Source organism: Mercenaria mercenaria, chromosome 3 (genome assembly GCF_021730395.1).
Source record: "Mercenaria mercenaria strain notata chromosome 3, MADL_Memer_1, whole genome shotgun sequence".
NCBI classification, from domain to species: domain Eukaryota; kingdom Metazoa; phylum Mollusca; class Bivalvia; order Venerida; family Veneridae; genus Mercenaria; species Mercenaria mercenaria.
In genome coordinates this window covers 52,295,366-52,439,544 of record NC_069363.1, presented here as the reverse complement: position 1 = coordinate 52,439,544, position 144,179 = coordinate 52,295,366, and the positions used below count along the sequence as shown (strand labels likewise).

The 144,179-nt window shown below is 34.7% G+C and overlaps 3 protein-coding genes and 1 non-coding gene across 7 annotated transcripts in view; 2 read left to right on the top strand and 2 right to left on the bottom strand.

The window, feature by feature from the left end:
* The window catches only part of LOC123524764 (putative amine oxidase [copper-containing]), a 7,771-nt gene extending 5,848 nt beyond the window's left edge, over positions 1–1,923 (top strand). The window contains exons 3-4 of the mRNA XM_045303224.2: positions 201–380; positions 821–1,923. Of these exons, the coding sequence (XP_045159159.2) occupies positions 201–380; positions 821–1,138 (498 nt within the window). The 3' untranslated portion in view covers positions 1,139–1,923. The remainder of the gene's footprint in view (positions 1–200; positions 381–820) is intronic.
* Positions 1,924–7,031: 5,108 nt separating this feature from the next.
* On the bottom strand, positions 7,032–18,494 carry LOC123523487 (uncharacterized). 2 transcript variants are annotated; one of them, XR_008370222.1, is made up of 8 exons: positions 18,404–18,494; positions 16,521–16,651; positions 15,915–16,022; positions 15,253–15,337; positions 14,638–14,797; positions 14,247–14,326; positions 12,492–12,671; positions 9,743–9,863 (listed from the first exon to the last, which is right to left on the bottom strand). XR_008370222.1 is itself a non-coding variant. In XM_053538495.1 (7 exons), exons 2-7 carry the CDS (start codon positions 16,628–16,630, stop codon positions 9,747–9,749), a joined length of 660 nt encoding a protein of 219 aa, XP_053394470.1. In that variant the 5' UTR covers positions 16,631–16,651; positions 18,404–18,493; the 3' UTR covers positions 7,032–9,746. The 2 variants fall into 2 exon arrangements, 1 of the variants encoding a protein (XP_053394470.1); XM_053538495.1 differs by lacking the exon at positions 12,492–12,671 and having other exon boundaries at positions 7,032–9,863; positions 18,404–18,493.
* Positions 18,495–26,692: 8,198 nt separating this feature from the next.
* On the top strand, positions 26,693–135,512 carry LOC123524766 (uncharacterized). 3 transcript variants are annotated; one of them, XR_008370221.1, is made up of 20 exons: positions 26,693–26,842; positions 47,576–47,725; positions 49,099–49,235; positions 52,360–52,519; positions 54,361–54,481; positions 71,210–71,391; positions 74,505–74,662; positions 89,452–89,611; positions 95,472–95,560; positions 96,666–96,969; positions 98,708–98,874; positions 100,931–101,102; positions 102,230–102,382; positions 104,039–104,203; positions 106,876–106,975; positions 112,243–112,294; positions 116,001–116,069; positions 119,349–119,433; positions 123,573–134,889; positions 135,038–135,512. XR_008370221.1 is itself a non-coding variant. In XM_053538493.1 (19 exons), the coding sequence occupies exons 2-19, from the start codon at positions 47,626–47,628 to the stop codon at positions 124,769–124,771; spliced, it is 3,573 nt and encodes a 1,190-aa protein (XP_053394468.1). In that variant the 5' UTR covers positions 26,693–26,842; positions 47,576–47,625; the 3' UTR covers positions 124,772–135,512. The 3 variants fall into 3 exon arrangements, 2 of the variants coding, with proteins under 2 accessions (XP_053394468.1, XP_053394469.1); XM_053538493.1 differs by having other exon boundaries at positions 123,573–135,512; XM_053538494.1 differs by lacking the exon at positions 26,693–26,842 and adding an exon at positions 47,011–47,322 and having other exon boundaries at positions 123,573–135,512.
* A 1,768-nt stretch (positions 135,513–137,280) lies between these two features.
* On the bottom strand, positions 137,281–137,352 carry Trnaa-ugc (transfer RNA alanine (anticodon UGC)). Its single transcript has one exon. It is a non-coding gene; the product is annotated as a tRNA-Ala (tRNA).
* Positions 137,353–144,179: the final 6,827 nt, after the last annotated feature.

The following is a 144,179-nucleotide window of genomic DNA, read 5'->3' as shown; positions in this document are numbered from 1 at the left end:
TTCAGATGTTTTTTTACTACATGTTTATACCAGCCTGTTTATAAAATTCAGAAGCCATGTTTGTTTCTCGTTTCCTTTTCTTAAGAAAAGCTAGTGTCTGATTCTTTAAAGTAAGACAACGTCGTGATTCTCAGTTGGGGTTTAAAAATTTTCCACCACACACTTGGTCCGCTTAACATTTTTTCTTGTTTATTCAACAGCTATTTGAAAAGGGTTCTGGACAGGAACCCTCAGTGGCATGGGCGCGTAACCAAGTAGCTGTGACCAAGTACAAAGAGGGGGAGAGAAGGAGCAGCTCCATGTATGCCATCTGGGATGCTGAGGATCCAGTTGTCAATTTCCAGAAATTCATTGACGACGATGAATCAATTAAGGACGAGGTAAGCTATTTGATCAGTTTAAACCGCGTGTCGGCCGTCATCTGGCTAAATCTTGATTCGCACCAATTCCTAAAGCATAATTATCCCACTGCCATCCTACAAGAGAGTGATCATTCAAATAATTGAAATAACACATAGCTTTGTGCCTAATATTTCTCTTAGCTATGAAGGGATTAAGTGTACTGTGATGTTAAGGTAGTGCTGGTATGTGCACGTATGTTCAAAAGAATTCCAACAATTTAACTTTACGTATGGGGTTATACGTGATATTTACACACAGTTAAAAAGTGGCGTAGTATCAGCATGTTATTGATAATGATTTTTTTTTCTTGTTCTATGAAACGTAAAATGCATATGCTAATGTAGTAAACACTAATTTGGTAGCCACTATTCCAGTTAAGCTGGTCTTAAACCTTTCTAACGGCATATGTGTCTTTCAGGACCAAGTTACCTGGGTAACAATGGGCATTCATCATATCCCTCACATGGAGGATTTCCCCGTGACCCCTACAATCGGTCTTGACCTCTCATTCCTACTCATACCTAACAATTACTTTGATGAAGATCCGGCCATGGGCTCTGGAGACGCTATTAGAATTCAACCCAACGACCAACAAGATATCGACAAGGGAATAAAAGTGGAAACATACGGAAAGTCTGAGCCGCAGTGTAAACCCAGGCAGTCGTCTTTTGTAAGTGAAGTCAAGAAGAACCCAGGGAGCATTTTTGACCAACCAACTGGCGAAGTTGTAATTTAACATGTAATTCTTAAAATCTGTGTTGGAGATAGAAGGAATTACGCATAAATATGATAGTTCTGTTTAAAGTCAGAAAAAGGTCCTTATTCGGGTGAAACACTTTGCTTGGGACGAGAGAGTATTTTGCACTATTTTGTTGTAAATGTGAACTTCTATCAGGGGAAGTAACTAATTGATGTGCGCTAAACCCATTACTAAATTGCTTAAAACTTTGAAAGGCGCGCAAGTTACATACTGGGTGTCCACGAGATGTCATGTTTTCGGATAATATAACACCTTCTTGTTTAAGTTGAAGGATTTCTGCAGTATTTCTGACCATTTAGCCACCGAGAGTATAATAATATAATTAGTCTCATCGGAGCGGTCTCCGTATTTTGCGGAACATGATCGTTTCAAGATGAAATAGTTCATTAAAAAACATTCATTTTGTATAGCTAGTGTATTCGATGCAGGACACTCTTAGTGAGGAGACATTAGGATTGTCAGGTCAAGTTTACCAACTTGCTCTTTTCTCCTATTATTTTTTTTTTCTCAGTGATTTTTAATTGTTTCATCTTTGAGAAAATATGCTAAAGAAAATTTTAAATAGTGATACCTATCGATTGGGTACTCAAGTATAAAAGATAGTGTGTACATATTAGTAAGATGTCTTGGAGTAGGGTCGGAAGAGAGAGCTAATGTTAAAGCTTGCATTGCACCCCAATCCATTTGCACTCTCAATTAACATTAATTTTGTATGATTTTGTATGTAATATACTTATACGAGTAAATGCATTAATATTGTATCTTATAGTTCAACCATCGTTTTTATCCAATGACAAGCGAGGGATTTTCAAAAAAGTAACCAACTTATTTTCATATTGTTTCATAACTGAAGAATCTGATCCACTTAATCATGAAGTAGTTCAAAATTAATGAGTATTCATTGTTCCGCCTATTATGGATTTCCCACATTCTAGGAGGCGGAGCAATTACCAAAGCAGGGACTGCATACAGGCAATGTGTCTATGTAGATCTAATAAACGGACAAAGTAGATAAATGAGCTGTGTCATGTGAAAACCAACATAGTGGGTTTGCGACCAGCATGGATCCAGACCAGCCTGCGCATCCGCACAGTGTGGTCAGGATCCATGCTGTTCGCTTATTAACAGTTTCTCTAATTACAATAGGCTTTGAAAGCGAACAGCATAGATCCTGACCAGACGTCTGGCGCGGCTCAAATATTTTAATGCAAGCTGTACTTTCATAGATCAAGTTTGACCTTTCTGTATCTTTCACTACCTCTACTGGTCTAAAAATAAACCAGGGTGCACTAAAATTCTACTTTGTCTTGTTTTATTTATACATGTAGTTGCTTGACTTGTATTGTTACATCATTACGAGTTAAACCTGCATATTATATTTCCATTGAATAAGAATATAAGATCGTGTTCCACAAAGTACTCGATAAGACTGATGTATTTATGATATAAACTAAATTAAAATCAGCACTGGATCAACCGCTGTTTTGCTAAAGGTTGGCACTAAAATGACCTTGTATAAAGTTGTAGTAAACATGTACTTCTCCACCATGAGTGAAGATAAGACTAACCAATGAATTAACAGAAGGCGTGGTTAGTTTACTTCAGAGAGAGCTTTTTGCAGTTTTGACCTAAATTGGGGCGTTAAACTATAAGCCGGTTATGGATCACTTATTGAACTTCTAAATGCATTAAGTTTTGCCTTCACTACACTACGCTCCGTTTCGGCAAACTTAATTGCATTAGAAGTTCAATAAATGATCTATAACCTATACAAATTAAACTATATGGTAACCATAGTAGCGCTCTTCATGCGTTAAATACTGGTTTGGTCATAATGAATATCTAAATTTGCAACATCGGTGCATCACTATCTGAGCCGTGTCATGAGAAAACCAACATTGTGGCTTTGCGATCAGCATGGACCCAGACCGCGCAGTCTGGTCAGGATCCATGCTGTTCGCTTTCAAAGCATATTACAATTAGAGAGACCGTTAGTGAACAGCATGGATCCTGACCAGACTGCGCGGATGCGCAGGCTGGTCTGGATCCATGCTGGTCACAAAGCCACTATGTTGGTTTTCTCGTGGCACGGCTCATCTAAATATAGCAATGCTTGTAGAAAACGGAGCATCACAATTCATATGTATACACAGGCCTCCATTTGTATAATCATAAACTTATTTTACATATTTTGCACCTAATTCAAATTCATTTTTGTATTGCATGACTATCCCAATATAAAGCTTTTTTTTTACATATTGTACATAATAATTATTGTACATGTGTATATAAATAAATTTTTCGTAAACCCCAAAATTTGATTTTTCCTTATTTTAGTTCTAACAAATAAAAGTAAATGTTGCAGGGGCGGAAACAGGATTTGGTTCAGGGTGGGGCTAAAACATTCTCGAGTGATCTGGGAAAATTCCACTTATCTCGCAGATGTTGGCAAATGTACATGAGTTATTGAAATGACGCAATCTAATTATTTTTAACATATTCCGATGTCAACTGACAAAATGACTGCTTTTTTGGTTTGTCATCCGGTCCTTCTATTTCAGCAATCCAGGAGAATACTACTGACAATGTTTATCGAGCGTAGCGAGCCATATATTTCATCTTAACCTTTATCATGCTGGACACGATTGATTCTGCCTTTCCGGCCACTGTAGATCATGATCAGCCTGCACATCCATGCAGTCTGATCATGATCTGCACTGTTCGCCATTTAGTCAGTATCTTTTTGTTAAGTACCCCTTTTGATGGACAAGTTCATTATAGAAATTCAGCAGGGTAAGGGTGAAGATGTATACTCACAGTAGTTACGAGGAGCTCTCATATCTACCCAAAATACAAAAACATACACGATTGCTATGCGAGTTACGATGAAACTTGAAGACATACAATTGAAGAGATGGATCCATGCCAGCCTGCGCATCCGCGCAGTCTAGTCAGGATCCATGCTGTTCACTAACCGTTTTTCTAATTGTAATAGGCTTTGAAAACGAACAGCATGGATCCTGACCAGACTGCGTGGATGCGCAGGCTGGTCTGGATCCATGCTGGTCGCAAAGCAACTATGCTGGTTTTTCCATAGCACGGCTCATATATTCAATGTTTATACCCTTGTGTATTAGTAAAATAACTATAGCTCAAAGTAAAAATACGACCTCTCAGTTAATACTAATTGAGATAGTAAAAAAACAAAACAAAGTACGATGTGAAATCAAGGTTGAAATCGCTGTAGAGTTTATTCTTTTGATCACTCACAAATCCAGGACAACAAAAATTGCTTTAAAATCTTTACATCACTGAGTTAGAAGAAAGCTAATGTCTGACTTGTAACGTCTTTTCTAAAATCGCTGAAAAGGAGAAATATCAAATTCCACTTTAATGGTGTGACATTGAGCACCTTAAAGGGAAACATGAAAAAAGAAATTAATCAAGTCAAGAAATTTGACCTGCTTATCTGGTATCCAAAGTTTTTTTTATCAGTAAGAGGTCAGGGTTATCGAAGTATCTATTTTGTAAAGGTTTAAGTTTGTACATAATGGTGGATATTTCTTTTGAACGTATTAAAATTTGACATGCCATAATATCCTGATCACAGTTGTTTTACTAAATATACAGTTATCATATGTAAATAGATTTGATAAAACAACAAATAGTGCCTAACACCCGTGGTTCACTCCTTTTCATGCAGTGGTACATGTCTATTTGTCTGGACCAGATCCCATAATAAACGTTTACAAAATTATCCGGACAAGCCCTTCGTTCCTTTCATGTAATCATGTAGCTTGTTGCGGAAGTTCAAACACGTCATGTTACTTGTATGTCAACAAATGCTATTGCTAGTTCACTGGTTTTGTCGGAACCAGATCCCTTGAAAATTGAAGAAGTCAACCGGACAAACCTTCCATTTCTGTGATGCGGTATACGATATATTTTGTACAACTGCAATTATGCTCGATCTTTTCCAAAAACAGTAATAGAAATGCTTGACCTGACAATGTTCCAGTTTATCTCGTAGTTGCAAAAGTTGTGGCCCTTTAAAACTTGACGAGATGTTATCTGGAAAAGATGTAAGGACGGATAAGGCGGTACCTCCTCGCTCGATACCAAACCTTTCGGGAAGAATACTAAATAATGTTTCCCTACGTTTTATAACTGATTTATCAGGATACACATTTATTTCCTAACACAAACCGCCAACATTCTAAAACGGTGGCAGTGGTAAATGTTACAAGAGTGTAACAGAAACACCGGTAGAATTTACGAAATATGCCATGCTTTGCCTATATAGCTGTTTAAAACACCCACAATCGAATCTCAAACTAACTTCTAGTCATTTTGCATTTCACCTGTCAATAACAATGAAGCAAGCCATCATCTTAATGTCGAAATACCTATCTACGTGCGTTTCCGTTAAGACATTATGTGTGTGTTTATTAGTAATGGAATTCTGGCAATGTCAAGCATATTCACATATATCTTAATACAGCTGGTTTTATCCAGGTTTCATAGAGCTAGAAATGATTTTTTCTTACGATACTCCTCGCAAGAGTTCTTTCAGCAAATCCTTATAACATCCGATCTCGGATATAAAACATGATGTACATGTATGACGGACTCGGATAAAAGAGACTAATAAAACAGGTAAATTGGACAAGAGCTGTCACTGGAGACAACGTGCTCGACTATTTCGATGCTTGATGTGAAATAGGGTACATCTGAGGAAGCTGGAGCTAATGATCACTTGAGTGTTTAATGACTTCAATGTGTTGGTGATTTTTGACAATTACATAAGTTTATGTATGAGTCAGATGTATTTATAAATAACAGAAAATTGACGGAAAGTGTAACAAAACATTAACTAAGTATAAAAGAGACATAATTCATTGCACATCTATGCAAGATTAATGCACCACTGGTAAAATCTTGTGGCTGAAAATGCTGAATAACTACTTTATTATATAATAAGTCTTATTCAAATCATTTAGTAATAAGTGAGATAGAGCAACCGTGCATCACAACTTTAAACTGTCATATGATCATGATGAGGGTGATAATGCGGAACAACCATTTTAAGTTCGAATAAATTCCATTTAATGAAAACAGAGATATGGTAAAAAGGCTTAAAATTACACATATGTTTTAAGCAAAAAAAAGGAACATAACTAATGAAATATTTGGACCAAGATTGCAGACATTGTGTCATGTTATGAGGACGATGATTTGGAAGAACTAGTTCAAGTCCAAATCAAATCCATTAAGTAATAACAAAAATATACTGAAAAACGCATCAAAATTAATCTGAAATTCTCAGTAAAAGGGGGTGCATAATTCATAAAATATTGGTGAAAGAGTTATGGCCCTTGTATTATTTGATGAAGATGATGATGTGGCATAACCAATTTAAATCTAAACCAAATCCCTTCTGCACTAACAGTAATGCAGTTAAATGCATCAAAACTTTAACCTGGAATTTTATGTATAAAGGGGCATAATTTATGAAAAACTAGTGCCAGAAATATGGACCTTGTGATGTGGGCGTAATGCAGAACAAACGTTTTAAGTCTGTGTTCCAACTTTTACCTGAAATTCTAAGTTAAAAGTGAGGATAATTCAGGAAATATTGGTGTAAGAGTCATGGCCTTTGTGTCATATGTTGTGACTGATGATGAGAAATAACTACATTAATTAAGAGTGAAGCAAATCCATCAAGTGAATCAGAGATACAGTGAAAGTGTATCAAAACTTTAACCAAGATACGGACATGGACGCAGACGACGACGCCGGGGCGAGTAGAAAAGCTCTACATATACTTCGTATAGTCAAGCTAAAATAATGGAAAATGACAAAACTTACAAGTATAAAATAATTTCATTTATTCAAAATTACAAAAAATAACATTTCCTTTCAAAACAGAGGAAAGAAATGTAGTTTGAAATAAACAGTAAATATCTATATTGCACTGCAAAAACAATTATTTTGAATTAATAAATTCAGTTGTTTTTTTTTTTGTTTTTTCAAACAGAAAAAAATTACGTTATTGTCATGACTTGCTTGTGTAAGGCAGGGTTTTCCCAAACCAGACAGACAACTCAGAATAAATAACCGACTGTTAGCAGTTTTTATTCACTGTCAGACATGTAAGACCACTTTTCTTATCAATCACGTTCAAAGTAGATCGCTGTGACAAAAAGATTTGCGTATGTCATTGCATTATGTTTATAGACTATGATGCAATAGTAGTGCTACTGGTCTCTAGTAATATCTGACGTCGGAATATCTATCCATGGCACATAATCGGACAAGTGTCTATTGTCCGAGCTAGGTAGGCAATAATGTCTACACTTGAAACGACGTCAACCTCAGAATGTTATTTCAACATAGCTCATTTTTTGTCAGTTAAACAAAGAAGGAAGCCAAGCTCTGTATATTTAAGAAATAATTTATTGCAAACCCGTGTTTTAACACTATTTATACACGATGAACGGTTATGTCAAGCGTAATAATTTCACGACGGCATAACCCGAGTGAATTATTTCGTACAACGTTTAACCGTCCTAGTGTAAAAATAGTGTTCAAACACGGTTTTGTTATAAATTCTTTCGATTCTAATATATCTTTAACTGTAAAATTTAGATAAAATATGATAGAAATATTCATTGGGGCATGTATGGCGCTAAATAGTACCTTTGTTTATACACGCCAGGATTGGAAATGGTAATACGTCTTGCGGACTAGTTCCATTAAGGCGTAAATGATGGTGAATTATTCTACACAGCTAATAACCAACTCCGTGTGTGTGTAAATTAATCAAACCAGTTATGCTATGTGACATTTCGTTTTAAACATGTTTTTCATTAAGTAATATATCTGATCAAATTTGAAAGGCGTACATGGCCGACGTGACGTCAACATGATATCGTTGTGATGATTATTTAGCATTGTTAGTCATACAAGTATTAGAATCTGCCATGAACAACGGTTGACGTGTGGACCAGTGATTGTTTTATGACGTAAATTTGAAGCATAATGAAGTTCAGCATAATTTTACCACCATGTTAGAATGATTAGAATCAATGCCTTCTTGCGGTTTTGCTACGGTTCATCTTTCAGATGGTTGGATAACAAACCCAATTTGTGCACTTCTGAAATGTAATGTAAACCGTGGTGAATCTGACGATAAACAACGCAAATGCATTGATTATTTATATAATAATTACACTAGTGCAGAATGGCTTTATTTCACTCCCACGACGTCAAACGTGACCAAACCTCTTAAGCTGAAACATTATTTCAGATAGATTTCAGAGGTTTACATACAAAAAGAAATGAACAATAAAAGTACGTTAAAATGACTGACCTCCAATTCGTACGACAACAAAGAAAAAAAGAGAATTTTAAGATATCAGCGGAACAGTACTATGTTTCTTAAGAAGGTCTTGGAACTTACAGTTGGTGACAGATTATATGTACTGGAAACGCATAATACTTAGTAATTAGTTGTATTTACTAACTTTTTCCATTCAGAATTGAAAAGCGTTTGTCATGGGGTACCGAAGGTAAACTGCCTTAATTTATAAAGCTTTATACAAATGGTTAAGTATGAAATACTCCGTGTACTGGACCAGATTGTAGGAAAGGTTTTATTGCCGAGGCAACCAATGTTCGATTCCCGAGTCAGGTATGCATTTTTTTTATATTTATTTAGCATTTTTTGAAAATAGTTAAGAAACAAAAACTCATGTTCTAATCTGCATTAAAGGAACATCATTTTAACAAGAATCTGGAGTCCAGTCACTGAGGAAGAAAAAGTAAATTAATAGAAGCGTACCCTGTCATTTATCACAGATATGTACTTTTAAATTAACATAAAACATGAATGTCTGTAATATTAGAAAGATGCCTTAAAAATCTCATACCACAAATGTGTCTTCCTGACTTGGTATTTAAAGGGAAGTGAGACGTTCCCGGTACGTTTTAAACTTTATAACACTTAATTTGTGGTAACACAATTTTATGTATTTGATCTTTCTTCTGTTTTATAATATACAGTTTCCCCGAAGGTAGCTTGGACATTTCTCCGAGTGGCTACGTTTTGTTGGACACAGATTCCAGTATCTCTCCGAAAACAACTTTTGAAAGCGTGCAAGTTTAACATATGCTTTAAAAATGTCACATACATAGAAGTAAAATGGCATATCATAATACATGCTATTGTTAATTAAAACAACACAGCGAACACAACACAACCTAGCTTTTAAAATAAATCTAAACACTTGAATTTATATAGAAAAAGTCCTATATAACTAAGTAAAGTGCTATATATGAATAAAAAAATAAGTGGTGTGTACAAAATGTGCATAACGAGTAATAAATTGTTCATATATTTTAACCTTTAGCCTGTTATTGGCTAGTGATTCTGCCTTTGCGACCAGTGCAGACCAAGATTTGCCTGTACGTCCGTGTATGCTGATCATGGTCTTCAGTCAGGCAATGGAAACACTGCATGACAACAGCTTAACTTGAAAATTGTTCGCATACGATGACATTGTATAAAATTACATATCAAAATCTATTCTTCTAGCCTCCGAATTTCTGCCTCTATATTTTCTCGTGCCTGCTTCTCAAATTTATTCCGAAATATTTCCGTGGCATATATATTCGGAACTTTCAAAAACGAACGCAGCACCTGTAAAAGAAAAAAATTGAACTATCGGAAGACATGATACAGGATAGGACTTATACACCGGATGATAACGTCCTGTCTGTCCTATAACATAATACCATACTAAACGTCGCATTAAAGTTTATTGGAGACATAGCCGATATCTGGAACGACTGATACGTATTAGACCTTCCTGCCGAAATACAAAATCGTACCTTGTTTAAAAAGAAACATTACACTAATTCTACCATTCCACTACCACAGGCATCCCGAGCATTTTTGGTCAATACTGATGCTATATATACGATAAAAAACCATCCCTCGACACTTCAGAACAAAAATAAATCCAGCATCCATACACTTATTACATTATACTCCTTAAAAATGCGTTTTAATCAGCAGTCTTGGACTTCATGACTGACCTACACTTCTTGCTCTGTCATGTTTCAGTCCAAATCGGATAGGCCCAATGCTAACAACCTCTAACAGCTCCTCTTCTATAGTTTCCTCCATGTCTAAAACACTATCAGAAATCATAACAAGCACTAGGTGCTTCTCAGTTTTACAATACAATGTTCAAAGCCTACTGAACAAGTTTGATGTTCTAGAAGCTGAGTTTGATATGTTTGATGTTCTTGCCTTCACAGAAACATGGTTAAATCAAAATATCTCTGATAATGATATTGTACTTCAAAACTTTCACACTCCAGAGAGGAAAGATAGAACTGAAAATGGCTACGGTGGTGTAATTGTTTACTTGAAGGAAACATTGCACTACAAAAGGAGGCTAGATCTCGAACCCAGGGGCTTGGAGTGTATCTGGATCGAACTGATTCCTTCTCATTCTAAACATATCTTGTTCGCTGTATTTTATCGTCCTCCAAACGCAGACATATATCATACAAATCTAATCGAAGACTCGCTCGGGTTGGCAATAGATACAGGCATATCCGACATCATTGTCACTGGCGACTTTAACTTTAATGAATCAAATCCACACATGACTCGAAAACTCCATTCTATTTGTCAGCAGTATAACCTTGAGCAACTCATTGTCGAACCAACTCATTTTACTGAGTCCTCTTCTTCTATACTGGATCTCTTTTTTGTTTCATGTAGCCACAAAGTTATTACCTCTGGTGTTGGAGAACCAGTTCTAGATCAAAACCAACGGTTCCATTGTCCTGTTTATTCACTATTTAACTTCTCTAAACCTCATGTCAAGTCCTTTAAACGGTTTGTTTGGCTATACGACCGGGGAGACTACACCTCACTAGACGTAAAATCAGCGACATAAACTGGGACCAACTAAAGAATGATGATATTGACACTTATACTTCACCTGTTACAAACAAAATACTTGAACTTTCAAAGGAGTGTATACCATCAAGAATTATAAATGTTAAACCTAATGATAAACCATGGATCACAACACAAATAAAAAAGCAAATTCTGAAACGTAAGAAGTACTACCACAGAGCTAAGCATTCTCAGAACCCTGTTCATTGGAATAAATTCAGAACAATACGTAATGAAATAGTATCACTTATCCGCACTGCTAAACAAAATCACTTCCTAAAAATGGCTGATTCGCTTAAATCTGATTCTACTACTGCCAAAGATTAGTGGAAACTTATTAAATACTTCATTTCTCCATCTGACATACAAACTGTTCCTCCACTTATAAACCCAGCCACTCAAGAACTAGTCTTTGACTCTAAGTCTAAAACTGATCTATTGAATGACTTCTTCTGTAACCAGGCTTCGATTGACGATTCCAATAAGGACCTTCCTAACTTTTACTATCCAGAACCAAGAAACAAACTTGACTCTATTATTATTACCCCTCAAGACGTTGAAGACGCCCTGAAGTCCCTTAATATCAACAAGGCTGCCGGACCCGATGGAATTAGCAACAGTATATTGCGCGAAACTGCTTCTGTGCTTAAATTTCCTCTTTGCTCCCTGTTTAATTCTTCACTACAATGCAGCAAGGTACCTCAAACTTGGAAAGACGTTAACGCCTGTGCTATATTCAAAAAAAGGCGACCCGTCTTTACCCAACAACTATCGACCGATATCGTTGCTTTGTTGCATAGAAAAGGAATTTGAACGCATTATATTTAAGTATCTTTTCAATTTTCTACGTGATAATAACTTTCTTTCGTCTTTACAATCTGGGTTCACACCAGGAGATTCAACAGTGAATCAGCTCACATACTTGTACAATACCTTCTGTAAAGCTCTCGATGATGGACTAGAAGTACGAACTGTATTTCTTTATATAAGCAAAGCCTTTGACAAAGTATGGCACAAAGGTCTACTCTTCAAGTTAAAAAATGCTGGATTGGATGGACGTCTACTGAACTGGTTTTCTGATTATCTCTTCAACAGACGCCAGTCTGTTGTCTTACCTGGTACCCAGTCAAACTGGTCTACTGTGAACGCAGGAGTTCCCCAAGGGTCTATTCTTGGCCCCCTTTTATTTTTAGTGTTTATCAATGATATCGTTGACGACTTGGGTTCAAATGTTCATCTTTTTGCTGACGATACGAGCTTGCATATAACTGTTGATCACCCTGTCTCGGCTGCAGAAATACTCCAATCCGACATTGATAGGATATCAAATTGGGCCGATACATGGTTAGTTACCTTTAATCCTTCCAAATCGGAAACTATGACCATCTCACGTAAGTTATCCAAACCCTTACATCCACCACTTGTTATGCATAATCAGTCTATTTCTTCAGTAACTGTACACAAACATCTTGGAGTCTATCTTTCTGACGACTGTTCCTGGCATTCTCATATAAACTCTATTAAAGAGCGAGCCTGGAAAAGAATACATATCATGCGTAAACTAAAGTTTCAGCTTGACAGAAGATCATTAGAAGTGATATACTTATCTTTTATTAGACCTCTTATTGAATATGCCGATGTGGTTTATATCAACTGTACGCAGTATGAGAAAATCGAACTTGACAAAATTCAGCATGAAGCTGCCCGCATCGTTTCTGGGACAACTAAACTTGTGTCTCTCAATGAACTCAACAGAGAAGTTCCTTGGGACTCCCTGGAGCGCCGAAGACAAAACCATAAACTAACTCTACTATACAAAATGAAAAACGGCCTAACTCCTGATTACCTCTCATCCTTAGTCCCACCGTCTGTTGGAGAAACTTCTCGGTATAACCTACGCAATGCCGACGACATCCAGTCATTCCACACAATGACATCCCTTTACTATAATGCTTTTCTGCCATCGGCTCTGAGAGATTGGAATGAACTTCCGAGAGAGCTACAAAATTCACCGTCCCTGGCCTCCTTCAAGACGCAGCTTAAACTGAACGAATCGAAATGTCCCAAATACTTCTACGTAGGCGACAGGAAATGGCAATTCTATCATGCTCGTCTTCGTACTGAATGCAGCTCCTTAAACCAGCATTTGTTTAGAAAAAACATTCATCCATCACCTCTTTGTCAATGTGGCACTACGGAGAGTAACCATCATTTCTTCTTTGAATGTCACCGTTATAGTGACATCAGAGTCCGTCTTCTTGAGACTGCTTCCATCTTTTGTACTGTAACACTTCACACCTTACTGAATGGAGACAGGAATCTCAGCGATGATATTAACTTCCAGATATTTCAAGCAGTTCAAAACTACATCATGGAAAGTAGAAGATTTTCATGAGCACTTGATTATGTTATATAATTGGCTGCCACCATTTTAAAATCCGAATGAATCTTTATACTTTAATGCATTCTCTTTCTTTCTCTGCTTATCTCACTTTAAACTTATACACTCATTAGCCATGGGTGCTTGTTTCACTTTGTACCCTTTTATTGATATTGTTCTTATATATAGTTCTTTGATTAAGCGCTAAGATTTATTATATTGCTTAAAGATAATATTTCAGACAAGATCATAAACACTGCCGTACTGTACCTACAACAATATGTTTCTGTAGGAGAAGACCTCTATAAGCTGTTGCTTTCGGCTCTGATCCTTTTTCAGGCATTATCTTATGTACCATGTATCATGAATTGTAAATATTGCAATTTTGTTTGAAATAAAATATGTTTAAACTAACTAAATCGGATACGCCAAAAATTCACATACCAACAAGGCGCATTAGATATAATTTTCAATTTTTGGTGACAATGTTCATTTCTGAGAATAACTTTTTAAACATTGAAAAAAAAAATCGTGTCACGGAAAAGATCGTGACTACGTGAATGTTGCGAGCAAAACAGCCATTCAGATAAAGCTTGATCAAACATAATGCGTAGAAAGCCTGTGTCCACTACTTTGGGTATATGTTGCCATTTAATTTAGATACTGATAAAAACAGCAAGATTCGAGACTGATCTGTTTCATGTTTCAAAACATGCGTTGATACTCACCTTTGCTCTGCCTTGTTTAAACAACTGGTCTGGAATGTGTATGTACTCCTGTCTTATTTCATCTGCATACTTCTTATAATCTGCAATAACAGAAATACAATGTATAGGTCGCAGATATGACGTCTAGAAGAACTTTGGTATCAATACATTTTGATTCAAAATTATGTGCGATTGTTTCTAATAATCTAACTGTTACAGTCTTGTGGTCTTCCTGTCTGAAATATCCAGCTTAAAACTACAAAAACATGCAACGCCATGTTTCAAGTATACATAAGTGCAAATATGTCGGCAAAAATCTTACACTTGTTTCATAAATGCCATGTATTTCAAAAATATATGCATCCAACATCAGGGGGAAAAGAAATTTAATGAAATAAAAGTTCATAATCACCTGAATCGGAGACTCCTAAAATTGCCATGTCCATATCTAAGAAAAAATGCAAATCATCCCGACCAAATATTTCCGGCGTTCTGTGAACTTCCGTTTCGTGTTTCTTCGTTTCAATTATCCAATCAAATACAAGAGCACTATCTTTCTGAGGTTCAGCATCCTTTAAGCAAAACAGACATGCACATTGTGAAGTTATCTACATGTAGTTTATTGTCGACAACGAAGTACTAAGATCTGGCACTGTTTTATTTTAAAATATATGATCTCGGATTTACTGTAACACACTGCATATCGCAGCAATTTTTTGAAAAGCAGGCAGGTGTTCTGGTAAAATATTAATCAAATACAAAAATAAACAAGGCCTTGATTACGGCGAGTATGCATTATGCGTTTTACAAGTTCTTACATTCAGTTAATTCAGCTCCAAGACCAAATGTGTAATTCTCCCGCATAAACCATTGCTTTTTCTGTTGTTTCTTTTCATCTCTGTTGTAAAGTCTTTCCATTACAACTCTTAACATTAATTACTCTATCGCTTTTTATTCTAAGTTTATTCAGTATACATTCACTCAGTGTCTACTTACAGGAAAATAAAAAATAAAAAAATAAACATACCTGTGCTTCGAAATTTGTTGAGAATTCTTTGAACAGTACAGCACTTTTCTCTTCGTTATCTTTCTCTGTAGGTTCGTATTCTATGCTACAAAATGAAAGTTTTTAAAATGTACTCTACAGTTTGGTCCAGCGTCCGTTCGTCGGTCCTTCATAAATTACCTCGACTTCCGATGATTTTGTTAGCAATTTGCACCAAACACACTAGGTCAAATGTAACTGCTACAGATAATTGTTCTTTCTGCGAAAGACTTCGAGTTGTTGCGGTAATTTGGTGAGTAAGTATTTATAAACATAAACATTTACAGTAAGTATTGACTTTACAATGTTTATTTGTAAACATGCATTTAAACAAGTAGTTTTTGTTGAGTTTTGAATTTGGTGACATTTCCAGCTATTGACGACGGAGGAATACCAAAGGTGCATCTCACGCCGGGAACTGTCTAAGTTGATGGTAGGCACTTGGACGGAACCACCGACCTCTTCCTCGCATGAAGAATTCTACACCAAGTTTTCGAGCGGAAAGTGATTCGAATTCAACCACTTTAACCACTCGATAATGGATGCCCTTTAAACAAGCAGACGATCCTATTCCTTAGGCAATTTGGAAGTCAAGTCAACAGTTACATTCAACAGAAAGCATTATATAAAATGTATTAACTTACTCATGAAAGAAAATGGCCATAGCAACTAGCTCTGGTCTCGAAAGCTCGTCCTTGACATCGTCGAAAAGTGTAAACATGTGTGTTAAGTGATTTAAAGTGTGGTAATATCTGAAATATTAATATCTGACATGTGACCACATGTAATCAGTTTGACGGGAAGTAGGAATAAGCGTTCTGACTTTTGAATGGTAACAACTAAATTACCGACCGAGCAAAACAATAAACTTCCCCTTCTTTGACTGGGGCATAAGATTTAAGATTTGATGAAAAGAGACACGTTATACTTAAAAAAGTTCGATACCAACTCATTTATGCTTGTGTTTCCAGATAACAACTGGTTCAACGACGACAGACAGTACTTTAGAGCTAGTGGGTTCGATAACAATTAAATTGTTAGAGGGTCCCAATCAAAGTTTACCTTCTTTGACTGGGGCATAAGATTTAAGATTTGATGAAAAGAGACACGTTATACTTAAAAAAGTCCGATACCAACTCATTTATGCTTGTGTTTCCAGATAACAACTGGTTCAACGACGACAGACAGTACTTTAGAGCTAGTGGGTTCGATAACAGTTAAATTGTTAGAGGGTCCCAATCAAAGTTTACCTTTGTTTTTCCGTATACTTTGATTCAATCTCACTCCAGTATTTATCTATAATATCCTGCTTCACGCCGAACGCTTTACAATATTCATTCCACGTCTGTTGGAGGGTCATCTTTGCCACCAAACTGATCTACTGCAGACGATAAAATAAGTCGTTAAGGTAGTGTTAACGTAATGGCATTCGGCAATTTACGTGTCATTTTTCGTATTCTCCACTGTTATTTCGGCAATCTCCGGCCGTACATATTATTCATACAAGCAACTGTTGAAAACCGGAAATGCCGAACTCACATAAAGAACGTGTTTCTTCGTTTCAATTATCCATCGATTTCTTAATGAATAAGTAATGATTTATTATAATTTTACTTGTGATATCATTACTTTTTATCTTTAGCTGTGGGCGATTTCACGTTTCAATGCATGCCAAGCTGAACCATTTGAATAGACTTGATAGAGGAGAACGTAGAAAGATAATAATTATGTTGTGAAGGCCATTTATTTTTAAGTGTATGTGGCTAATGGACCAATACTGTACGTATCACATACCTTTAAAAATAATTACAATTATGTTTTCTCTGAGAAAAAAATGTCAAAAAGTCATTTTGAAAAATTTTGCCCCTGTGACTATTGGCCACTAGCAAGGCGAAAAACAGCATTTTGAGCTAAATGACTCAATGTCACAGGGGTAAAAAAAATCAAAAATGACATTTTCAATGTTTGGCATTTTTTTCATTCAGAAAACATTATTATTGTTCCTTCTCTTGAGAAGGAACATTTTAATTTGGTAAGTCACACTTGACTGAGCTACTGATATCGAAAGCTGTTGTCATTACAAGCTGGCCAGTCAAACTCCGTGAACTTAGAAATAACCTCTGACGTTAAAACTATTCTTTCCTAATTGAGGCGACTCTCTGACTGAACGCGTTCGTGCATTACATATTACTAAACCCGATGATGGTTGATTGATTCTTTTATTTCCTCCATTCTTGAAGAACATAACATATGTACAAACAGATGGACATGTATCAGCAAATTTACATGTAAACAACTAAATATTATCGTTACTTTCAAATGCATGGTTAATATGTGAAAACAAACCCCATTGCGACCCTCTAATTATGCGCAACAAATTCACGCATCGAATCGTAATGGATTGACCGGGTCAATGTCTTATTGCCGTATTTACTCAACTGAAAGTGGTAACAGATTTAATTTGTTGTTGGATTTAACAATTTATGTTAAATAATAACTAGCGTAAATACCTACTTGACATTTTTGGCAGTATAAAACAGACATTGCAACCAAAATTTTACAAGATGATCATTATATATTTATATAGATGTGCCTTAGAAGGAACTTTTGCTACGCTTTAACTTGTTGTAATATAGTTCAAATAATGGGACGTTTAGGGACTGTGTTATAACTTTTGTCTGTCGCTGTCCCGAGGGATGACAACTATAAAATAACAGATCATAAAATAAGTCATGCCGATTTAAATATAAATACAAGCCAAATAAGTAAGGCTAATTGCAATATATATATATATATATATATATATATATATATATATATATATATATATATATATATAAATTGTATAATGGACAAATACTCTTGAATACTTTAGATCTACTTCCAACTGTGATTTAGTGTGTATAACTGCTACGCGTACACGCCGGGAACCAGGCTATAGTAAATAGACTTTCGTTTTAGGTGTCATTTCGCAAATTACTCATGACGTGTTTCATTAGGCATTTTTGCTTCTCTAAACAAACATGTCAACTTTTCACAAAATCATGTAAAGATGACATGATGCCGTTAAATGAAATAATACATCTGAAAAGTATTTCAATAGCAGCAGTGAAATAAAAAAAAAATAACTTACTTTGTTTGTTTATATGATAAACACATGATTTATCCCAAAGTAAATACTATATTGTGATCGTATTAATCGAGTTAGCATTATTTACTCAACAGTTTCTCTTTATTCTGTATAAAATCTGAAAATAGGTCCGACCTATCTAGTAGGAAACTCTGTTAAAAGTGTAGAGGAATACAAGAGAAATTTAATAATTAGTTCATAAATTTATTTATTTATGTTATTTTATTACTAAGCAATACGTTGTCCTTCACAACATTATTATTATCTTTCAAATTAAGCATCATAGTATTTGTTTGTTTGTTTGTTTTAGGTTTAACGCCGTTTTTCAACAGTATTTCAGTCGTGTAACGGCGGGTAGTTAACCTAGCCAGTGTTCCTGGATTCAGTACCAGTACAAACCTGTTCTCCGCAAGTATCTGCCAACTTCCCCCACAAGAATCAGGGATGGAGGACGAATGATTTCAGACACAATGTCTTTTATCTAATCTTCACGAAGAACATACGTCCCGCTCGGAACATCATAGTAGGAAACTTCAAAATAATTACACGGTTTTGTGCATCATATTGAGGAAATTTATGCATTATATCTCCCTCAAGATTGGTCTTTTCCTGCTACACATCAATTTTTCTTCTGGTTCTTCCTTTTTATTCCAACTACTGGTACTGCAATATACATAACATTAAAGAAGAGGCGCGAAAACTCTAGTGCATCGTTTAATAAACGACTCTGACAAATAGAATCGCATGTCTAGGCTGTACAGTAGTAAATAAATTTGCTATTTGTTCTACATAAAACTTTTTGCACGCCGGGTCCAGGTTTAATTCTACGTTATCCGTTACTTCTTGTTGAACAAACGTGGAGTGCTACCTTTGCACCAAGTGGGACAGGTTGATCAAATTGTCCAAAAAAAAGGCGAACACATACATATTTATATATGAAAAATGAAGAATAATGATGGCAGCTGGACATGGAAACGTTTTTGCAGTAGTCCAGTGGTAATTATGTCTGACAACGAAACAATAGGTCGTGAGTTAAGAGCCCCGTTCCCCAAATTAAAAATGACGAACATTGGGATTAAAGTCCCATATAAGGGTGCTTACACCTTGCACGCTAAAAGTCCAGGGAAGCTTCTGGAATTGGAGCGTTTTCTGTATCATGCACCTTCCTCCTACTAACATCAGTAACAGTCTTCTAAAGGAGTCGTTCACATGAGTTTCCGATGGAAACTACACATCAGCTTAAAACCAGACAAACATGCACAGATGTCGACTCAGCGGTCTAACAGTAACACATTCTGACTACAAAACTTGCGGTCGTTTATTACGGCTCCGCTCGTCCAACAAAATGTTATTAACAGTGCGATAAAGTCCCATGTATCCGTTCTTTACAACTAGCACGCAAAAGATACAGAAAAGCTTTTGGAATCAGAGCGATTTCTATGCATTGCACTACCCTTCAACTAAAAGCTACTGCCAATCTTCTAGTGGAATTGCCCATACGGATTACCGATGGTGACAGTAAATAAAAAGCAAGCACAAAATTAGAAATTAAGCGCTCCACTGATGAAAATTGACAGATTTATAATAGTAATCGATTTCTCATCGAAGCTCGATCGAACCTCCGTTGTCATCACTGGTGTCGTTTGAAGGAATAATTACATGCCCGTCCGTGCTAATTTAAAAGGCCGAGGCTATATACACGGCTGTCATGCGAATAATATATTACGGACACGGCAGCCGTGTCCCTACTTCGTTATTCACATCGCAGCCGTTTCCCCTAGAAACAATTAGCACGGCAGCAATTGAAAGGGACCACTGGAGAGACTCATGGAAAGGATTTTTCTGCTGAAAGTACGGATTTCGCAATTTTGTTTCAGATATTTTTTTGGTGTATTATAAGGACCGGAATTTAGTGGAAAGTATCATATAATCCCTCCTGCACAATATAAGATTTGAAATGCATTATTTATTCATTTGTTTTATTTATTCATTTATTTATTTTTATTTATCAACATATCTATTCAACTTATTTGCACTGCAGAACTATTTTCCGGAATGTGTATAAAAGCACATATTTACGGGATACACACTTTATTCAAAGTACACGACTTTCACAAAATTAATTTACACGAACTTATTTCCGACCATCATCCGATTCACTTGAATTAACCCCAACTACCTTTTGATGGAGCGAAAGAAAAATTTATATTTAAATTAATTTAGCGGAAACAACAAGTTAAACTCTCCAACAGCCAAATGAGAATTTATCTAAAAATAGATTGCCAAATCCATATTTTCTCGCCATTCTCCGTATACAACCGATGATTCTCGAGTACGATTTACGTACGGTACAGCGATAAGAAATAACCAACTAAGATTGCCTTGTCCCTAAGAAATTATTCGCACGGCTTCCGTGTCCCTAAAAAGTTCGTCGCTTGATTTCCACAACGCCATATGTCAATTTTGGTAAATTTGGAGTGTTTTATCATTTTTTTCGTCTAGCCGAGCTCTATCATAATATCCTGATTGTTTCCTTGTGGAACGTATATAACTAGAGTAAATTGCATTTCCACAAAGCCCTAAGTCGTTGAAAACACTATAGGTAATTTCCACAATGCCACATATTGAAACGCCAATGATATTGTCATATCACATCACGTGACAACAATATGAGGAACATGGCGAATTTTCAACTAAAAAGGTACATACTTTGAAACAGATATTGCAGATTATTTATTGCAAATAGAGAATATTTACTTGCTATTTATTGCTTTTTACAATATCATAAATTAGTAGTGTATATAATTTGGGCCAAAAGAGCGCAGCCTTTGATGCAAACTCAATGTTAATGTATATTACATTTTCGGATGGTTTTTGTTTCGGATACTTGATTGTACTTTCAGTGTAAGACTAGTGTTTTACTGTTTTTATTAGTGGTATATATAGTGTATAAATAGAGAAACAATAGTGTCCAATAAACGGTCAGTTCTCACTTTTGATCAATAACTTTTATGGGGTTAATGACCAAAGAATTTCAGAATTCATACCGAACCACTATATTTACCAAAGGGAATACCTAGAATGTTTGTCAGTGGCTAAGATGTATGACATATTTTATTCAGTGCCAATAGAATGGATTGAATCTGCTGAAAATGAACGTTCCAAAACATATGAAATATAATTCAATATACCTATGAAAGACAAATGTGACATTTGTGAAGATCGATGGTTCTTGACTTTGAGCATATAGATGAAAGCATTAGACATAGATATGAACAATACTTACAGGACAAAATCGATACAAAGGGCGAGCAAGAGGCTTGTAGAAATAATACAAACAGTTTGGTTATATGTTTTTTATCTAGATAATGTCCTTTCTGTAACTAAGTGAAAATTTTAAGACTTTTTCTGCAAAAGAAAATTGAACATGTACAATCTGACAGGCTTATTTTTCTATTGATAAAACTGCATATCATGCCGACGGCTGGCCGAAGAAGCAATGAGATAGCCAGTGTTTTAGTATTAGTATTACATTTAGTTAACAGGTCCAAGAGCATTCAACCATTACGTCGAACTCACTTTGGTCCCAAAATAGGAATTACATAATTACATTTGCACTGAAAATATTCATAATTGATAACGATAATGACGAGATATTATAGAAGTTTTGTTGGCCAGGCCATTTTTTTATTAAAAAAAAATAATAATGTCCATAGTAACATTTAAAATACTTTACTGTTTCAAGAAGCATACAGTCTAGTGTTAATTTCTTATATATATATCTAAAACATTTACGACACTGGCAACAGTTGTAATCAGAATGTCCTGGAGTAGCTACAGTTGACTGTTTAAAAAAGCATTCTGTGTTTTTAGTGGACTTGCACATTTATACTGTGTTAGGCTTTACAAGTAAACAGGGTGTACTATTTTATGCTAATGCATAGTACAGTTCATACACATAAACTTGTTGATTTTATGTTGACATATTAAATAGTATCCAGTATTTGTATGAAATTTGGGTAGGTAAAGTATACCTTAACATTTCTATTAATTTAAAGTATCATACTTTGAAATTATGCAGTATTCATACTGCTGTAGCGAATTTGTGTTAAGGAGTCATTTTGAATATCTGCACTATCTATAAAGTTTAATACTATCGATGTTTTATTCTAAAATTGATCAAAAGATACATAATTATGATTTTAAAAGCTGATTCTGGTAACGGTGTAATCTATAGGCCTAAAGTCTATAGACTGGTATACTGCGTCTTTTTGGTTTTGTTACAATTTTCATTATAAAGATGCTGAGATGGAAGTTATTTCTTGAATGTTAGTTTAGCAGGTAACAGTGGTTACATTGAATATTGAAAGTCATTCAATAGTTTTGCTTCAGTATAGGTTGTTGAATTTTTGTAAGGAGATCATTTCGGAGTATTGCATTATAGAAAGTTGTTCAATAGATCTTTGTGAGAAGTAATGCATGAAAGTTACTGAATAGGGCTTTTTCAGTTTTCATGAATACTTTAATATGACTCTGTGTGAATATTCATCGTAATAATGTTTTTATCCTTTTTAGTCAGTGTTAAACATCGAAAAAGACAGTTTGCAAGGCAATTTTACCTATTTTTGAAAGTTCTTTTCATTCCACAACGGCCTAACTCGAAGTTGCATTTTGGAATTAACTTTCAATACTATAATATTCATTTTCATGATATTTTTTAAAATCATTTTTTTAATTTCCTAAAATTCTATTTTATTAATTCTTTTGAATTTTTTACATAAGTCTAAAGAATACAAACTAAACAAGTTCTGAAATTTTAATTTTTTTTGACCAAATAGTTGCAAAGTTATTGATACGTAAACTTTCGATTTGCATTTCCCAAAGTTGCAAAAATGGCACTTGGTGCATTGTGGAAATAAGGCGACGAATTATTCGCACGGCTGCCGTGTAAATAGTCACTTCGAATTTAAAAAGTTGAGTACACTATATACTGTTTCTATGTGTCAGTTTCAGAGTTTCCCATCTCAATTGTAATATGAATATCATTGATGGTAAAAAGTGCAATTCTAAAAAATAAGATTGAATGGTAATGAACTATCAACAGGGCATGGTGGCATATCTGCAAAACTTCTAAAATATTCCAAATCAGTTATAGACCCTATTGGTAAATTGGTAAACTTGACTTTCTAAACCTCAGCCTTTCCTGATTACTTGAAAGTAGTACAGGTTGCCCCAGTTCATGTCAAAACACCACACTTGATAAAGGAAACTGTAGGCCTGTCAGTATATTACCAATTGTGTCCAAAATATTTTAAATGTTAATTAATACTCAGTTAATGGAATTTGTAATAGCCATGTTAATAAATACTTATCTGTTTTTGTTGTTGTTTTTTTTTTTTTTTTTTTTTTTTTTGTTTTTTTTTCTTTTTCTTTATGCCAGGTTATGGTTGTCAAAATATGCTCCTTGAAATAACAGAGGACTGGAAAAGATCTCTTGGCAGTAACAAATATTTCGCAAACAATTTCAATGAATCTGTCAATTGTCTTTGACTGCCTCCCCATGACCGTTTACCCATGAAACTTGGTTGTTATGGTGTCCCTGATCAAGCACTAGATCTACTATTTAACTCTCTTTAATCGATCACTATAATTATTTAATAAAATTAAGTCATAGTTTTTGGAGGTAAATGTTATAAGCACTATAGTGCATGATGCATCAACCATAAGCTCTTTGTACATAAACAGGATTAGTGTGTGACCTTTTAAGGGATTGTTCGCATTCCCTTTGTGTCTGTTGGTTATCGATGTCCTAATCCTGTACATTATTATTCCTTTTGCAAACAAAATTCTCTCACAATCCTGTTGATATTGCTTTACACATCTTTAATGTCCAAGTTGTAAAAGTTGGTGAGAATGAAAGTTCTTTCTTATACTAGTCATTCTCATCCATCAGATGTTCGTCAAAATCCCGAGACGATTCATCCGGGGAACCACGGCAGACCTCTGGTATGCGAGAATGATACTAGTAAGTACACTATGTTTAATTCTAAGATGCATTTCTTAATATAACAAACAGTTCTTGTTTCTATCTATAATGGTACTAAGGGATAGTATGTAATAAATCTGACTAGCTAACTAAACATACAAAGTATTCTATAAATACCATTTCAAATGACAATTTTTTTTTGTAAATATTGAATTTTAGTTGTTATGATTTAGCAATAATTAGCCAGATTACTTTATACTTTCAGAAAAATGGTGCATATGGTTGTGATCTACTCAATGATATTTCAAATGGAGGATGACTGGACATAAATTTGAACTTGATGCAGTTAAACTTTTTCTGCATGTATAATTAATCTTAATTTGCTTCTAAGGGGAGTAACAAAGTCAGTAATGTATATAGGTTATAATGCAGTAATTCGGTCCAAAATGTGCTTCCGTGGTGTAGAAAGAAGTCCCTAATAAATAGATCCTAATTTTTCCATTTTTCGCGCATTTGCGCGTAAATCGGGGGCCAAATGTGCATTATTTCACTCGTGGAATGAATTTTACATAAAATAGGACACGTTTCATGCTAATACTCGCATGTTTTCGAGTTGTTTACTTGAAAACGAAAGTAGGGTGTTTATTCTGCGGACCGCTTTCTGAAATGCGGCAATATGAGGGTACCTGACTTCAGTTGACTTGCATTTCACTGCATACTATTCAACACCCCTTTTTCTTTTCGTTTTCTTGAAGCAAATGTATGGATATCTTGTGGAAAATAGGTCTACGGCGTAGTGAAAATCTAGAAACTGTAACAAAATTGGTCTGAAGTAGCTGAATTTTATATGAAACAAAGAACAATTTCTTTTATTGGTATATAGCCTATATACTGTTACAGAGTTACTTTCCTTGCTCTTTTAATTATGACTGTGCTTTTCCTTTACAGATGTTTTTATTTATTTTATTTTGTTATTACTGTATCATTTGTTTGTCGGAAAATAGCTTTAAGCTAATGTTAATTGTTAAATTCATATCCGACGTTAAATAAAGTTTCTTTTATCTTGTATCTTAAATCATGAAAATATGAAGTGTTTATACTGGTACACAGGTGGCAGTAACGTACCTAGGATACAGTATGGGTCCATGAGCCATATGCATTTAAATTTACTACAATTAGTATGTTTTCTTAGGAAAAAAATGACAAAAAGCCATTTTGAAAAATTTTTTGCTCCTGTGACAATGAGCCATGAGAAAGGTGATCAAGAACATGTCCGTTTCTTTGACGGAGAAGTGTATTCCCCGGAAAACCCGGAAATATTACGACTAATTTCCGGAAATCCCTCAAGAGGTCATAAAGTAATCATTTTAAAAGGGATTCATCTAATTTTGGTAAATATCATAACTAGAGCCTCTATACTCACAAATATATAAAAAATAAATAGAAATAAATAAATTTTAATAGGCTAATTTGACTGTCAAAATACTGTATTTTTCTACGTGAAATAGTAGCATTTTGGAAAGCCCGGAAATCATAAAATTGCTTAGAAATTAAATATATCTAAAGCAATTAATTTATTTTCATATGTATCTAAAGAGGACCCTATATGCTATGACATATATAAAAAGGAAAAGAAACTATTGAGATTTAATAAGGTAATCTTATCGTCAAAATACCGTATTTTTCTACGTGAAATAGTTGCATTTTGGAAAAACGGGAAATCATAAAATTGCTCAGAAATTAAATATATCTAAAGCAATTAATTTATTTTTATATGTATCTAAAGAGGACCCTATATGCTATGACATACCGGTATATAAAAAGAAATAGAAACTACTGAGATTTAATAAGGTAATCTTATCAGTTTGACATGTGCATTGCTTCCAGGTCCGTATTTTTTTTTCAAAACAATATTTCCTTATCAATGGTTGGCCGCCTTTTCGGCAAAAGATTAATCTTTCAGAAAAACCTTACTTCAAAACCCAGTTCCAAACCGTTTACGCATCACGAGCGAGCAACGGCATACGAAACGATAGTGATTTCTCCACCCGAATAAATCCCACACATTTTTCGCATCGAAGTCTCCCCCCCTCCCCCCGTTACATAACTCACATGTAGACGTATAAATTTATTTTTTATAGCTCTTTGCATAACTGAAATACTGTTGAAAAACGGCGTTAAACCCAAAACACACACACTCTTCAGCATGAATTGAACATGAACATGTTCTGTTTTCTGAACATGTTCTCCAAGTTATCCACTTCAACAAAAATAATATAATCAAACGAACCCGAAGGAAGGAGGAAAGGAAATCGGGAATTTTGCAATTTTTTTAAGTTTATAGTTCTTTTTGTCATTTTTATTGGAATAAATGGTTTATAATTATTTCTTTATTAAATTCTTTTACTGTGGATATTCCATGTCGTAGATATTGATGTCTTGGCATATTTTTGGAGGTCAGTAATTCCATTCTAAAAATTTTATGTGTTTTCGTGACCTGTGTAAGGATGTGCTTTTAAACTTTTTATTGAATTAAAAACATCATGTGAAAAGTTAGAAACGTGAAATTGAGGTACTGGTTTTCCAGTAATTTCTGGACCCAAGTACTTTTCCTAACCTTTTACATTTCGTGCTGTGTAGACTTTATGCTGCGGACAGATAATTTTAGATAGGCAGTGGCTACGATTATGGTACCATAATCCTAGCCTCCTGTTCTAGGATTACGGAAGTTCCGTATTCCCAGACAACCCTATGAGAATAGGCTAGTATTACAGAAGTATTTAAGAGGCATCCAGCGTTCGACACTAACGGTGTCCCGGGATCCCGAGGACACCAAAAATCCGCAAGGGATCCTAAAGTTCACAATTTCGGTGTTCCGTCGGGACTCTTGGTTTTCAGATAAAATATGATTCTAAAAAAATGAAATTCCCCAGTCTTGTTCGCTCAAACATCGGTCTTTTGCTAAGCCAGGGCGTTCAGTTGACCCGAGGTCCCGGGTTTTGACCCGCGAAAATCGAGAAAAACTTGTATTTTACCCGCATAAATTACGGCACGTGCGTCGGCTTGACTCGCGGAAATTTACTTAGATGCGTTCCAAGTTCGATAGTTCTGCCCCCTGTCAATCAAAATCCCAGTGAATTTCAATATTGTTCGCCGGCACAAGCGGAAATATGGCAGTAGGCGGAGCGTCGTATGTTAATTAGCTACCGACAGATGTCAGTCACGCCACGCGCCAAATGACACGTGCTTATCTCGCGGTTTGTATTTAGTACAATATGCCTTGTCATTATCAAAGGTGTTTATTGATCAATGTTTACAAGTTAATTGATAAACAATGCAGCCTTAGATTATCGTGTTTGTACCATTATTTTGTGTGCTCGATACGATTACATGAGCCGGTCGGCCGTTACGGTCTATAACAAATTTATTATCATTGCCGAGGCTTTGTTTGGGCAAAACAAATTAAATAAGCAGAAATTATACGTGGTATGATGAGAAAATAAAGTTGAAACAGTTATCTTTTCAAGAACTTTAACTGTTACTTTTGTTTTTCGTATTTGTCTCTCGTTTTCTAGACCGACATTTTCGAACATTTTTATCATTTCTTACAAGATTTTTAGTACAAACTAAAATAAAAAGCCAATAAAACGTCTGCATTTACGAAAAATATGATCGCTGTTCCCAAAGCAGCTCTTATTTAGAAGAATTTGCTGATAATAAAAGCATGCAAACACTAAACCCCACCCACTTTTAGGCATTGTGCAAAATAAAACAACTAAAATATGAAATGTTTAAGAAAATCTGTTATGACCAATGTACTAGTTTTAGATAAAGTCTGTGGGAGTTGCATTAATAAGGCCTAAAAAATCTTTGTATCTGGTAACATGCTCAAAAAATTAGGGTAGGTAGGTCGGAACATTTTTTTTTTTTTGAATTTTTTTTTTATTTAAGGGAGACTTCGGAATTTTTTTTTATGTAAAAAAAATGATTACAAATAAGGGGGAATGAACTAGGCGGCATACATTTAGACGAACTACAACAAATGGCAGAGGAGTGCGATGGTAGTGAAGATGAGGGGGAAGAGGACTTGGACAGAAATGACATTATTCTTTTACAGCAAAAGTCATACAAGCTATTGTTGTCATTGATGTAAAATGGAAATAAAGTGGAAATAAAATACATGTAGTACTGTAAACAGTTGTGTTTGTTAGATTTTAGTTTTTTCATGTTCTTACCACATTTTGTTATCAGGGACTCCTAATTTTCAGCAGGGATTCCTAAATTTCCCAGCAGGTATTCCTTTGGGATACCTGGCAAAAAAGTTAGTGTCGAACGCTGGCATCAAATTTACGTTAGGACATGCATAAATGACATTGTAAACTTAATCATTTCACTTAATTTCAGTAATATTTCGTGCTATCAATTGGCCGTTTTTGGTTAGTACTAATGGCGGGGCGCAGAAATATAGAATTATCTGTTTCGTACATACCTGCATTTTTTTTTTCATCAAGTTAACACAAATGGTCTTTAATAACATACAATATGGTTATCAACATAAAATTCAAAGTATAGAATTTTTTTTTTAATCTAATATTGACACTCGTATTTCTATATTTCCGCGCACTGCCATAAAGATTATACTAACCCAAAACGACGGATAGATAACACGAAATAATAAGGCAGGCATGAAAATTCGCTATTTTAATTAAGTGAACTAAGAAAGTTTATTTATGCATGTCCGCACATATATTTTATACCTCTTTAATTCTTCCGTAATCCTGGCCTATTCTCATAGGGTTGTCTAGGAATACGGAACTTCCGTAAGCCTAGAACTGGAGGCTAGGATTATGGTACCTATTTACGATCACTACCTATTTTTGACCGCCTATAAGACTTTGTATTATTAGCAACCCTGATAAGCCTCTGGCTTATCTGATTTTTATCTAGAAAACAGCTGATTTCTTACGGTCAATGTAGAAAAAAATCAATAAAACGTTAAATTTATTGTCCTATCTTGATAAAAAAAACTGTCTTTTAAAAGCCAATAAAATTCTCTTTAATCCCATGTAAATATTATTATTTTTGTCCTGGTATTGATTTAAGACCGTTTAGTTAAACATCAAAGCATCGGGGAATTTGTAACTATTATAAAAATCTTTACAAACCAGATTTTTTCAGTTGCGATTGTTTCATTGTTTACAGTGGAGACAAAACAAGTTAAAAACCTACTTTCACTCAGTTTTGGTACTTGGAAATTTATATAAATTCCTCTTTTGTAGCAATACCATGCTTTCAGGACGTTTTTCTTATTACCAAAAAACCTGTATGTTTCCTTGGCTACTACCTAGTCTTACTTAAACCAATGTCCATTACTGGGTATATTTATATATCTTTTGCACTAAACATGCTAAATGTATATTCTTTAACCCATGTTTCCTTCCAAAATTGTGAAGCATACTATACAAAATTGTTTTGACAATTATGCAATCTTGATGCCTGTCCTTGCAATGTTCAGCTTTCTTCATTTTCTGAGCATTTTTTAATATTCGGTGTGTCAAAAGCTTAGCAGTAAATGTAATACATTATCATCTTTGACAGCTATCAATGTAGCAGATGTGACATCCTAGGTTCTCTCGATTTATTGAGCACATGAGTCATGATAGTCTTAGAGTTCTTTAGATAATGCACTAACTTTTGTCTGCCATTTACCTTATCCTACCTCCAGTAATCTAGCTGCCAATTCGGGCAAGTGACCCTACAGTATATTGATCTGCTATGTTGGTTTATGTTCTGTTTGTTAACAGACTTGATTTGTGACTGTTCTGTTTGCCATGGTGAAATGAAACTACAGTAAAAGTTTAGTACTGTTTCTTTTTGTTGGGGTGAAAATACCAATTATACCACACATGGTCGGATTTAGGTTGTAAATTTCCAGCATGACTTCCTACTGATGAGTTTCAAAATCACAGATCATGCCAGAGATTTAGTAAGAAACTTGAAACTTAAATGGTGTGCTTTTAAAGCACTTATGATGATAGAAAGTATGCAGGGCACTCGTTTGGCCATTTTTGGCGCCGAATATGGGTACCATTCCCCTCCTAAAATAATATGTTTTTTTCCCCTTTCTCAGAAGATAATTCCCCTGATGATAAGTTGTTTGACACAAATTGATATGAACTCTTTCTTTTAATATTATTATAATGCCTCTAAGGAAGATTACTGTTGCAATATAGTCACATCAGTTAGAAATGATTGATAACAGTATTAATAAGTGTGAAAAGTAGTTACATATACATGGCTAAAACTTCCCCATTCTCGCATACCAGAGGTCTGCCGTGGTTCCCCGGATGAACCTCTGCTCATTTAGCCGATATTTATGGTTTGGTTACATTACAGGTAAAACGTTTCAGCCAATCAGCGTCGTTTCGCGGCAAATCGTAGCGAACCAGTCAAAATTGTCCGTGAAAAGCGTGACCGCTTCCTTTCCATATTATAGAGGGAATACGATGTCCATTTACGACGAATATTATTATTTCTTGATGTAAATCTCTTAACGTCAAATTACAGGAATAAATCTTTATTTATCGCAATCATGGAATACAGCCTTTATCCATCATAAGCAAGTATCTTGTTTACATATTTTTTGAAGTTTCAGTTCGCGAACAATGATTGGCTGAAACCACTCCTGATAGTAATTACGAGTGCGCATGCTCACCAAGTAAACGATGGAAATAAATCAGAGGTTCGTCTCGGGATTTTGACGAACCTATGATGGATGAGAATGAAACTTCCCCTTTTCGTCTAAATGTCGAAAAATTCCCCTTCCTGAGGGTATGGGTACCTGTCCCCAAAAGTTGTCTAGTGCCCTGGTATGAGGCAATAAACCAAAGAGTTGGACTTGCATGTGAACAAATGTAACTGTGCTGAACGGTGATAGATTGTGCATTTTGTTAAAAATGGTTAAGTTTTTTTGGTGGTACCTCTAAGTATACCCAGTACTGGAGTTGATAATAATTTCACATTTAATAAACTCCCATGTGATATTTGCTTCTTTAAAACCATCTTTTTATTTGCCTTGTCTCTTAGCATTTCGTTTGTGCAATTGGTGTAGTGTAGGGATACTATGTAATCTTAACATAATTATATCCGGATGAACTTGATGAAGGTCTTGATAAGACAGAAACCGGTAGAATCTAAGATCAAATAAAAGTTTAGTCAACCACACCGTGTTTGCCGTGTTGTTCTCCTATACTTTCTTTGTGTTAAAAATTCATAATTATATTTTGATTATTTAAACTCCTGGTATTAAATAATTTTAGTATTTATGAAGTATGCAGACTATCATGTGGTAATTTGTTTTAAGATATGTACAAATGTACAAATGAAATTATTTTACTTACAGCTCTTATATATGTTTTTTATTTGTTGCTAGTTTTCAGTAGATATGGCACAAAATGGCACCCCTGCACAAGTGAGTCCATTTGTAACCTACTGTATATACGTTTGGTTACTGGGGTTACTTTCTCTTATTACTTTTGTTACTCTTTTTAGATGTGCAGCAATACACATAAAAAATAAATAAATAAAAAATTGTAGCCAATTGATGACTATTAAGTTTTTGTTGAAAAACATGTCTCTTTGAGTGACCTTCATTTTGGCCAAATTACTCCCCCTTTTGGACTAAGAAAATCCTGGTTAAAGTTTTGCTTGCAAGTACATACAGCTATTACTAAAAGGCAGGCGTCCACAGACTTTGTCCTGAGCATATCTTCTTCATGCATGGAGGGATTTTGATTAAACTTGGCACAGTTGTTCACCATTATGAGACGGAGTGTCATGCGCAAGAACCAGGTCCCTAGGTCTAAGGTCAAGGTCACACTTAGAGGTCAAAGGTCAAATTCAAGAATGACTTTGTCCAGAGCATATCTTCTTCATGCATGGAGGGATTTTGATGAAACTTGGCACAATTGTTTACCATTATGAGACGGAGTGTCTTGCGCAAAAACCAGGTCCCTAGGTCTAAGGTCAAGGTCACACTTAGAGGTCAAAGGATACAAGAATGAAAACTTTGTCCGGAGCATTTCTTCTTCATGCATGGAGGGATTTTGATGTAACTTGGCACAGTTGTACACCATCATGAGACGAAGTGTCATGCGCAGGTCCCTGCTATAGAATTACTTCCCTTGTTACTATAAATAGCTTAGATTGTAACTTTTTCATTGCTAGTCGTAGGGAAAAATCGAGACCACTTTTCTGGAGTACAACATGCATGTTACATCCAATTTTGAGGTGTATTTTGACCAATCTCTACCTGGTAAGGCCAGAGTTTTTTTATTTTTTGTTACTCGGACTTTGAGCAGAAAAATGTTGACAGGAGGAGGGGAAAAAATAAAAATAAAACGGCAGTAAAATTTACTAAAACAACAGACTATAAGTGATCACTTCAAATGTGTTGCCTGAAAGGATTTTAACACTACTTTAATACCCATTTAACAAGTACAACAAAGAAAATTACCATTCTGTGTTTAACTTTTTTATTATTTTGAACATAAAATTGATGATTTCAAAATCTTTAACAAAATCACTCTTTGTGCATGTGTACTATTTGCCCTTGGTCATAACATCTCCGGTATTAAATTGATGATTGAATAGCAATTTTCAATGGTCTGATCGGCTGGTTTCATTTGTAGCATGTGCATACTTTTATTTTTAATTCATAAACTTTTCTGACCAAGATCTTTATTTAATACATTTTAATATTTATTTGTTGTGTTATAAGTCACACTGACACAATTTTATAGGTCATATGGTGACTTTCCAGACTTAAATGGTGCAGGAAGACCCCAGGTACTCCTCTGGGCACCATCTCAGGCAAGAATTGGCATCTGGGTAGAACGGCCTACCTTCCGTCAGCCAGCTGGATATCTTTTTCACATGATGACCTGAGTGGGGCTCGATCCCACAGTGATTCAAAGTCGGGCCACTCTTTATTTAATATTCGATGGCCAGAAAATGACTGAAAGCATAAGTAGCTACAAATGTAGATAGGTCACTGAAAAGGATTTGTATGCAATTGGAATATATAGATAAATACCTCCAATCAGGCAACTTGTAATATATATATGTCTTCATAAGCATATCACAGGGTTTTATCCCCTTCATAATAGGGTCCTTCCCTCAGAAAATATCTTTTAAATTATGCAGTTTTCCCCAAAAACTGACTTTACATCAGGTTTTTTATTCACCTTTGCCCAAACACCGAGCTGTTTTGCTCCAAATCACAGGCCTGGGCCCCTTCCCCTCATGGTAAAAAAAAACAACCCAAAATCTAAAATGGATGACTCCTTTGTTTGGCAGCACTTTGTTGCTCCTATACCTCATCCCCATGTAATATAACTGCCAAAGGCATGTCAAATTCACATTCAGTGTTGCCGTTGTTATTTACGTTGGGTAAATCTATGTTTTTCTAACATTTTGAGACACCGTTACTGACCGTAACCTTTACAGAACTTGTGTTTCGTTGCTTTATTGTCTATATACTAGATCACAAACCAAATATTTCGCTTTTCCATCGCGCATAAATCGTTCAAGGACAATCTTAAATTTCACTCAAGTTTTTGTTTACGTACGAGAGACGCTTCTATTTGAGCGGAAATTGCGCCTGTATGACACTGACGGATAATGCGCTGATGTAGTATTTAAACTGTCCATCATATCTTTCTTATATACTTCTACAGTTTCCATCTAGTTGAAATGCAATTTGGTATATTCACATCATCAAAATGAAAACTTGCACATTTTTTTCTGAACTTTTATGTCTGGTTCTGTTTTAAGCTGCTGAGATATCCTTGTGTGCATTGTCCATGGTAGTATGCCTTCTTTCATCAACACTTTGCTGTTAACATTCAAGAGTGAGTGAGTTGGGTTTTACGGGGAATCGACACAGAATGGTCATATATCACCGAGTGGTAACATTCAAGAGGTCAGAATGTTTGCTCAGTCTTTATGAAACTAGGTCAGAATGTTTTCCTAAGTAAAATCTTGGACTTGTTCAAAACTGGTCATCTTTGTCAGAATATTTAATTGTCTTCTATGAAATCAGGCCTAAAGAGTTTAGATTCAAAAATGGGTTACAAATATACCTGGGTTCAAAAACCAAGTCGCTAGGCTAAATCATAGAAAACCCTTGTTGAAGCTATAGAGGCCATATTTTGTGCTTGGCCGTTATGTCTGGTTCTCTTAGTAGCTCTCTGTTAAATATAGACCCTTGTTGAGACAAGTACACAATGCTATATGTATTTATATATATATTATGCAAAAGGCCCTATGTGAAAGCCTTTCATTTTAAGAAGAGGAGTTTGTAGTTTTCCGTATTTATCTCTATGTACAACAATGACCCTTTACCCTTAATGATGACCCCAAATTTGATGCAAGAATCCTTTTTTAAAAAGCAAGAGGGCCCTCAGAATGCCTCATTTGACTCATCTGACGTATTTATAAATTCTTCAATATAGAAGTATCCTTTACCATTCCATATAAATGAAGCAATATGGGAGACATGTGCTTTTACTTAAAAGATATCTCTAGTTTTAGTAACTTTCCTTAAAGTATAATGTGGTCTACATGTACATGTCCACAAGCTTTTGTGCTTCAATATCCGGGATTTTGTAATTTATATAGGCACTTCAAGTTGAAAGAAAGCGTACTGTGAACTTGCATGATATGTTGAAGTTAACTGTTTAGCTATATATTTAAGTATGCTATATTTTTTGTTTTTATGGCTGGCGTAAGATAAATATGCATATTTAAATATTTAATGTAAAGTTTACATGCTTCTTGATAAAATCTTTGTGATGTTTTTGTGGGTATTACACTTCAGTATGAGTGAATCAAGGATGTTTCTTGTATTTTATTATTTATCTATAAATATTATTTTCAAAATATTTCAAATTAAATTGCTTGATTTATGATAGCCATTCATTCTCATTCCCTGCATGTAAAATTTGATCCCCTTCTTGAAACTCTTCTTTTCCTTGTCATTCTGCAAAGCCAAGCTTCCATTGAATGCTTTCTGGACATCCAAGTCTCACTGGGAATGTTAACCCTTACCATGCTAACTTTCTATAATGAACTTGTCCATTTTTCAATTTGGACAGTACCATTAACTGTTAAAAGGGGTGCATATCAAAAAGATACTGACTGAATAGCGAACAGTGCAGATCATGATCAGACTGCATGGATGTGCAGGCTGATCATGATCTGCACTGATCATCCATGCAGACTGATCATGATCTGCACTGATCGCAAAGGCAGAATCAATCGTGTTCAGCATGATAAGGGTTAAGTTCTGCCGTGAAAACAATTTGGACTCGGGGTGTTTGGTGCAAATGTGAACTCTATGATGACAAGATTCCAACTTGCAGAGCGACATTTTCAGTTTTTCTTTGAAAAGATGAAATAAGTTGGATGCCATGATGTCAAGAATTTTCAAATGAAATATGTACTCATTGTACTGTGACACATAAAAATGCATAATATTGGATGTGAATGAGCTTTAGATTTGCAGGAGGGACTGTACAAAACATTCTGAAGTGTTTAAAGGCTTAAGTTTAAGTTGATGGTGTAACCAAGTGCCTATCAAGAAATGTCAGAATATTAGGCAATTTCCTGTCTAAGTGAGGGAATGTGTTGGAACCTTTTAAGAATATGTTGAATTACAAAAAGACGGATATTTGTAAATTGTTTGATTGCAAATATCACCTATACTGTAAATAAGGGAAATTAAAGAGCTGTAATTGGTCCAGTTTCGAGATTAACAAAGACATATTGATTTACATACTTAAAAAATGAACATCCGCTCAATAAGTTAAAACAATGACCTAACCACCGTAAATATCTAGAGTTTAAGTACTTCTTTAAGTATTATCTGTCCATGTATGTCAAGATGAGGAGACAAAGGTTAAAATTGTAAAGATAAGGACTATATTATGGACAAAAGCTCGCAAATAAGGCTTCATTCATTGTTTCAAAATTCATAATTATAGATCTTACTGTAAATAGAAACTGGAAAAAAATATATTAAGCGACATCATTTTAACACTGTACTTGAGTGTTTTGATGTTAACCCTTACTCTGTTAAAAATTCTTTAATAAACTATATCCATCTTTCAATTTGGACAGTACCATTAACTGTTAATAGGGGTGCATACGACTGAATGGCGAACAGTGTAGATCATGATCAGCCTGCACATCTGTGCAGTCTGATCATGATCTATACTGATCGCAAAGGCAGAATCAGGCGTGTACAGCATGATCTGAGTTAAATATATTTTATATTGATAAGTATGCAAGTATAGGTTATAGATCATTCAAACTTAGGTTTTGTGGAAATGTAGTATAGCGAAGCAAGTACATTTACATAATTTATAATACTTAATTTCCTAGATGTTCAGTGTATAGATATTAAAGACATGATTTACTGTACAACTTATTTCCTAGTAGCTCTTTGTGAATAGACATCAATATGATGCTTTAATGTGCCCATAGTGTATACACAAAGTCTCATCGTAAGCGTTGACCGGTGGCATAATTACGTGCGAGCAGGGCGCTATTTGCGGTGGTTTTCACCAGCCAAGGTAATGTTTTCCTTCGCAGTTTTTTCATTACTAAAGCTTTGTTATTGGGAATTGGCCAAGGATGACCTACAATGAACACGCACTTTCCGTCTCTACATTTGCAATGGAAATCCATGGAAAATATTCCATGGAGTATTCGGACTACCATGTTACACCATCTTTTTATGAAACAAAAATAAGAAGAAGAAAAATCCGTGGAGTTCCATGGATTTCAATGGAATGCCACAAAGTCCCATGGAAATCCACAGCTTTCCGTGGTACACCACAGATGATCGCGGAAACCAGTGAAATTCCATGGCAATCCGTGGAGTATTCAGACGGCATGCCATGGCAAATAACTACGGAAATCCACGGAAATACCATGGAAACTTGTTGGTGACAGAATTGGACTGAAATGAAAATCAGAAACCAATATGCATGTCACATCTTAATTTATAATTTCATAATAGTCTGTAGTATAACAAAACTGCTTATGAATTTTGACATTTCTTCACTAGATGATAGAAAATACGTAGTACAAACAATATGGAGCTAAAATGTCACCAGTTTCTACTCAGTTCCACTGTCATTGTAGTATATCAATGTTTTCCACTGTTTGCCATAATGTTTTTTTGTTTTTTTTTTTCAACAATTACTTCTGCAGTATAGTCAGTATAAGATATGCCATTATTTTCAAGTGAATGTAACTATTGGTTGAGAAATTTTCTGTGACAGTCACTGCTTGCCACCATCAGCGTAAAATGCCATGTAGTTTTCATTAACAGCCACAAAGCCATCATTTGCCACCAGTTGCCTCACTGCATTTACCTGTTGAAATAATAAACCAAGAGATATTAAACCATAAAAGCAGTTTTTTTCATTAGTTTTGTCCTTAGTTCATAATTTCAAAATTAAATGGTATTCAAAATAGTGCATCTTCATGATACAGGCAACACTGCAGATTTAAGCAAGTAGTAACATTACTTAGGCTCAATCAAACCGAGCCTGCAACATTTTCGTTTTTGTTGTGTTGAGCGACCTGTGGAGTTTCCAGTCTTTCTATTTATTATATTTTAAAGAAACTGTATTTTTCAATTTGATTTCAAATGTTGGTAGAATAAGGTTCCAAAAAAGGCATGCAAACAGATATTCAATGTTTTGGGGTAGTGATCAATAGGTTCAACTTATGCATTGCTATTATTGTATAAATGGTGACCTTGTTTAAAGCGGCATGCCTCCAGATTGTTCGGCAACAAAAAAATGTTTTTTAGATATCTTGAAATAAATGCTATATTTCTTAAGCATGTTAAGAAGGCTTTAAAACTTAATTACTGACAAACTTTATATGACGGAAACACGAGAATTTGCTGTTTTTACTACTTTTTACGATGAAAATCAAAAGTGTTTGTCATGCTTTTACTCCAGGTAAACTGTCTCAATTATAAATATCTATATTTTGAAGTCATTATTCACTACTTCAGCTATAGCGCTATTGGTTACGACGATGGGAAAATGTCTTTATTGCCACGGCGGTCAGGGGTTCAATTCCCGACGTGGTCATCTTATTTTCTTGATTTGGAATTTTTAAAATATTTTAGAAACAAAAATTCATATTCTAATGTTCATAATCACGGTGCCTATACCACGTGACTTTTATGGCTATGTGTGGGTATAAAAAACATAAACAGTCGTCGATTCAGGTAACATTTTTCATGATAACATTCTTAATCCTGCACCAATTTTATTCAAATAAAGACGAGGGCCCGGCCATAAGAAAGATACAATCACGGCCCATCAGTTTGAAAAGAATAAATTCGTATTTTTGTCGAAAAGTGCAACCGCGCATTTTTTTTTGTCAGATTGCCGACGTGCTATGTGTGGGTGCATTCTGTTAAAATCGTTTATAAAACTCTTAAAAATGCGTTCAGCGACAGGGCAAATGGAACCGAGAATGTAATTTTACCTTGTTTGACAGTTGCAAAATGATCGTTAAGAAATATAGCGTATTCCTCTCGTTTTTTTAAATAAATAGAAAAATGCTATGTGTGGGTGCCGCTAAATTTATGCTATGTGTGGGAGTAAACTCATAAAAATGATACCGTTGCTTGAGATACTTGCACTAAGTGAGTTTTAACTTACTCGTGTTACATTCATAGAAGAAAGGAGTATCCATCTAGCATAACTGATCTTTTTTATTTTTATTTAGAAAGTCGCTGTGTTATAGAGAATAGCGCGTCAGATTCATTGTTGTTATTGATTACGAGCGCGTGTTATCAAACATCTTTGTAGGGATAACGCATCTTTTTTCGTGTTATAACATCTGCAGAATCTCGAGGGATTGGTTGGTACCCGAGCCCGTTACGGCGAGGGTACCAACGATTTCCAAGGGATTCTAAAGATGTTATAACACGAAAAGAATATGCGCTAACGCTATTCTAGCATAAAACGCGTTAAAAACGGGAAAATGAATATATTGTTCCTCAATGTCATTGAATTTCCATGAAATGCGCGGTAAAGTCTACGTTGTTTTGTCACGTTGACGTCATTTCATTTTGAATTATCCGTTTTGGGGCTGTAATCAGGTAATGCGTTACGCTCTGCCATGGAACGTGCATATATATATAAAGGTGTTATAACAGCTCGTGAGCGCGAGAATCTCTCTGTTAACACACGTTTTCTCTCCTGTTAAAACACCCCCGAAAAGTGACAATAACAGTAGTTTTATGCTAGAATGTAGGGATAATACACGTTTTTTGTGTATTAACGTCTGCAGAAGCCCGCGTGATTGTTTGTGACCGAGACCGAAGGTTCTTGCATAAAAAATATTTCACGACGATTCATGTATTGTTTTCATATGTGATGACTTGACGATTCCGGTACATTTTCTATTTACCATTCCTGTTGTTCTTGGAAACGGTAAACATGTTTTAAATATCCGTATCCAGGGCCCGGAAATAAACAACACTATCAAAAGTACATCCTGAAGGTTTTTAAGCGATTTTTTTATCTCTCATTATTACAAACATAAAATTACCAAAAATTGTTTATATCATTTCACAATTTTTGGACTCGATCACAATTTCAAGAATAATAACTTTACATTCGAGTTATATTGAGTACGGACACGCAGTTGGAGTACGGATGAGCACGAACGTAGTGTTAAGCTTCCAAGCTGTTTATATAAATTCTTCGAGAAATTAGATAAAAACATACCGACTGATACTTACCAAAATCATAAATATGATTCCTAAAAACGAGCAATAGCACAAGTTACACGCGATACTTATTTATTCACAGTTATTTACAATAACTGAACAGACGCCTATGTAAAGGGAGTGAACTCTAAGAGAAGCTAGTGCGTACATTGATGGGGGCAGTACGTTTGGGGTTGGAAACTGATACAGCTAAACATACTATGGATTAAATTGTATCTATAATGCTACAAGAAGAGGTTGTTATGGAAGAAACAAGACGCAGATGCCAAATATCAGTGTGCGCAAAAATACATACATATGTCCCTGGCAAAGCATTTCAAAAATAAAAATCGGGTATTAACAGCACGTGAATTGCCTTGTTTGCACACGATTTTTCTCCCGTTAATACATGGGCGGATCCAGTGAAAAAAGTAGTTTTTATGCAAGAATAAACGTTAAAACTCTGATATATGTTTGAAGTAAAATTTATGAAAAAGTTATTTCCAATCTCCTTCAGTTGTGTTGAAGTGTTGTTTTTTTTTATCTTGATGCATAAACAACGTTTTTCATAAACACGCAATTGAATCAGTGTCCCTAAGGTAGTTTTAAAGGGCAGTATGTGTGACAATATAGTGTAGAGCATAGATCATAGCCTTGGAAGCTGCTCCATTGTAAATTCCACTGCTCACCTAGTTCGTGGTTATATAGTTGCAGCTAAAATGGCATTTATTGTAGCTTTGCGCTATACGTTTGAAACAACACAAATTACTACTACTTCAGGGTTGTAGTTCAAACCAATTTTCAAGCATAAAGAAAGGGCTTCAATCCCTCGAATGAAAGTAAAGTACCTGCGGTAGTGCATGTAAAAAACTGCTATTAAATTCATACCACACACATAACACATGGAGTCATTTCATCAGAGCCGCTAGCCTATTTAAGAAATAATATATCTCATCCAGTGATTTGTCGCTGAATAAATCATTGTTTGGAATTCAGATGCAAAGGAATTATATCACGAGGGCGCAGTCTTGTTGGAATGAATGTAGGCGCTTACAAAACCAATCTGTAGCGCGTCTATCGCTAAAAGTACAGCCAAATAATTTTAAAGAAACACTCAATCAATTACATTTCTTGATAATTAAAATTTCAGTTTGTGATTTTAGAAGAGTTCGTCACAGGTCTGTTGTGAGATAATATCTATCATAGCTTTTACTTTTTTCTGTTGGTTTTGTAAGCGCTTACATTCATTCTAACAAGACCATTGCAGAAAATAAAGCTCCAAAGAAATTATCAAACAAATTTAGAATAAAATTGTTTGTTATGAAGGGGGTAACCTGTCCAAGGAACTTCTCTTAAAATGATCTAACAGACATAATTTTACCAATATTTTGATTGTCTTCTACTTTGTTAGTGATAAAGGACACTCCATTATACTTATCTGCTGTGATCTGCCTCCGTGGTCGAGTGGTTAAGGTCGCTGACTTCAAACCACTGTAACCTCTCATTGATAGAGGACCGTAGGTTCGAGCGCCAGCTACCCACTATGTCTCTTTATGTGAGAAAGTATGCAGTTGCTTACGGAGGATGGGAGTCTAGTATACTGGTACTTCCCAGGAACGATGGTTAGGTGAACTGCCCGCCTCATATGTCATAATTATAATTATATTTGAGTTGTAAATAAATTATGTATATGGAATTCATTAAATTGATAGATCTAACTGATCAATTTGGGATATCAAACATAATACGGCCAGTGTTTTATGCATTTCTCTATATGATGTCATAGATTTGTTTTTTGGTATACAACTTTCTGTTTCGTAACGTTTTTATATATTTGTGAAAATTATGTTTGTCTTACTTTCCCCATATATATTGTATATCACCACTGTTCGTTTATATTATGTATATGTGTGCCACCGTGGGCTTATAGCCCAGTGGAATATATTTGAATAAACTTAATTCAAACTTCAAAAACTTCATATGACTCCGGCTGTTGAAACAGGGCGTTGAAATCAAACGAATAAACAAACAAACTTACTGCATCACAACATAGATGTCAATCCTAATATTAGTTATATTCACAGACGATATTTTGAACATTGTTTATATACAAAATATTTTCAATAGTAAAATGGGTAATCAGGCAAGTAAACTCTCCATGCAATTTGATTCACCTTGTTGTTTGGCACGGAAGAGTTCACCATATTGTCTTACCTTTTTACTGTTTCTGTATATAAACTTTTGTCAAAATATCATTTCTCTGTGTGTTTATATTTTCGTGTGAACAGTTAAGACGCAATACTGACGTACAGTGATCTAAGTATGAATAACGACTCATGATGAAATGACTCCATGCGTTATGTGTGTGGTATGAATTTAATAGCAGTTTTTTACATGCACTATCGCATGTACTTTACTTTCGTTGGAGGGATTGAAGCCCTTTCTTTATGCTTGAAAAGTGGTTTGAACTACAACCCTGTAATAGTAGTAATTTGTGTTGTTTCAAACGTATAGCGCAAAGCTACAATAAATACCATTTTAGCTGCAACTAACCACGAACTAGGTGAGCAGTGGACTTTACAATGGAGCAGCATCAAAGGCTACGATATGTGCTCTACACTATATTGTCACACATACCCTTTAAAACTACCTTAGGGACACTGATTCAATTGCGTGTTTACGAAAAACGTTGTTTATGCATCAAGATAAAAAAACAACACTTTAATACAACTGAAGGAGATTGGAAATAACTTTTTCATAAATTTTACTTCAAACATATTTCCGAGTTTTAACGTTTAAATAATTATGTTTAATAACACGCGCTCGTAATCCATAACAACAATGAATCTGACGCGCTATTCTCTATAACACAGACACTTTCTAAAAAAAAAATAAAAAAGATCAGTTATGCTAGATGGATACTCATTTCTATAAACGTAACACGAGTAAGTTAAAACTCACTTAGTGCAAGTATCTCAAGCAACGGTATCATTTTATGAGTTTACTCCCACACATAGCATAAATTTAGCGGCACCCACACATAGCATGTTTTTATTTATTTAAAAAACGAGAGGAATACGCTATACTTCTTAACGATCATTTTGCAACTGTCAAACAAGGTAAAATTACATTCTCGGTTCCATTTGCCCTGTCGCTGAACGCATTTTTAAGAGTTTTATAAACGATTTTAACAGAATGCACCCACACATAGCACGTCGGCAATCTGACTGAAAAATGTGTGGTTGCACTTTTCGACAAAAATACGAATTTATTCTTCTCAAACTGATTGGCCGTGATTGTACCTTTCTTATGGCCGGGCCCTCGTCTTTATTTGAATAAAATTGGTGCAGGATTAAGAAAGTTATCATGAAAAATGTTCCTTGAATCGACGGCTGTTTATGTTTTTTATACCCACACATAGCCACAAAAGTCACGTGGTATAGGCACCGTGTAATATGACCAAACCTTCAATTTGAAAGAAAGATTATTTTTTAGCCAAATCTCGAGGCATGCTGCTTTAAATTCTACCAGTTACCTGCACTAACACCTAAAGTTGTGTTGACTGCCAAGTGATTACTTAATTTGGTACTATTTAATCATTATAATATAATATTGGTCTGGACTTGATATAAGGGAGATAATTATAAAACCTGCCGTGGGTTCTGCTGGAAATTATAAGGTTGATCCATTCAGTCATGTTCGGGGAAAATTGTCAGTTGCCCACTTTCAATCAAACATAGAACGATGGTAGTGTGTACATGCATTTATAATACTATTGTAATTACTTACATGTCTTTGAACTGTTGGATGGAGTCTCCTTTGAACACAACACATTGGGTCATTAAACTGATTTATCTCCATCCATTCATCCATTCATTCATGTCTGCTGTTTATATACACCTGAAAAATAGATATAGTTTAAAACCTAGGTGTCCATAAACAATTTTGGTTTATTATTTATTAGGTATGTCAATGACCTGAAATTAAAACTATACATTATGATGAATAATGGGGCCAAAAAAATCTTATCAGCAGCTTCTTCCAGATGTGGCAAATTGAGGGTTACATTATCAGCATAAATATCTGCACATTTAACAAAATTTCTAACTTTACCATTGGATAAGATTATATGAAAATATTGTTTTTGAATTTTGGCACAAATTTAAAACTTACAAATTTTGTAATACAATTTAAGTGTATAATGTTAACTTTTTATTTAATTTCATGGAAAGTTTTGTATTACATTGACAAAAATATCTGTTTCTAAAATAATCTCACAGAACATCATAAATATGTATGTACTAGTATTCTGTAAGACTCCTCTAAAATGAACACATACATCTGTGCATTATAACCAATTTTCAATTACTTGTACATTCCAGTTTATATAGTGTTGAAAAGAGTAAATGTTAGACAAAGATTTTCATAAGTAGGCTCTCCTTAATAATTTAATGTTGGAGCCAAGGGACTAGGCATCAAGTTCACTGAAAGATTCTGTCTTTTTTTTTTTTGTAAATTTAAAAATCATATTTATATTGAAAATAACTAGCAAGTTAAATATATCAGAATTAAAAAAAAAAAAAAAAGGAATAGTATCTAAATAACAAATAGCTGCTTAATATGTTTATTATTGCTAAATTTTCGAAACAATGTTACATAAACACTTTCAGTAAAGGCATAATCATGAATTAATATATAACAAGTAAATAATATTAGTATATTTAAGTAGGATTTCAAGATTAATATATAGAGAGACTGTACTATCAGGTAGTTATTTAGTAGGATTCCAAGATTCTGTCCTTTAAATGGTCTAAAATTTTGCTTTAGGATTTAGAAATTATTTTAAGAAAAGTTACATAGATTTTCCCTATCATTTCAAATGATGTTTTGAACAAATTAAAAGCAGATAAGCACATTGCCCAGTCCATTAATTTTTTTTTTTAATAGCACGATTTTCTTATCTTGTTATACTGAGAGTATGAAGAAACTGTACATTCAAATGTGATGTTAGATAATGAAAATATGTTGTCTTTATCATTGTGAATAATAAAGTTAAACATGAAATGATTTGTGAAGATGGTTTTGGGAGTAAAATTTTTGGTACATGTATTAAATAGTGATACAATGTAATTTTACTCGTAAATATGTCATTGAGCTTTTATACAAGTTCAGTATCCGTAATAATTGATGTGTGTGCATAATGCATAAGAGGGTATACTAAACTGTAACATTAAAAGCAACTTGATGCCCAAGGTTTTTAAAAAGTTAACCTTAAAGAGGCATGTTTGGCTTCTGAGGCTTAGTGGCAAAATGAATTTATATATTAAGTAATGTTATTATATTTGATGAGGATTTTCAATATTTGAAGTAAATATCCAAATACAAAATATTTTAGTGAAATTAAGATAGCCATTGAATATCTTTAAAGGAACATGCCTGACAGAAATATTTTATGTATAAAAATATGTCAGTTAAATATTCATTTTTGTAATAATGATGTTACTTCAGAGTGCTATTGTAAGTTCAAGAGAGTACATGCATTTACTTTCAAGAAACATCATGCAGTCTGTAAACATGGTAAATTATGCACAAAATGTGATGCCTACTATACTAGTTACAGCAAAAAGTTTAATGCGTTTGTAAAATAGAATGAATATAACTTTACAGAAAAAAATACTCATGAAGTATCAAATAACACTTGATGATTTTTGATTGATTGTATCTTTAGCTCACCTGAGCCAAAGGCTCGTCAGGTGAGCTTTTTTGACCCCTCAATGTCTGTCGGCTGTTGTGCGTAGTGTGTCCGTCAACAATTTCTAAAAAAATCTTCTTCTTCAAAACCAATAGGCAGATTTACACCGAACTTCACAGGAATGATCCTAGGGTGGCTGGCCCCCTTTCAAAATTGTTCAAAGAATTGAATTCCACAGAACTCTTGTTGCCATGTTAAAAAATCTTCTTATCCAAAACGGCAAGGCATAGAGCCTCGATGTATGGCATGTGACACCATCTAATGGTCCTCTATGCAGATTATTCAAATTATGCTCTTATTACTGTATGTAATATTCCCCTTATCAAGAAAATGTGCAGAATTCAAAATTCATCCCTGCCAGCTTAAGGTCAAGGTCACAACTGGAATGTTTAATGGTTCCACCCAATACCATCAACCCTTTCACAATCCATAACTGTGGCGGGGGATATAACTGTCTTTCAGACTGCCTTGTTGGCATACTTGTCCCTTTTACATTGATTTGTACAGCCTAATTATAGTTGCCTCTGGTAACCCATATGGGCGACTCCTCCAGAAGACTTTTAGTAATGTTAGTGGGGAGATAGTGCAAGATACACAATACATTCCAATTCCAGGTGTAAAGCACCCATACACAGGACTCTCATTCATAGTTTTGTAGTCAGACAGTTTTACCATAATGGACCACTGCGTCGATCCACTCTTACTCAGGTGTTGGTTTGCATGTCCCTTCTATACCGAGGTGTACATTGGTAGGCATGCCCCTTTAATATTGACATGTACATTGGTAGGCATGCTCCTTTATTATTGACATGTACATTGGTAGGCATGCTCCTTTAATATTGACATGTACATTGGTAGGCATGCTCCTTTATTACTGACATGTACGTTGGTAGGCATGCCCCTTTAATATTGACATGTACATTGGTAGGCATGCCCCTTTAATATTGACATGTACATTGTTTGGCATGCCCCTTTAATATTGACATACACATACATTGTTTGGCATGCCCCTTTAATATTGACATGTACATTGTTTTGCATGTCCCTTTAGTATTGGCATGTACATTGTTAGGCATGTCCCTTTAATATTGACAATGCAGCAGGTTGTGCAGTTATTGTGAAATTCAGTAAGTTTTGTGTTTATGCTTTTGAAATTAATATAATAGATGAAGGCGTATCTCTGCTCTGAATCAGGAAGTTGGTGTCTACTTTTTAATCTCTGTGCTTATTTTGTTTCTTGTTAAAGTGTCACATAACAGGATTTTAGTGGACGTAATTCTTCATGCAGTCTACAGCAGAGATTATAAACATTTTTAGGGAGGACTTCATTGTTTTAAGTTTTCTTAAGGCTTCCAAGCTGACACATGCTGCAGATAGTAAACTTAATATTTTCTGACTTTACGTTCATTTCCTCGTCAACTTTAAACATGTGTAGTTATGTTTTCAAATCTGTTTTCTTGCTTATGTTTTTTTTTAGGTTTCAGTGGTATTATAAATTTGGAAACAAAATTAGAGTGGATTATTTAAATTTAGAAATATGAAGAAATTATGCATTTCTTTGTTGGTAAATTATAAGATGAAATATAAAAAAAAAAGGTTTTGTTGTACAATATATTGTTTATGTTTTAGGAGATGGGAACATAATTGTAAATAATTGATGAAGACACAAGAAAATATTAATGATGAATGGAATGGACATGTGTATAAAGACTGTGAAGACACTGTGTATAGTCCTGTTTGCACTTTGCTTGTTGGGAATTGAGGTGTCAGCCGGAAAATGTAAGTACATTAAACATAGTTCTAAGTAAATAATGTCACACATACACACACACTTCAATTTAGTCTGTGTGTTGAATATTTTTATGCCCCCGGCATCTACTGATACGGGAGGCATATAGTGATTGTCCTGTCAGTTCGTTTGTTCGTCCGTCTGTCCGTATGAGGTTAACCAAAATGCTTTTTATCGACAAGGATGCCACTGGGGGCATCAAGCGTTTATTGAATGCAGCTCCTTGTTTACCCCATTTTTCAACAGTGTTTCAGTTATTTTACAAAATTAAACCTTTCCTTTCCTACATTTCATATTTGATATTAAACTTCTTGCCCACAAATACTCTGCAAGTAACTGACGATGTCTCTAAAAGGATTCTGATAATGTGGTCTTGTGATGTCATGAAAGAGAACAAAATGTGTTTCCAGGTGAACAAGCTCATGACTTATTATTGATAGTCCGGTGCAGTCCCAGGCTCCTGAAAAGGGAGTGTGTCATGTAACCTTTAGCCTACTAAATTTCTAAAATGAACTGGTCCATCATTCAATTTTGGCAATAGATCTACCATTTATGATTCAAAGAGGTGTTCACTGAAAATTTACTGACAGCATAGCAAACAGCGCGGACCATGATCAGCCTGATCTTGGTCTGCACTGGTCGCAAAGGCAGAATCACTTGCTGCCAGCAGACTAAAGGTTAAAACAGTGATTTATTGTTGAATAAAATCTTTGTTCAGAGTTCAGATGCGAAAGAGTTATATCACAAGGAAGTAGCCCATTTGATATTCATGTAATAATGAACAATTCTTTTTCAAGAGCAATTCACTGTTTGAGATATATATTAATTTGATTATGACTTGTTATTAAGGACTATTTTCTACATCTTTAAAGATATTGATTTCACAAATATTGACTGGTTTGTTTGGTTTTCTTTTCCAGCGCGACACTTTGATGTCTGACGCAGTGACGTAATAATTTTGACATTCATATAGTGCATATGCTGCATAATAAATCACAGTTTCAGTTGTTCTTTAATAGATAAAATTTATTCCAGGACTGCTTCCATACCTGATGCTGCCATACCTGAGGTCCTTGGAACAACTGTATTTTTATAAAGCCTTAGAGTGAAAATATTAGTATATACTGGCCTTTGTTTTATACAATGCTTGAAGCTTATAAAAAATATGTAAAACTTTTGAGTTTGAGTCTACCGGGACAAGCTAGTATCAGTAAGTGTCTACAAGGAAGCTGTGGACTGACCCAAGTTGGATTTAATAAATGCACAACCATTTGCCTGAGCATCCAGTGTTTCTGGATGTCACTTATCATTTGTGATTTTTCCAAATTTATGTTTTATTATGTATGTTTCTTAATGGTTTCAGGTTTTGCAATGTCACCTAATTATGACGTGTGGCTTTTGGCTGGTAGTGATCTACAGCTCAATTGCTCCCTGAGGGTGCAGAGTAATGGTACTGACTGTGTCCAGGATTATAGTGTGAACAAAACAAGGATAAACAAGGTATCTCTCCCCCTACACACGCGCACACAAGCACACATACACACACACACACACACACACACACATCCAGCCCTGTCCGTTTGTGCAGCTTATTAACAATACTTTGTTTGGACAGCTGTGTACATTACAATTAGGGATGGCAACGAATATTTGAATATTCGTTCATGACACGAATATTCGAATACAATTTCACTATTCGAGTATTCGGAAAAATATAAGATCATAAGAAATCAATAAAAACCAAATGAAAGATCCACTATGTCCGTTTATCTAATTTACCAAACTTCGCTTTCATAGTAGATACGCGTGAAAATGGCTTCAGTCGCTGTCAGACGTGTCACTTTGTATATTCGTAAGATTGTACATCGCTATGGTGATGACAATATACCCTGTAGTAAGTACCGCTAATTGCTTACCTTTAGAAATTTTATTGGTCCCTGATTGATGTAATTCCGTTACAAATCACCTTATTGTCGGTAGGTGCGAACCGCATGTAATTAAAAATCATTAGAATGCACTTGAACTAATGACTCGGTTTTCAATCAAAGTCGATTTAAAATGTATTTGAGTAAAGAAAAGTGCCGAAATGTGTTGAAAACAAGTCAAATGTGATGAATATTATTTCAGTAAAAAAGGTTTAAGCTTTTGATTTTTTTTGTTTTGTTATTTTAATGAAAACGGATCATCCTCTTGATAATAAATGTATTTCGTATGAAAAAAAAGTAGAATCTACTCAATATTCAAACAAGGGTAAAGTTAAGCAAAATATATCGTTTATTAGACACCCCCACAGTCTTAATCTTACTCTTCGTTTAATTGAAAATATTGTTCATGCTATTATGCGAATCTACTGTCAAAAAATGCAAGCAATGCCGCCTGTCTTTTTAAAGTATTTCTCGCGATCATCCGATAGGAAGTGTTATATCTGTGGAGAGAACCTTACTTACGGGAGGGCTACATCCATGTAAAAATAGGTAAAACCTATATAAATTATATGTAAACAAAGGAAAACAACAAATATTTTATATTCAAAAAGATGAAAAAGAGACAAGAACTATTAGTCAGTCTTAACTCGTCAATGTCTGAATTACTTCCGGTGTAAACGAAAGTAGAATTAATGCAGATCGCTGCTAATTAGGGTACGATAAATTCATAAGATTTTGAGTTACTTGTTGATCATTTGACGACCGATATTCGAATATTCGTTCGGAAGGTTGACCGAATATTTGAATACCAAAATTGCTATTCGTTGCCATCCCTAATTACAGTGCATATACATACTGTAGCCAGCAGACACAGAGTCAGACTTAAATACACTCCAGCCACTCTTGTATAATATTATTACTTTAAGATCTTTAAAGAAGAGTATCTTTTTGGTAAGCACCCCTTTTAACAGTTAATGGTATTGTCCAAATTGAAAGATGGACAAGTTTATTATAGAAATTTAGCAGGGTAAGGGTTAAGTCGAAAATGAAAAGTAATGGACAGGTATGCATAAGTATAGCACAAGTATGACTGTATAGATAATGAAAGTTATTGTTCAGAGCCTGACAAATCCACTCGTCTGCTCGTATTACAAGCAGAAATCAGCTCTGGGCGAGCAGAACTTACAGAAGTACATGTCTTGTACAAGTGTGGTTTTTGGCCAAAAATATAATGCATCCAACTAAAACGGAACAGTGCAGATGCCAAAATGCTAAAAGTTCAAAGACAGAAGTTGAATTGTTGGCAAATCTAAAATCCGTCCTATTCCATTATGTATCACTGCTAAATGCTCAAATTTTCAGAATAACATTTTGGTATGTCCAGTTTTCAAAAAGTTTTTAACATAGATACTGTCTGTAAAAATAATTTTTAGCTCACCAGAGCAAAAAGTGCTCAAGGTGAGCTATTGTGATCGGTCATTGTCCAGCATCGTCCGTCTTTGCCATTTGCCTTGTTAACACTAGAGGCCACATTTGTGACCCAATATTCATGAAACTTGGTCAGACTGTTTGTCTTGATGATCTCTAGGTCAAGATCGAAACTGGGTCATGTGGGTTAAAAAGCTAGGTCAGTAGGCCAGATCAAAGGAAAATCTTGTTAACACCCTGTAGAGTCCACAGTTTAAGTTGGAAACTCATGAGAATTGTTCAGAATGTTTGTCTTGTTGACTTCAGGGTTAAGTTCGAATCTGGGTCATGTGGGGTCAAAAACTAGATCACCTGGTCAAATCAAAGGAAAAGCTTGTTAACACTCTAAGAAGTCACAGTTGTAAACCAATCTTCATGAAAATTAGAATATTTGTATAGATGATCTCTAGGTCAAGTTTGAAACTGGGTCATTGGGGTCAATAACTAGGTCAGTAGGCAAGATCAAAGGTAAATCTTGTTAACACTCTAGAGTCCATAGTTTTGAAACTGAGACATGAGAATTGGTCAGAATGTTTGTCTTGATGACCTCTAGGTCAAGTTTGAATCTAGGTCATATGGGGTCAAAAACTACTGGTAGGTCACCTGGTCAGATCAAAGGAAAAACTTGTTAACAATCTAGAGGCCACAGTTGTGACCCAATCTTTATGAAACTTGATCAGGTTTGAAACTAGGTTATGTTGGGTCAGAAACTAGGTCAGTAAGCCAGATCAAAGGAAAATCTTGTTAACACTCAAGAGTCCACGGTTTAAGTTTGAAAGTTATGAGAATTGGTCAGTATGTTTGTCTTGATTACCTCTAGGTCAAGTTTCAATCTGGGTCATGTGGGGTCAGAAACTAGGTCACCCGGTCAAATCAAAGGAAAAACTTGTTAACAATCTAGAGGCCACAGTTGTGACCCAGTCTTTATGAAACTTGGTCAGAATGTTTGTCTTTATGATCCCTAGGTCAAGTTTTAAACTTGGTAATGTGGGGTCAAAAACTAGGTAGTAGGCCAGATCAACTTTGGTGAGCGATATAGGGCCATCATGGCCCTCTTGTTCTTTAAATAAATTGCAGGACTTGTACAAATTTTAGCAGGACAAGTGTAAATTCTAGGCAGCTTATTCTGCGTTCAAAGAATTTGTTTAGCCCTGCTGTTCTGTTTTATTGGTGATTGAACTTTATTCCAAGCAGTTTTGTATTGCAGTAAGATGGGTTTGTTTTCTCTGCAGGGAAACCAGGATCTTCCAGCAGATATATTTGATTACCATGTTGAGGAGAAAACTTTGGCGATGACAATTCGGCATGTTACTGTGAATGATTCGGGGACTTATATTTGTCGCTATGGTGACACAGATTTAGTTCAAGCGTTTCGACCAGTACATATTGGAGGTGAAAAGCTCTTTTCATTTACAGTTTAAGATTTAATTTTACACAAACTGATAAGTCTGTAGGCACACTAAATTAGTATTTGGATCTCTTGTCCAGGAATACTAGTAGCACTAGAGTACAAAGTAGGGGTTATATGTTCTTTCTCTTCCATCTCCAACTGAAGCTTACTAATATCCTTACAGATATGGGAGAACTTATAACCAAGGCACTGTAGGTCTCTATTAAAAGTAAATGTATTTGCCCCTTACCTTACAACCCAACTTTTTTGCCCTGACTCAGAGTATTGACATTGGCCTTTCAGAAAAATTGAAATGTATGTAAACTGTTCTAATTATCTGCTTGTCCCCTTTATTTCTGTTTTCCATTAAGAAATTAACATTTACAATGTTTGCACAGACCTAGAAAAGCTATGTTGAATGATATTTTTTGAAAATATCACGAATTTCAAATAAAAACTGCTGATTAAGTCATGAAGAAATCAGGGAAATTCACAGAAGTAGTCATAAATTTGAAGATACCCGCTTGAAATATTTAGAAGATGATCAGTGTAATAAAGTACTAATTTAACTATTTCCTTGAAAAATGAAATTGTTGAAATGCTGAAAGTGCAGTCTTTCTTAAAAGTGTTAAGAAATCAATGTTCACTAATTTTCACAGACAATTTTCAGGGGTAATGACTTGAATGATGCTTTGTATGCACAGGTATTGTGAACAGTAGCATTAAATTTTTTTGTCTTTTTGGTTTTATATGTCTCTGGTCAGTGGTCAGCACTTAAAATTTTATGGAAAAGTGAAAGAAGTCAAAAAAAAGTAATAGAATATTTAGTCAGTTCAAGTCTGTTTGGGAACGATGTTGTAACAGTTGATAAATGGCATATAAACTTTCTTGGCTTTGTTTTAATTGATTTTTTATCGCATGTCAAGGCAGTTATAATTTTGTCCAAGCTTTCAAGCAGTGATAGTAATAACCAACAGCCGAAGGGACGTATTATGTTATGAAACCGGTGTCCGTCTGTCCATAATTTCGTGCCCGCTCTGTAACTCTTTAACTTCTTGAAGGATTTTATAGAAACTTGGCACAAATATTCAACACATCGAGACGAAGTGCAGATCACATATATTGAATGGCTCACTTCAAGGTCAAGGTCACACTTATAGGTCAAAGGTCCTACATTTTGGCTTATATTGCTCCGCATTGCGGTACACTTGTTTAAAAATTTTATCTAGTAAAGCCCTTAGAGGAGATGCGCATTTCTTGAGTGTGTGTTTTCTCAATTACTACTTGCTAGAGTTCTAAGAAACTTTCTCGGAAGATCCATTACTAATACGAGGTATGTGCCCAGTCCATGAATTCATCTTCTGTGCTTTTGAAATGCAATAATCATGCTTCCCAGGGCATCCATCGGTTTTACCAATATTTTCTTGTTACTAGATTGTTCCATTTTTGTTAGGGATCAGTAAGTCAAAGGTGAAGATTATCATGATCTCGAGACCGAAAATTGGATAGACAATCATGGGAGAGCATACATGTTTCACAAACAGCTCTTGTTTTTGTAAATTTAGGAAGAAATATTTTTAGTTGGTAACTGAGATAGAAAGTTTTAAAATGATTCTTTGCATTATAGGGATTTTTATTAGTAAATAAAAAATATAGAAAACTTCCAAAAGCCTTAGTCATGCAAGTGAAATCTGATATGAAATAGAAATAATTTAGCTGTACTTCGTGTTTTACACAGTTTATTTTCAATTTATATGACAGTCATTTTTTGTATCTTATGCAATAAATATTTTCAAATTTTGATGTTGATCTGGAGGGATGCCCCTTTAATATCTTATTTCAGAAGCACCAGGAGAGCCTAACCTGACTTGTGTTTCAAAGAATTTGAACAACTTAAGATGCTCATTTTCGTTGAGTCGGCAGCCTGTCAACATACTTATTGATTGGACAATGGAATACAGAATGTAAGTTAAAGTATAGAATATACAAAAAAAATCAAAATAGCAATGACAAGCATTTGGTAGTAATTGGCCCTCCTTTAATTAAATTAGCACTCTGGCTATGTCTTTTTGCCATTGTAGGATTAGTCATGTCAGTAACTGCCGATGACACGCCATTACCATTTTAGGTAGTGGACCTGTAATAGTAAACGGCAATTTCTATGCGATTTGGTATTTAAGCCTGTTATTCCATCATTATTCGGACATAAGTGTAGCTCATATGCGCAATGGTTTCAGCAACAGAAAGGAAATGCCAAAATTACTGTCTGAGAGAAACATAATCACGCTGAAATTACCAAATTGAATGTCATTGAGTGCATCTTAAGTATACAGAATAATTCTTGTTAATGTTTCCTTTTCAACAAGCATTTAGTTTTGATGGTATGTTTTGACATGTTTTCACTAGATCAGTAATTCATATCCCCAAGCTTTAAGAAGATTGTAGAAAGGAGAGTTACTCTGATACTTAACATGCATAAATGCAACTCAAGCAGGATAGTATGTCTAGAATAGAGGTGATCGGCCTCTGCACAATGAACATTCCTCAGATATTAAACTTAAGTATATAACTGTGATCCATTCCTTAGATAAGTTAAATAACTATATACTAGGTCATTGTCTAACAACAGAAACTGTGATGGTGCATGAAATAGACCTACTCATATACTATAATAATAACACTATTTGCTTCATTTTAAGCTCACCTAAACCGAGGGTTCAGGATGAGTTATAAGTATAGGCGGATGATCCAGCATCCATTGTCGGGCATCTTTCACTCTGTCATCCACAATTTACATACACATCCTCTGTTCTAAAACGACTGGTCAGAATTACACCAAACCTGGTTTAATGCATCCTTGGAAGGTCCTGTCGCAGATTTTTACGAATTGTGACCATCATGATTCAGTGTGTCAAACATATACTGTAAAATCATTTAATTTTGTGGGCATAAAATTTCTTGGTTTTGGTCAAAACGGCAATTTCATGGGGACATGAATTCGTGGATTTCAACTTTTGAATATAAAATGAATGGGAATTTTACTTTTTCGTTGGGACTAAATTTCGTGGATTGACTCAACCACGAAAATTAGTCCCCCCATGAATATTAATGATTTCACAGTATTCAAGATAAGACAGTTTAGGTCAGGTGAACGACAAGGGGCTGCTATGCCCTTCTTGTTCATGTTAATTTAACATTGTTGAAAGATCTGTTTTGGAGAATTTGTTATTATATACATTTCACATGTGCATGTACACTTATTCTATATGTCAGAATGTATGCAATATATCCATGGTGTTTTGAGGGAAAATTGCTTCTGTTTCTTTACACAGATTGCATTTGTCAGAATTTGTGCAGTATATGCATGGTGTTTTATTGAAAAATGGCTTCAGTTTCTTTACACAGAAGAAATTTAGAAATACCTCATCTATAGATGTTAAGAAATTGTTGCTGGAAAAAATGCAGTATGATTATGTTTATCATATATGTATATGCATGTAATAAATAAAACTATCAACTGAAGGTGGTAATTTTTCTGTGCTACTAGAAGCATCCCTTTCCCATGTGAGGATATACGTAGAGTCAATAAAAGTTAAGGATCTGTAAGTTGGCTAGGGTTTCCGATTAAAAAGGATTTAGAAAAATGGTTTAATTGATTTATACATTGCGGAGCTCTCACTTACATAAATTGATGCAAGCTTTGTCAAACATGGAGCCCCAGATTTCAGCCTGCATTCTTTACTTTTGGCAGCTTGTGTCATGCCAAAATAACTGATTTAACCCATAGCCTGCTGGCGGCAAGTGATTCTGCCTTTGCGACCAGTGCAGACCAAGATCAGCCTGCACATCCGTGCAGTCTGATCATGGTCTGCACAGTTCGCCATTCAGTCAGTATATTTTTGGAAAGCACCCCTTTTAACAGTTAATGGTACTGTCCAGATTGAAAGATGGACCAGTTCATTATAGAAATTTAGCAGGGTAAGGGTTAAGAGATGACAAATATCAGAAAAGTCAGGCAGTTTTGAGGAAAATGGCTGTTGTTGAGTTAGTATGGACTTCAGTCTGAATTTTTGTGAATTTCGTATGACATGAATCACAGAACAGAGCTCCATGTGCAGAGGTGACAACTGCAGAATCATTGAACAAGCTCCGTTTTCACAAGCAGAGATGACAACTGCAGAATGATATGACAAGCTCTGTGTGCACAGGTGACAACTGCAGAATTATGGAACAAGCCCTGTGTGCATGTGTGACAACTGCAGAATAATAGAACAAGCTTCAAGTGCACAGGTGACAACTTCAGAATAATAGAACAAGCTCTGTGTGCACAGGAGCAACTTCAGAATATAGAACAAGCTCCATGTAGCCTAGGTTACAACTGCAGAATAATAGAACAAGCTCCGTGTGCACAGGTGACAACTTAAGAATAATAGAACAAGCTTCAAGTGCACAGGTGACAACTGCAGAATAATAGAACAAACTCTGTGTGCACAGGGGCAACTGCAGAATAATAGAACAAGCTCCATGTAGCCTAGGTTACAACTGCAGAATAAAAGAACAAGCCCCGTGTGCACAAGTGACAACTGCAGAATCAAGGAATAAACTCCATGAGCTCAGGTGACCACTGCAGAAAAACGGAACAAGCTCTGAGAGCACAAGTGACAGCTGCAGATAACGGAACAAGGTCTGTGTACATACGTGAAAAATGCAGAAAAATATAACAAGCTATGTGTGCACAGGTGACAACTGCAGAATAATGGAACAAGCTCCAAGTGCACAGGTGAAGTTACTGCAGAAGTAAGCTCCGTGCACATAAGTGACAACTGCAGAATCGCAGACCAAGCTCCATTTGCACATTCAGGTTACAACTTCAGAATCACAGAACAAGCTTTGTGTGCACAAGACAACTGCAGAATTGCAGAAAAAGCTCCATGTGCACAGGTGTCAACTGCAGAATCACAGAACACCTGCTCCATGTACACAGTTTACAACTGCAGAATCATGGAACAGGCTGCATGTGCACAGGTCACAACAGAAGGTTTGTGGAGCAAACTCTACAGCTAACAAGTGCAAAATCAAGGAACAAGTTCCATATGCACATGTGACAGTAACCACACTTCATTAGTTAGCATAGTGAAACCAATGATGAGTTCGGATTTAATGGTTTATCATAAATTAACATCTAAATATGTGCATATAAACTGCATGCCATGTATGGATGAGGTGTTTCTAATTTTCTTCAATGTAAATGTACTTTCACTGATTTTCTTTGCTTTAAATTGAGGCATTGACAAGATAAAGAGTTTTTTTTTAATTCAGCAATACATTCCTCAGTTAAAATAAACTCTCAAAAGCTTTTTTAACTAATTATGATAATTTAAGAAGTGGAATCAAACTGATAGTCAGCTTCACTACTTCAGGTCCACCGGCATTCTTGATAAAAATATTATCCAATGGAGAGAAATGGTAAAGGTGAAACTTTGAGCACAGTGATTTGAATTTTTTCACTTTTACTAATGTCTTGATTTTTTGTTCTAGCATAACTTTCGTGGTTTTAGTTCCTTGCCAATGTATTCATTTTTGACTTGTTTTTTCTTTTAAGTATAAGAAGTGCTGTTGTTCTCACCCTGGCATCAGGGCTGCCATTGCTTTTATGTTGAAGTTTTATGGCAAGCCTCTTAATTTCAATATATTTTCTTAGGTACTGAACCTATTATCATTATATAGACATCAAATAGTTGTGGCCCTTGGTTGTCAAAGTTATGCATAAATGGCGTACAATTTTGTATCTCAAAAAGTATTTAACTTAGAGACATAAAGATGAGAGAATTGTTATAATATAGTATGTGAACTTGTGCACCAGATGTCTGTGTGGAATTCCACACAGCAAGACAAGAGTTATGGTCCTTGACTTATTGAAAAATGCATATTAAGTTATTAAAAGTTTGTGTTGTATATGTCATGAAACCATGTAGGAATATTATTTAGCATGTGAGTTGGTGCACCTGAGATTTCTATGCCCCCCTTCGAAGAAAGAGTAGTATGTTTTGCAGATGTCTGTCGTTCGGTCGGTATGTAGACCAATCCATTCCAGATGATAACTCAAGAACGCTTGGGCCCATTGATTTTGAGGTGAGTAGGTCAAAGGTCAATGTCACAGTGAAACGGAACAGTTAAATGGTTTCCAGATGATAACTCAAGAAAGCTTGGGCCTATGATGATGAAAGTTGATAGGGAGGATGATCATGACCAGCAGATGATCCCTATTGATTTTGAGGTCAGTAGATTAAAGGTCAAGGTCACATTGACCTGGAAAAGTTAAACCATTTCCGGACAATAACTTGAGAACGCTTGGGCCTAGGATCAGGGAACTTAATAGGGAGGTTGATCATGACCAGCATACGACCCCTGTGATTTTGAGGTCAAAAGGTCAAAGGTCAAGGTCACATTGACCCAGAGCAGTAGGACTTTTGTGTATAGTGACCTAATAATTTCTATTCCTTGTGCAATTTCTGAAATTAGAATGCATCAAGGGGGGGAGCATTTCGTGTTCTACGAGCTCTTGTTTTTAGCTCACCAGAGCACAAAGTGCTGAGGGTGAGCTATTGTGATCGTTCACCGTCCGGCGTCCGGCCATCCGTCCGTCCATCGTGCGTCGTCCGTCCGTCCACACTTTCCTTTAAACAACATCTCCTCCTAAACTAACAGGCCAATTTTGATGAAACTTCACAAGGATGTTCCTTGGATGGTCTTCTTTAAAAATTGTTCAAAGAATTGAATTCTATGCAGAACTCTGGTTGCCATGGGAACAGAAAGGAAAAACTTTAAAAATCTTCTTCTCAAAAAACAGAAGCCTAGAGCTTAGATATTTGGTGTGAAGCATTGCCTAGTGGACCTCTACTAAGTTTGTTCAAATCATGACCCCGGGGTCAAAATTGACCCCGCCCTAGGGGTCACTTGATTTTACATAGGAAAATCTTAAAAAATCTTCTTCTCAAAAACCAGAAGCCCTAGAGCTTAGATATTTGACATGTACCATTGCCTAGAGGACCTCTACTAAAGTTGTTCAAATCATGACCCCGGGGTCAAAATTGACCCCGCCCCAGGGATCACTAAATTTTACATATAGGAAAATCTTCAAAACTTTTCTAAAAATAAACAGAAGGCCTAGAGCTTAGATATTTCATGTGTAGCATTGCCTAGTGGACCTCTACAAAATTTGTTCAAATCATGAACCCCAGGGTCAAAATTGACCCCGCCCCAGAGGTCACTTGATTTTACATATAGGAAAATCTTCAAAAATTTTCTAAAAATAAACCAGAAGGCCTAGATCTTAGATATTTAACGTGTAGCATTGCCTAGTAGACTTCTACAAAATTTGTTCAAATCATGACCTCCGGGATCAAATTGACCCTGCCCAATGGGGTTACTTGATTGTACATAATGGTAGAAAAATCTTCAAATTTTTCTAAAAATAAACCAGAAGGCCTACAGTTTAGATATTTGACATGTAGCATTGCCTAATGGACCTCTACAAAATCTGTTCAAATCATGACCCCCGGGGTCAAAATTGACTCCAGCCCAGGGGTCAATTTGATTTTACATAGCAAAATCTTCAAACATTTTCTAAAAATAAACCAGAAGGCCTACAGCTTAGATATTTCACGTGTAGCATTGCCTAGTGGACCTCTACAAATCATGACCCCCGGGGTCAAAATTGACCCCGTCCCAGGGGTCACTTGATTTTACATAGGAAAATCTTCAAAAAATTTCTAAAAATAAACCAAAAGGCCTAGATCTTAGATATTTGACGTGTAGCATTGCCTAGTAGACTTCTACAAAAAAAATTCAAATCTGGACCCCCCAGGGTCAAATTTACCCAGCCCCAGGGTCACTTGATTGTATATAGGGAAATCTTCATAAATTTGCTAAAATCTGGTGAGCGATCCAGGGTCATCATGACCCTCTTGTTTTATTTCACTATGCAAGACAAAAGTTATGGCCCTTGATTTAGTCAAAATAGGGATTAAGAGCTTAAAAGTTTCTTTCCCATGTATTTAAAATTTTACATGATCTTGAGTCATTCAATATTTATTTTAGAAGATTGTGATTTAGCATGACATTGTGAAGATGTGCACCAGGTGTTCTGTTTAGGATTCACTCAGCCAGGCCATAGTTATGGTCTTTGACTTAGTGAAAAATACACTTTAAGTGCTAAAAATATGTTGCATATATCTTAAAAGATATTTTACTTTGAGTGATGATTTTTAGCTCACCTGAGCACAAAGCTCATGGTGAGGTATTGTGATCACACTGTGTCCATCGTTCGTGCGTGTGTCAAGTCGTCCGTCTTCAACAATTATGTTTAAACGAAATCTCCTCCAAAACCACTGAATGGATTTTGATGAAACTTGGCCAGGATGTTTCTTGGGTGGTCCTCTACCAAATTTGTTCAAATGGTTCCGCTTGTTTGCATATATGGGCTGCTAGAGCTAAAAATAGAAAAAACTTCAAACGACATCTCCTCCTAAACCGATGTTCCAATTTAGAAATAATTTCACACAAATAGTCCTTATGTCACCCTCTACCAAAATTGTTCAAATTATACCAATTTATCAAAAAACATGGCCGCCAGGGGGCGTGGTACCTTTTTTCTATATGTATAAAGTAGAAACTTTAAAAATCTTCTTGTGTGAAACTGCAGGCCTGATTTTAAAATAATTTTACACAAATGATCCTTGTGTGACCCTCTATCAAGATTGTTCAAATATTTTTATTCATCAAAAAACATGGCTGCCAGGGGGCGTCAAAATATTTATATTCATCCAAAAACATGGCCGCCAGGGGGCGTGGTCACTTTTCCCTATATGTATATAGTGGAAACTTTAAAAATCTTCTTGTGTGAAACTGCTAGCATGATTTTAAAATAATTTTACACAAATGGTCCTTGTGTGACCCTCTACCTAGATTGTTCAAATTATTCTGATTCGTCAAAAAACATTGCTGCCAGGGGGCGTGGTCACTTTTCTCTATATGTATATTGTAGAAACTTAGAAAATCTTCTTGTATAAAACTGTTAGCCAGATTTTAAAATAATTTCACACATTCAAATTGTCTTTGTGTGACCTTCTACAAATAGTGTTCAAATTTTTCTGATTAGTCAAAAAGCATGGCCGCCAGAGGGCATGGTTACTTTTGATCAACATATTCTTTAAACAACATCTCCTCCAAAACCACTGAATGAATTTTGATGAAACTTTACACAAATGATCTTTGGGTAGCCCTTTTCCAATGTTGTTCAAATGGTTCCGGTTCATTGAACATATGGGTCTTTTTGGTTAAAAATAGGTTTTCAGTTATCAGACTTTAAAAGTCTTTTTCTCTAGAGCTTTATATTTGGCATGTAATATAAGGGTTTGACTTTCTACCATAATTGTCCAAATTATTGCCCAAAGGTCAAAAATGGCCATGCCCCTGTGTATGACATGTACTTACTAAAGGCTTATTATATATAAGAAACATTGAAAATCTTTTCTCTGAATCTGTTTATTAAGTAGTTGTTCAAATTATTGCCCTAGGTTAAAAAAAGTGTGTGACATGTATATAATATAGAAGAAACCTAACTCTGTACTTGTACCATTACGTTATACAAACACACTTGAAGCCTTGTACACAGGTGAGCGCTTTAGGGTCAGTGACCCTCTTGTTTTTTTTGTGGGGGGGGGGGGGGGGGGGGGGGGGGGGGGGCGTTTAACGTCACACCGACACAATCATAGGTCATATGGCGACTTTCCAGCTTTGATGGTGGAGGAAGACCCCAGGTGCCCCTCTGTGCATTATTTCATCACGAGCGGGTACCTGGGTAGAACCACCGACCTTCCGTAAGCTGGATGGCTTCCTCACATGAAGAATTCAACGCCCCAAGTGAGGCTCGAACCCACATCGATGAGGGGCAAGTGATTTGAAGTCAGCGACCTTAACCACTCGGCCATGGAGGCCCCTTGAGTGATGAAACTATGTATAGTGACAAAAAGAAGGGGTACCTGGTGAGTGAAAGTCTAGTGTCGAAACCATGTATAGTGACAAAAAGAAGGGGTACCTGGTGAGTGAGAGTCTAGTGTCCTATGGACACATATCCAGTTGAATAGTTGAGCATCTTGTTCTCCCAACAGCTCTTAATTTGCTGGCTTTTAATTGTAATTTTAAAAACCATATGAAAGATGCAACACATAAATGTGTGCACATTTTTCAGAATGAGGCCAACCATTATTTCCAGATGAACGCAATATGTTTTGTGTAGCTTTTAATGAGGGGAGTTTGCAAGAGTGGCATTATATTGCTTTGGAGTTCAGCATGACCAAACCTTAGGCTCTTTTCTGAAAAAAAAAGCATTCTTGAAATAAAACCTGCTTACTTATTGAAACAGAAACAATCAAAATTGGACCACTTTCCCGGAGTCTAACTGTAACCATAGCAATTTCACATGCTGGTTGGATGATACAAGAAGTCGGCCGACACCATTAACATTCCTCCCAGCTGCCCAATATAAAATATGTGTAGTGGTTTGGACTCGACTTAGCAATGCAACTAGCTGTATTAGCATCATTAACGCATCTAACATAGGTAACATTGTGTTTGTCTTATCTGGTCTGGGGCTTTTTTGTGTAGGCTAAAAATTGGATTTAAGCAGTGTTAACAGTCCTGGGCTCATCCTGTGTTTTATCATTTAAGAAACAGAGAAAGGCTAAATCTTTTATCATTAATTTTGACCATTTTCAGTTGGCCAGATTCTTACTTATTGTTATAAGTTTGAGGCTTTAGTTAGCTGCTGAAAGACTGATGTAAATTGAGTCAGCATGAGCCCTTAGGATTCTTTGCTTCAGGTAGGCTGATCACTCTGATTGTGATGGAATTTGCTGTTATAAGACAATATTATGGTAAAAGCAACTAGACATTGGTCAGTTTTCAGTTTGTGCTTAGATTAAGCAACCAGTCTGTTTCTGAAGACTGGTCGCCAGATTATCTTGGCTATATGAGCCGTGCCATGAGAAAACCAACGTAGTGCATTAAATTTTGTGACCAGCATGGATCCAGACCAGCCTGCGCATCCGCACAGTCTGGTCAGGATCCATGCTTTACGCTTTTAAAGCCTATTGCAATTAGAGAAACTGTAAGCGAACAGCATGGATCCTGACCAGGCTGCGCAGATGCGCAGGCTGGTCTGGATCCATGCTGGTTGCAAATGCACTATGTTGGTTTTCTCATGGTTTGGCTCATATGATCTTTGACAGGCCAGTACTATCAGTGTGATCAGGTCATGCTTCAACTTGCTAGCAGCTTACACTGGTGATCTGCTTCTTTAGTTTTGTAAGTATATAGATATCTGCATGGTGTACAGTTCAGTTATTAGTCGTTTTTATTTGATTATTAGTCCCCTACTGGTTGAAAACCAGTTTCGGGGACTATAGGAATGCACTTTTCCGTCATTCCGTCCGTCCGTCCGTCCGTCTGTCCATCCGTCCGTCCGCAATTTCGTGTCCGGTCCATAACTCTGTCATCCATGAAGGGATTTTAATATTACTTGGCACAAATGTTCCCCATGATGAGACGATGTGTCATGCGCAAAACCCGGACCTTTAGCTCAAAGGTCAAGGTCACAATTGGAGGTCAAAGGTCAACAGGGCTTTTTTCCTGTCCGGTCCACAACTCTCCCATCCTTGAAGGGATTTTAGTATTACTTGGCACAAATGTTCCCCATGATGAGATGATGTGTCTTGCGCAAATCCCGGACCCCTAGCTCAAAGGTCAAGGTCACAATTGGAGGTCAAAGGTCAGCAGGGCTTTTTTCCTGTCCGGTCCATAACTTTCCCATCCATGAAGAGATTTTAATATTACTTGGCACAAATGTTCCCCATGATGAGACGACGTGTCGTGCGCAAAACCTGGACCCCTAGCTTAAAGGTCAAGGTCACAATTGGAGGTCAAAGGTCAACAAGGCTTTTTTCCTGTCCGGTCCATAACTCTCCCATCTATGAAGGGATTTTAATATTACTTGGCACAAATGTACCTCATAATAAGACGATGTGTCATGCACAACTTTCAAACCCCTAGCTCAAAGGTCAAGGTCACACTTAGCAGTCAAATGTTAACATAGCATGAACAGGGTCTGTTTCGTGTCCGGTCCATAACTCTGACATTCATTAAGGAATTTTAATATCACTTAGCACAAGTGTTCCCCATGATGAGACGACGTGTCATGCACAAATCCCAGACCCTTAGCTCAAAGGTCAAGGTCACAATTGGGGGTCAAAGGTCAACAGAGTTTTTTTCCTGTCCCATCCATAACTCTGCCATCCATGAAGGGATTTTAATATTACTTGGCACAAATGTTCCCCATGATGAGACAACATGTCATGCGCAAAGCCCAGACCCTTAGCTCAAAGGTCAAGGTCACAATTGGAGGTCAAAGGTCAATAAGGTTTTTTCCCTGTCCGATCCAGAACTCTGTCATCCATCAAGGGATTACAATATTACTTGGCATAAATGTTTCCCATGATGAGACGACGTGTCATGCGCAACACCCAGTACCCTAGCTCAAAGGTCAAGGTCACACTTTGAGATCAAAGGTCAAGAGGATTTTTTTCCTGTCCGGTCTATAACTTTGTCATGCAAAGCAGGACTTAGATATCAGTTGGCACAAATATTCCCCTGGATGAGACAACATGTCATGCACAAGAACCAGGTCCCTAGGTCTAAGGTCAAGGTCATATTTAGAGGTCAAAGGTCAAATTCAAGAATGACTTTGTACGGAACATTTCTTCTTCATGCATGGAGGGATTTTGATGTAACTTGGACCAAATGTTCACCACCATGAGGCACCCTTGTTTTTAGAATTACGTCCCTTTGTTTTACTATAAATAGATTTTATTGTAACTTTTTTATTACTGGCGGTAGAGAAAAATCGAGACCACTTTTCTGTGGTACAGCATGCATGTTACATCCAATTTTTAGGTGTATATTGACCTATCTCTACCTGGTAAAGAGTTTCTTGTGGACTTATATTATATAGATTTTTTTTTTTTTTTTTTTTTTTAAAGATTAATTTCCCTTTGTTGTTACTATAAATAACTTACATGATAACATTTTTATAATCAGCCAAAAAAATTCAATATGAAAACAACTGTAGGTTTTTATATATATAAATTTTAATCCAAGTGTTTTGTTATAACATATTGTATATATAGTACAATATTGTTTATACATCATTGACAGATATCAGTTCATTATGTTATACTGCAGTAGAGAAAATTAGGTGCCTTCCAGTAGGGGACTTTGTATTGCATGGCAATACTTCATTCACTTGTTCTTTTTTATTTAGTCAAGAATTTCATGCAAATGTCAAAGAATTACCTGGTTTTAACTGTTAATTTAAATACAGGAGGCAAACTTATTATTTATGAAACTTTGTTAAGTTTTGTTTGATCTCAATCTGCTAGATATATTCATTTTGGGCTGCAAGTCCCAATTTCATACAGTTGAAACTGTTGTGGTGAATCTGATAATATTGCATTTACACAAATTTCTTAAAACATTTTTAGCTCATCTGTCATGAAATGACAAGGTGAGCTATTGTGACCGCTTGATGTCCGTCGTGCGCCGTCCGTCATGCGTTGTGCATCGTCCATCAACAATTTCTAAAAAGAATCTTCTTCTTGAAAACCACTGGGCAGAATTACACCAAACTTCACAGGAATGATCCTTGGGTGGTCCCCTTTCAAACTTGTTCAAAGAATTGAATTCCATGGAGAACTCTGGTTGCCATGGTAACTGAAAGGAAAAACTTTAAAAATCTTCTTGTCCAAAAGCTCAAGGCCTAGGGCTTTGATATCTGGTGTGTAGCATCATCTAGTGGTCCTCTACCAAGGTTGTTCAAATTATCCCCCTAGGGTCAAATATGGCCCCGCCCCATGGGTCCCAAGTTTTTCATAGACTTATATAGGAAAAAAAGTTTTAAAAAATCTTCTTGTCTGAAATCACAACCCTTAGACCTTTGATATTTGGTTTGTAGCATTGTCTTATGGTCCTCAACCAAAATTGTTCAAATTGTACCCCTTGGGTGAAAAGAGACCCTGCCCTGGGGGTTCCAACTTTTATATAGACTTATATAGGAAAAAGCTTTAAAAATCTTCTTGTCTGAAACCATACGACCTAGGCTTTTGATATTTGGTATGTTGCATTGTCTAGTAGTCCTCTACCAAAATTGTTCAAATTATGCCCCTGGGGTTAAAAGAGGCCCCGTCCTGGGGTCACTTAGTTATTATGTGAGTTATATAGGAAAAATACTTAAAAAATCATCTGATCCTATTTCCAAGACTGTTTAATTGTAATTACCTGATGACCCCAAGTAATATGATGTCACTTGACCGTGACCTTGACCTACTGACCTACTTTCTTGTTTTTCAAGATACAGCCTTGAAATTTTGATGACCTACACAGTTTTGCACACAAATCGTAAAACTGAATTTCATTGACCATGAATGTGACCTACTGACTTTCTTAATATTTTATCATCAGTTTGACATTTGAAACATGTAGCTCATATTACTCAGGTGAGCGATCCAGGGTCATTATGACCCTCTTGTTTGAGTTTTTTCTTCAGTACCTGTATTTTTTTTATGCCCCCGGAGGGAGGCATATTAGTTTTCAACTGTCCATCCATTTGTTAGTTCGTCACAACATTTTGCATGAAGGCACTTTACTCGCAAACCACTGCACCCAGGACCTTCAAACTTCACGTGTTGATAGTACTTATTGAGTACACGACCCCTACTGACTTTGGGATCACCACGTCAAAGGTCAAGGTCACAGGGGCCAATGTTAACTTTTTGCATGAAGGCACTTTACTCAGGAATCACTGCACCCAGGACCTTCAAACTTCACGTGCTGATAGTACTTATTGAGAACACAACCCCTACTGACTTTGGGGTCACCATGTCAAAGGTCAAGGTCACCAGGTCAAAGGTCAAGGTGCTGCGGGGGCATGTGTCACCATTAGTGACAGCTCTTGTTTCTTTCTAGAAAACAAACATGTATCACTATGTATTTTGTGTCAACATGGATTCAGGCAGTTAGACCTACAGTACTTGTAATTTAACTATGATAATGTTAGATTTTTTATCAAAATTAATATAGTTACTATCTTAAGAATTTTTTGTATGATAGTTAAAGTTTCTTACAGTTATCACACATGTATAGTTACTATTTTAAAATTTTTTGCATCAATCAAGGTTTCTTACAGCTCAGTTTAGAATTTTTGCATCAATAAATTTAAAGTTACTTGAAGTTACAACTATCTTAACAATTTTTAATGAATAGATAATAATTTATTCATTGCAGTGGTACATTGCCTTTCAGACTAGTTTTTAGCTCACCAGAGCACGAAGTGCTCAAAGGTGAGCTTTTGTGATCACCCTGTGTCCGACCTCCGTGGTCGTCCATCTGTCCGTCCTTCCGAGAATGTTATAACCTAGCTCCAAAAGTGTTTGACGTAGAGTCACAAAACTTTACAGGAATGTTGGTCAGCACGTGTAGTTGTGCACCTGGGGTTTCGCGTCCGGATTCATTCAGTCCTGTAGGAGTTATGGCCCCTGACTTTGTAAAAATTGGCCATTTTAGTGTTGTGTCGCGCCTAGCTCCAAAAGTATTTGACGTAGAGTCACAAAACTTTACAGGAATGTTGGTCAGCATGTGTAGTTATGCACCTGGCGTTTCGCGTCCGGATTCATTCAGTCTTGTAGGAGTTATGGTCCCTGACTTAGTAAAAAATTGGTCATTTTAATGTTGTGTCACGCGTAGCTCCAAAAGTATTTGACGTAGAGTCACAAAACTTTACAGGAATGTTGGTCAGCATGTGTAGTTATGCACCTGGCGTTTCGCGTCCGGATTCATTCAGTCTTGTAGGAGTTATGGTCCCTGACTTAGTAAAAAATTGGTCATTTTAATGTTGTGTCACGCGTAGCTCCAAAAGTATTTGACCTAGAGTCACCAAAGTTTACAGGAATGTTGGTCAGCATGTGCAGTTGTGCACCTGGGGTTTGGCGTCTGGATTCATTCAGTATTGTAGGAGTTATGGCCCCTTACCTAGGAAAAAACTATCATTTTAATGTTTTGTCGCGCGTAGCTCCAAAAATATTTTACCTACAGTCATTATTTCACTACACAAGACCAGACTTCTTGTCCAGACTTACTAAAAAAAAAAGTTTGTGAAACATGACTTTGTATGTTAAAATGTACTTTACCTAGAATCATAAAACATTAGAGGATTGTTTTATAGCCCATGAAGTGTTCTCTTTAGGATTTTACTCAGCTGGGTCAGAGTTATAGCCAACTAAGTGAAAAATACACATAAGGTACTTAAAAGTTTGTGTTGCAAACATTTTAAAAATAGTTTAACCCGAGTCATTAAACCATGTTACAGTGGCAGGAATGGGGGCACCTGTGTCCTATGGACACACATCTAGTTATATTTTCTTTTCTTTTTGTATTTGTTTCCAAAAGTGCACAGTTAATAGAATGTGTGAGTCTTAATTTCACTTTTGTTTCTACTTTTATTTTATAGTTTATTGAGAGAAATATATCATTTTCGTAATTGCATGTATACATGAACTTACATATTTTATGACATTTAACGACCAGCATGAATTATCAGGGGCAAAACAAAGCTAAGGGAACACATTAAAGTTCCATAAGACTTTTAATCGTATATTAAAAACAGATAAAGCTGCTGTCCAGTGGGATGGTATGTATTATTACATGATAGGAGAAGCTTTCATTATTGTGCATGAAATTAGTGCCATAAAGGGAGGTAATCATAAACAATGGATTCCTTAATATTCAGACTTTTGGCAAAATACATGAGAAAACAGTTATTGAAAATAGGAGACAATTATTTTGTGTTCATTACAAAAAATGTGGCAGCAACATTATAAACAGAGGCGTTATGGGCCTTTACCAGTAATTATAATTTGAATGGACAAATATGCTTTTTTCAAGAAAAATGTCTTAATAGATATAAGAACACACATATTGACTTGACTGAGTTTGATTTATTGTTTAGTTGTTATTTACGTATGGAATTGCGTATACATGCAAATAACAATTACCGGTATATGTTTTTAGCTCGACTATTCGAAGAATAGTCTAGCTATTCTACTCACCCTGGCGTCGGCGTCGGCGTCGGCGTCGGCGTCACACCTTGGTTAAGTTTTTGCATGCAAGTACATACAGCCATCAATTAAAGGCATATAGCTTTGAAACTTATTTTTTCTTTTTCTAGGTCAATTACCAACCTCTCTGGGTCAAGTCCCGTAACTCTGACATGTATTTTGAGCAAATTATGCCCCCTTTTGGACTTAGAAAATTTTGGTTAAAGTTTTACATGCAGGTTACTATCTCCAAAACTAATGCAGATATTGATTTGAAACTTCACATGTGTCTTCGGGGTTATAAAACTAGTTGATAGCAGCAAGTCCCATAACTCTGACCTTCATTTTGGCCAAATTATGCCCCCTTTTGGACTTAGAAAATTCTGGTTAAAGTTTTGCGTGCAAGTACATACAGCATTTCTAAAAGGCATATAGATTTGAAACTTATTTTTCTTTTTCTAGATCAATTACCAACCTCACTGGGTCAAGACCCATAACTCTGACATGTATTTTGAGCAAATTATGCCCCCTTTTAGACTTAGAAAATTTTGGTTAAAGTTTTACATGCAAGTGACTATCTCCAAAACTAATGCAGATATTGATTTGAAACTTCACATGTGTCTTCGGGGTTATAAAACTAGTTGATAGCAGCAAGTCCCATAACTCTGACCTTCATTTTGGCCAAATTATGCCCCCTTTAAGACATAGAAAATTCTGGTTAAAGTTTTGCGTGCAAGTACATACAGCTATTTCTAAAAGGCATATAGATTTGAAACTTATTTTTTCTTTTTCTAGATCAATTACCAACCTCACTGGGTCAAGTCCCATAACTCTGACATGTTTTTCGAGCAAATTATGCCCCCTTTTAAACTTAGAATATTTTGGTTAAAGTTTTACATGCAAGTTATTATCTCCAAAACTAATGCAGATATTGATTTGAAACTTCACATGTGTCTTCCGGGTTATAAAACTAGTTGATAGCAGCAAGTCCCATAACTCTGACCTTCATTTTGGCCAAATTATGCCCCTTTGAACTTAGAAAATTCTGGTTAAAGTTTTGCGTGCAAGTACATACAGCTATTTCTAAAAGGCATATAGATTTGAAACTTACTTTTTCTTTTTCTAGATCAATTACTAACCTCACTGGATCAAGTCCCATAACTCTGGCATGTATTTTGGGCAAATTATGCCCCCTTTTGGACTTTGAAAATTCTGGTTAAAGTTTTACATGCAAGTTTCTATCTCCAAAACTATTGCAGATATTGAATTGAAACTTCACATGTGCCTTCGAGGTTATAAAACTAGTTAAGAGCAGCAAGTCCCATAACTGATATGCATTTTGGTCAAATTATTCCCCCTTTTGAACTTAAAACTCTTTTGATATTTAACCTTTTTGGGTAATATTTTCCTGCTTCTGGGACAATATTTCGAATAGTCGAGCTTGGCTGTCTTACGGACAGCTCTTGTTAACAAAATATTTATTTTCAGGGGTTGGGGTACCAGTGAAGTGAATTGTTTCAGTAATTCTGACTCGGTCATCATATGTGAACCTTGCCCAGAAGATATTTGGGCTTCTTACCACACATATACGATTTTTGTAGAAGGTGTAAATGAAACCTATGGTGTGCAAGTGAATAAAACCTTCACAGTTAAAACAAATGAGTCTATAGGTAAATGTTTGAAATGTTTTGGATTTTGTATACTAAACACATGTTGATGAGATTTGCATGCAAACTACTTTCAGGGAATATTTAATGTGTATACATGTTACGAAACTGCCACCAGGATCTCCATATTAGGTCATAACATTTAATCTGTAATAGATTGTCTGAATGGAATTGTCTCTGAATAGAATTTAAAATTTCTAAGTTATGTAATATGAAATTGAACTACTGTAAAATAATTTATATTCATGGTTCCTTAATTTCATGGATTTCTTGGTTGGGTCAACCCATGAAATTCCCACAAAGTAGCCGTTCAGCCCAAATCACGAAATTTCCTGCTCACAAAATTAACTGATTTCACAGTATATTCTTGTATTCAAGTAAAATGCATATTAAGAAATAACTAGAGAAATGAAGAACGGTGTTAGTAAAATATGCATGTAGAACATTGTTATGTAGCTCATATTAATTTCTGGCATCTTGGATCCTTCAGAATCTCTGATTTCGGAGATACTGCTAAACTTCAGGTATCAATACGTATTATGTCTTAACAGGCTTTGAAAGGATGGTAAAGATGTTTATTTAAATGGTAGATAAGGTTCCTCCTTCTTCCTCTGTTGGTCTGAGTCCTACCCTTCAGAATCCTACATTTGGTGTGCTGGTGATGGTCCAGAAGTATTTACTGGTTTACTCGTTTTACTGGTGTTGGTTTGTGATAAGCACTGCAACACAAATTGATTGTATATTTTGGACATTTCAGTGAGGATTTGACAAAGTTAGGAAGCAAAATATTTTTTTTAAAATGCTTGAAGTGACATTTAAAATTTGCCAAGATCACTTCTTTCCTTTTAAACATTGTCCACTAAGAGTAGGATCTATAACTTGCTGGTATCATCAAGTTGAGAAAATGTTAAGATAAAAGGCTCTGTTCCTGTTAATATGATTATATAGTTGTTGTGACATGTAGACAGATATATCTAAAAACAACATGGCGGTACGTACAATAGCGGTACAGAATGATGTGCAAGTAACGGTACCTTAGTTTGGTCTTTATTTAATAAAATATCTTTCCATTCGGTTTAGATGAAACTTTGTATAAATCGTTAAAGCATTTTCTCTTAAGTTATCTCCTGTTGTAGGAATTTATAAAACTACAACTACCCTAGAACAATTTGTACTCAACTCCACCTACAGTTCCCATCCAATTCAGATGCAACTTATTATATGTCATCAACATCAAGTGGATATATAAATGTTGTTGGGAATTTGCTGTCCAAATGTTAGCTCACTTAGAACTGAATGTTCAGGGTGAGCTTTTGATATCTATAGGTGGATGGTCTGGTTCATCATCTTTCAATTGCCATCTATTGTCCACAATTTACATATAAAATCTTCTCGAAAACTAAAGGTCAGAATTACACAAAACTTGGTTTGTAGCACCCTGGCAAGGTCTTCTCTCAAGTTTGTTCATATGCTTCCTCTTAGCGCCTTTTAGGGGCCAACAGAGCTAAAAATAGAAATATTTTTAAACTACTTAACTCTTCTCATGGACCACATGTCATTGATAGATCTTTACCTAAGTTGGTTTGTAGAATCCTTGTATGGTTTTCCAAAATTTCTTCAAATGGTTCAGGTGGGTTCTTTTAGGGACTGGCAGAGCTTGTTAATGTAGGAATACCTTTAGACAGCATCTTCTCATGAACCACTTGATATATCATCACCATACTAATGGTCCAGGGAATTAAAAATCTGCAGATGTAATGGTAGACAAGGCTTTTGAGTTTTAGGCTACTCGATGTAGAGTTTTAAGGTAGCCCGATGGGCACACTAGGAAAAAAAATTAGTAGCCCAACAGAATTTTCTCTGGGCTCCGGACATGGAATTTCTGTAACCCTGCTTGGTTTGTAGCATCCCTGTAAGGCTCTCTTAATTGTTCAGATGGTTTGCTGTGGCCTGTTTTACCAGAAAAAAGTATAAAGAAATCTATTAATTACTTCTTCTAATGAACAAGTTGATGGGTCTTTGCCAAACTTGTAGCATTTTTATATTGACCTTGTTCAAGTGGTTCAGCTTTGATTTTTATGGGCCCTCTGAGAGCTAAAAAAGAAAAACCTTAGAATTGATAAAGCACTTAATTGATCTTCACCAAACTCTTGTGAAGATCTCTATCAAGGTTATTTATAATTGGTTCAACATAGCCTGTTTTAGGGGCCTCCAGAACTAAATACATAATTTTTTAAAACATTCAGACAACTGCCGCTCCAGAATAACTTGATAGATCTTCACCACACTTGGTGTGTAGCAGCATTGTCAAGTCTAGTATTGCCTCTCTCTAAATTGATCAGATGGTTTTGCTTCCCATCATTTACTGGGCACCAGAGCTTAAAAAGGCAGTATTTTGACAACTTCTTCTTATGAACCACTTAATCTTTACTAAACTTTGTCTGAAGCTGCCTTGTAAGATCTTTGCTCAAGTTTAATCAAATGATTCAACTCTGTCACTTTTAAGGGCTGCAAAGGCTAAAATAGAAATACAGTTAAACAGCTTTACTCATAAACCACTTGATAAATCTACACCAAACTTGGTCTGTAGCATCCTTGAAAGATCCTTCTCAAGTTTGTTCAAATCTCTTTTAGGGCCCCCAGAGTCTGAAATAGAAAAATATCTAAAAGTCTCCTAATGAACCATTTGTTAAATCTTCACTCAGCTTGGCCTGTAGAATCCTTGTAAAGTCTTCTGTCACATTTATTGGAAGAGTTTCTCTTGACCCCTTTTTGAAGCCCTCAGAGCTTAAAATAAACAGCCTTGAAATAGCAGTGTCTTATGGATTGCTTGATGTTATCTTCCATAATGTAGTGGTTTTTGATATATGGTCTGTTTGGTCAAGATCAGGTGAGTGACTTTGTTTTCACCTTTTACTTTTACAATGATATATTTATATACATCTGAGCCTAGTATAAATATCCTTATTATGTGCATTTCTGATATAACATACCTTTATCCCCCTATTTATATTTCAGTATAAATATCCATGTATAAACTGTATGATACTAAGATTATTAATTTATTCATATTAATTAACAGTATTGTGAAAAATGCCACATACCTATTCTTGCAGTGAAACCCAACCCAGTGGCTAAGCTAGGATTTTACAATGAAAGCAGTAATGTTCAGTTGTATTGGGATGGTCCAAGGGGTCTTACCTACAAGTCAGAGGTGAATTTTGCTATGGACTATAAGGTTACAGTCACATCCAAGTGGGATAATAGAACTGAAGTGAGTATATTAGCAGATATTAGAAATGAATAGAGTACTTTATGGGATATGAGAACTGAATAAAGTATATTACAGGATATGAGAAATGAATAGTGTATATGGGTGGTTTTCAAAATAATGAAGCAAAAGTGTGACATAGGGGTTGAAAATTCAAACTTATTTGTTAGGGTGGTCACCTATTTTTTATGATAGCAAATACTTCAGATTTAAAGGAAATAACTCCCGGAAAGTGTTGAGAAATGCCAATAAGAAAATATTTCAGCCTTTAATTCGAAAGTTCAGTGAATTTCCCGTAAGATGGGTGATAAATGTTGCAGTGTTTTATGACAAGGAATTATGTATAACAGTAATTTTTTCAACATAAATGATAAGTAATGGGTGTATGTGTATGGTTTGAAACTTATTTACTCAAATGTTTGTGGACACTGGTTTTTAAAATCACAATTTCTGCACAAATCTGACATGAAAATAAAACTTTACCTAGAAAAATTGTTGCTAAATGCAAAATAACTAACATATAATTATTAAACCTATTTTTTTCTCTCACTTTGCATGTTTATAAACCACATGCCAAATTTCAAGAATGTCCAGTAATTCTAATTTCTAGAATTGTCAACTCAAAATTGAGTTATTGTACAGATGCACAGGGGACACATACTAAAAATCAGTGTAATATTTATCCATTATTAGTTTTCTATTCATAAAAAGACTAATGGTGATCAACTTTAGTCAAATCCTATTAAAAAATTGATTTATTCCACAAAATAACTACAAAATTGAAAATTTTCACTACAAAACATGAAAATTCAACTGAATGTAATGCTTTAAAAGAAAAAATAAGTGACTTTATACATAACTAATACACTGAAATCATTTAGTTTACATGCAATGCTTATTCATAGTAGACAAATGACGAAATGCCATGCATGATAAAATGGAATAGTAAAATTCATACATACTTTATAATGTTACTAAAAAGGGTGCACAGGGGACAAATTGTATCAAAATATTTATTCATAGAATATGTTCATGGTAAGTAAAATTCTTTTAACTACACAATATTTACTAGTGAACATTAGATATTTAGGTAAATTTAAAGAGCTTAAGAAGCAATAAAATTGATGTATCCACTTTTAAACTTGAAAATTGGCAACTTCAGAAATAAATGCAAACAATGAATTTTAAATTGTCCAGGGTTTCTTATATAATGCTAAATTATCAAGTAATGCCTAAATTTTGCTTTCACACTGTTAAGAATATAGAACTGCCACCACAAATTACAGTAATGCTATGAAAATTGATATATGTCAAAAAAGGGTGCACAGGGGACATCACTTTTGGCTCTGTGAATGTTTAACAGTCAGTAATATGTGAAGTTGAATGCTGCTTTTGTATCTGTTGTAACTCCCTTTCAAGGAAAATAAAGTAAAATCCCATTTTATTTAAAGAATATAAGAAATCTGACACTTAACAACTGAAAAGGTGCACAGGGGACATTTTTAGGTGTATAGACATCCAGCAAGTTTCTGAGAAAGTTGATTTATTAAAGAAAAAAATCATACTGTGTCTTCACAGCTGAAGGGATAAGGATCTTAGAAAAACATTAAGACTTTAGAAAAGTAATAGGGTTATGAAATTGTAGTGTTCAACATTTAAATTTAGTATTTTTTTCACTATTTTTTGTGAAGGGGGTACCATCACAAGATGTGAAATATTGGTAACAATAAGATGTAGGTAATGAAAAGAAGTATTTTATTTAAATGTGCAGAGTTTAAGTTACACGAAAAAGCCAAAGCTGTTACAATAAAGCATGGTTTTAAAAGTAAGCCACAGTTGAAAACTATACTTCATGTAAAATGTCACACTTTTTTGGGTGCACAGGGGACAAAATTAGCTATATAATTTAATATAACTTTAAAACTGTTTGATTCATTAAGCTGAAATTGCACACATTTATTGACTACATTGATTTGGATATAATTTGCCCCAAAATGCATTCTAAAGCTAAACTGAATTAAAGTAAGGTGAGAGAAAAGAAAAAGCTTCATTATTTTGAAAACCACCCATATTATGGGATATGACAAATGAATAGAGTATATTATTCTATATCTATTTTATCTATCCAATTGTGAACGTTCATTTGCCACACGTGAACGTACAATATATTACTGTATTTGGACGCACGTGCGTACAAAAAATCCTGTATTTTCTGTATTTGGACGCACGTGCATACAAGAAATCCTGTATTTTCTGTATTCGGACGGTTCAACAGTCACATGTTAAACATACGATAAAGCCCGAAATGCGTGAACAGTTTTGAAAATGTGTTGAATGTAAATCGGATAAGTAGGCGCTCTAGTAGTTTGATTATGCGTCTTGAAATCAGGATATTCCCAAATAGAAATTACATAGATCTAGATCTATACAGATATAATTGGAAGAAAATCTTATTGATTGGAAAAATCTATTATTTTGTCAAAGGTTGAGAAAATTTTGAATGGCAGGGGCTAGGGGTCTGATTAACAGACCTCTAGACAACCCTAGACAAATTTAGCCTTGTCTGCTCTCTAAATACAGGTTTTCATCCGATCTTCACCAAACTTGCTGGCAATGTTTGTGGGCATAATATCTCGGCGTATTATGTGAACACCCGTGGCAGCGGGCAGGCAGTCGGCATCCAAAGCATGCCCGCTGTCTAATTCAGTTTTCATCAGATCTTCACCAAACTTGCTGACACTGTTTGTGGGCATAATATCTCAGCCAAGTATTATAACCACCCAAATCGCCAAATGGCTGTTGTAGGGAGGTTGCACCATATAATTTATTTAATACTGATACGCAGAAATACAACATTAAATGAATTACGTATGAAGTGAAATAAATATAGAATAAAAAGGTTATTTAGGGCCTAACATTGTTCTGTATAATATATATTTGCACTCATACCAAGCTGGGAACAATATTCAGTGAAACATTTTTAATTTAAACTAAGATAAAATAGATATAGTATAAAAAGTTTATTTAGCATTGTACTGTACAATTCGAGATATATTTGGACTCATACCCAGCTGAGAAAACCATATTGGACTCGCCTAGCGGCTTGTCCAATATGATTTTCTCAGCTGGGTACTCGTCCAAATATATCTCCGTATTGTACAGAACAATGTTAAATAACATAATATTATGGGATATGAGAAATGAATAGAGTATATTACAGGATATGGAAAATGAATAAAGTATATTACAGGATATAAGAAATAGATAGAGTATATTATGGGATATGAGAAATGAATAGATATATTACAGGATATGAGAAATGAATAAAGTATATTACGGGATATGAGAAATGAATAGAGTATATTACAGGATATAAGAAATGAATAGAGTATATTATGGGATATGAGAAATGAATAGAGTATATTACAGGATATGAGAAATGAATAAAGTATATTACAGGATATGAGAAATGAATAAAGTATATTATGGGATATGAGAAATGAATAAAGCATTTTACAAGATATGAGAAATGAATAGAGTATATTACAGTATATGAGAAATGAATAAAGTATATTATGGGATATGAGAAATGAGTAAAGTATATTACGTGATATGAGAAATGAATAAAGTATATTATTGGATATGAGAAATGAATAGACTATATTACAGGATATGAGAATTGAATAAAGTATATTACAGGATATGAGAAATGAAATGAGTATATTACAGGATATGAGAAATGAAATTCAATAGAGTATATTACGGGATATGAGAAATGAATAGAGTATATTACAGGATATACCGTATTTTGGTGTGTATAGGTCGCGGTAATGTATAGTCCGCATCTAATTTTTGCTCTGGAAATGGTCGGAAAATTTAACTTCTAGCGTATTAGTCGCATTTAAATTTCGGATTTTTTCCCCAGCAATATTTAATATTTACCGGCAAAAAAGTTATGGCGGCGGCCATATTGATGCCGCGGACTGAATTATTATCAGAACCTGATTGGTGGAAATTGGACAGTGTTATTTTCATTCCCAACCGTTTCGTACCAACAGTTAAGTATCGGTAACAGACTACATCAAAGAAAAGCGGCTTTTTGACACTAATTGGCAGCAGACAGTTTGCGTTTACATTCCGTTATCATGCAAGTTTAAGTGTGAATTGTTTGCACAGCAATTATAACACCTTTCCGTGTCATGTAATTAACCGCGTTCTTTTGATTCTGAGTAAAAAGATAAACAAAATACAGTCTAACCTGTCTTTAGCAGTCAGCCAAGGGAAGCAGACAATTTGGCCGCTAAAGCCAGGTGACCGCTGATCGGAGGTGCAGCCAATATATGTATTTTCAGACTTCTGGCCAGTATAGCCTTTAGGCCCATTTTTGGGGGGTTTCCCATTATTATTTTACCAGGATACAATGACGTGCATTTGCCTTCGCAATACGAATGGTCTTCTTAGCAATCTAAAATTCCGGCGTGATTTTTTTACTACAAAAATTGTTACAGAAAATTTTCCAACTTCAAAAACAAGTTTGTTTACAATTTTCGCCATTTTGGTAAGGGAAGCTACTCTCTGCGCTTATTGTCTACGCTAAAATCTATGATTGCCGTTACGTTCGGTAAAAGATGGAGTGGTTTATATTTTTTCAAACACAATTAATTTCGTATAAATTTAATAGTATTTTGATGACAGAAGTATAAAAAATCACAAATATTATGCTACTAGTTAGTTATCGAGTATTATCTTTAACCGAGGTCAAACTGTGAACAACAAAATTGACACGAGGTGACACGCTAATTGTCGATAATTACTGGCCATTTGATCATAACAAAAAGGTTACCAGTTTTAATTGAGAAACTCATGTCATTTTGTCGTTCTTGTGGTGAAGTCAAGCGAAACTTAGCAATCACGTGCTTCTCAAAAATCGTGTATCTTCGGCGATTATTGCCTAAAAATAATTGATTTTGGAAGAAAAATGGCCGCTGAAAGGGGTCAAATACGGCGGTCGGGTGGCAGTTTCGGTGGCCGCTGGCCGCGGACGGCAGGTGACTGCTGAATAAAGTGATAAAATAGAGGAAAATCCGTCGGGGGCGTCATAAAATGGCTGCTGAACGGAGGTGACCGCTGATCGGAGGTGACCGTTAGTACAGGTTAGACTGTATCTCATTTTGGATTTTTTTCTTTTATTTAAAAATCAAAAGTTAAAAATTATCTTTAAAGTTTTTTAATACGCTAAGAATTAGTAAAAACAATGTTTGGAATGGAGGACGGATCTGTCCGGATTTTATCCAACCCGGAGTACATGTCAGTGGCGTCCAGTAAAACGAAAGTAGAAACAAACGTAATTCAGACTGCAAAAACATCTTTGAATTAAAGTCATTCGTAATTTTAATAGTCTGTATGGGTTATTTACGATATATTTTATTGAAAGTAACCACTATTGGTTGAAAAGCCGCCGATATTGATATTTTTTATCCATTTTGTTCGTTCGTAACAGATGCACGTAATTTTGCGAGAGCTACGGTCAGAAAATTGGCCCGAAAAAAAAACTGCTGGCAATGTTCTGTCGTATAGGTCGCAGGAACTTTTTCAGGCAGCAAAATGGATAGAAAAAGTGCGACCTATACGCACCAAAATACGGTAAGAAATGAATAGAGTATATTATGGGATATGAGAAATGAATAGAGTATATTACAGGATATGAGAAATGAATAAAGTATAGTACAGGATATGAGAAATGAATAAAGTATATTATGGGATATGAGAAATGAATAAAGTATATTACAAGATATGAGAAATGAATAAGAGTATATTACAGGATATGAGAAATGAATAAAATATATTGTGGGATATGAGAAATGAATAAAGTATATTACGTGATATGAGAAATGAATAAAGTATATTATGGGATATGAGAAATGAATAGAGTATATTACAGGATATGAGAAATGAATAGAGTATATTACAGGATATGAGAAATGAATAGAGTTTATTACAGGATATGAATGAATAGAGTATATAATGGGATATGAGAAATGAATAGCGTATATTACAGGATGTGAGAAATTAATAAAGTATATTATGGGATATGAGAAATGAATAAAGTATGTTACAGGATATGATAAATGAATAGAGTATATTATAAGATATGACAAATGAATAAAGTATATTATGGGATATGAGAAATGAACAATAAGATATGACAAATGAATAGAGTATATTATGGGATATGAGAAATGAATAGAGTATATTACAGGATATGAGAAATGAATAGAGTATATTACAGGATATGAGAAATGAATAAAGTATATTACAGGATATGAGAAATGAATAAAGTATATTACAGGATATAAGAAATGAATAGAGTATATTATGGGATATGAGAAATGAATAGAGTATATTACGGGATATGAGAAATGAATAGAGTATATTATGGGATATGAGAAATGAATAAAGTATATTACAGGATATGAGAAATGAATAAAGTATATTACAGGATATGAGAAATGAATAGAGTATATTATGGGATATGAGAAATGAATAAAGTATATTACAGGATATAAGAAATGAATAGAGTATATTATGGGATATGAGAAATGAATAAAGTATATTACAGGATATGAGAAATGAATAAAGTATATTAAAGGATATAAGAAATGAATAGAGTATATTATGGGATATGAGAAATGAATAAAGTATATTACGGGATATGAGAAATGAATAGAGTATATTATGGGATATGAGAAATGAATAAAGTATGTTACAGGATATGATAAATGAATAGAGTATATTATAAGATATGACAAATGAATAAAGTATATTATGGGATATGAGAAATGAACAATAAGATATGACAAATGAATAGAGTATATTATGGGATATGAGAAATGAATAAAGTATATTACAGGATATGAGAAATGAATAGAGTATATTATGGGATATGAGAAATGAATAAAGTATATTACAGGATATGAGAAATGAATAAAGTATATTACAGGATATAAGAAATGAATAGAGTATATTATGGGATATGAGAAACGAATAAAGTATATTACGGGATATGAGAAGTGAATAAAGTATATTATGGGATATGAGAAATGAATAAAGTATGTTACAGGATATGATAAATGAATAGAGTATATTATAAGATATGACAAATGAATAAAGTATATTATGGGATATGAGAAATGAACAATAAGATATGACAAATGAATAGAGTATATTATGGGATATGAGAAATGAATAAAGTATATTACAGGATATGAGAAATGAATAGAGTATATTATGGGATATGAGAAATGAATAAAGTATATTACAGGATATGAGAAATGAATAGAGTATATTACAGGATATGAGAAATGAATAAAGTATATTACGGGATATGAGAAATGAATAAAGTATATTACGGGATATAAGAAATGAATAGAGTATATTACGGGATATGAGAAATGAATAAAGTATATTACGGGATATGAGAAATGAATAGAGTATATTGTGGGATATGAGAAATGAATAAAGTATATTACAGGATATAAGAAATGAATAGAGTATATTATGGGATATGAGAAATGAATAAAGTATATTACAGGATATGAGAAATGAATAAAGTATATTACAGGATATAAGAAATGAATAGAGTATATTACAGGATATAAGAAATGAATAGAGTATATTACGGGATATGAGAAATGAATAAAGTATATTACGGGATATGAGAAATGAATAGAGTATATTATGGGATATGAGAAATGAATAAAGTATATTACAGGATATGAGAAATGAATAAAGTATATTACAGGATATGAGAAATGAATAGAGTATATTATGGGATATGAGAAATGAATAAAGTATATTACAGGATATAAGAAATGAATAGAGTATATTATGGGATATGAGAAATGAATAAAGTATATTACAGGATATGAGAAATGAATAAAGTATATTAAAGGATATAAGAAATGAATAGAGTATATTATGGGATATGAGAAATGAATAAAGTATATTACGGGATATGAGAAATGAATAGAGTATATTATGGGATATGAGAAATGAATAAAGTATGTTACAGGATATGATAAATGAATAGAGTATATTATAAGATATGACAAATGAATAAAGTATATTATGGGATATGAGAAATGAACAATAAGATATGACAAATGAATAGAGTATATTATGGGATATGAGAAATGAATAAAGTATATTACGGGATATGAGAAATGAATAGAGTATATTATGGGATATGAGAAATGAATAAAGTATATTACAGGATATGAGAAATGAATAGAGTATATTACAGGATATGAGAAATGAATAAAGTATATTACGGGATATGAGAAATGAATAAAGTATATTACGGGATATAAGAAATGAATAGAGTATATTACGGGATATGAGAAATGAATAAAGTATATTACGGGATATGAGAAATGAATAGAGTATATTGTGGGATATGAGAAATGAATAAAGTATATTACAGGATATAAGAAATGAATAGAGTATATTATGGGATATGAGAAATGAATAAAGTATATTACAGGATATGAGAAATGAATAAAGTATATTACAGGATATAAGAAATGAATAGAGTATAATTACAGGTATAAGAAATATGAATAGAGTATATTACGGGATATGAGAAATGAATAAGTATATTACGGGATATGAGAAATGAATAGAGTATATTATGGGATATGAGAAATGAATAAAGTATATTACAGGATATGAGAAATGAATAAAGTATATTACAGGATATGAGAAATGAATAGAGTATATTATGGGATATGAGAAATGAATAAAGTATATTACAGGATATAGAAATGAATAGAGTATATTATGGGATATGAGAAATGAATAAATGTATATTACATGGATTATGAGAAATGAATAAAGTATATTTAAAGGAAATAAGAAAATGAATAGAGTATATTATGGGATATGAGAAATGAATAAAGTATATTACGGATATGAGAAATGAATAGAGTATATTATGGATATGAGAAATGAATAAAGTATGTTACAGGATATGATAAATGAATAGAGTATATTATAAGATATGACAAATGAATAAAGTATATTATGGGATATGAGAAATGAACAATAAGATATGACAAATGAATAGAGTATATTATGGGATATGAGAAATGAATAAAGTATATTACAGGATATGAGAAATGAATAGAGTATATTATGGGATATGAGAAATGAATAAAGTATATTACAGGATATGAGAAATGAATAAAGTATATTACAGGATATAAGAAATGAATAGAGTATATTATGGGATATGAGAAACGAATAAAGTATATTACGGGATATGAGAAGTGAATAAAGTATATTATGGGATATGAGAAATGAATAAAGTATGTTACAGGATATGATAAATGAATAGAGTATATTATAAGATATGACAAATGAATAAAGTATATTATGGGATATGAGAAATGAACAATAAGATATGACAAATGAATAGAGTATATTATGGGATATGAGAAATGAATAAAGTATATTACAGGATATGAGAAATGAATAGAGTATATTATGGGATATGAGAAATGAATAAAGTATATTACAGGATATGAGAAATGAATAGAGTATATTACAGGATATGAGAAATGAATAAAGTATATTAGGGATATGAGAAATGAATAAAGTATATTACGGGATATAAGAAAATGAATAGAGTATATTACGGGATATGAGAAATGAATAAAGTATTTACGGGATATGAGAAATGAATAGAGTATATTGGGGGATATGAGAAATGAATAAAGTATATTACAGGATATAAGAAATGAATAGAGTATATTATGGGATATGAGAAATGAATAAAGTATATTACAGGATATGAGAAATGAATAAAGTATATTACAGGATATAAGAAATGAATAGAGTATATTACGGGATATGAGAAATGAATAAAGTATATTACAGGATATGAGAAATGAATAAAGTATATTACAGGATATAAGAAATGAATAAAGTATGTTACGGGATATGAGAAATGAATAAAGTATATTACAGGATATGAGAAATGAATAAAGTATATTATGGGATATGAGAAATGAATAAAGTATGTTACAGGATATGATAAATGAATAGAGTATATTATAAGATATGACAAATGAATAAAGTATATTATGGGATATGAGAAATGAACAATAAGATATGACAAATGAATAGAGTATATTATGGGATATGAGAAATGAATAAAGTATATTACAGGATATGAGAAATGAATAGAGTTTATTACAGGATATGGATGAATAGAGTATATAATGGGATATGAGAAATGAATAGCGTATATTACAGGATGTGAGAAATTAAGAAAGTATATTACAGGATATGAGAAATGAATAAAGTATATTACAGGATATAAGAAATGAATAGAGTATATTATGGGATATGAGAAATGAATAAAGTATATTACGGGATATGAGAAATGAATAGAGTATATTATGGGATATGAGAAATGAATAGAGTATATTACAGGATATGAGAAATGAATAAAGTATATTACGGGATATAAGAAATGAATAGAGTATATTACGGGATATGAGAAATGAATAAAGTATATTACAGGATATGAGAAATGAATAAAGTATATTATGGGATATGAGAAATGAATAGAGTATATTATGGGATATGAGAAATGAATAAAGTATATTACGGGATATAAGAAATGAATAGAGTATATTATGGGATATGAGAAATGAATAAAGTATATTACGGGATATGAGAAATGAATAAAGTATATTAAAGGATATAAGAAATGAATAGAGTATATTACGGGATATGAGAAATGAATAAAGTATATTACGGGATATGAGAAATGAATAGAGTATATTATGGGATATGAGAAATGAATAAAGTATGTTACAGGATATGATAAATGAATTAGAGTATATTATAATGATATGCAAATGAATAAAGTATATTATGGGATATGAGAATGAACAATAAGATATTACAAATGAATAGAGTATATTATGGGATATGAGAAATGAATAAAGTATATTACAGGATATGAGAAATGAATAGAGTATATTATGGGATATGAGAAATGAATAAAGTATATTACAGGATATGAGAAATGAATAAAGTATATTACAGGATATAAGAAATGAATAGAGTATATTATGGGATATGAGTAAATGAATAAGATATATTACGGATATGAGAAATGAATAAAGTTATTATGGGATATGAGAAATGAATAAAGTATGTTACAGGATATGATAAATGAATAGAGTATATTATAAGATATGACAATGAATAAAGTATATTTGGGATATGAAAATGAACAATAAGATTATGACAAATGATAGAGTATATTATGGGATATGAGAAATGAATAAAGTTATACAGGATATGAGAAATGAATAGAAGTATATTACAGGATAAATGGAAATGAATAAAGTATATTACAGGTAGTGAAAATGATAAAGTATATTACAGGATATAAGAAATGAATAGAGTATATTACGGGATTGGAAAGAATAAAGTTATTTACGGGTATGAGAAATTGAAAAGAGTATATTACGTGATATGAGAAATGAATAAAGTATATTACAGGATATGAGAAATGAATAGAGTATATTACAGGATATAAGAAATGAATAGGTATATTACGGAATATGAGAATGAATAAAGTATATTACAGGATTTGAGAAATGAATAAAGTATATTACGGGATATAAGAAATGAATAGAGTATATTAGGGATATGAGAAATGAATAAAGTATATTACGGATATGAGAATTGAATAGAGTATATTATGGGATATGAGAAATGAATAGAGTATATTACGGGATATAAGAAATGATTAGAGTATATTATGGGATATGAGAAATGAATAAAGTATATTACGGGATATGAGAATGAATAAAGTATATTGGATATAAGAAATGAATAGAGTATATTACGGGTTATGAGAAATGAATAAAGTATATTAAAGGATATGAGAAATGAATAGAGTATATTACGGGATATGAGAAATTTAATAAAGTATATTACGGGATATGAGAAATGAATAGAGTATTATTATGGGATATGAGAAATGAATAAAAGTATGTTACAGGATATGATAAATGAATAGAGTATATTATAAGATATGACAAATGAATAAGTTATTATGGGGTATGAGAAATGAACAATAAGATATGACAAATGAATAGAGTATATTATGGGATATGAGAAATGAATAAAGTATATTACATCGATATGAGAAATGAATGAGTATATTATGGGATATGAGAAATGAATAAAGTATATTACAGGATATGAGAAATGAATAAAGTATATTACAGGATATAAGAAATGAATAGAGTATATTATGGGATATGAGAAATGAATAAAGTATATTACGGGATATGAGAAATGAATAAAGTATATTATGGGATATGAGAAATGAATAAAGTATGTTACAGGATATGATAAATGAATAGAGTATATTATAAGATATGACAAATGAATAAAGTATATTATGGGATATGAGAAATGAACAATAAGATATGACAAATGAATAGAGTATATTATGGGATATGAGAAATGAATAAAGTATATTACAGGATATGAGAAATGAATAGAGTATATTACAGGATATAAGAAATGAATAGAGTATATTACGGGATATGAGAAATGAATAAAGTATATTACGGGATATGAGAAATGAATAGAGTATATTACGTGATATGAGAAATGAATAAAGTATATTACAGGATATGAGAAATGAATAGAGTATATTACAGGATATAAGAAATGAATAGAGTATATTATGGGATATGAGAAATGAATAAAGTATATTACAGGATATGAGAAATGAATAAAGTATATTACAGGATATAAGAAATGAATAGAGTATATTATGGGATATGAGAAATGAATAAAGTATATTACGGGATATGAGAAATGAATAGAGTATATTATGGGATATGAGAAATGAATAAAGTATGTTACAAGATATGACAAATGAATAAAGTATATTATGGGATATGAGAAATGAACAATAAGATATGACAAATGAATAGAGTATATTATGGGATATGAGAAATGAATAAAGTATATTACAGGATATGAGAAATGAATAGAGTTTATTACAGGATATGAATGAATAGAGTATATAATGGGATATGAGAAATGAATAGCGTATATTACAGGATGTGAGAAATTAATGAAGTATATTATGGGATATGAGAAATGAATAAAGTATGTTACAGGATATGATAAATGAATAGAGTATATTATAAGATATGACAAATGAATAAAGTATGTTACGGGATATGAGAAATGAATAAAGTATATTACGGGATATGAGAAATGAATAGAGTATATTACGGGATATGAGAAATGAATAGAGTATATTACGGGATATGAGAAATGAATAGAGTATATTACGGGATATGAGAAATGAATAAAGTATATTACAGGATATGAGAAATGAATAAAGTATATTACAGGATATAAGAAATGAATAGAGTATATTATGGGATATGAGAAATGAATAAAGTATATTACAGGATATAAGAAATGAATAGAGTATATTATGGGATATGAGAAATGAATAGAGTATATTACGGGATATGAGAAATGAATAGAGTATATTATGGGATATGAGAAATGAATAAAGTATGTTACAGGATATGATAAATGAATAGAGTATATTATAAGATATGACAAATGAATAAAGTATATTATGGGATATGAGAAATGAACAATAAGATATGACAAATGAATAGAGTATATTATGGGATATGAGAAATGAATAAAGTATATTACAGGATATGAGAAATGAATAGAGTTTATTACAGGATATGAATGAATAGAGTATATAATGGGATATGAGAAATGAATAGCGTATATTACAGGATGTGAGAAATTAATAAAGTATATTATGGGATATGAGAAATGAATAAAGTATGTTACAGGATATGATAAATGAATAGAGTATATTATAAGATATGACAAATGAATAAAGTATATTATGGGATATGAGAAATGAACAATAAGATATGACAAATGAATAGAGTATATTATGGGATATGAGAAATGAATAAAGTATATTACAGGATATGAGAAATGAATAAAGTATATTACAGGATATGAGAAATGAATAAAGTATATTACGGGATATAAGAAATGAATAGAGTATATTACGAGAAATGAATAGAGTATATTACGGGATATGAGAAATGAATAGAGTATATTACGGGATATGAGAAATGAATAGAGTATATTACGGGATATGAGAAATGAATAGAGTATATTACGGGATATGAGAAATGAATAGAGTATATTACAGGATATAAGAAATGAATAGAGTATATTACGGGATATGAGAAATGAATGAGGTATATTAGGGATATGAGAAATGAATAAAGTATATTACAGGATATAAGAAATGAATAGAGTATATTACAGGATATAAGAAATGAATAGAGTATATTACGGGATATGAGAAATGAATAGAGTATATTATGGGATATGAGAAATGAATAAAGTATATTACAGGATATAAGAAATGAATAGAGTATATTATGGGATATGAGAAATGAATAAAGTATATTACAGGATATGAGAAATGAATAGAATATATAATGGGATATTAGAAATGAATAGAGTATATAATGGGATATTAGAAATAAGTAGAATACATCATGGATTATTTATAGTAATGCTTAATACAGATGACCACTTAGGCAGGTTCATGTGTACTGACAAAAGAAGAAACTCTTAAAAATGAAATAAATCTATAGGCATGCCACTTTAACTCTAATTTCAATATATTTCAGATGATAAGAAATGCATTAGAATCACATAAAGTGTTCAATCTGACAGACTTCATACCATTTGCCAACTACTCTGTCATGGTCCAGGCAAAACCGACAGCTGCTCGTAGAGATATATACTGGAGTAGTGGAAGCACTGTAAATTTTGAAACACCAAACACAGGTATTGATTGAAGGTTCTAAAGGTATTACTCTCCTTGAGTAACAAAAAATATTAAATGGATTACGCCTTCAATGTGTAGTGATGAAGCAAGTTGTATGTACTTGGCAGACTTCGGTAAAATCTCAGTTTTTCTTGAACTGGGTCATCTAAATTATTTCAAAGCACCTGCAATTTAGTGCAGTTAAAACAAGATTTTTTAATAAAATTATAAGCCTTAAGTGCAAATTACTATGTGTTCAAGTTTTCAGTCAGTAGCTCTGCATAATTAAAAATAGAGAAGTTACAGAGGGGTTACTGTAAAACTTTTGAAACCTAATTTAACAGTATGAAACCATTTAATGTCAGAATTGATTTACCTCTATGAAACTATGTACGGTTGTTGATGCCACTTGCCTTGAAATCTATTGACTCCCTGAGAGGGAACAGTATGGAATTCAGAATGCTTGATTGGCTATGATTGATTATTTATGTCACATTCCCCTTTGAGATATATGAGCTGCACCATGGGAAAACCAACATAGTGCATCTGCGACCAGCATGGATCCAGACCAGCCTGCGCATGCGTGCAGTCTGGTCAGGATCCATGCTGTTTGCTAATGGTTTCTCTAATTGCAATAGGCTTTGAAAGTGAACAGCATGGATCCTGACCAGACTGCGCGGATGCACAGGCTGGTCTAGATCCATGCTGGTCACAAATGCACTATGTTGGTTTTCTCATGGTGTGGCTCATATGTATTTTACCAGATGATGCCCATGGAACGAGTGGGTTGTGATGCAATCCTAGAACTTCGCTGTTCCAAAAGGTGCTGATAGTTGACAATATTGCCACTTCAGAGATCTTTAATAATAAATGTATAGAGCAATTGATCAGTCTAAAACAAAATGAAAGAAAATAAAAGCAAAACTGGAAACATAAGAAGTTGCAGTTTAGTTTAATATCACTAAACCAGTTTTAATTAACTGACATGAACATTGTTCAGGGTGAGATATTAGTGTACTAGTAGATGTATGTGTGTCAACATTTTTACTAAATCATTTTTATCTCTGAAAAGACTGGTCAGAAATGCACCAAACTTGGTCTGCAGCATCCTTGCATGGACCTGTGTCAGACTTGCATGGCCAACTCAGTTTTGTTCAGGTGATCCTGATTGGCTTTATATAGGGGCTGCCAGAGGTAAGAACAGAAAAATTCTTTAAAAGACTTCTTATATCTTCAAAATAGATCTGTAGCATCCGAAGATAGACTTGTCTCAACTTTATACAAATGGGTCCACTTGTGGTGCTGTATGAACTAAACTGTTAAGTATTTTTTCCTCGTGAACCAGTTGATGGGACATTACCAATCTTGAATCTGTTGCATCCTCATGTTGATTTCTCTCATTTTGCTCAAATTGTTCCAACAATAGCACCAGTTCGGGGCTACCAAAGCTAAAAATAAAAGGAAAAAAAAACTTTTAAAGACTCCTTCTCAAGATAGGTCTTCAACAAACTCAGTCAGGAGCAGCTAGAGATCAAGAAATAAAAAGCTTTGAACAACATTGTTGTATGAACCAGAACTTTGGATGTAGCATGCTTGTATGGGCCTGTCTCAGTGTTGCTCAAATAGGTCTAGATCCATGCTGGTCACAAATGCACTATGTTGGTTTTCTCATGGTGTGGCTCATATGTATTTTACCGGATGATGCCCATGGAACGAGTGGGTTGTGATGCAATCCTAGAACTTCGCTGTTCCAAAAGGTGCTGATAGTTGACAATATTGCCACTTCAGAGATCTTTAATAATAAATGTATGGAGCAATTGATCAGTCTAAAACAAAATGAAAGAAAATAAAAGCAAAACTGGAAACATAAGAAGTTGCAGTTTAGTTTAATAAATAAATCATTTTTATCTCTGAAAAGACTGGTCAGAAATGCACCAAACTTGGTCTGCAGCATCCTTGCATGGACCTGTGTCAGACTTGCATGGCCAACTCAGTTTTGTTCAGGTGATCCTGATTGGCTTTATATAGGGGCTGCCAGAGGTAAGAACAGAAAAATTCTTTAAAAGACTTCTTATATCTTCAAAATAGATCTGTAGCATCCGAAGATAGACTTGTCTCAACTTTATACAAATGGGTCCACTTGTGGTGCTGTATGAACTAAACTGTTAAGTATTTTTTCCTCGTGAACCAGTTGATGGGACATTACCAATCTTGATCTGTTGCATCCTCATGTTGATTTCTCTCATTTTGCTCAAATTGTTCCAACAATAGCACCAGTTCGGGGCTACCAAAGCTAAAAATAAAAGGAAAAAAAAACTTTTAAAGACTCCTTCTCAAGATAGGTCTTCAACAAACTCAGTCAGGAGCAGCTAGAGATCAAGAAATAAAAAGCTTTGAACAACATTGTTGTATGAACCAGAACTTTGGATGTAGCATGCTTGTATGGGCCTGTCTCAGTGTTGCTCAAATAGTTTATATTGATCTTGGAACAGAGAAACAAAAGTTAAATGATTTCTTACTATAAACCAAATTCTGGATTGGTTTGTAGCATCCTTACATGGATTTCCCTTGTGTTTTTAGCTCACATGTCACAAAGTGACAAGGTGAGCTTTTGTGATCACGCAGCGTCCGTCCGTGCGTCCGTCCATCAGTGCGTCCGTCCGTAAACTTTTGCTTGTGACCACTCTAAAGGTCACATTTTTCATGGGACCTTTATGAAAGTTGGTCAGAATGTTCATTTTGATGATATCTAAGTCAAGTTTGAAACTGGGTCAACTGCGGTTCAAAACTAGGTCAGTAGGTCTAAAAATAGAAAAACCTTGTGACCTCTCTAGAGGCCATACTTTTGAATGGATCTTCATGAAAATTGGTCAGAATGTTCACCTTTATAATATCTAGGTCAGGTTTAAACTGGGTTACGTGCCATCAATAACTAGGTCAGTAGGTTAAATAATTGAAAAACCTTGTGACCTCTCTAGAGGCCATATTTTTGATTGGATCTGTATGAAGGTTGGTCTGATTATTCATCTTGATGATATCTAGGTCAAGTTCGAAACTGGGTCAACTGCAATCAAAAACTAGGTCAGTAGGTCTAAAAATAGAAAAACCTTGTGACCTCTCTTGAGGTCATACTTATGAATGAATCTTCTTGAAAATTGGTCAGAATGTTTATCTTGATGATATCTAGGTCAAGTTCGAAACTGGGTTACGTGCCTTTAATAACTAGGTCAGTAGTTCAAATAATTAAAAAACATTTTGACCTCTCTAGAGGCCATATTTTTCATGCGATCTGTATGAAAGTTGGTCTGAATGTTTATCTTGATGATATCCAGATCAGATTCGAAACTGGGTCAACTGCGGTCAAAAACTAGGTCAGTAGGTCTAAAAATAGAAAAACCTTGTGACCTGTCTAGAGGCCATACTTTTGAATGGATCTTCATGAAAATTGGTCAGAGTGTTCATCTTAATGATACCTAGGTCAAGTTTGAAACTGAGTCACGTGCCTTCAATAACTAGGTCATTAGGTGAAATAATAGAAAAACCTTGTGACCTGTCTAGAGGCCATATTTTTCATAGGATCTGTATGAAAGTTGGTCTGAATGTTCATCTTGATGATATCTAGGTCAAGTTTGAAACTGAGTCAAATGCGGTCAAAAACTAGGTCAGTAGTAGTAGGTCTAAAAAAAGGAAAACCTTTTGACCTCTCTAGAGGTCATATTTTTCAATTGATCTTCATGAAAATTGATCTGAATGTTCACCTTGATGATATCAAAGGGAAGTTCGAAACTGGGTCACGTGCGGTCAAAAACTAGGTCAGTAGATATAAAAATAGAAAAACCTTGTGACCTCTCTAGTGGCCATATTTTTCATGAGATCTTCATGAAAAGTTTTGAGAATGTTCACCTTGATGATATCTAGGACAGGTCAAAACTGGGTCACGTGCCTTCAAAAACTAGGTCATTAGGTCAAATAATAGAAAAATCTTGTGACCTCTCTAGAGGCCATATTTTTCAATAGATCTTCATGAAAATTGGTCAGAATTTTTATCTTGTTGATATCTAGGTCAGATTCAAAACTGGGTCACATGAGCTCAAAAACTAGGTCACTATGCCAAATAATAGAAAAAACGACGTCATACTCAGTTCAAAACTGGGTCATGTGGGGACAGGTCATGGTCCTGTTGTTTTTAATCCCCCGCCGTGGCGGAGGGATTATAGGAATGGTCTGCGTCCGTCCTTCCGTCCGTCCGTCCTTCCGTCCTTCCGTCCGTCCTTCCATCCGTAACAAAATCGTGTCCGATCCATATCTCCTAAACCCCTTGAAGGATTTTCATGAAACTTGGGTCAAATGATCACCTCATCAAGACGATGTGCAGAACCCATGAGTCAGCCTTGTCGGTTCAAGGTCAAGGTCACAACTCAAGGTCAAAGGTTTGAGCCTGCCATTTTGTGTCCGCTCTATATCTCCTAAACCCCTTGAAGGAATTTTATAAAACTTGGGTCAAATGATCACCTTATCAAGACGATGTGCAGAACCCATGAGTCAGCCATGCCGGCTCAAGGTCAAGGTCACAACTAAAGGTCAAAGGTTTGAGCCTTCCATTTTGTGTCCGCTCTGTATCTCTTAAACCCCTTGAAGGAATTTTATAAAACTTGGGTCAAATGATCACCTCATCAAGGCGATGTGCAGAACCCATGAGTCAGTCATGCCGGCTCAAGGTCAAGGTCACAACTTAGGGTCAAAGGTTTGAGCCTTCCATTTTGTGTCCGCTCTATATCTCCTAAACCCCTTGAAGGATTTTCATCAAACTTGGGTCAAATGATTACCTCATCAAGATGATGTGTAGAACTCATGAGTCAGCCATGTCGTCTCAAGGTCAAGGTCACAACTGAAGGTCAAAGGTTTGAGCCTTCCATTTCGTGTCCTCTCTATATCTCCTAAACCCCTTGAAGGAATTTTATAAAACTTGGGTCAAATGATTACCTCATCAGAACGATGTGCAGAAATTATGAGTCAACCATGCCACCTCAAGGTCAAGGTCACAACTAAGGGTCGAAGGTTTGAGCCTTCCATTTGGTGTCCACTCTGTATCTCCTTAACCCCTTGAAGGACTTTCATCAAACTTGGGTCAAATGATCACCTCATCAAGAACTCATGAGTCAGCCATGTCAACTCAAGGTCAAGGTCACAACTGAAGGTCAAAGGTTTCAGCTCTGTATCTCCTAAACCCCTTGAAGGATTTTCATGAAACTTTGGTCAAATGATCACCTCATCAAGACGTTGTGCAGAATTCATGAGTCAGCCATGTCAGTTCAAGGTCAAGGTCACAGCTAAAATCAAAGGTTTTACCCTTTCACTATCCATAGCAGTGGCGGGGGATTTAGCTGTCATTCAGACTGCCTTGTTCCAAATGGTTCTACTTTGAACATTTTTAGGAGCAACCAGAGCTAAAAAAGGCAGGGGAAAAAACTTTTCATTAACTGCTTATTGGATCTTTATCAAACTTGGTACATTGTATCATTATGAGGTTCTCTGTCAGAACTGTTAAAATGGTTCTGCTTGGCTCCTCTCTCAAGTTCCTTTGAAGTGTTTTTTTTATAGATTTTGTGATTTTGGCACCTCTTAAGTTAGAGCTTCAAAAGGAAAACCTTTAAACAACTTTTTCTCATCAATTCTCTCAAGTGTATGCACATGGTTCTGTTTGACTTACTCTTTTATTCCACAGTCCTGTCATATTTCAGGATGATTTCGTTCACTTTATATATTGCATTGAATGATACAGTGTGTCAGTGTGGCAGACATTTAAGGTCAAAGGTCAAAGTCAGGTTAGCATCTTTCATGCCATCATGGTCCTCTTATTAGTTTTTCTTGTATTTTCAGTATCAGAGCATTCAGTATCCATGGCAACTGGATCTTACTTGATGTTAGACTGTGGACAGCATGTAATGTGCCCTATAATATACTGGAAGGTAAGAATCTAAAATTTGGTAAGTACTGTAAACAGTGAAATTGTTATCATTGAAAGACTCACTGGTGCAGGATTTTGTGTTTTGAGTCAGAGTTTTTCCCAAATGTACAAATGAAGTTCCAGTCTAGTTTTAGCTTGACTATTCAAAGAACAAGGAGGGCAGTTACAACCATACTGGCTTTGCTGTCAACATCAGCATCAGACGTAAGCTTAACAGCTGCATTCATGTTGAAAGTTTTTATTGCAAGCTTCTTAGTTTCACTATAGAATATTTAACTTTAGTACTGACCCTAATGTTGGACTGATAATTAACACACATTCTTACTATAGTGATATGACATGCAATGCATAGGTCCCATAACTCTATTTTACTTTTTCTCCTAACTTGACCTGTCTCCATACACACCCATGGAGAACTTTTTATTTTACATTCCTCTTACTTACTTGCATGCAACATCCTTATAGTGTATGTCAGTATTCCTCTGTGACACTCTCCTCCTTGCCCTAACTTCATAGCCATGGCAAGCAAAAGAAAAAGAACTTCTTAACCCTTACCCTGCTAAATTTCTATAATGAACTTTTCCATCTTTCAATTCGGACAGTACCATTAACTGTTAAAAGGGGTGTTTACCAAAAATATACTGACTGAATGGCGAACAGTGCAGATCATGGTCAGACTGCACGGATGTGCAGACTGATCATGATCTACACTGGTCGCAAAGGTAGAATCAATCGTGTCCAGCATGATAAGGGTTAAATCTTGTCAAGAATCCAACTTTACGACTAAGTTTGTGTTGTGTGACTTAAAACCAAAAGAATATTAACAATATGAATGCTTAAAAGATCAGAATTAAGGTCTTTCATCTGCCACCTCTGATTCATGTTTTGAAGTTATTATTTGTTATGTTAAAGTCAGTACTGGTAAATAGTCAGGAAACACTTAACTTAGTTTAACTTACTGCCATATATTATGTGAATGAGATACTGTTAAATAATACTGTAAAACCGAACAAAAAAATCCCAACAACAATCAATAAAGAAGCCCTAGTTGCCATATTCCACAGTTTGGAAGTGGTGCGAGATTTTCCATGATAGCATTTTTTCAGAACCCAGCAAGGAAGTTTTGGAATGGACCTATCACAGGTTATAAAGTTATTGTTGAGGAGTTTGAACTCAGTGAGACTGTGGTGCTTGGACACATTAATAAAAGGCATATTGGAAACGAGCCGGCATATAGGCTGAAACGTGTAATAAAACCTTCCTCAGAGAATATAACCGGGATGTCAGTGTCTGGAGCATTGACAACCACCATGATGAGGAATGAAGATTACAGGGTTGAGATAATGTTGATCAACAGTGAGGGTGTGTCAGCCAGTAGCAGTGAATTACTGATTCCAAACTGGACCAAAGGTAGTACATTGTTGTTGTAAATCTTCCTATCAGTGCAGAAATTATTTATTTCCTTACCATGAAGTCATTAATATTCATGAGCAACAAACAACAGTTGATTTAATGGTTAAGTTGATCAGCAGTTATATCAAATTCCAATGAAACAGTTAGAAGAAATCATTCATATGTTTGAAAATAAAAAATCCATTTGATACTGTCATTTCTCCAGGAAACGGATTTTCCTCTATTTCGTCACTTTATTCGGCGGTCACCTCCCGTCCGCGGCCAGCGGCCACTGAAATTGCCTCCCGACCGCCGTATTTGACCCCTTTCAGCGGCCATGTTTCTTCCAAAACTAATTATTTTTAGGTGATAATCGCCGAAGATACCCAATTTTTGAGAAACACGTGATTGCTAAGTTTCGTTTGACTTCACCACAAGAACGACAAAATGACATGAGCTTCTCAATTAAAACTGATAACTAAAGGTGTGATCCCCTTTTAATGTTACGATCAAGTGGCCAGTAATTATCGGCAATTAGCGTGTCACCTCGTGTCAATTTTTGTTGTTCACAGTTTGATCTCGGTTAAAGATAATACTCGCTATCTAATTAGTAGCATTAAATTTGTGATTGTTTATATTTGTTTCATCAAAATACTATCAAATTTATACGAAATTTATTATGTTTGAACGAAATATAAACCACTCGATCTTTTGCGGAACATAACGGCAATCTTAGATTTTAGCGTTGACAGTAAGCGCGGAGAGTAGTTCCTTTACCAAAATGGCAAAAATTGAAAAACTTGTTTTGAAATTGGAAAATTGTCTGTAACAATTTTTGTTGCAAAAAAAAGATAACGCCGGAGTTTTAGATTGCTAAGAAGACAATTCGTATTGCGAAGCCAAATGCATGTCAACGTATCCTGGTAAAATAATACTAGAATAATACTAGAAAACCGAAAAAGAAATTGGTCTAAAGGCTAAACTGGTCAGAAGTCTGAAAAATACATATACTGGCTGCACCTCCGATCAGCGGTCACCTGGCTTAAGCGGCCAAATTGTCTGCTTCCCCTGGCTGGCTGCTTAAGACAGGTTAGACTGTATACAAATGAAAGATTTCCCAGTATGTACACCTGTAAAAGATAATCACTGTTGAAATTTGAATTCATAACTGACCTTGTTGGTTTATGGAAAAACTATTCTTAGTTTGCCTTTAAGAAGAAAAAGTAGAGCTATTGCACTCACCCCGGCATCGGCTTCGCTGTTGGTTAAAGTTTTTGATAAAGTCAAATATCTCTGTTGCTATCAAAGCTTTTGACTTGAAACTTAAAATAGTTATTGACTATCAAAGACTACACCAGGAGGAAGAATCCCCATAACTCTGATTGAATTTTGACAGAGTTATGACCTTTTTTTAACTTAGAATCTTTTGGTTAAAGTGTTATAAAGTTTTTACTGGCCAAGCTCTAGTTCAGAGTCAAGCATATGGTTATGGACTCTTAATGACACTCCACAATTTCTGTGTGATGATGTGTTCTTGTTAGGCAAGTCGACATTCGGCAGACATGAAGTAGCTGAGTAACCCCATAATTTATACGCTTAAACCGGAAAATGCCAAAATCACGTACTAGGGAGAATTGTTGATTGTCATTATGGTGCCACTATCGTCACAAAAAAGTAATAATTAAAATATATAGAGTTTAAAGGTAAAGTGTGTTATTAGAACTCGAAAATTAAAAAAGCTGACTTATTATTGCAGGTCAAATGCTTAAACCTGTGTGGATATCAGTGGAGATGGATGATTCATCAGTGTACATCTCCTGGTATATAGATCCCAAGTATTGTGCTGGAATTACTACTGTTTCATATTACTGGTGCTTATTGGATGCTGATAAACCCTTTAACAGTACTTTTGTTTCTTGCAAAGTGAGTATTTATTGTAACAATTTTTATGTGAGAAATCATCAGTTTTTTTCCTTATGTAAGTGGTACCGAATATCAGACCCATTCACAATTGCAAACGGTCTTTCACAATTTTCAGATTGGGTCGGCTAGACCCATTCACAATTGGTGTGAAAACCACTCAAAGTAGTAGAAAAAGGTATAAAAAAAACATTATTTCATGGAGGCTGCCATGTTTGCAATGCCTGCTGGTAGTAATCTTACTGTGCATTTGCATTGGGAAACACTGTTACTAAGATTAGAGTATGATGTAATGGGGTACCCAAGAGGGCGAAATTTTCCACCACTTGCGAGATATGGACGCTCGCCAAATAGGGCTAAAATCGATCCGCCTATTGCACAGTAAGAGTTGAAGAAGTTTGTTATCGACTTTTGCGAGGAAATCAAGATTTGTTAAGTTTATCACCCTATATTATCTACCCTTGAAGTTTAATTCCTAGTGCGTTTGGGTACGAAACGTTAATTCATAGTGCGTTTGGGTACGAAACGTTAATTCATAGTGCGTTTTAGGTATGAATCATTTAAATGTTGTTCTCATTTGTTTTGGAATCAATTATGAATGTAAGTTTTAGTTACCAATCTTTTTACACCCATTTATTCATATTCAATCATTAAACATTTTGATTCACAAAGTATTAAAAAAATTCACAATTAAGGGGAAATTTTTTTACAATTTTGAGAAAAACAACACTAATTTTCACAATTTTTCTGGTACCTGACCCATTCACAGATTTTTTTAAAAAATCACTGGAAATAGTGTTTGCTATTGCTCAGAATTTCTGGTTTTACATTGATGTTCTTCTGTTAAGGTTAGTGTTAATCTTTACACAGATTAGAAGGGGCAGCATGTGTTGATGTCGATCTGAATACAGCCAAGAGCTTGCTAGTCTTAGTTTAATGTCAATCTATACACAGGGAACAAGAGCTTGCTAGTCTTAGTTTAATGTCAGTCTATACACAGGGAACAAGAGCTTGCTAGTCTTAGTTTAATGTCAGTCTGTACACAGGGAACAAGAGCTTGCTAGTCTTAGTTTAATGTCAGTCTATACACAAGCAACAAAAACTAGCGTTTGGTTTCTAGTCATGCCCATCTAACACTATACAAAAGTTAATGTTGGCTTAATGGTTTTCTATAGACAGGCAACAAGAGCTATTCTTTTGTTAATGTACATCTATACACAGGCAACAGGAGCTAGTCATTGGTTAATGTTTATCTATAAATGGGCAACAAAATCTCATGTTTGGTTAATGTTTGTCAATATATAAGCAAAACAACTACTCTTGGGTGAATGTCCATGGATGTATAGACAGGCAACAAGATGGTAGTTTTTGATTAATTTCCATCTTTACTGAGGCAACTAGGTCTAATGTTGGGTTAATGTTCATCTGTTCACAGGCAACAAAAGCTAGTCTTTTGTTAATGTCAGCCTATACACAGGCAACAAAAGTTAGTGTTTTGGGTTAATGTCCATCTATACACATACATAATATGTTAATGATTGGTTAATGTTCTTCTGTACACAGGCAATAAGAACTATTGATGGATTAATGTCCATCTATTCACATGCAAGGAGAGGTAGTGTTGAATTAATGTCTGTCCTTACACAGGCAACAAAAGCTAGTGTTGAATTAATGTCTGTCCTTACACAGGCAACAAAAGCTAGTGTTATGTTGATGTCTGTTTTTACACAGGCAACAAAAGTTAGTGTTGGGTTGATGTCTGTTTTTACACAAAAAGAAAGAGCTAATGTTTAGAGTGTATGTCCATTTGTGTGCAGGAAAAAATCCTGAGTGATGTCCATATTAACACAAGCAAGCAGAGGAAAAAATTTTGGTTGTTTGTATTTACGCAAGCAAGAAGACCTAGTGTTGGACTGATGTGAAGTCTGGCTTAAACCCACTGCTTTCACTGGTGATAGGCAAGTTTTCTATTTGCTTGTGCAGCAGCAACAACAACAGAATCTGTGTATTTTTTTGGATCTAGAGGTTTTCTGTTTCTCAGAATATCTTTTTCTTACAGGAGAACTTTGACTGGTTAACGTTCAACATTACAAATGGTTGTGGAAATGAGACTGCTCACAAGATAGGGAAATCACATGACTACTCTGATGTAAAATATGCTGTTTCAGTAGAGACTGATGGAGTCAGTGGTGGACTGATGTGGGAAAAATTTCGCTTCAATAAACAAGATGGTATAGAATTATTTACCTCCACTGTTAAATGCTTTCTCTTTTTTGAGTTAATTGTTTCTTTAATTTTGCTTTAAAATGCTACAAATTTAAGTAATAATTTAAGTGGCATTATGCGCATCTTACTGCACATAGTGTGTTTTTGGTGAAGGTTTTATAAAAGCAATGCATTTAAATGTGTTAAATTAATGATAATGCCGCACAAGTATTTGAAGTCGATGCTTTAGAAATAAAGATATCGGACTATAAAATAAAAGTTCTTTTCTTCAATCTTCTATCCAGTGATCTCTCTCGCCTATAGGTAGAGATTTTTGAAGTTGAAAGGAAGCAACTTCTGCGTGCATTTTGACTTTTCTTTAAAGGACTGCCCCACTCAAAATAAGAAAAGTCATATTTGCAAAGTCATTATTTCGTACTGGTAACAGGAAGACTTTCAAAAATTGGTATATTGGGTTAAAAGCTATAATTTCCTCCACCCTTTTTACACACACATCTATTTCAGCTGGATTTTTACTTGAAAAATGCTCATAGTTTCACTTTAAAAGAATTATACAGGTTGCATTGCCTTGAACAAAATTTTAATCACTATCTCATTGATGATCTCTTATTACTGGCATTGTTCAGAAAGTTAGGAATATGTGAAGCCATTGTTGAACCAGATTTGAAAGCTATATAGATTTAATAAGGGCTTCAGAGTAGTTCTGCAATGTTCATTATTTTTTTCTACAATGTAAAATTTGATTAAACTGTTATTTTTCAGAATATATGGATATGCTAAGAAAATTCCACTAATGAAAAAAATAGGGTTGTGTGTTTTATTTTTATGTAAGACTGGTTTGAAAAATATGTACCTTAAATAAATTTTCATAATGGTAGTCTTTGCGCAAATCAGAATATTGATGAAATTTTTGTGGACATAAAATTCTACAATATAGATTTTAATGAAATTTTTAAGGTTGGAAATTGACTTATTGTCTCTCTTTTGATTGAGTAAAATGTCTTGGTCTATTTACAAATTTTTGAAATATTTGCTTATGATTATAGAGACAGGTTTTACAGATAAAAGATATTATGCGATCATTTCTGGTGTTTCAAACATGCATATAAAAAATGTTGGTATTTGAAATTAGTTCCAGAGAAGCCGCTGTACAGTGTCAACTCTGAAGGTACTAGTTTGATCATTGAGATTCTATATGCGGTGTACTACAACAGTGAAGGTGGAAGACCCGAACAGTACTCAGTTGTATACAGTGAATGTCTGCAGGGGATGGGCTGTTATTCAGGTATGAAACTATGTTATACATGCAGTAAACCATTGATCACTTGATGTTTTTATTAAGGGGATGATTGAAATGTTCAAGTTATCCAGGGTTTGTTGTGATAGAAATAAAAGTGAGGAAAATGAATGATTTGGGATCACAGGAAAAGCTTGAGCATGGGTGCTCATGTCATTTGTGCTCAAGGGTGCAGTGTTTCACTGTAAATATTTTACAAGAAATTAGAATTTACTAATGTTTATAATACTGTCAAAAGAAATTAATTTTTGCTTAATATATCCATTATATTTGTACAATATAACTTCCAAGTGCTTTAATGACTTGAGATTTCGAAATTGTACAGTTTTAAGCTTTAAGTTTTGCAATTATATTTTGAACATTTTGACTGTACAGTGCGATGATAAGATAATAGCAGTGGTCAAAATTCTGCTCCAGTCAGATGTTGGAACGTCTGGTGAGACCGGCATTATGCTGGCTAAGGTTGTTTAAATTATGATTGAATACTTTATGTAAAAGGACATTTTTGTCGAACCCGCTTGCGGATGCGAAGACATAGTTGTCCAAATTACTGTTTGGTGCATGTGTCCAAACCAGATTTGTTTGTCCAGACCATAACTTTGACATGCATGGAGCAGTCTTGTTTATATTTGGCATGAATGTTAACCTTAGTGAGACAGAGTGTCCTGCGCAAACCCCAGCCCAGGTGTCTGTCTCATAGGTCAAGGTCACAGTTGGAGGTCAAAGGTCATGTCAGATCTTGTCCAGTCCATAACTCTGACATGCATTGAGGAATCTTGTTTATATTTGGCATGAATGTTAACCTCAGTGAGACGGAGTGTCTTGCGCATACCCCAGGTTCTTATCTCAAAAGTCAAGGACACAGTTTGAGGTCAAAAGTCATGTCAGATCTTATCCGGCCCATAACTTTGACATGCATTGAGGAATCTTGTTTATATTTTGCATGAATGTTTAACACAATGAGACTGACTATCTTAAAGGTCAAGGTCACAGTTATGGGTCAAAGGGCAGGCTTGACATGTTGCCCGTGGGCATCTAGTTTCTCTGTCCCTGGTTCATGTGGGGGAAATTGTCAGTAACATAGGTAGAGGGTAATACTTGTAAGGAATCCAAGAAGATTGGTTTGCTTAAATAAGTATTTATCACATTCAGTTTGTTAATACAGTCAAACCCATATTAAGCCACCAGCCTATAGGGAGTTTCAGGGTGGCTGCTTTAGACAAGTTGAATTTGGACAGAAAGTCAAATTGAAAAGTGAGCTGACTGACTGCTTAAGGCAAGTGGCTGCTTAAAATGGGTGGCCACTAATTGAGGTTCAACTGTATATTGCCATTTCACATTTAGAAAATCGGAGATGGATTAATATAAAGTTTTTTGTGTAAAAACGTATTTTTTGTTTCATACTTCCCATGTTATATTACAGCATTTTGTATATTAGTCTTGTACTAAAATGTAAAAATAAACACTGTTGAAATTAAATGCTGTTAAACCCAACAAAAGAAAATACGGTGTTTGATAGAAGCTTGCTTCAGCTTCCAAACCATTCATGTACACATTTGTTTCACGTTAGTAACATACTAATAATTGTAGAGAATTGTTGATCAGGACTAGGGAATGTACATAACCTTTCTTATTGTTTTCCAGGTGGAGGTGTTAAAAAGAAATTTATGGCAAACTTCACAAAGCCAGTTTACACGATTAATGACTTGAAGCCTGGTTCCCAATACAGCGTTTATGTAACATCTGAGAATAGATTTGGAAAAAGCGTAGATGGTGAACTGATAATTAGAAATATATCTAAAGTTACAGGTACAAGATAATTATAGCTTTAAGGTAGTGGGGATGAAAGTTGGTGTTTTTCGTTTTATTACACTTCCTCTGTATGAGATTTCCGCATTCTTTGGCTGTTTTGGAAAAGCAATGAAGGATGCCGAAATAGCTTACAATGATTCGTAATCTCACTGAAATTACCGATTGTCATTATGGGTTTACTATGTAAAAGAAATTGCATTATGGCACATATATTAGATATGTAAACCTTTGTGTAAAAAAATGAGAGTTTGTAAAAAGTACCAAATGCCATATGAGCCGCACCATGGGAAAACCAGCATAGTGCGTTTGCGACCAGCATGGATTAAGACCAGCCTGTGCATCTGCGCAGTCTGGTCAGGATCCATGCTGTTCACTTTCAAAGCTTATTGCAATTTAGAGAAACCATAAGACCAAAAAAAAAAAAGGTCTGTTTCTGGTCTCCTTCAAAAAAAAAAAAAAAAAAGGAGGGTAGGTAGGTAGGAATTTTTTTTTTTAGTTGTTGCTGTCGTTATAGCAAAAATGTTAGGCACTGAAGTAAGATTTGACTATCTTTTATATTAGAAATAGATTAATATTGCAAACATGTATTTTAAAATACAAAAATATAAACAGAACACTAAGTCAAACTCATTATTTAGTGCATGTACTTGTATACCTGTAATATTTTGAAATAAAAGCAGAATTATATCTCTATATGATTTGAAAGAAGTTCATCTCTGTGTTGTCAGATTCTCATGTGTACAATGTATGTAGTTTTGTGATACTCTGAAATAAAAAGGCTTTAAATCTCAAAATGATTTCGCAAGAAGTGCATCTCAGTGTTGTCAAAAAATCATACATTGTATGTATGTGATGCTTAATAACATGCCCAAATTTTGTCAGGCGTAATAACTTTGCTCTATTAAACTGTATGCAATCACAAACAAATATCAGGTGCACAAATTCACACACTGAATTAATAACATTGCTGGTTTAGTTTCAAATGCATTTGGAGTTCATTTCACCCAGACACATGGAAACAATTAAGAAAATATTCATGTAGTATAGCAATAGCTACACTGCCTCTGTGGTCGAGCGGTTAAAGTCGCCAACTGTAAATCAATATTACCTCTCTGTCAAATTGAGTCATGAGTTGGAGTCCTGCTACCGACAACGTCTCTATGTGAGAGAGTTTGCAATTCTTACAGGTGATTACAATCTAGTACTGGTCCTTCCCAGGAACTTTGGTTTTAATATGTAATGTGCTCCCCCTTAGTGTAACTTAAAGGCAAAACAAGCACAAAAAAATACATTTCCACTTAACCAATTACATGTATTAGTACCAACACACATTTACATTTGTATTATAAATGATTTAATAATAATACCGGTAGATATTGCGAACATCATTAACTATTATTATATCATATTTGATACATGATGTGCACAAAACACGTCTAGTTCTATAACTTCTGTCTGACAGATACAATTTCTCAATTTGCCTTTCCAAATGGTCTCATAACAACTGGATTTTTGCCAGTACTTCTACAGTTATCACAACATGGTAAAACTGTCTTGTATTTTTTCTTTAGTTTTTGGTCAGCAATACAATCTTCTCCACTGCAGAAACAACACAAATCCTTTCTTCCCAAGTCGCTTCCACGACAGCTCAGTTGGTGTGTCACATGACAGATTATGTCTGCACATACAAGTTTTGAATAATGAAATTGATGGAGGCAGTATTGGACCACCACAGCTGTATATGTATTCGCTCAAGGCAATTGCTAAAGACACCTTTTGTCTTTCAGACAATTTGTGTTTTTTGTAGATGATTCTTGGTTTACAACATTCTGTACAGTTTATGACAGCACGTGAATTCTGAATAGTACATAAATTGGGTTCTGTCATTGGCATTTGTGTATCTTCGTCCTCAAGGTCTGGTACTTCCTTGACGACATCCAGCTTCTGTGCTGGCTTCTTCGCAGGCTTGTGTTGTTGCTTCTGTATCAAGGACGGTCTCTTGTCGACAGTCATCTCACTCCCTGTTTCAATATAAGAAAATGACAACTTTTATACAGAAGTCTGCATTTAAGACTTATTTTAAATATTAAATGCAAACATATATTAAACAAAATATTTGACCTTTTGAAACAGGCTCTGTATGTATAACTAACAGCATGGATCCTGACCAGACTGCGCAGATGCGCAGGCTGGTCTGGATCCATCCTGGTCGCAAACGCACTATGTTGGTTTTCTCATGGTGCAGCTCATATTGGATTGAAACTTTACTCAACCTTCCTAGTCATCAAACATACTGAAATAACCAAGTTAGATAACTATTGGTTAAATTTATTTCAAATTAAGGCCCATTTTACATTAAGAAAACTTGGTTAAGTTTTTCATGCAAGTAACTGTCAAACTGTTTCTCAGTAACAACTATATGTATTGGATAGAAATAAGTGTGTCTCAGTCATCAGGCCTACTGACATAACCAAGTTAGGTAACTCCTGGATGATTTTAATTCAAAATATGGCTGGTTTCAACTTAAAAATGGTAGAAGTTTGGCATTTGTTGTCATTGGCATTCTCAGTTTTAATAAAGCTCATGTTCTGTATTATCACAATGAATTAATTATCAGATTTTCCTCAACTATAGACAGAAAAGTTTACATATTTTTGTTTTGCTTTCAGGGCTTCCAAATGCTGGTGATTCCTCCAACCTTGCAGTAGTTTTGGGATCAGTTTTTGGATCACTTTTTCTGATAGTTATTGTTGGTGTGTTGATAATTCTGTAAGTATATACTGTATTACCCTAACATTAGGGGGAAATAAAATTTGTAGTACTTTGTAGATGTTATAGTTAAGAAACTATGTTCAAATTTGTGTATTTTATGTCAGTCTTTTATATCTCTTTGTTAACCCGTACCCTGCTAAATTTCTATAATGAACTTGTTCATCTTTCAATTTGGACAGTACCATTGACTGTTAAAAGGGGTGCTTATCAAAAATATACTGACTGAATGGGGAACAGTGCAGATCTTGATCAGACTGCACATCAGTGCAGGCTGATCAAGATCTACTCTGGTCACAAAGGCAGAATCAACCGTGACCAGCATGATAAGAGTTAAGTAAAGAGGTGATGTTTTTAGCCCACCATCATCAGATGGTGGGCTATTCAAATCACTCTGGGTCCGTCGTCCGTCCTTCCGTCCGTTAACAATTTCTCGTTATCGCATCTCCTCAGAAACTACCAGGGGGATTTTGACCAAACTTTGTCAGAATGATGTATTGGTACCCTAGTTGTGTCCCCCTGAAAATCAGACTGGTTCAACAATTTTTTAGTGAGTTATGGCCCTTTGTTAACCAGGTTTTCAACGAAAACCTGAGTTATTAGATTGGGGTAGATGTCGGTCGGGCGGGCGGGCGGCGGCGGTGGCGGCGGCGGCGTCAAACTGGTGTTTCCGGTCAATAACTTTTGTTTCGGTAAAGATATTTAAATAAAACTTGGTATGTATGTAGCTTATATCAAGACAAAGGCTGGGATTGATTTTGGGGTTTCTGGGGTCAAGGTCAAGGTCACTGTTACTTTAAATAGAAAAAGGGTTTCCGGTCAATAACTTTTGTTTCGGTAAAGATATTTGAATAAAACTTGGTATGTATGTAGCTTATATCAAGACAAAGGCTGGGATTGATTTTGGGGTTTCTGGGGTCAAGGTCAAGGTCACTGTTACTTAAAATAGAAAAAGGGTTTCCGGTCAATAACTTAACTTAGGAATGAGCTATCGTGATGAAACTTGGTGTATAGAAAACTTATATAAAGTTGTAGCTTGGGATTGATTTTGGGGTTTCTGAGTTCAAGGTCAAGGTCATTGTTACTAAAAATAGGGTTAGGGTTAGGGTTAGCATATCTTCTACATGCATGGAGGGATTTTGATGAAAGTTGGCACAATTGTTCACCATCATGAGACGGAGTGTCATGCGCAAGAACCAGGTCCCTAGGTCTAAGGTCAAGGTCACACTTAGAGGTCAAAGGATAGACGGAGTGTCATGCGCAAGAACCAGGTCCCTAGGTCTAAGGTCAAGGTCACACTTAGAGGTCAAAGGATACAAGAATGAAAACTTTGTCCGGAGCATATCTTCTTCATGCATAGAGGGATTTTGATGTAACTTGGCATAATTATACACCATCATGAGACGAAGTGTCTTGCGCAGTTCCCTTCTTTAGAATTACTTCCCTTTGTTGTTACTATAAATAGCTTATATTGTAACTTTTTCATTACTAGACGTAGGGAAAAATCGAGACCACTTTTCTGTAGTACAACATGCATGTTACATCCAATTTTGAGGTGTATTTTGACCAATCTCTACCTGGTAAGGATTTCTGTGTGGACTTAAAAAAAAAATTGTATTTTTTTTTTTTTTTTTTTTTTTTTTTTTTTTTTAAGATTAACTTCCCTTAGTTGTTACTATAAATAACTTATATTGTAACTTTTTTTATAATTGACTGTAGGGAAAAACCAAGACCACTTTTCTGTGGTACAACATAGTTGTTACTTTCTAATTTTAGGTGTATTTTAAGGTATCTCTACCTGGTAAGGAGTTTTTTTGTGGACTTAGAAAAACAAAAGAATTACAATGATTACTAAACAACCACAAAATTAAAATTACATCTGCAAATACAGGTGCTAGAGTAAAGAAATTTGCTGTGATGGGCGTATATTGTGACATTCTGGCACTCTTGTTTATTCTTATGAAAAGTGTTGAAAACCTGGTTTCGTGGCATTGCTGCATTTCTTGTTTATTTTTATAATTTATATAGGGGAAAACTTTGAAAATCTTTTTGTCCAAAACCACAGAGCCTAGGGCTTTGATATTTGGTATGAAGCATCATCTAGTGGTCCTCTACCAAGATGATTCAAATTATTTCCCTGGGGTCTAATATGGCCCCGCCCCGGGGGTCACATGGTTTATATAGACTTATATAGGGAAAAACTTTGAAAAACCTCTTGTTCAAAACCACAGGGCCTAGGGCTTTGATATTTTGTATGTGACATCATCTAGTGGTCTTCTACTAAGATTGTTCAAATTATCCCCCTAGGGTCAAATATGGCCCCACCCTGGGGGTCACATGGTTTACATAGACTTACATAGGGAAAAACTTTGAAAATCTTCTTGTCCAAACCACAAAGCCTAGGGCTTTGGCATTTATAATGTAGCATCATCTTGTGGTTCTCTACCAAGTTTGTTCAAATTATCCCCCTAGGGTCAAATATGGCCCTTGCCCTGGGGGTCACATGGTTCATATAGACTTATAAAGGGGAAAGCTTTTAAAGTCTTCTTGTCAATAACCTACACCATTCAAATTTGGACCACATGTATGGTTTTGAGTGGCAAGATGAACCTTGACCTTGATTTTGACCTAGTGACCTACTTTCACATTTTTGAAGGTACATACTTCAAATTTGGACCACATGCATACTTCTGTGTTCCGAAATAAAATTTGACCTTGATTTTGACCTAGTGACCTACTTTCACATTTCTCGAGCTACAGCTTTCAAATGTGGACCACTTGCATAGTTTTGTGTACCGAAATGTACTTTGACCTTAAGATTGACCTAGTGACCTACTTTCACATTTCTGTAGCTATAGGCTTCAAATTTAGACCACATGCTTAGGATTGTGTACCGAAACAAACTTTGACCTTGACATTGACCTAGTGACCTACTTTCACATTTTTGAAGGTACAGGCTTTAAATTTGGACCACATGCATAGATTTGTGTTCTGAAGTGTAATTTGACCTTGATTTTGACCTAGTGACCTACTTTCACATTTCTCAAGCTACAGCCTTCAAACTTGGACCACTTGCATAGTTTTGTGTACTGAAATAAACTTTGACCTTAAGATTGACCTAGTGACCTACTTTCAAATTTCTCAAACTACAGCCTTCAAACTTGATGCACATGCATAGTTTTGTGTACAAAGAACTTTGTCCTTGAAATTGATTTAGTGACCTACTTTCACATTTCTCAAGCTACAGCTTTCGACTTTGGACCACATGCACAGTGTTGTGTACGGAAATGAAATTTGACCTTGAGCTAGTCAATAAGTCTTGAAATTTGGAACACTGAAAAATGGCACATTGGTGGGTGCCAAGATCACTCTGTGATCTCTTGTTAGTACTTTTATCTGTAGGTTAAGTAAATTCCTGTTCATGATAACTGGCCTCTATCCAACAAAATTTAATGCTTGCATGTTGTATAAAAATATGAGAAGATAGAACTAAAATACTTTCAACTTGACAAACAGACATTCAAATTTCTGGGGTGTGATATTTCCCTCTTTTAACTTTAAAATGCCTCCAGAGATATGTCAGATTTAGAAAGTGTTATAATTACCTTGTTATCCTAAAATGGAAAGCTGTTTATAGACATAAAAACACAGTGATACAGTGAGTTATAATCTGTTTACAGACATAAAAACACTGTGGTACTGTGAACTATAAGCTGTATATAGACATAAAAACACCAGGGTTTTTTCTTTCTGTTTTGGGAACATAGCCTATACCCCCAATGTTGGGAATTTTGATGCGTAAATGTTCCAAATTGGGAAATATTTAGTCCCATAGGATATAGTAAGGATGTGTTTAAGTACTTTCTGATACACTTGTTTCACATTGTACAACCTCTTTAAGCATACTGCCATTACAAAATTGTCCATAACTTGGTCAATGTTTGTGCAAATTTGATAAAAAAAAAATTCAGAATGAAGATTGGGAATTTTTGCACTCATTTTGGGAAAAATACATATTTTTTGGCATTGGGAATATAGCCCAATAACGGCTATAAAAGCGGCCGAAAAAAAACCCTGAACACAGTGATACTGTGAGTTATAAGCTGTTTATAGACATAAAAACACAGTGATACAGTGAGTTAGAAGCTGTTTCTAGACATAAAAACACAGTGGTACTGTGAACTATATGCTGTATATAGACATAAAAATGAAGTGATACTGTGAGCTATAGACTGTATATAGACATATAAACAAAGAGATACAGGGGGTTACAGGTTGTATTTAGCTATAAAAATTAAACAGTAAGGGTAGATTTTCTAGAAGCACAGAGCACAGCAAACACAGCCAGAGGCATATATATCGCAATGTAGGCCCACCACTAGCAGAAACTATAGTGGAAAGACATTGCCAAAAAATCCAGCAACAAGTACATTTTTGTCGAGCCTGCTTGCGGTGAGCACGACTTCGTTGTCACTTTTGGCGGGTCGGTGTATGTGCATGCGTCCGTTCGTGCATGCGTCCTTCCGATTTTGTCCGGACCATAACACTGACATGCATGGACCAATCTTGTTTATATTTGGCATGCATGTTTACCTCAATGAGAAGGCATGTCATGCGCAAACCCCATATTCCTATCTCAAAGGTCAAGGTCACAGTTGGAGGTCGAAGGTCAAATTGAAGTTTGTCTGGAGCATTTCTTCTTCATGCATGGTGAGATTTTGATGTAATTTGGCATGAATGTTCGCCATTATGAGACGGAGTGTCATGCCCAAGAACCAGGTCCCTAGGTCTAAGGTCAAGGTCACAATTGACAGCTGGCGGGCTCAACATTCTGCCCGTGGGCATACTTGTAATTATATTAAAGATAGAAAAAATTGGGGTAGGGTAGAGGAAAAGGTGGGGGTGTTTGGGAAAAAAGCAAGGGTAAATATTCAACATGGAAATGTATGCTCCAAAAATGCAACCTTAGTAACCGAGACAACAAACCACAGAAACGTAAGCATGGACATGCACAAAACCAACCAACACACACACACTTACACACTTGTGCATGTATAGACAAAGCAGACAAGTAGGACTAAACAAACAAACAAACAAATAAAGGAACACTGTCTTCCTCTCTGTAAAATATATCAAACATTTATCTATTGAATAAGGCAAAACAGTAAAAGAATGTTTTAAGAAAGAAGAAAATCAGCAGGTTTTTATCCTAATGAAATTTCAAGTTAGTATTGAATGCTTTGACTTTGTTCTGATTTAATTTTAAGGTGCAGAAAAAAACACAATCAGTGGACTGCCGGTGCCAAAATAGAAATACCAGTAAGTTTTTAGCTATACTTTAATTTTATTTTTTGAGTTTGATATTTTGTTGGTAGTGATCTGTCTATTAATCATATATAAGTTTGATGTCTTCTTGGAAGTGATTTAAAAGTAAATCATACTTGGTTTATACAGATCTAATTTTGAGGTTGCTGACTCACTGGTTCCTTATACCTATGAGTGTAAGTTCCTAGAAGGGATGTAGAATTCTGATTAAGCCGTGCAGGTCAGTGATTCTACACTGGTGCCTGAAATAATGCCCGCAAGGACAGTTGGAGTCTTTAGCTTGAATGCTTTTGTAAGAGGTTTGACTTTAATATTGGATCAAACAATTATATGTTACATTTAATTGGTTTATGCAGATGTGTGTATCAATCATTGAACATTGATTTTGTATGGTAAGTAACATTTGGTGTATACAGATCTATGATGTGTCATATTTGGTTTAAACAGATCTATGTGTCAGATTTGGTGTATACAGACCTCTGTGTCATATTTGGTTTAAACAGATCTATGTGTCAGATTTGGTGTATACAGACCTCTGTGTCATATTTGGTTTAAACAGATCTATGTGTCAAATTTGGTGTATACAAATCTATGTGTCATATTTGGTATAAACAGATCTATGTGTCAAATTTGGTGTATACAAATCTATGTGTCATATTTGGTATAAACAGATCTGTATGTCAAATTTGGTGTATACAGATCTATGTGTCATATTTGGTTTAAACAGATCTGTTTGTCATATTTGGTTTAAACAGATCTGTGTGTCATATTTGGTGTATACAGATCTTTGTGTCATATTTTGTTTAAACAGATCTATGTGTCAGTTTGGTGTATACAGATGTGTGTGTCATATTTTGTTTAAACAGATATATGTGTCAGATTTGGTGTATACAGATCTGTGTGTCATATTTGGTTTAAACAGATCTGTGTGTCATATTTGGTGTATACAGATCTGTGTGTCATATTTTGTTTAAACAGATCTATGTGTCAAATTTGGTGTATACAGATCTGTGTGTCATATTTAGTTTAAACAGGTCTGTGTGTCATATTTGGTGTATACAGATCTGTGCATCATATTTGGTTTAAACAGATGTGTGTGTCACATTTGGTTTAAACAGATGTGTGTCATATTTGGTTTAAACAGACCTGTGTGTCATATTTGCTGTATACAGATCTGTGTGTCTTATTTGGTTTAAACAGATCTATGTGTTATATTTGATTTAAACAGATCTGTGTGTCATATTTGGTGTATACAGATCTGTGTGTCTTATTTGGTTTAAACAGATCTATGTGTCAGATTTGGTGTATACAGATCTATGTGTCATATTTGGTTTAAACAGATCTGTGTGTCATATTTGGTTTAAACACACCTGTGTGTCATATTTGGTGTATACAGATCTGTGTGTCATATTTGGTTTAAACTGATCTGTGTGTCAAGTTTGGTGTATACAGATCTATGTGCCATATTTGGTTTAAACAGATCTGTGTGTCATATTTGGTTTAAACTGATCTGTGTGTCATATTTGGTGTATACATATCTGTGTGTCATATTTGGTTTAAACAGATCTATGTGTCAAATTTGATGTATACAGATCTGTGTCATATTTGGTTTAAACAGATCTATGTGTCAAATTTGGTGTATACAAATCTATGTGTCATATTTGGTATAAACAGATCTGTATGTCAAATTTGGTGTATACAGATCTATGTGTCATATTTGGTTTAAACAGATCTGTTTGTCATATTTGGTTTAAACAGATCTGTGTGTCATATTTGGTGTATACAGATCTGTGTGTCATATTTTGTTTAAACAGATCTATGTGTCAGTTTGGTGTATACAGATGTGTGTGTCATATTTTGTTTAAACAAATATATGTGCCAGATTTGGTGTATACAGATCTATGTGTCATATTTGGTTTAAACAGATCTGTGTGTCATATTTGGTGCATACAGATCTGTGTGTCATATTTGGTTTAAACAGATCTATGTGTCAGTTTGGTGTATACAGATGTGTGTGTCATATTTTGTTTAAACAGATCTATGTGTCAGATTTGGTGTATACAGATCTGTGTGTCATATTTGGTTTAAACAGATCTGTGTGTCATATTTTGTTTAAACAGATCTATGTGTCAAATTTGGTATATACAGATCTATGTGTCATATTTGGTATAAACAGATCTGTATGTCAAATTTGGTGTATACAGATCTATGTGTTATATTTGGTTTAAACAGATCTGTTTGTCATATTTGGTTTAAACAGATCTGTGTGTCATATTTGGTGTATACAGATCTGTGTGTCATATTTTGTTTAAACAGATCTATGTGTCAGTTTGGTCTATACAGATGTGTGTGTCATATTTTGTTGAAACAGATCTATGTGTCAAATTTGGTGTATACAGATCTGTGTGTCATATTTAGTTTAAACAGATCTGTGTGTCATATTTGGTGTATACAGATCTGTGCATCAAATTTGGTTTAAACAGATGTGTTTGTCATATTTGGTTTAAACAGATGTGTGTGTCATATTTGGTTTAAACAGACCTGTTTGTCATATTTGGTGTATACAGATCTGTGTGTCTTATTTGGTTTAAACAGATCTATGTGTTATATTTGGTTTAAACAGATCTGTGTGTCATATTTGGTGTATACAGATCTGTGTGTCTTATTTGGTTTAAACAGATCTATGTGTCAGATTTGGTGTATACAGATCTGTGTGTCATATTTGGTTTAAACAGATCTGTGTGTCATATTTGGTTTAAACAGACCTGTGTGTCATATTTGGTGTATACAGATCTGTTTGTCATATTTGGTTTAAACAGATCTGTGTGTCAAGTTTGGTGTATACAGATCTATGTGCCATATTTGGTTTAAACAGATCTGTGTGTCATATTTGGTTTAAACTGATCTGTGTGTCATATTTGGTGTATACATATCTATGTGTCATATTTGGTTTAAACAGATCTATGTGTCATACTTGGTTTAAACAGATCTGTGTGTCATATTTGGTGAATACAGATCTGTGTGTCATTCTTGATTTATACCAGTCTGTAAGTAAATCATATTTGGTTTACCTGCATAAATATAGGTATCAAAATTACAATTAGTAAATCTTGCTTGGTGTATGCAGTTGTGTATGTACTGCTAAATAATATTTCCTTTTTACATGTAGGTATCAAACTTACAATTAGTAAAATTATGCAGATGTTTATGGTACTGATCATTATTAGCTTAATACAGATTTTAGTGTAAACCATATTTGGTTTGTTTGGTTTTATGTTTATGTTTAGTTTTATACAAGTCTGTGCCCAAAGTCAGTGACAGTTTGATAAAAAACAGAGGTCTTAGTTAGTTGCTAGGTGTTGATATCATGTTGAAGGGGTGTTGAATTCTAGCTCCTGCTGTAGTATTTGTACACTATGTCCCTGTGCTCTCTTTCCTGTGTAGATAGTGGTTATTTTTTGCTCAGTTTATGTTTAGCCTGCTAAATTTTTAAAATGGACCGGTCCATCATTCAACTTGGAAAATACCATTTATAATTTGAAGGGGTGTTCACTGAAAATTTACTGTCTGAATAAAAGACCATGATCAGCCTGCATGGACGTGCAGGCTGATCTTCAATATCGTGGTCTGCACTGGTCGCAAAGGCAGAACCACTTGCCGCCACAGGTTTAAGGTTAACAATACTTGCAATGTATTCTAGGATATGGATGAAGCAGCTATGTTGAATGGTTCCTATACTAGAACAGACTCTGAAAAAGATATAAAGAAGGTACAGTTGATCTGATTTAACATTTAAATAAATTCATGTATGTACATGTAGCAGGAAGATTGTTGTATTTAATATAAAGTTGTTTTATAAAAAAAATAGGCAGTTGTTTTTATCATATGAACAATGCTTAGGTGAGTTATTTTGATCGTCTTTTGGCTGTCAACATTTAGCTTGTGTATGCGATAGAGGCTGTATTTTTCAATTGATCTTCTTGAAATTTGGTAAGAATGATTGCCTTGATGAAATCTAGGTCAAGTTCGAAAATGGTTCATCTTGGGCCAAAAACTAGGTCACTAGGTCAAATCAAAGAAAAACCTTGTGTATGCAAAAATGACTGCATTTTTCACTGGATCTTCATGAAATTTGATCAGAATGTTTGTCTGGATGAAATCTAGGTCAAATTCGAATATGGTCACCTGGGGTCAAAAACTAGGTCAACCAGTCAAATCAAAGAAAAACATTGAGTATGTAATAAGGGCTGCATTTTACAGTGGATATTCATAAAGTTAAGTCAGAATGGTTGCCTTGATGAAATCTAGGCCAAGTTCGAATATGGGTAAACTGGGGTCAAAAACTAGGTCGCTGGGTCAAATCTTGAGTATGTAATAAGGGCTGCATTTTACAGTGGATATTCATGAAGTTAAGTCAGAGTGGTTGCCTTGATGAAATCTAGGCCAAGTTCGAATATGGGTAAACTGGGGTCAAAAACTAGGTCGCTGGGTCAAATCTTGAGTATGTAATAAGGGCTGCATTTTACAGTGGATATTCATAAAGTTAAGTCAGAGTGGTTGCCTTGATGAAATCTAGGCCAAGTTCGAATATGGGTAAACTGGGGTAAAAAACTAGATTGCTGGGTCAAATCAAAGAAAAACCTTAAATGCAATAGAGACTGCATTTTACACTGGATCTTCATGAAATTTGATCACAGTCTTTGTCTGGGTGAAATCTAGGTCAAGTTCGAATATGGGTCATCTGGGGTCAAAAACTAGGTCACCCGGTCAAATCAAAGAAAAACCTTTTGTATGCAATAAGGACTGCATTTTACACTAGATATTCATAAAATTTAGTCAGAATGGTTGCCTTGATGAAATCTAGCTCAAGATTGAATATGGATAATATGGGGTCAAAAATTAGGTCACTAGGTCAAATCAAAGAAAAACCTCGTGTGTGCAATAGTGACTGCATTTTACACTGGATCTTCATGAAATTTGATCACAATGTTTGTCTGGATGAAATCTAGGTCAAGTTAGAATAAGGGTCATCTGGAGTCAAAAACTAGGTTACACGGCCAAATCAAAGAAAAACATTGTGTATGCAATAATGGATGCATTTTTAAACTGGATATTCGTGCTATTTGATCAGAAAGTTTTTCTTGATGAAATCTAAGTCGAGTTTAAATAGGGGTCATCTAGGGTCAAGAACTAGGTCACCCATTAAAATAATAAAAATATAGAGGCTACATTTTAGGCAGGATGTTCATGAAATTTGATGAAAATGTTTGCTTTGATGAAATTTAGGTCAAGGTTATATATGAGTCATGTTGGGTCAAAAACTAGGTCAACTGGTCAAATCGTAGAATAACATTGTGTATGCAATAGGGGCTGCGTTTTTCAGTGGATCTTCATGAAATTTTATCAGAACGTTTGTCTTGATGAAATCTAGGTCAGATTTAAATATGGGTCATGTTTGGTCAAAAACTAGGTCACCTGGTCAAATCAAAGAAATACCTTGCCTATGCAAAAGGGGTCACATTTTAAGCAGGATATTCATTAAATTTGATCAAAATGTTTCTTTTGATGCAATCTAGGGCAGGTTCAAATATGGGTCATCTTGGATCAAAAACTAGGTAACCCGATCAAATAAAAGAAATAGCTTGTGTATGCATTAGGGGCTGCATTTTAGACTTGAAATTTATTAAATTTTATCAGGCTGTTTGTCTGGGTGAAATCTATGTCAGGTTTAAATATTGGTCATGTTGGGTCAAAAACTAGGTCACCCGGTCAAATCAAAGAAATACCTTGTGTAAGCTAAGCATTTGGGGCTGCACTTTAGACTGGATATTCATGAAATTTTATCCTGCCAATTGTTTTGATGAAATCTAGGTCAGGTTCAAATATGGGTCATATTGGGTCAAAAAATAGGTCAACCGGTCAAATCAAAGAAGTACCTTGTTCTGGCTGTTCTAAGGTGAGCGACCTAGGACCCTTTGGTCCTCTTGTTGTAAAATTTTTGTTAACATTGATAAAACAAGGCCAAATTAATAAAGAGAATACAGTTTTTCAGTTAAATATGTAGCATTTCAAAGACACAAAATGTATGACAGTAATTAGCAATAATTCAGAATAATGAATCAGCACCCAAAAACTCAGATTGATTTCTCATATATATTGCTATTGTAGGACATTATACAGCCTCAATTTTTTAGCAGATTTTCATGTATTTATGTCACAAAAGCTTGTCATTAAAAACATTTCATCCAAAGTAACTATATTTTTGTATTGTCTCAGAATTTAAAAAAATATCTCAACATCCAGTCCACAACATCATTTTCAAAAGCACTTTCGGTATAAACCTTTTCCCCTCATTTTTAGCTCACCTGAGCACAAAGTGCTCAAAGGTGAGCTTTTGTGATCACCCTGTGTCCATTGTCCATCTTCCTTCGTCAACAATTTGACTGTTAACACTCTAGAGGTCACATTTTTGGCCCAATCTTAATGAAACTTGATCAGAATGTTACCCTCAATAAAATCTTGGATGAATTTGATATTGGGTCATCTGGGGTCAAAAACTAGGTCACCAGGTCAAATCAAAGGAAAAGCTTGTTAACTCTCTAGAGGTCACATTTTTGGCCCAATCTTAATGAAACTTGGGCAGAATGTTACCCTTAATAAAGTCTTAGATGAGTTCGATATTGGGTCATCTGGGGTCAAAAACTAGGTCACCAGGTCAAATCAAAGGAGTAGCTAGTTAACACTTTAGGGGCCACATTTATGATCATATCTTAATGAAACTTGGTCAGAATGTTAATCTTTAGGTCAATAGGTCAGGTGAGCGATACAGGGCCTTCATGGCCCTCTTGTTTATGAAATTTGGTTTATTTACTTGGTCATGTATATTGGTGTTAATAGTCTAGGCACAGGCATGATACAGAAACAGATTTCCATCTAGTGTGATACAGATTTTGATGTTTATAAGTTCTTACATATGTGAAGAACAAGCAGTATGTTTTACAACATAATTTATAGGTGTATTATAATCAGTTTGTTCCTGTATTTGCAGTTGTCAGATGACCACGATAGTGGTAAAGGTTCAGACAGTCCAGCTTCCAGTCTTGGTCAAATAGATCCTCTACACCAGCAAAATGGTATTTTTTTTTTTTAATCCTTACCATGTTAAATTTCTATAATGGACTGGTCCATGTTGCAAATTGGGCAGTACCATTTATCATTTGAAGGGATGTTTACTGAAAATTTACTGACTGAATAGCGAACAGTGCAGACCATGATCAGACTGCACAGATGTGCAGGCTGATCTTGGTCTACACTGGTTGCAAAGGCAGAATCAGTCGTGTCCAGCATGGTAAGGGCTAAAATTATTAACCTTTGCCTTTTTAGGGGACGCCAGAGCTAAAAATAGAAAAGCAGTTTCTTCTCATGAGCAACTTGATGGATCTTCATCAAATTTTGTCTTTAACATCACTATTTGGTTCTCTGCAAAGTTTGTTCAAGTGGGAGCACTATTATTCCCATTCAGTACCCATTTTTTTTTCAACAAAATTCTGTTTGTAGTTGTAAGCAAGTTATTAGTCACCTACTGGTTGAAAGCCAGTTTTGTGGACTATAGGAATGCACTTTTCCATCTGTCATTCTGTCATTCCATCATTCCGTCTGTCCGCAATTTCATGTCCAGTCCATAACTCTGTCATTCATAAAGGGATTTTTGGCTCACCTGTCACGAAGTGACAAGGTGAGCTATTGTGACCGCTTGATGTCCGTCATGCGTCATCAGTCGTCCGTCGTGCGTCAACAATTTCTAAAAAAATCTTCTTCTTGAAAACCACGAGGTAGCATTACACCAAACTTCACAGGAATGATCCTTGGGTGGCCCCCTTTCAAAATTGTTCAAAGAATTGAATTCCATTAAGAACTCTGGTTGCCATGGCAACCGAAAGGAAAAACTTTGAAAATCTTCTTGTACAAAACCACATGGCCTAGGGCTTTAATATTTGGTTTGTAACATCATCTAGTGGTCCTCTATCAAGAGTATTCAAATTATCCCCCTAGGTTCAAATATGGCTTCGCCCCGGGGGTCCCAAGTTTTACATAGACTTATACGAAAAAAAGTTTAAAAATCTTCTTGTCTGAAACCACAACACTTAGACCTTTGATATTTGGTTTGTAGCATTGTCTTATGGTCCTCAACCAGAATTGTTCAAATTGTACCTGTTGGCTGAAAAGAGGCCCTGCCCTTGGGGTCCCAAGTTTTATATAGACTTATATAGGAAAAAGCTTTATAAATCTTCTTGTCTGAAACCATACGACCTAGGCTTTTGATACTTGGTATGATGCATTGTCTGGTAGTCCTATACCAAAATTGTTCAAATTATGCCCCTGGGGTTAGGAGAGGCCCAGCCCTGGGGTCACTTAGTAGTTATTTGAGTTATATAGGAAAAATACTTAAAAATCATCTGATCCTATTTCCAAGACTGTTTAATTATAATTACCTGATGACCCCAAGTAATATGATGTCACTTGACTGTGACCTTGACCTACTTTCTTGCTTTTTAAGATACAGCCTTGAAATTTTGATGACCTACACAGTTTTGCACACAAATCGTAAAACTGAATTTCATTGACCATGAATGTGACCTATGACTTTCTTAATATTTTATCATCATTTTTACATTTGAAACATGTAGCTCATATTACTCAGGTGAGCGATCCAGGGTCATCATGACCCTCTTGTTTAGAATTACTTCCCTTTGTTAATATTATAAATAGCTTATATTGTAACTTTTTTATTACTGGCCATAAGGAAAAATCAAGACCACTTTTCTGTGGTAAAACATGCATGTTACATCCAATGTTTAGGTGTATTTTGACCTATCTCTACCTGATAAAGAGTTTCTTGTGGACTTTTATTATATTTTTTTTCTTTTTAGCTCACCTGAGCAATTGCTCAGGTGAGTTTTTTGATCGCTCGATGTCCGAAATCGTCGTCCTCTTTGTCGTCTGTTGCTGCGTCCGTGTCTGTCAACATTTACTTGTGTAGCTAGAGGCTGTATTTTCAATTAATCCGCTGGAATATGGTCGAATGATAATCATGATGAAATCTAGGCCGAGTTCGAAAATGGTCAAACTCGGTACAAAACTAGGTCAACTAGGTCAAATCAAAGAAAACTCTGTGTAGCGATAGAGGTGTGATTTTTCATTTAATCTTCAGAATATTGTCAGAATGATATATTGATGAAATCTAGGCCGAGTTCAGAAAATGGGTCATCTGGTCAAAAACTAGGTCACTAGGTCCCAAAAAGAAAAACCTGTGTATGGATAGAGGGTATTTTCAAATAATCTTCATGAATATTGGTCAAACATGTTATATCTATGATGAAATCAAGCCGATGTTCGAAGTGGTCTCTGTGGTCAAAACTTAGGTCATAGGTCAAATCAAAACAAAAAAAACCCTTAGTAGTGATGCGGATATCGGAGGCAGAATATTTTATTTATCTTCATGAATATTAGAAGAATGAAACCTTGATGAAATCTGGCGAAGTTCGAAAATGGGTCATCTCGGGTAAAAAACTAGGTCAAATAGGTCAAATCAAGAAAAACCTTGTGTATGCGATAAGAGTTGCTGTAAATTTATTCATGAATCTTCATGAATAGGTCAGAATGATATCTTGATGAAATGAAGCAGTTGAAAGTGGGTTCATCTGGGGTCAAAAAACTAGGTCATAGGTCAAACAAAGAAAAATAAGGTGTAGGTATGGGCTTAGAAGGTGATTTATCAGAATCTTTTGAGTAATTGGTCAGAATGATAAATCGCTGATGAAATCTAGGAGTTCGAAAATGGGTCATCTGGGTCAAAAATAGTACATAGTCAAATCAAAGAAAACCTTGTGTATGCGATAGAGCTGTATTTTCAATTGATCTTCATGAATTTTGGTCAGAATGATTGCCTTGATGAATCTAGGTCGAGTCGAAAATGGGTCATCTGAGGTCAAAACTAGGTCACTAGGTCAAATCAAAGAAAACCTTGTCTATGCGATAAAGCTTGGTATTATTCAATTGATCTCATGAATTTTGTGTCAGAATGATTACCTTGATAAATCTAGGAGTTCGAAAATGGGTCAAATTGGGTCAAAAACTAGGTCAAGGTCATATCACGTAAAACCTTTGATGGATAGAGGCTGCATTTTTCAATTGATCTTCATGATTTTGGTCAAATGATTACCTTGATGAAATTTAGACCAAATTCGAAAATGGGTCATCTTGGGTCAAAAACTAGGTCACTAGGTCAAATCAAAGAAAACCTTGTGTATGCAATAGAGGCGATTTTTCAACTGATTTCATGAATTTAGCCAGAATGATTGCCTTGATAAAATCTAGGCCGAGTTCGAAATTGGGTCATCTGGGTCAAAAACTAGGTCACTAGTCAAATCAAAGAAAAACTTGTGTATGCAATGAGATGTATTTTTCAATTGATCTTCATGAAAATTTGGTTAGAGTGATTGCTTGATGAAATCTAGGTCGATTTTGATATGGGTTATCTGAGTCAAAAACTAGGTCACTAGTTGAAATTAAAGAAAAATCTTTGTATGCGATAGAGATGTTTTTTTCAATTGATTTTTGAAATTTGGTCAGTTGATTGACCTTGATGAAATCTAGGTCGAATTGATATGGGTCATCTTAGGTCAAAAACTAGGTCATTGGTTCAAATCCAAAAAAAACTTCTGTATGTGATAGAGGCTGTATTTTCAGTGATCTTCATGAATTTTGGTCAGAATGATTCCTTGATAAAATCTAGGTCGATTTTGAACTGGTCATCTAGGTCAAAACTAGGTCATATCTAAGAAAATGCTTGTTTTATCGCAAGAGACCAATTTTTTGGTCCAATCTTAATGAAAATTGGTCAGAATATTTGTTTCCATGAAATCACAAGGTCAAACATGTTTTACACTGTTATGGAGTGTTTCTTAGGTGAGCGACCTAGGGCCATCTTGGCCCTCTTGTTTTAGGATTAACTTCCCCTTGTTGTTACTATAAAGAACAGCAGAGAAAATTAGAAGCCTTCCTGTAGTGGACTTTGTATTGCATGGCAATACTTCATTCACTTGTTTATCCTACATAGCTAAGTCCTGTGGGGCTATTGTTATTTACTTCGGGGGAAGAAGATGAATTTGATATAGAATCAGTTGATATTTTGATAGGTTAGCTGAACATAACACAGGATAACTAAAACTTAGTTGAAAAATGATAATAAACATTTTTTTCTCCTTTTAAGAAGTGATAGAAAGTGTGGATGATCAGCCCCATGAAACAAGTTCAACAAATACAGATGGTGGCAGTGATAAACAACATCCTGCTCTAGATCAACAGGAAATGTCCCCTACTCTGTTTGGATACCGTAACAATGTTTTTGGGGGTTCCAGCAATGGTCAGTGCACAGTGGAAATATCTGATGATGAAAGTGATGAAGAATCTGAAATATCCGAGGAAAACAAGGTTAATAAACTGAACAGTATTAATGAGAAAAATAGCAATGATCTGTCTGCTGATTGTGATAAACTAAGTAAGGATTATAGCAAAGCAGCTATTCCTGAAAATCAAAATGGAGAAGATGTAACTAGCACAAATTCAGCCAATGAAAGGCACGAAAGTGATGAAAGCTCAAGAGATAAGCTAATTGTATTGTCAGTGTTTGAACTTACAGAGCAGGAAGAAGATAAAAATACTGAATTGATACATTTTGACCAAGCATTAATTAATGACAAAGATTCCTTTGGAAATGAGAATGTAATGAGCGATAAATCTGAAAATAGTGCCAATCCTGAAGATATTGAGAAAGAGCATTTAGTAATAGATGAAAATTTAGAGGGTTTAGATTCAGATGGACACGAACTCAAAGCATTTTCTGATCTTGATGAAAATGTTGAAGATTCATGGGATAGTCCTTACAAAAATCCAGATCAGATTTCTTTAGGGGATGGATCAACAGTCAGTGATGTTTCTGACTCTGAGAGTACGAACTCAGATGACTTAAGTGACAAAATTGAAGACAAAGAATCAGAAATGTGTGAAACAAATGACATTGGAGAAGATAAAGGGAAAGTGGATAGTGAAGTAGAAGGTGATGATAGAATGATGACTTGTGAAGTGAAACAGGATAATGCAGGGGTTGGCGAGAAATTGCATGATGTTGTTTTAAATAATTTAGTCAAAGATACAGCAAAGGAAGATGATTTAAAGTATTCAGGTAACACTGGGCATAATGAAATTATGTCGGAGGAAATCAAGAGTACAAGTGGACCTGCAAGTCTAGAGTCATATATTCGTTATGAAAGCAATGGCTTTGTAAAATCCCCAAAGTATAATAATGAAGGTTTGAAGAAGGTAGAAACCTTAAAGCTTTCACAAAAGCCTAAAACTTCTGATATAGCTTCTGGTATGAATAAAGAGGATACTCAGATGTCCAAGTTTTGAGTATAGTTGTATATATATGGGTAGTTTTGTCATTAAGGGACATGCTTCCAGATTTAAATCAGTATTTTTTGTTTAAATTTTAAGACTGTTTGCCTGTGTCAGGAATTGAGAGAAAAGTAACAAATATGACAAGGCTGAAAGTCTGGTGGTCATGTATGAAGCTGAAAGGGAAACTGGCTTTTATTCTCTCATAACCACATGTTGACGATACCATCAGAAATGTGGTGTCGAGAGTGATTATTATAAACTGTAGTACTTGTATTGCAATCGACCTTTAATTAAAGTAAGTATAAACTGTAATGAAGTTTAAATATAAATGAATTGATATATTTAGGAATTTAACATCTTAATGTAGCTAACATTGAAAACATATTATATCTGTGATATAATATGTATTTCTAAAGATTAAGACCAAAGAGTATATTAAATATTAATAAAAATGGGGGTTCTCTGCACTAAGCAGTCAAATAAATTCTAAATAATAGATTCTTTAATTAGAACTTTCACACAAAGATGTCAATTTTAATAGCATGTAAAGCATTATAGAAAATTTTATTAAGAATATGTTACATGTTTTTCAATATAATAATATCGAGGCTTTAGTCCTTGAAAGTAGTATGTGCCTTCTGTATTTATATGTAATTACTTCCTTCTGGCACTAAACCATCAATATTATTATGATAATTATAATGACTGTATTTCAACAAAGTTGGGGGGCATGCCCAGTCTTCCCTGTGAGCCTCTGTAAGATTTACATAATGTATATACAGTTACAAAATTGAAAATGTCAAGAATGTATACAATGAGAATGAGAATCAGGTATATACAGCAAAAGACATAAATAAACAATAACATTTCAAAGACATGACACAACATGATAAATTTTTCTGAAAATGAATGAACAATAATAAATACTAAAGACTTGTGGAACTGTAGCAGTTTGTTGCTCACCAGAGAACCACCATTTTAGGTAGTTACTCTTCAACAAGTTTAGTTTTCAGAATTTCATATAATATTTATCAAAAGGTAGTGAGTTTCAAAGTTTAGATCCTGAGTAAACCAAAGATTTTCAGTAAAGTCAAGTCTTCGGTTTTTGAACTGTAAGAAGTTTTTGCACATATGATCTCAATGTTCTACTGGTATCTCCAGTTTTTCCATATAATCAGGAAGTAGATTGTTTAGAGATTAATAAACTAAAATGGTTGTTTTGTAAATGACTCTGTCTGGAAATTGCAGACAGTCTAAAATGAGTTGGCATATCAAAATATCTAGAATGATTTGAGTTGCTTGTTTTTGAAATTTGTACAGTCATGTTATTAAGAAGTTTAGAGTTTCAATTTCCCAAAATAATGCAATGTTAGTCCAAATGAGAAAGGTATGTATGCATGGAAAAACATTTTTCATGTATGCACATTTTTAAAAAAAAAAACTGTTTTATTCTCATAAGTAAATTTAGTAGTTTTTTTCAAATTATATAAAATAGGGGAACTGGTTAACTTTTACTTTTCCATAAGCCCATGAGGATTCGTTGCTTTATGTAATGAAATAAATGTGCATACATTTATGTTTTCTATTCCAGTTTCACTTTATTATTTAATAATTTTTTGAAATGGTTTAGTCTGTTTCATATCACACAAACATTTAAGAGAACTTTGAAATAAGACCTATATCTGGAGGCATGTCCCTTCTAAGACATTGGGGGTAATTTCTAGCTATGAGATTCATTTAACGGTCACATAAATGTAAAGATAAAATGGTGCATTGTTTTGCTGGCCTAAATCTGGACATTCATATATTTCATCACTCCTCGGGCTGCTAAATGGCTTTTGGTCCTTAACCCTTACCATGCTAAATTTCTATGTAGGAGGACCTGTTTCAGTGACCTTCTGAAAATCTGCTGCCATTTCCAAGTGCAGTAATTTAGGCAACTAATTATAGTAGGGTTGTTAACAGTAACATTTTAGCTTTTGATATGTTCAAAGAAAATGTTGTGCTGACAATGACAGTTTGGTGGCATTGTTATTTCCATGGTAACCCCAATTATAAGACATTTTTCTTATTACTTTTTTATGCTCTCAAATTCTGATCTAGCTCTTTAGTTATAAGGAACATTTTGATTTATTTTCTTTTTTTATGCAAATGTCATCTTGTTTTCTGTCTGATTTTTATGCAGGTAGAACACTCCAACAATTACTTTTAGGAAATATACAGCTTTGAAATCCATGATTGGCTTATATATCTTTTAACCTGGCAGAAATTATAGCCAATCTGAAAAATGAAAACTAACTTTCTCTTCTGATACTGTTGACATGAGGTGGCCAGCACTTCCATATTTTATCAAATGAGATAACAGCATCTTGTTGAATAATACAACACAGTATGTTTGAATATTACCAACAGATGTGCATATAATACCAAGTCTTTGAATCCCACCCCCTTATAGTTTATAGAATTTTTATGCCGCATAACCAATATAACTGTTTTGCTCTGTACTTTTATTATGAACAAGGCCTAACATTGTTTTTACTTGGTTTGTTGTTCAGTTTGTGTAAGTTAACATTGACTAAAGGCCAATTACTGGCTACCTTGACTAGTTTAGAAATAAGGTCACTGAAACAGGTCCCACAGAAAATCTGTAAGGCAGATCAGGGTTGGTTGTGATAAACAGTACCAAATATTTTTGCTGAAAGATTTTCCACTCTATTTTACATCCTCTGAATTGGGGAAAGGCTACATTATAGTAATCCATAAATGACACTAGTTCTTCTCCAAGAATTTATCTAATTCTGCCAGTGGTATTCTTAGGGTCACTGAAACTGGTACATCGAGGATATAATTAAGTTGTCCATCTTCCAATTTGGACAGTACCATTAACTGTTAAAAGGGGTGCTTACCAAAAAGATACTGGCTGAATAGCGAACAGTGCAGGTTATGATCAGACTGCACGGATGTGCAGGCTGAACATGATCTGCACTGGTCGCAAAGGCAAAACCAGTCGTGTCCACATGGTAAGGGTTAAACTGTCGGTGTATACATTTTCATTAGAGGGTGAACATAATTCAGTTGTTGTAAATTGGTGATTAAGACACCAAGGAATAATTTGAGCCGCGCCATGAGAAAACCAACATAGTGGCTTTGCGACAAGCATGGAACCAGACCAGCCTGCGTATCCGCGCAGTCTGGTCAGGATCCATGCTGTTCGCTAACAGTTTCTATAATTGCAATAGGCTTTGAAAGCGAACAGCATGGTGGATCCAAGCTGGTCGCAAACGCACTATGTTGGTTTTCTCATGGCACGACTCGTTTGTTAATGCTCAAGGTATTCCTTATTATTTTCATTTTTCTCCATTCTATCATGGGTATAAAATTCAGGTTTGAACTTTTCTTGTGGCATTAACTTACTATTGTATATTAGATGGAATATTTTATTCAGGTAACTTGATGATTGAATTTTCTTCTTTCTTTTTTTTTTTTTTTTTTTTTTTTGCTTTTGTTTCCCATTACTTTCTGCACATCAGAACAGAAGTTTGCTTTAAAAAAACATTGTCCTTGTCAATTTGTACAATTGATATTTATTTCTATGATATTCAGGAAGAATATTCTTCTTATCCTGTGTAACTTACTTTTACAGCATACGAAGTAACATAATTAGAGACTGTCACTATTTTTGTCTGATGATTTGTCACATGTTTTCGCAACTTCACATGTAGTTGAATAGCAATAATTATAGATAGATTTAATTCAGCAATATAGATGCTTTTTGTTTTGTTCAGTTGAAAGTAACTACTGATCTGTTTCATGAACGACCTTTAGGACATGGAAGATAATCATCCAAATTTTTCTGAAAATGTGGTGGGGATGGGGAAATTTTTCATTATTTATTTCTGATAATTGGTAGTTCTGTATTCTGTATGAAAACAGTTGTAGTATCGTCACAATAATCGTGTATGAAAACAGAAAATATGACGGGTGAAAATTAAAAAGCAAAATATACTGTACAGTTTGTATCATTTATATAAAAGGATAATAAAACAGAAAAAAAGATTTAATTGAAATACAAGTATTACTTTTACAATATTTCTAAAAGAAAACAAATAGGTGTAAGACGTGGATGAAAATTAAGAAAATAAGTTAAAATGGCCTTAATGTTTGCTTATGCAAAAAGTCATTTTGTATTTGCTGATAGGCTGTTACTTTTTTAGTTTTATAATACTTGACAATTATTGCTGTCATGTTCTACAAAATGTAATTGTCAACATTTTATGCTATTTTCACTCTACAAATTATGTACTTACACAGTATATGTATAATTATACTGTCTATGAAAATGAATGTACTAACTTTATTAATTTGAACGAGGCCTCCGTGGCCAAGTGGTTAAGGTCACTGACTTAAAATCACTGGGTTTAAAACCTTGCTTTTGGTGTTGAATTCTTTCATGGTAGGAAGCCACCCAGCTGATTTGCAGAAAGTGGGTGGTTCTACCCAGGTGCTCGCCCTCTGTAGTCGGGTAGTTAAGGTCACTGACTTTAAAATACTGAGTTTTGAAATGTGTCACTGTATTTCAAGATTACCCGGCTGTACATATTCCAAAGTAACTGTGGAAAAATTGCAGACAAATGCAAAACTTCCATGGAAAGTAGGTACTTTCCATGGAATAGTCCGGAAAAGTCACCTGTTATATAACATGTCCAGAGTGATTGCAAATGTTTTCCATGGACATCTCTGGAAATTACTCTGGACATCTATCAAAATGTTCATGGAATATTCACCGACACTGCGGAAATGTAGCACTTTGAAAAAATTCTGGTCATTTAACTCTGGAAAATAACTCTGTCATTTTCTAAGGGATTTTAAACACATCATGAAACAATTAGCATCAGACTGGGAATACCATGTGATCAAGCTCAGCCAATTAGATGAACTCATCTTACAGAGGAATTTTCAAAATGTGTAACTGGAAGTCTGATGATAACAAGTTGTGTAAAAATTAGTGAAACTTTATTATGTGCGGTAATTCAGTTCAAAGTTAATATTGAGGATTCTAGAAATTGCTCAAGTAAGTTTGTTTACATAACTGACCAATGAAACAGTACATAATGTTTGTAACTATGCTAATTAACACATGTATGTATATTTGTACATCAGTCATTCTATAGCATAAAACAATGAATGCTAGAGTATAACCAAAGGCTTCACAAAGATTTTATAAATAATATGCATATATGAAAACAGATATGTTTAGGTACTTTCTTTGAATGATTTCATCATTATTTAAATGTAACTAATCTTTGTTCGAAACTACATGTATGTATATGCTTAAAAAATTCTGATCAGTCACTTTAAACTGGTAAAGATTCATTTTCCTTGTTCATATAGTGTCTGAAACTGCAAAAGTGATCACATGCAACAAAATCATATTGCTTGTACTGAAGTGTTATAATTATTGCTCACTATACATGTACTGCAAAAAAGTCTATAAATCACATTTATTGCTATTGAATAATACTGTCAGCAGAACTTCCTGGATGACTGCGGAATAACTCCGGAAAATTGTTCATGGACGTCCGTGAAATCACTCCGGAAAATTGTCCATAGAAAGTTCTCCAGAAATCCCTGGACATTTTTCCGCAGTATTCCATATCAAGCTCCGGAAAGTTTGTCCGAATACTCCAGAGTCCAGACTTCCACGGAAATTCAAAGACATTCCATGGAAACTTCTGGAATTTTGACAGCCGGGTAATATTTGTAATTATCTCACTTCATACTTTTGTTATGTATTCTGTTACAACATGTTATTCTTAAGTATAAAATATCTGTGCAATGTTTTCTAACATGAAGGTGCTTTATTTAATACATGTTGTACATATAGCTCTAATAATTTTATTCAGCTGAGAAATGCTCTAATCAGTCAGTTTTAACAAGAGTTGAGTTTTTTTCGTTGTTTTTTTTTTTGTTGCTTGCTTTAAGTTTTGTTTAACCTTTACCCTGGTAAATTTCTAAAATGGACTGGTCCATCATTCAGTTTGGGCAGTACCATTTATTATTAGAAGGGTTGTTCACTGAAAATTTACTGCCAGAAAAGCGAACAATGCAGACCATTCATGCAGGCTGATGGTCGCAAAGGCAGAATTACTTGCCACCAGCAGGCTAAAGGTTAAGATAAAACAGTAGTTCTATTGAAAAATTCTTTTTCTTGTGATTGTGTTTGTGATATTACCGGTATGTACTTTCTTTATTAGCTTTTTAAAAAGAAAAAATGTCCCTATGAATAAGATGCTATGAATGTAACATGCATTGTTCTTTCATTTGATAAAGATTTTTACATTTAATTAATTTTGTTTCATAAAATGTTTGATTTTTTACTACCTTACATCATTTTAGTGATATTTACCGGTAGTCCCATGGAAATTTTTACATGCCTCATTTGGTCAGATGTGAGCCAAGCCATATGTGCTGAAAAAAAAGGAAACTATTCCATTATTTTTTAAATGATCTTTGAATTCCATGACATTTTTTTAACTTCAGTAAGAATAACAGAGCATTTGAAAAACAGCCTGCAACATGACAGAAATACAGGGTTAGTTTTAACTGCTTTTTGTAGAGGTTGAGATTTTAATCTTAAACATGTAGGTATAGAATCAAAGGTGTGTCAGTGCTCTGTCTTTCTCTCCAGATGGTAAAGTGCAGTAGACAAAATTTAGCTGCACGCATGCAAACTTTACTTGTAAAGTGTTTAAAACTTGTTAGTTTCAGATGAATGTCAGATCAAAGGATGGATTGTGTCTGCCTTGGTCAAAAATAAGCAGGGATTATTTTGTCCAAGAGGATTTGTCTGTATTCTGTAGCACATAATTTGAATACTTTTCAGCAGACCTATTCTGCTATATAGAGTAGAACATTTTTTTAAAAGATTTTTTGAAAGATTAAGTATTCATAACTGTTAAAAAAATCACACGAAAGTAATTCTAGATGTATGTTGTGTTGTTTACCTGACTTTGCTAGCCTTTGTTAGACATAAACTCACAACATGTGCAATAATAAAGGTTTCTGTGTATTAGTATAATACTTGATATATATATATATTAGTTCCAAATGTTTAGTTTAACAAAGAAGGATCATGTTCCCTATTTAATTACAAATACAGATGAAATATGGTACATGTTACAGCTACGCAAATTTACCATTATGTTTTCATAGCTAAAGGTGCTGATTCAGTTGTGTTCAATAAATGAGCCGCGCCATGAGAAAACCAACATAGTGGCTTTGAGACCAGCATGAATCCAGACCAGCCTGTGCATCCGCGCATCTGGTCAGGATCCATGCTGTTCGCTTTCAAAGTCTATTGCAGTTAGAGAAACTGTTAGCGAACAGCATGGATCCTGACCAGACTGCGCGGATGCGCAGGCTGGTCTGGATCCATGCTGGTCGCAAAGCCACTATGTTGGTTTTCTCATGGCACGGCTCAAATGGTACTAGACTTACAGAATTTAACCCTTATCCTGCTAAATTTCTATAATGAACTGATCATGATCTACACTGTTCGCAAAGGCAGAATCAATCGTGCCCAGCATGGTAAGGGTTAAATGAAGTGGTATAAGTGGGGAAACTTGTGTTTTTGTCAAAAGAAATCTCTAGTTTAAAATTTATGCAATATTAATCTACTATAAAAGTAGGTTTCTGTAAATAGTTATGATATATCTTTATTCTGTAAATATGATTTTTTTTTTTATATCTATAGTGCCATAGAGGAATAGACTGCTTTTAGAATGTGCTTATAACTGATTAATGTTTCATGCCACAGGTTGGCTAGAGTTGTCTGATTTATCATGTACATATTACTTTCAAAAGATTTCAATGCAAATGGCAAAGGTTTCTACAATTATGCATATCCATTTTCATATTAGGTACAGCTTTAAACTTAAATGTAACATACTGATAGAAATATTGTAAAGGTCCCACCTAGATCATACATATAAATTAAAATGCAGCTTTTGGTTGTAATTTTATCCATTATTGTTGGCTAGAGCTGTCTGACTTATCATGTACAAGGGGCATTCAAAAGGTTTCAATACAGATTCCAAAGTTTTCTACAAACATGCATATCCATTTTCAAACAGCTTTAAGCTTATAACATAATTGTAGAAATTTTGTCAAGTCCCAACTGAGATCATACATACAAACTAAAATAAAACTTTTAGTAAAAGTATTATCCATTTTTCACATTATTTTGCATGATTTATCAAAATGCATGTATCACATATTAAATGGATAAGCATTCTAGTAAAAAGCTTTCATGTGAGAAACTGATTTGATTCCCCTTGCATCCATTGTTAAAAGGATTTCAGTTAATGTTTGTGTCTTTTAAGATTTCAGTGAGTTTTTAAATTAAATATGATCAGAAGTGAGATGGTGCTATGTTCCTCTAAGAAAGCAGACTTAATAGGAAATAGGAATGCTGTGTTCATCTCTTAAAGAATGTTTATTGAGGGATAAATTTAGTTCCCTTTTTATAGGCATGTAAAGACAAATTCTCATAAATCATACATAGAAAAACTTTTTTGTAGAATTTGTTATTTATAATTTATATAACACACAATGCTCACCAGTAGTTTTGACTACACGAATACACTCTCAACATGCTTATTTTTATTGAAAGTGATATCTGCCTTTTGTTTGATATTTATGTAACTTTAATATGTCCCTTGAATGTGCTCTTCTAATCCAAAGGCTGTATCATGAAGTGCTGACTTTTTTCAGCATTCTGAGTCTGATATTAGACAGAGATGACTATCTTTTCAGTTGCTTTAAATTGATGAAAGTTTGCATGGAAAAAATACCCCATGGGCAGAGGATTTTTTATAAAGTCTTTGTTGTTAAATCTTCTATTTTGATCAACCTAATCTGTGACAGGATTGTGGACTTATTGTGCAAGATCCAGATATTAACTATACTGTAAACATATGCGAGGATAGAGTAGGATCTTTTTGATGTTTTGAAATAAGTAATGTCAGAATGGATTTGATTCAAACTTAGATAGAGATGTTCCACATCATCACCTGTCACCTATATCATATGACACATGGTCCATAACTCTGTCACTAATATTTCATGAATTATGCCCGCTTTCTACTTAGAATTTTTCAACCTCCGCGCAGGAATATTGTCAATCATGTACCGATAAGGGGAAGTAACACTGTGTTGGAGTTTGAGAATTTTTAGCAAATTTTGATGTTCTTTCACTATATACCAGTTATTTCTGAATGGATTTGATTCAAACGTAAAATAGTTGTTCTGCATCATATGACATGAAGTCAATAACTCCAGCTGATATATTTCATGAGTTATGCCCCATTCTTACTTAGAATTTCAGGTTAAAGTTGTGATGCACCATCACTTTATCTAGGTTATTACTTAATGGGAAAAAGTTGTTCCACATCATCACAGACATCAAATGACACAAGGTACATTATTCTTGCAGAAATGTTCCATGAATTATGTCCCTTTTGTACTTAGAATTTTAGTTACTTTTTTTATACATTTTCGCTCTATCTCTGTTATTGCTCAAATTACTTAGATTTGACTCGTGTAACAACAACATCCACATCTGTGGCCTTAATTACTCCAGTGGTAATTCTTTTTTCCGCAGATATGCCCTTTTTCATTATCAAGCATTGAAATGGTCGAGGCCGAGCCCGCTGTCTCCTCTGACTGCTCTTGCTTGGCGATGAATTCAAAACTTACCAAGATATTTTGAAGATTTGAAAGGATCCTGTTACCACTCTCATAGTTCTTTTGAATGATTTATAATATCAGTGTTAATGTTTTATATAGAAAGAGGTCAGGGAAAACCTTTGCAACGGAAAATGTGTATCAGACAGTAAGTCGTAAAATATTGATGAATACTCGCCAAATTGTGATTGTATTTGTCCGGCAAGCCTTTTTTTCTAGTCATTTTTACTTCATGTTTGTGAAACTATTTCTTAATATGTTTTTATGTATCTTTCTTTTTACACATCAGTGATCTATGAGGTTATATATCGTTGTAAGGGGCCTCCATGGCCGAGAGGTCAAGGTTGCTGACTTCAAATGAGCCGCGCCATGAGAAAACCAACATAGTGGGTTTGCGACCAGCATGGATCCAGACCAGCCTGCGCATCCGCGCAGACTGGTCAGGATCCATGCTGTTCGCTTTCAAAGCCTATTGCAATTAGAGAAACCGTTAGCGAACAGCATGGATCCTGACCAGACTGCGCGGATGTGCAGGCTGGTCTGGATCCATGCTGGTCGCAAAGCCACAATGTTGATTTTCTCATGGCACGGATCAAATTACTTGCCACTCACTGCTGTGGGTTCGAAATCTTGCTTTAGATGTAGAATTCTTTCATATAAGGAAGCCATCCGGCTGGTATATGGACGGTCGGAGATTCTACCCAGGTACCTGCTCATGCCTGAAATAATTGTTTTCCTCCACCATCAAAAGCTGGACACCACTATAACATAGTAGTCTTGAGTTTAAATTTGATATGATTCTGTTACCATATTATCAAAATTTCCAATTTATGAACTTGCATAATAAGGAGGAATTGTGACTTAAATCAAAAAGCTATTTCTTTGCTTAAATCAAACTGTATGTATTATATGCACCAGGTGAGCGTATCAGTCCGTAAAGGCCTCTTGTTTCACATGTGCAATTTAATACTTCCTTGTTTTTGATGTTGTCAGAATGATATGTTTTAAATGTATGTTAACATATTTTACTTTTTTTTGATTAACTAAGTATTGTTTACTTGGTAACTCAAACATGCGTACATGTATTAATAAAAAAAAACAGAAAAAAAATCATCTTGATTTTTATACGCCCATTTTGGAAAAACGGACGCATTTAGTGATCGGGCGAGCGTACGTCTGTCCATTGTATCCCTAGTCCAGAGCAAAACATAGTTACCATTTAAAGTATTGACTTTAAACTTGTAGGTATGTGCCCATGAGATGATATGTAGAGCTCATGAACCAGGTCGGTAGGTCAAAGGTCAAGATCAAAAATGGAGCTCAAAGGACAAGTTTTTTCTGTTATATTACATGTCTGGAGCGTAACTAAATAAATTTTCAAGATACTGACTTTAAAAGTTGCATATAGGTAGGTGGCGAATAGAAATATGCAGAGCGCATGAACTTGATCGGTAAGTTAAAGGTCAAGGACACAAATTTAGTTCCAATGTCTAATGTTTCCTTCCTATAAATTTTTGTGTATAAAGGAAAACTTCAACACTTTCAATGTATTGACTTTAATCGTGGAATAAAGGTGAGTGGTGATTAGTCAGTTTTCAGTGGGCAACAATCCACGTTAAACCCCCCCCCCACACAAACACCTCAATATTTTTAATTACGTCAATGTCCCGGACGAATTTCGAAATGATTATGCAACGTTACAATAAACCACAGGAACCTGAAAATCTATCAACAGTCAAGCCAACACAAGTCTATATAAAAAGACCCCCCTTTATATAATTCAATCAAGCCAACACAAGTCTATAAAAAAAGACCCCTCCCTCTATATAATTTAAATAGAAGGGCGTCTTTTTATATAGACTTGTGTTGGCTTGATTGTTGATAGAATTTCCGGTTCCTGTTAATAAACACAAACTTGTATAATAGAATCCTGCTCAATATATTTTTCATATAACCATGTCACTACTTTAACTGATACTCCTTTCAAACTAGTTATCCCTTCATTATTTTAAGATATATTTGATTGTTACATAGGCGTTTGATTATGTTTCTCCTAAAGTTCACGCTTAGGGATGTCTAAGGATTGGTTAAGGCCGTTGAATGAATTACTTGATCCTTACAGAGGATGGTTCGAGATTTTTTCATGTGATGAAGTCGTTCAGCTGGCTTACAAAAAGTCGGTGGTTTTCTACCCAGGTGTCACTAAACCCAACAAGATGAATAAATAAATATTTAGCTTATATAGCGGATCTTCATTTATTTTATTAAAATCAAAAATATTTTCTATACGTCCTTCACGAAATTAATGGGACTCTGCAAGGGGAGCTTCACGGAAATTAAATAAGAACTTTGAACAAATCTGATGCAACATGCTTAAGATTATCAAATAAAGATTTACGTATTGTATTTAGAATTAAATGATATGATATGTACAGCAAAATCGTGTTTTACTTAAAATAATAAACTCAAAATCTGTTATACGTCGCCTGAAGAATTCACTCCGACTACGCCCTCTTGAAAGATATTCCGCGGACGTATAACCTCTTTCATGTATTAATTACGTTAAAACACGATTTTCTTTACATTATATCTTAATTAAAAACTGACATTGTTTTTTCCGGGAAAACACTTTGTAATAGTATGTTTGCCTACGATAAGGTTCTGCTGTTCTAAAATATATATAACAGTATCCTGTTTCCAAAATTATCTACAGTTGTTAGGTGTACACATGACGCTACAGAAGTTATGATAGACGCGCCACGGAGCAAAAACATAGCTGGAGATGCCGGGGATCGAACCCGGGGCCTTTCACATGCAAAGCGAACGCTCTACCACTGAGCCACATCCCCTTCGATTTTCTGCTTTCTGAACTTCTGACATCATTAAACTAGAAAAGAAGTATTACTATATTTTCCAAAAAAAATAAAATAAAATAAAGAAAAATAAAACATACTATCATCTATGGTAACAACACTGTCTTAAAAAAGAAATGTGAAATGTAATGAGAAAGTTGCGCATGCACCCTTATCTTCGAGTGATCAACATTTGTGCAAATTTTCATGAGGATCCATCAGCAGGTTACTTAGATACAGTAAAAGTCCATACTTTTTTTTACCAAATCAAAGGGGAAAAGTGCTTTTACTGGGTTAAGGGGAATAAATACTTTTTAAATTTTAAGCATTTTCAGATTTTCAAGGGATAGCAAGTTCGACAGTAATCACTGGTGAAAATAATGATATAAGAAATGTTAAAATATACAGTATATAACATAACACCCATAAATTCATAATGTTGCACTAGTTGTAATTTCTATATACTTAAATGTCCAATCAGGCGAATCTGACATTTGACAGAACTGAACTATGGAAGCTTTCAACGTGCATTTAGTTCTCGCTGATGTATTTCATTCTATATAATAGGTTCCATGCTGGTAAATCCATCAAATAATAAAATCAGTGGAACTGAAAACTCGTGGTTAACCATAGCATTGGTAAAACCAGCTGTGTTCACTTTGGTAAACTGAAAAAAAGTGTTTTATATATATATAATGAAATTGTCCAAATGTCGTGAAACTCTGCTGCGTAAAATAGTAGTTTCATTATGACTATACTTAGTGATGAATAAAATACAAAATCAACTGTCACCTGTGTAGAGGATGTGGCTTAGTGGTAGACCGTTCACTTTGCATGTGAAAGGCCCCGGGTTCAATTCATTTTTGGCAAATTTGGCAAACTACTCATTTCTTAACTACAAACACTTTTAAACTTTCTTGATATAATAGAATAAACTACATGTTTGCAAAATATTCTTAAACAATTCATTTTTGCAATGCGTTCAAAATGTGTATGCTTTAAACAGATATACGATGCGATGCCAAACAAATTCTTCCTCTCATAGACATATAATCATTTACAGGTTCAAATTCATTTGCATAGGTCTGCAACATTTTAGGAACACTCGAGACTTTCAGGAGGCGATGCCAAAGTTCTTCATCCTAAAGACATCCTCAACAGGTTCCAATTCATTCGCACTTGTCTGCGATGTTACAACCACATTTGTAATAAAAACCAGATTTGTAATAATTATAACATTTCTCGTTTTTATTACAAAAGTGGTTGCAAAGGTTCAACCACATTTGTAATAACCAGATTTGTAATAAAAATCGCAAACTTTTTTTTCGGGAGATGTGTTTTCCCACGTGATATTCAAGCTTATGCATGCGTTATTAAGCACGTGCAGGTCGAATTGAATTCTGCTGGGTCATTTTAGAACTCCGAATGTTTTACCTGAAATCCATGTTCATGGACCTATTTTACTTAAAAAAATTATTACGTTTCTCGTTTTTATTACAAAAGTTGTTGCAAAGGTTCAGCAATATTTGTAATAACCAGATTTGTAATAAGAATCGAAAACTTTTTTTTTCGGGAGATGTGTTTTCCCACGTGATATTCAAGCTTATGCATGCGTTATTAAGCACGTGCAGGTCGAATTGAATTCTACTGGGTCATTTTAGAACTCCGAATGTTTTACCTGAAATCCTTGTTCATGGACCTATTTTACTTTAAAAAATTATTACATTTCTCGTTTTTATTACAAAAGTTGTTGCAAAGGTTCAACCATATTTGTAATAACCAGATTTGTAATAAAAATCGCAAACTTTTTTTTCGGGAGATGTGTTTTCCCACGTGATATTCAAGCTTATGCATGCGTTATTAAGCACGTGCAGGTCGAATACAACTGTCCTGGGTCATTTAAGAACTCCAAATGTTTTACCTGAAATCCTTGTTCATGGACCTATTTTACTTTAAAAAATTATTACGTTTCTCGTTTTTATTACAAAAGTGGTTGCAAACGTTCAACCACATTTGTAATAACCAGATTTGTAATAAAAATCGCAAACTTTTTTTTCGGGAGATGTGTTTTCCCACGTGATATTCAAGCTTATGCATGCGTTATTAAGCACGTGCAGGTCGAATTGAATTCTACTGGGTCATTTTAGAACTCCAAATGTTTTACCTGAAATCCTTGTTCATGGACCTATTTTACTTTAAAAAATTATTACATTTCTCGTTTTTATTACAAAAGTTGTTGCAAACGTTCAACCACATTTGTAATAACCAGATTTGTGATAAAAATCGCAAACTTTTTTTTTCGGGAGATGTGTTTTCCCACGTGATATTCAAGCTTATGCATGCGTTATTAAGCACGTGCAGGTCGAATACAACTGTCCTGGGTCATTTAAGAACTCCAAATGTTTTACCTGAAATCCTTGTTCATGGACCTATTTTACTTTAAAAAGTTATTACGTTTCTCGTTTTTATTACAAAAGTTGTTGCAAACGTTCAACCACATTTGTAATAACCAGATTTGTAATAAAAATCGCAAACTTTTTTTTCGGGAGATGTGTTTTCCACGTGATATTCAAGCTTATGCATGCGTTATTAAGCACGTGCAGGTCGAATTGAATTCTACTGGGTCATTTTAGAACTCCAAATGTTTTACCTGAAATCCTTGTTCATGGACCTATTTTACTTTAAAAAATTATTACATTTCTCGTTTTTATTAAAAAAGTTGTTGCAAAGGTTCAACCATATTTGTAATAACCAGATTTGTAATAAAAATCGAAAACATTTTTTTTCGGGAGATGTGTTTTCCCACGTGATATTCAAGCTTATGCATGCGTTATTAAGCACGTGCAGGTCGAATACAACTGTCCTGGGTCATTTAAGAACTCCAAATGTTTTACCTGAAATCCTTGTTCATGGACCTATTTTACTTTAAAAAATTATTACGTTTCTCGTTTTTATTACAAAAGTGGTTGCAAACGTTCAACCACATTTGTAATAAACAGATTTGTAATAAAAATCGCAAACTTTTTTTTCGGGAGATGTATTTTCCCACGTGATATTCAAGCTTATGCATGCGTTATTAAGCACGTGCAGGTCGAATTGAATTCTACTGGGTCATTTTAGAACTCCAAATGTTTTACCTGAAATCCTTGTTCATGGACCTATTTTACTTTTAAAAATTATTACATTTCTCGTTTTTATTACAAAAGTTGTTGCAAACGTTCAACCACATTTGTAATAACCAGATTTGTAATAAAAATCGCAAACTTTTTTTTCGGGAGATGTGTTTTCCCACGTGGTATTCAAGCTTATGCATGCGTTATAAAGCACGTGCAGGTTGAATTGAACTCTCTTGGGTCATTTAAGAACTCCAAATGTATTACTTGAAATCTCCTAAGACACTGAACTGGCATTTTTAAAGGTTCTAGCTTGATAGAAGATGTCGGAAAATAGTTATGAATCTATTCCAGAAATTCTTACGTATATTTATCTTTTCAAACAAATTTTACTTGCCAAAAGGCCTGTAAACAAAAGCTATTTCATATCAGCAGATTTTAGTAGATTCTTTATGTAAGCTAATTCGTAGCTATATATCACACATGCGCAAAATAATTTCTGTAGGGATTAATTCCTCAAAATTTCATAAATACCATCTACTTCTAATTCTAAATGACCCTAATCCCGTTGTAAACAGTTGTCGTCTTGGGGTATTCAAGATCATCTTTAGTGAAAGGTCGTTTTTGCATTAAGCCTATACTCTTACAGCTTACCTGACACATGGATATAGACACGAACACCAATGGCAAATATTGGACTTCAGCAGAATCATTTGATGTAGGAAATAATCAAATAACAAGCTTATTAAGATTTAGCTAAATTTATTAGGTCTATATCCTTTAGACCCTTTAAAGACACATGATCACAAATAACGCAGAATTACACAACAAGTATCGTAGTATCGTAAGCAGGCATGAAATAAGGCACAATGCTACAAAATCAGGGTTACAACATAGCTTTTAGTATCAGTCATGTCAGTGTCTTTGACTCTAATGACCCCAACACCTAACGTCTTCCACGATTCACATACTGAGTCAAAGCAGGCGACAGATGCAAATAGTTAAAGACACACATACACAAGAACATTTACACACACGCACACGAACGCGCACACGCACACGCACAACCTGGCAGGCAGAAATATACGTACATAAGAGCTTAACAATACTTTTATATGTAACAAAATCTAACTTAAAATGTGGCATAAATATGTAAAAAAAACAACTCGTAACAGAGTTGTGGGGGAAATCGTTACTAGTGTAAAGTGTTATAGTAGAGATCCATTTTCAGTTTCCAGTCAATACCTTTGAAAGTTACTGATAAATTGAACTTTATATAAAACTGTACCATAAAGGTTCTCGGTGCAAAAGAAGCATAACTCTCTCTTCTATTAGGGGTTATGGAGATTGTTTCTACTAGTGTAATCTTTGATATTAAAGAAATATTTTAAGTTTCAAATCAATAACTTTCAAAGTAACAGAGATAATGCCATAAACAATAACTTTAATCTAAAAATTTTAAGTTAAAAGGGACATAACTCACTGCGACCTTGACCTTTGAACTAGTGACCTCATTCTCAGTTATGAACATCTAGGCTACCGGGGATCATTGCGGCCAAGTTTGATTAAAATCCACCAAGTAGTTTCAGAGGAGATGCCATAACAAAATGTTATCACAATTTCCAGTTGATGGTCTCTGTTACCTTGACATTTGACCTAGTGTCATTATTCTCACAAAGGACGAACTATAATACGGGCCGTTCATTATGGCAAAGTGTGATTGAAATCTACCCCGTAATTTCAGACGAGATGCAATGACAACATTTTGCCGAAAACTCAATTGAAGGTTACTGTGACCTTGACCCTTGGCATAGTGACCTCATTCTCATTTAGAACTAACAAGGTAAGTGGGGGTTGGGGGCGGGGGGGGGGGGGCGTTAGTGGCCAATTGTCATTGAAACCCACCCAGTAGTTTCTGACTAGTTGCGAAAACAAGAATTGATAACGGACGGACGGACGTTCTCCCTCGACTGTCTTTGTGGTGTCTATTTGTCTATGATGTATGTTCATGATGGTGGTTATATATGATATGACATTATTGTTAAAGAATAAAGCATTAACAATTATGAAAAACAGGGAGAAAGATAGTTGATCAACTGTAAACATACTTTAATACTGTATTTCATTTTGTCAATAGATAAAACTACAATAGGATTTCAATCAATATTTCGCATTTTGAACAAGTTAAAAAATGTTTTGTATTTTTATAATTTGTTAACTAAGAATCTCATGTGTGTTGCATTATGTTATTAGAAATAAAGGTTTTCTATCAGTTATAAGAATACTGAATACAGTGCCATAAATTATATATTTGTAATTATATGAAAACATAACAGAACAGGATTTTTTGTTATCTTTTGGCGTATGCAAATGGCGACTAGTGTTGCTTTTCTAGAACGTTAGAGGGCGGACATGAACCTTTTTATGATTTTCCGTGTTCGTTATGTGAAACCGATGGAAAGCACGTTGAAGCTATCAGATATTGCGGAGAATGTTTCGTTTACATGTGTGATTCTTGTGTCAGGAATCACAACAAATTTCCGCTACACAAAAGACACGAATTATTGGATCAAAGCCAGTTTGTGAAAGTGGCCCAGTCTAAACTTGTTTCATTTCCGACAAAGCGATGCTTGAAACATCCTGGTGAAGTCGTCAATGTATACTGCGGAGATCATGATGTCGTCTGCTGTAGCTCGTGCGAGGCACTCGAACACAGGTATGCTTCCGGATAATGTTTAAGTTAAGTGCAGTAAATAAAATCTAAAAGATCATTTTAAATTAAATCAAGAACCCAAGAATGCTACACTTGTCTTCGCAAAAATCACATATCATTTTGTGACCTTGATCTTGACCCGAGAGACCCAAGTCATAAACGTGACACACTTTCCCCATATGGTTAAGCACGCGCTCCCTTCTGAAATCTGACGGGCATACATATCTATCTCATAAACCTGAGACATCACAGTAGATGTGTTTCGGTGTTGAAGCGTTTTTTTGTGCATGTGCAGAAAAGGAAAAGGATTATGACGTAATCGATTGAGCAACCTAATCCTATTAATAAGCGGATTATCACTTAAGTCGGTTTGATTGCGCAACTTAATCCCCATTGAGACTTAAGTAGCCATTGAAGCGCAAATTAAAGCTGATTACTAAGTAAACAATTGACAAACAAATTCTAAATATTTGATCAAAACATTATTGAACAATCATTGGATTAAATCGTAAAGTTTAATAATTAGAATTGTGTATCCCAGGTAACAAAGATTAAGTAAACAATTGACAAACAAATTCTAAATATTTGATCAAAACATTATTGAACAATCATTGGATTAAGTCCCAATACACATCAACTTTCCCTGGTAATACACACTTTAAATACAGGCTTCAACTGTCATTGCCTAGGCGCGAATATTATATATTAAATACATTTTGCGACGATCAGAAAACATGGATTCGGCAACAGCGGAGTTTAATAAAGGTTTAGAAGTAGCTCAGCAAAGGGTCGTCTGCATGCTAGAGTTTTCATCGCAAATACATTACGCCAAAGCGATCACCAACAAGTCGGAGAAAGTTGGTCGCATTTTGTTTTGCGACACCGCCAAAGTGTTTGTATGTTAGAATTTTCTTTACAGTTAAAGTATGCTAAACTTGTAGTTTCCGCTTGGCGGAAGTGTCTCGGGTGCACTGAAGGCTGGCTGTCGCAGAGGGACC

Bases quoted from the DNA above. Each gene is read 5' to 3' on its own strand.
- LOC123523487 (XM_053538495.1), bottom strand. From the start codon at position 16,630: ATGACCCTCCAACAGACGTGGAATGAATATTGTAAAGCGTTCGGCGTG. The intron at 15,338-15,914 runs GTAAGTTAATAC...TTCATTTTGTAG, and splicing joins ATGGCCATTTTCTTTCATGA to CATAGAATACGAACCTACAG. The intron at 14,327-14,637 runs GTGATTATGAAC...CTGTTATTGCAG, and splicing joins TTTAGGAGTCTCCGATTCAG to ATTATAAGAAGTATGCAGAT.
- LOC123524766 (XM_053538493.1), top strand. From the start codon at position 47,626: ATGATGAATGGAATGGACATGTGTATAAAGACTGTGAAGACACTGTGT. The intron at 47,726-49,098 runs GTAAGTACATTA...TAATGGTTTCAG, and splicing joins TGAGGTGTCAGCCGGAAAAT to GTTTTGCAATGTCACCTAAT. The intron at 95,561-96,665 runs GTAAGAATCTAA...GCATTTTTTCAG, and splicing joins GCCCTATAATATACTGGAAG to AACCCAGCAAGGAAGTTTTG.